General features: G+C 36.6%; 13 protein-coding genes and 1 long non-coding RNA gene across 26 annotated transcripts in view; 8 read left to right on the top strand and 6 right to left on the bottom strand.

The window, feature by feature from the left end:
- The window catches only part of tom1l2 (target of myb1 like 2 membrane trafficking protein), a 15,517-nt gene extending 9 nt beyond the window's left edge, over positions 1–15,508 (bottom strand). The window contains exons 1-16 of one of the 4 annotated variants that reach the window (XM_048169836.1): positions 15,373–15,508; positions 14,725–14,809; positions 14,316–14,394; positions 14,065–14,214; positions 12,788–12,922; positions 12,456–12,623; positions 12,254–12,370; positions 11,987–12,120; positions 11,167–11,215; positions 10,824–10,832; positions 8,815–8,980; positions 8,594–8,708; positions 7,693–7,765; positions 6,105–6,164; positions 5,586–5,622; positions 1–3,042 (exon numbers count right to left, since the gene is read on the bottom strand). The exon at positions 1–3,042 is cut by the window's left edge and continues 9 nt beyond it. In XM_048169836.1, coding sequence (XP_048025793.1) covers positions 2,888–3,042; positions 5,586–5,622; positions 6,105–6,164; positions 7,693–7,765; positions 8,594–8,708; positions 8,815–8,980; positions 10,824–10,832; positions 11,167–11,215; positions 11,987–12,120; positions 12,254–12,370; positions 12,456–12,623; positions 12,788–12,922; positions 14,065–14,214; positions 14,316–14,394; positions 14,725–14,809; positions 15,373–15,424 — 1,584 coding nt within the window. In that variant the 5' untranslated portion in view covers positions 15,425–15,508 and the 3' untranslated portion in view covers positions 1–2,887. The remainder of the gene's footprint in view (positions 3,043–5,585; positions 5,623–6,104; positions 6,165–7,692; positions 7,766–8,593; positions 8,709–8,814; positions 8,981–10,823; positions 10,833–11,166; positions 11,216–11,986; positions 12,121–12,253; positions 12,371–12,455; positions 12,624–12,787; positions 12,923–14,064; positions 14,215–14,315; positions 14,395–14,724; positions 14,810–15,372) is intronic. The other 3 variants (XM_048169839.1, XM_048169837.1, XM_048169840.1) reach the window with 3 other exon arrangements.
- A 256-nt stretch (positions 15,509–15,764) lies between these two features.
- On the bottom strand, positions 15,765–19,776 carry atpaf2 (ATP synthase mitochondrial F1 complex assembly factor 2). The gene is made up of 8 exons (XM_048169841.1): positions 19,370–19,776; positions 19,235–19,279; positions 18,956–19,104; positions 16,996–17,093; positions 16,738–16,818; positions 16,520–16,632; positions 16,293–16,408; positions 15,765–16,189 (listed from the first exon to the last, which is right to left on the bottom strand). Exons 1-8 carry the CDS (start codon positions 19,500–19,502, stop codon positions 16,052–16,054), a joined length of 873 nt encoding a protein of 290 aa, XP_048025798.1. The 5' UTR covers positions 19,503–19,776; the 3' UTR covers positions 15,765–16,051.
- Positions 19,777–36,548: 16,772 nt separating this feature from the next.
- Positions 36,549–38,305, top strand: LOC125256038. Its single transcript, XR_007182037.1, has 4 exons — positions 36,549–37,115; positions 37,271–37,299; positions 37,628–37,700; positions 37,794–38,305. It is a non-coding gene; the product is annotated as an uncharacterized LOC125256038 (long non-coding RNA).
- A 1,447-nt stretch (positions 38,306–39,752) lies between these two features.
- Positions 39,753–44,613, top strand: noxo1b (NADPH oxidase organizer 1b). Its single transcript, XM_048170866.1, has 8 exons — positions 39,753–39,851; positions 39,949–40,029; positions 40,114–40,186; positions 40,509–40,692; positions 40,893–41,101; positions 41,202–41,321; positions 41,410–41,527; positions 43,836–44,613. Exons 1-8 carry the CDS (start codon positions 39,786–39,788, stop codon positions 44,389–44,391), a joined length of 1,407 nt encoding a protein of 468 aa, XP_048026823.1. The 5' UTR covers positions 39,753–39,785; the 3' UTR covers positions 44,392–44,613.
- A 2,415-nt stretch (positions 44,614–47,028) lies between these two features.
- Positions 47,029–49,994, top strand: rnf151 (ring finger protein 151). The gene is made up of 4 exons (XM_048171624.1): positions 47,029–47,130; positions 47,487–47,632; positions 49,225–49,321; positions 49,422–49,994. Exons 1-4 carry the CDS (start codon positions 47,029–47,031, stop codon positions 49,908–49,910), a joined length of 834 nt encoding a protein of 277 aa, XP_048027581.1. The 3' UTR covers positions 49,911–49,994.
- On the bottom strand, positions 49,764–72,853 carry tex2l (testis expressed 2, like). Of its 3 annotated transcripts, XM_048171346.1 has the most exons (14): positions 72,428–72,853; positions 68,987–70,285; positions 67,037–67,237; positions 66,583–66,871; positions 64,290–64,522; positions 60,871–61,017; positions 60,592–60,691; positions 59,233–59,365; positions 58,600–58,734; positions 54,060–54,272; positions 51,249–51,369; positions 51,013–51,143; positions 50,037–50,078; positions 49,764–49,887 (listed from the first exon to the last, which is right to left on the bottom strand). In XM_048171346.1, the coding sequence occupies exons 2-13, from the start codon at positions 70,274–70,276 to the stop codon at positions 50,039–50,041; spliced, it is 3,033 nt and encodes a 1,010-aa protein (XP_048027303.1). In that variant the 5' UTR covers positions 70,277–70,285; positions 72,428–72,853; the 3' UTR covers positions 49,764–49,887; positions 50,037–50,038. The 3 variants fall into 3 exon arrangements, with proteins under 3 accessions (XP_048027303.1, XP_048027304.1, XP_048027305.1); XM_048171347.1 differs by lacking the exon at positions 49,764–49,887 and having other exon boundaries at positions 49,930–50,078; XM_048171348.1 differs by lacking the exons at positions 49,764–49,887; positions 50,037–50,078 and having other exon boundaries at positions 50,313–51,143; positions 72,428–72,852.
- Positions 72,854–74,922: 2,069 nt separating this feature from the next.
- neurl2 (neuralized E3 ubiquitin protein ligase 2) lies at positions 74,923–76,250 on the top strand. Its single transcript, XM_048171257.1, has 3 exons — positions 74,923–75,082; positions 75,170–75,902; positions 76,000–76,250. The coding sequence occupies exons 2-3, from the start codon at positions 75,182–75,184 to the stop codon at positions 76,113–76,115; spliced, it is 837 nt and encodes a 278-aa protein (XP_048027214.1). The 5' UTR covers positions 74,923–75,082; positions 75,170–75,181; the 3' UTR covers positions 76,116–76,250.
- A 775-nt stretch (positions 76,251–77,025) lies between these two features.
- On the top strand, positions 77,026–78,542 carry msrb1b (methionine sulfoxide reductase B1b). The gene is made up of 4 exons (XM_048171259.1): positions 77,026–77,185; positions 77,396–77,538; positions 77,627–77,741; positions 77,866–78,542. Exons 1-4 carry the CDS (start codon positions 77,131–77,133, stop codon positions 77,883–77,885), a joined length of 333 nt encoding a protein of 110 aa, XP_048027216.1. The 5' UTR covers positions 77,026–77,130; the 3' UTR covers positions 77,886–78,542.
- Positions 78,543–79,771: 1,229 nt separating this feature from the next.
- Positions 79,772–83,120, top strand: meiob (meiosis specific with OB-fold). The gene is given in 15 exon segments (XM_048171112.1): positions 79,772–79,903; positions 80,147–80,220; positions 80,385–80,442; positions 80,519–80,650; positions 80,786–80,858; positions 80,962–81,157; positions 81,280–81,380; positions 81,461–81,513; positions 81,625–81,720; positions 81,833–81,931; positions 82,032–82,176; positions 82,260–82,446; positions 82,585–82,608; positions 82,610–82,672; positions 82,746–83,120. Coding segments are annotated over 14 exon segments (1,407 nt in total). The 5' UTR covers positions 79,772–79,903; positions 80,147–80,148; the 3' UTR covers positions 82,854–83,120.
- Positions 83,121–83,140: 20 nt separating this feature from the next.
- On the top strand, positions 83,141–88,630 carry mlst8 (MTOR associated protein, LST8 homolog (S. cerevisiae)). 2 transcript variants are annotated; one of them, XM_048171113.1, is made up of 9 exons: positions 83,141–83,281; positions 83,481–83,637; positions 85,093–85,144; positions 85,235–85,397; positions 85,477–85,552; positions 85,637–85,789; positions 86,184–86,308; positions 86,433–86,596; positions 88,231–88,630. In XM_048171113.1, the coding sequence occupies exons 2-9, from the start codon at positions 83,509–83,511 to the stop codon at positions 88,347–88,349; spliced, it is 981 nt and encodes a 326-aa protein (XP_048027070.1). In that variant the 5' UTR covers positions 83,141–83,281; positions 83,481–83,508; the 3' UTR covers positions 88,350–88,630. The 2 variants fall into 2 exon arrangements, with proteins under 2 accessions (XP_048027070.1, XP_048027071.1); XM_048171114.1 differs by having other exon boundaries at positions 83,168–83,281; positions 83,400–83,637.
- Positions 88,631–88,963: 333 nt separating this feature from the next.
- Positions 88,964–93,818, bottom strand: bricd5 (BRICHOS domain containing 5). Its single transcript, XM_048171115.1, has 6 exons — positions 93,433–93,818; positions 92,879–93,007; positions 92,654–92,800; positions 92,468–92,575; positions 91,018–91,171; positions 88,964–89,093 (listed from the first exon to the last, which is right to left on the bottom strand). The coding sequence occupies exons 1-6, from the start codon at positions 93,484–93,486 to the stop codon at positions 88,999–89,001; spliced, it is 687 nt and encodes a 228-aa protein (XP_048027072.1). The 5' UTR covers positions 93,487–93,818; the 3' UTR covers positions 88,964–88,998.
- A 302-nt stretch (positions 93,819–94,120) lies between these two features.
- On the bottom strand, positions 94,121–95,959 carry LOC125255736 (phosphoglycolate phosphatase). Its single transcript, XM_048171177.1, has 2 exons — positions 95,150–95,959; positions 94,121–95,066 (listed from the first exon to the last, which is right to left on the bottom strand). Exons 1-2 carry the CDS (start codon positions 95,742–95,744, stop codon positions 94,741–94,743), a joined length of 921 nt encoding a protein of 306 aa, XP_048027134.1. The 5' UTR covers positions 95,745–95,959; the 3' UTR covers positions 94,121–94,740.
- Positions 95,960–97,594: 1,635 nt separating this feature from the next.
- Positions 97,595–101,968, bottom strand: zdhhc4 (zinc finger DHHC-type palmitoyltransferase 4). The gene is given in 8 exon segments (XM_048171284.1): positions 97,595–98,573; positions 98,575–98,822; positions 98,917–99,161; positions 100,403–100,528; positions 100,603–100,781; positions 101,327–101,400; positions 101,503–101,635; positions 101,812–101,968. Coding segments are annotated over 7 exon segments (1,035 nt in total). The 5' UTR covers positions 101,626–101,635; positions 101,812–101,968; the 3' UTR covers positions 97,595–98,533.
- A 474-nt stretch (positions 101,969–102,442) lies between these two features.
- Positions 102,443–142,358, top strand: grid2ipb (glutamate receptor, ionotropic, delta 2 (Grid2) interacting protein, b). 7 transcript variants are annotated; one of them, XM_048171039.1, is made up of 23 exons: positions 102,443–102,959; positions 105,059–105,312; positions 107,284–107,616; positions 107,702–107,856; positions 114,731–115,000; positions 119,219–119,304; positions 120,057–120,126; positions 124,995–125,288; positions 126,359–126,510; positions 126,599–126,724; positions 127,898–127,980; positions 128,076–128,220; positions 128,680–128,993; positions 129,864–130,637; positions 130,746–130,833; positions 131,791–131,880; positions 132,086–132,282; positions 132,371–132,526; positions 132,674–132,760; positions 132,852–132,981; positions 135,365–135,483; positions 135,651–135,815; positions 141,175–142,358. In XM_048171039.1, the coding sequence occupies exons 2-23, from the start codon at positions 105,067–105,069 to the stop codon at positions 141,244–141,246; spliced, it is 4,152 nt and encodes a 1,383-aa protein (XP_048026996.1). In that variant the 5' UTR covers positions 102,443–102,959; positions 105,059–105,066; the 3' UTR covers positions 141,247–142,358. The 7 variants fall into 7 exon arrangements, with proteins under 7 accessions (XP_048026996.1, XP_048026995.1, XP_048026997.1 ...); XM_048171038.1 differs by having other exon boundaries at positions 102,443–102,974; XM_048171037.1 differs by lacking the exon at positions 102,443–102,959 and adding an exon at positions 103,957–104,432 and having other exon boundaries at positions 131,803–131,880.
- The last annotated feature ends 566 nt before the right edge of the window (positions 142,359–142,924 follow it).

The following is a 142,924-nucleotide window of genomic DNA, read 5'->3' as shown; positions in this document are numbered from 1 at the left end:
ACCATCTTGGTATGTTTTATTGGAGTTCAACACATGCATGAATCAAACAGTACAGAGAGCAGCTTGAGGTATAACAACAGGTAAGCACACAGACCAACACCAGTACAATCTGTAAAACCAAGATTGACCAGAGAAATGATCACCGGTTAGAGAGTACAGCTTATGCCAGCCCTTCACACTCACACACGCACGCACGGACGCTGTAGTTTTTACTTCCTTTATAGAGATGTGTCATGTTGGAAAGCTAGATTCTCTCCTTCCCCTCCCTTGGTAAACACAGGATAAACACGGTGTCTGCATCAGGATATCTGGAGCGGTTGTTCACACACATATACATAGACACACACACATAACTCCAAATACATATCAAAGAGAAGAAAAGTGCCGTACCTATAAAGAAATGCTCTCAAAGGTACAAAAGGGTTTCTTTACTGAAGACATTGGCATAACCTGACCATATGCTGGGGGTAATTTTTATCTGATTGAAATAAGTCAGTGAAACGTTTTCACTCCAAACTGCAACAAGAAAAAGAAGTAGAAACTCCAAACCTAGGATTCTGATCTTTACAGTTCCTTCATACTAATATAAAGTAACCAATACTGACTTCAGAAATAAAATATGCAAAATAAATTTCTTTTACATTCTCAAACTGCACATTTCTGAGGCTAATGTACAGCCAAAACCATTTCAAATGAAATCAAACTGTAGTGCAGCATTGGTAGATGAAATTGCACATTTGATGAGAAATTGAAGGTAGTTGATAATAAAGTGATAGTTACAGCCAACCAAGGATGTATAACGTTTTCCATGTCAGCGATAGTGTCAAAAACAATAACAACAGCATTTAAATGGGATGGTTAACATCCATGAGAGGTAAAATCTGTTTTTTTTTTTACATTTTAGTGTACATATTAATAACGTGAAGGGGGATATATAAATTTCTTAAAACTAACAAGTCAATTATGACCACCAGCCATATCCCTCAAGTCTCCTGTTATCAAAAGAAAAGAAGCCACAATATTTTAGTATTAATGCTCGTGCATTAACAGACTGCATCCCTGCTACAGCTAACCTTGAATTTCTTCCCTTTTTTTTTTTTTACTTGGCTCTTCTAAATACCCAAACTAACAAACCAAATATCATTGTCACCTGATATAGTGCTGTATGTACAACAGCTTCAGCTTGTCATAGCTCCTCAAACAGTTTCCCCTTAAATTGTTTTAACAGATCTACCAGAGTTATCGGTAACCGTAACATTTACAAACACAGCATAAAGAACTCCCAATAATTCTGCCAAAGAAGGCGATACTCAAAATCACCCAATTATCGAACTGTAATTATAAATGCAAGCGGGCCAAAGCTTAGTTACTCAAAAGATCTGGGGTTGTTTTCATTTGTAATACATATTTTATGTAGTGTGACAAATCATATAAAATTATTAGCCATGCAAAAGTGCACTGTCCCTTTGATTTGTGCTCACCTACTGTATATAAACAAATAAAATCTTACACAAATACAAACACAACTAAAACTCATCTGGATGTTTTAAGTTAGTTGACTCTACACTTAAATTATTTGCTAAGGTTAACCATTTGGTCCGTCAAAACAGTATGTACACAACAGCGAGACACAGCACTCGAACTAAAGATATTACATCAGCACATTCACCTCACTAAATCAAATCTGTGGTGTGCAAACATGAGAGTACCAAACGTTAAATGACCATTAGCGGACTACACCTTAAACTACCCACCACCTGTTCTTTAAGGCAGATCCATTTCATTCCTTAATAACAACGCTAAGCTCGACACCACTTCTGCAGCAGTTGTAAAATCCAATTTAAACTGCCTTGCAGTCACCATCAGTTCTCTAGAAACTCCATTTGTTTTCGGTCTCGTAATAGACAGCGTTGAAATGAAGGACAGCTTAAATTCTGTATTTGAACAAAAGCTCTTTTAACACAGCCGAAAGGCGAATAATTCTTTCAGTGCAAATTAAATTGAAATACATACTTTTTGTTCCTATTAATGCTTTCTAATAGGCAATGCTTTTGCCACGTAAAATATCATTTAAAAGAATCCAGTGGAATAATAATCATATCATTTTTCCTTTGATGTGACCTATGTATTGAAGAAATGTGGTACAAACATAGCATCTATGTCATTTTGCCTTTTAAATATTAAGATTGCAAAATGTTTTAATTTTAATAAATTATGAATATGCTTAAAACTTCTCTCTAATGTCTCATTCAATATCAGATTGTAATATCTTTTTCAGATTCTCAAATCTGAAAGCTGAACTGTTACCATCAGAGGTATTAATTGGAAATTTTATAATAAATAATCCTATGTATAACATCCCTTTAAAGCAAATCTTCTGGTAGATAAAGTTGAAGAAAAAAAAAAGAAGAAGAAAAACTAACAATAATTAGCTCCCTTTACAGATTATCCTTGAGGAAATAGAAATAGGATTATTCAGCTGTTGCATGCAGGATCACAGTGAACACAAAGTTAGACATGGCCGGATCGGGTAGTAGACTTTACATTAATTTGCTTGCTTTATACCACAAATATCAATTAAAAAAATAGACATTGACCTCTCGAACCCACGTGGTACGTTATGCTTTTAGGGAGTTCTTTTAGGGAGTAGGGTGGAACTTATACAGCATTTTCAATGGAATGAAAACTTGGTAAAGTATGAAAATGTCCATTATGAAAATGTCTAGATCATGAAACAGTTCTGATCACTTCAGCTGTGATAGTGTTGATTGTGCTGGAGAAGCAGGAAGCGGGAGAGAAAAAGGGGATGCTGATGGATCTGCAAAGGGACTGACCCACCACTGCCACAGAAGCAGAGCTGAGCCGCCCCAGAAGATCTGACACTTATCTACAAGGCAAAGAGGGCATCCTCGGACCTGCCTGACTTTTTACTTGCGCTGGCAGAAGCGCCGGAAGCAGCAGAAAGCTCATCACTCGGGGGCGTCGGCAGTGTGGGCACCATCTCTGCTGCTTTGGCTCTCTCCTCTAGAAACTTGTCAAACTCTGGAAGAAAATTTTCATGTGTTTAAAGCCTTTAACTGCTGGGTCTATGAATAGATACACTACCACTCAAAAATTCGGGTCTGTGAAAACAGTAAATATTGTCAAAATTTTATATTTTATATTTTACAATGTAATGTAACATATTGTAGAAAATGTAATGTAATAGAAACGTAATATACACTGATCAGGCATAACATTATGAGCACTGACAGATGAAGTGAATAATACTGATTATCTCTTCATCACGGCACCTGTTAGTGGGTGGGATAAATTAGGCAGCAAGTGAATATTTTGTCCTCAAAGTTGACGTGTTAGAAGCAGGAAAAATGGGCAAGTGTACAGATTTGAGCAAGTTTGACAAGGGCCAAATTGTGATGGCTAGATGACTGGGTCAGAGCATCTCCAAAACTGCAGCTCTTGTGGGGTGTTCCTGGTCTGCAGTGGTCAGTATCTATCAAAAGTGGTCCAAGGAAGGAACAGTGGTGAACCAGCAACAGGGTCATGGGTGGCCAAGGCTCATTGATGTACGTGGGGAGCAAAGGCTGGGTCGTGTTGTCCGATCCAACAGACTATTGTAGCTCAAACTGCTCAAGAAGTTAATGCTGGTTCTGATAGAAAGGTGTCAGAATACACAGAGCATCGCAGTTTGTTGCATATGGGGCTGCATAGACGCAGACCAGTCAGGGTGCCCATGCTGACCCCTGTCCACTGCCGAAAGCATGAACAGTGGGCACGTAAGGTGGCAATGTTCTGCTGGGGAACCTTGGGTCCTGCCATTCCATTTGGATGTTACTTTGACACGTACCACCTACCTAAGCATTGTTGCAGACCATGTACAGCCTTTCATGGAAACGGTATTCCCTGGTGGCTGTGGCCTCTTTCAGCAGGATAATGCGCTCTGCCACAAAGCAAAAATGGTTCAGGAATGGTTTGAGGAGCACAACAACGAGTTTGAAATGTTGACTTGGCCTCCAAATTCCCCAGATCTCAATCCAGTCAAGCATCTGTGGGATGTGCTGGACACACAAGTCCGATCCATGGAGGCCCCACCTCGCAACTTACAGGACTTAAAGGATCTGCTGCTAACATCTTGGTGGCAGATACCACAGCACACCTTCAGGTGTCTAGTGGAGTCCATGCCTCGACGGGTCAGGGCTGTTTTGGCAGCAAAAGGTAGTGATGGGGAGTCGACTCCAAAAGAGTCGATTCCTCGACTCTGAATAACCTGAGTCGGGGTCGACTTTAGTGACTCCATCGCTCAATTTTTTACTGATTCTCGAATCCATAGCCTACATAATGGATGGCAGTTAAGTGTATAATATCTATGGTTAAGTGCACTGAACAAGGAGTGAACGAAATGAAGCGAGGAATTCGGACACTGGCGAATCGCGTCAGAGAGCTGTCGCAGAAACTTTGTCACATACATTTATGTAGCTTACTTTAGAAACAGATAACCGTCATAGTGAATTTAGTTTGTAATTATACATACCTCCGTGTCAGCTTTAATATTGATGGTAGCTTATATTATTGCAATAAATATAGATTTGATTTTCCATAGTTAACCGTGTTCATTAAACTAACCATAAATAAAAATAATAAAAAACTCACATCAACAATAAACACATTAATAAGTGTACATTGTATACATTTTTTATGTATTGTATTAATTTTAGTATCTTTAACTCTCGTGTCCAAGCACTTTTAAGACAATGATCATGTGCGTTTAGCGCCATCCTCCGATCATTATAATGAGATGAATTCATTAAAGAATCCCTGCTTTCTCATTTATTTAATTCTGACATAATATTCGACCACAGATGTTTTTTGTGACTTTTCGCTCGGTAAAATTAGGTATCGGCAATTAGCAACATTGATAGGCTACTCATCAAGTCCTCTCTACATTGGACTAATTTGGACAGTCTAGCTAAACGTGTGTTGTTTTAATGAGGGGATTTTAAGGCTTTGCGTTGGGAAAAAATAAATTAAGTGTGTAAGGACTGCCATCTTGGCTTATTTATGACCCTGTTTTTATGTACAGTAAATGGAGTCTAGGAGTCAAGAGTCGGAGTCGACTCCAAAAAAACCTGGAATCGAACACCCCTAGCAAAAGGGGAACCAACACAATATTAGGAAGGTGGTCATAATGTTATGCCTGATTGGTATATTTTAAAATGTAATTTATTCCTGTGATGGCAAAGCTGAATTTTACTCCAGTCTTCAGTGTCACATGATTCTTCAGAAATCATTCTAATATGCTGATTTGGCGCTCAAGAAACATTTCTTATTATTTTCAATGCTGAAATCAGTTGTGCTGCCTAATATTTTAGTGGAAACTGTAATGCAATTAAAACATTTTTTCAGGATTTTTTGATGAATATAAAAGTTCAAAAGAACAGCATATATTTGAAATAGAAATCTTTTTAACATATATATGTCCTTTACTATCACTTTAGATCAATTTAACACATCATTGCTTAATAATTGTTCATTTCTAAAAAACAAAAAAAATTGAACAATAGTGTAAATGAAGTAATTCTTCATACCTTCACTTGTCACACCCTCCTCTCCTTCATCTCCTTTCTGAAGGAAAGTAGAAAAAAAAGAGTAAAATATTTCAGCGCATGAAGGCTTGTTAAAAAAGGAGCACAATTTATTTGCAACCACATCAAACATTATAATTTCTTTCCTTCAAAATACCAATAGAAGTTTTCTTGATTTAACAGATTATCTAAATTATATTACCCAAAACATCCAAAGACATTAGTATAGAAAATAAAAGTGTTAAAAGCATGTCAAGCAGGGGTCTGTTCACTACGCACTCAGTGTACTAAAATAACTGACAGAATATCCCAGAAAAGTAAGGAACGCAGCAAAACCATACAAGGTAAGTCGTTAGTGACCCCAAAAAGAGGGTACAAGGTAGTCAGCCAAGAATAAAAAGGCAAGCAAAAAGAAATATGCCATTACAAGGGCATATTTCTTTTCAAATAAGTGGGTTATGTCCTGAAGAAGATGAAAAAAAAAAAAAAAATGAAATAAAAATAAACGAAAGGAAATCTCACCACATCAGTACAGAGCCACTCCTCAATGTCATCCATGACAGAGGACTGGTCAAGAGCTGCCTATGGGCCCAAACCATGGGCCGGAGCAAAGCAAATAATAAATAAAAATAATAATCCCAAGAAAACATGACAAAACAAACAAACAAACAAACAACAAAAAACAAAACAAAAACAATAAGACTTTAACATAAAAGTCTTAATCCAATATTAGTAAACTACCCCATATAGACACGTGGTAATAACTAAAAAACATGCACAGCACGTCACCGCAGAAAAAAGCAATTCAAGACTCTATTGAGCTGCACTGGCTGAATATCATTCAAGAATTACTAATAAGTAAAAATAAAAGTATATTCTGAATTCCTGCTTCCAGAAAGAATTTCTTGCAACTCAAATGTTTACATTCATCAACTACTGTCATCTTCTGAGTGTGGAGTATGGTACACTACATACGTTTCTGTGTACTAGTACATACTTAGCATAACAGTAATTAATTGATGTCTTTGACATGAAAACAATTAGTCCACACAGGCATATGCTTAAAGGCCCTGGTTTACTTCAAACAAAGTTCTTTTTCGTTCTTCGTTTAGGGGTAAAAAGAAGTTCGAAATGCATGACCAGCGGTATACTGTAAACGAACATCTGACGCCGCCCACACTGCTGAGAGCAACATTTAGATGAATATGTAAATATGTGTCGTGCACTTTCTTCTCAGTAACAAAATAAACACAACAAAAATGAGAAAACAGCAAGCATTTATTATAGAAAGCATTAGAAAAGTGTATGATCATAACAACATTGGTATGTTTGCACGAGCTCTGCAAATTATCCCTCCAGTCACGTCACGTCTTCATATAGCACTTTATTCAATAGATTGCTTAAAATCAAGCAGCTTTACAGTATCAAACATGAAAAACTGTGTTAGTGCCTCATTTTTTTGTAAGCACAACTTCATTTTGTTCTATAAAGCGGCTATCCACTTTGCTCTCTTACCTCGACGAATTCAAACACACGAAATGAGTCAAAGACGCGCTCCACGCGAGTGAAGGCGGAGCCTCAGCGCACACCTCCTGTTACGTTATCGTCACTGACCAATGGTAGTACAGTACGAAGGTGTTTTGCAGATGGAGCGAACTTTTCCTGAAAGTTCAAGCTGTTTTGAACTTCCAAAAAGAACACAAAACGAACTTCGTTTTGGCATGATTTTGTTTGAAATGACGTCACATCAGTTCGTTCTTTGATTTCGTTTGAAGTATACCGGGGCCTTAAGGAAACGGCAAGAAACTGTCCTAAAATAAACACACACGTATTTTCTATCGCCCTACACTACCCCTACACCTAAACCTACCCATTGCAGAAAACTGTGCACACTTTTACTTTCTCAAAAAAATTCTGTATGATTTATAAGTCTTTTGAAAAATGGGGACATGGGGTAATGTCCTCATAAGTCACCCTCTCATTGTAATACTTATGTCATACCCATGTTATTATACAAATTTGTGTCCTGATGTGTCACAAAAACACGCACACACACACACACACACACACACACACAAACACACACAAACACACACACACAAAAACTTACCCCAGTGTTTTGTTGTCTGACATCTAAAGTTGGGGCCACTCCACTTGAAGCCTTTGTGTCTTCGAATGGTGCACTGAGAGTTCAAAACCAGCAATGTGTGAGTTAAATGCTAATAATATAATATAATATAATATAATATAATATAATATAATATAATATAATATAATATAATATAATATGATGCCCCTCCCCCACCTTTACTATAATTGGATATTAGTAATCTGTGAATATAATAATTAAATTAGACTATTTGATTTAACATTTTTCATTAAATTAGACATTATTCAACATAAATAAATAAATATTTTTTTAAATAAAAAAATCTATATAAAGTAATTAAGGATGTTTATGCTGTGGAGCTTATGGCAGTCGTTTTACCTAGTGGTGTGGCAAGATGGACCCTCCTCTTAATTTAAAATTTTGCACAATTAGAACTAATTAGTTTAATGTTTCCTTTCATTTCCCTTAATAACATATTGAATGATGTATCATCGTAAAGCCACACGTGCATGACGCACACACAAGCTTCTGTGCTTTTTACCATAAGTTATGAGCTCCATGTACATGTGTTTATTTGTGAATAACATCCTAAATTGAATCTGTTTGAATAAAGCGATAGTATCTCTTCACAAGACTTGGATTAAACTGCTTGATTCATATGGATTCATTTCAGTTTTGGTTACCTGGACTTTCAATAGAGGAAAAGAAACAGGTTTTATTACAAATATCTCAATTTGAGTTTCAAAGATTGACTAAAGTCTAATGGGTTTGGAACGACATGAAGGTGAGCAAATGATGACAGAATCTACATTTTTGGGTGAACTACCCATTTAAGGGGGGCATTTTTCTGTACAATATATAAATCTATTAGTTGTATGAAAAATTTTGATTTGTTTCATACCTCTTCCGCTCAGGAATGGTACCAGTCCTGGTCTGGGCAAACATGTCAAAGTCATCTTGGGGTTGACAGGTAGTCAAAGAGCTCAAGGTGCCAGTCACACTATCAGAACCGACATCTGTGAAGCATCGGTATTCTCACATTAGTACAGGCAAACAAATCAGCTTCTCTCTACCGATATCTAAAATGTAAACAATATTGTGGACCCAAGGTACAAGACTCACCCAAACCAGCCAGTCTGGAGGACAGCGTGACTGGAGAGGCAGAGCGAACTGCAGCCACAGAGGGAGGCAGGCTGGACGGAGGAGTAGCGCTGATCCTGGGACTGACCACCGCAGGAGACCCCGGTCCCAGGTCAATCAGGTTATCTTCTGTCGCCTCGTTCAGGACCTATGGATACGCAACACCATTTCACATAGACACATTGGTTACAGACACTTTAGGGGGAAAAATTATTTACTTGCTATCTTACCTTTACATCATGAACATTTTCAAACTGGTTTACATACTTCTTTTTACAATTTTTTTTTTTTTACTTAAAAAAAATGTTGGCTTTAAAAAAAAAAAAAAGAGAGAGAGACCCTGCAGTCAGTTCTATAAGTTGAGAGAAGTACATACATTGCATACAATACATACATTGCTTTCACCTGTTTCACCAAGTCTTTTGTGAGAGGAAGTCTAATCTGTAACTCAAAGTACACTAAGAATTGATGAAAAGGTGAAGTGGTGAGACCGTACAGGAACAATGACTGTTAGACTGGGCAAGAGAGGGAAGGCTAAGGAATTTTCTCAAGCTAATTATTACTCAGTGTGTGCGAATGTTACTCATAGCCTTTGTTTCTTTGCAGCTTAAAAAATGCTGTATTTTAGAGGAGTTGTGCTTAAATGTGTTTGAATCCTCTATTCTATAAGTCAAAAGCACTTGAAGGATTAGTTCACTTTCAAATGAAAATTACCCCAAGTTTTACTCACCCTCAAGCCATCCTAGGTGTAAGTGTCTTTCTTCTTTCTGACGAACACAATTGTAGAAATATTAATAAAAATCCTGACGCATCTAAGCTTTATAATGGCAGTATGCGTTACCAAACGAGTATGAGCTGAAGAAAGTGTCTCCATCCATATCCATCCATCATAGACATAGTCCACACAGCAGTTTGTGTAAAAAAACAAAACAAAAAAAAACACATATTTAACAAGTTATGAAGTAGAATATCTAGCTTCCACCAGAAAGTCATATACACCTAGGATGGCTTGAGGGTGAGTAAAGCTTGGGCTAATTTTCATTTGAAAGTGAACTAATCCTTTAAAAAAGAAACACCAAATTAAAACCCATAAGCACCCATAAATAAATAATAATAGACACATGCTGTCAAAATGTGATTTGTCAGAAGCAATAATACAGCTGTGCTCTATAGCTGTACTGTGTAATAAAGTAGAGAAAGCACATTAACAATCTGTGATAAATGCCTCTGTAACTGGCTTCAGATTCTATGACAGTGAAATACATCATATTTAATTTGTGCATCTAGCTTTTCCGTAGTACTAGACACCACATGAGTAAACTGAACAATAGTTTTTTAACAAAAAATACCCAAAAAAACATTACTATTCAAAAGTTTGGAGTAAAAAGATTTTTTTTTAATGTTTTTCAAAGAAGTCTCTTATGCTCACCAAGGTTATATTTATTTAATAAAAACACAGTAAAAACAGTAATGTTGTGAAATATTATTACAATTTACAACTGTTTTCTACTTTAATGCATTTTATCCTTCAGAAATCTTTCTAATATGCTGATTTGGTGCTTGAGAAACATTTTTGTGGAAACCGTGATATATTTTTATCGTCATTGTACCCCAAACTTTTGAACAGCTGTGTATTTCTCTCATACAATCCTGAAAATTACTAAAATAGCCTAAAGTAGCAGAATATTGCTGTGATATGCTATTAAAAATCATATTTCCATTACATGAAAAGCACCGTTCTTAAATCCCCATTTAGTCTATTTTATTTGAAGCAGTGGAGGAACTAGTACTAGGATAAGCAAATGGAGGGGTTGGCAAGCAAAGGTCACAGACTGCGGGACAGGCATTCTACATGCTAGCGGAGGTTCATTGGATGCAACACGGGACTTGGACTGCACCACGGGACAGGACAGCACCAGCCAATGCTGACATAACATTCTTTAGCATCTGCATGTCCAAGTAAAAAATGAGATTAGATGACTCATACTTGCCTCCCTCAGCTAGCAATACCAAAAAAAAATAAAAATAAGAAAAACAAATCACAAAACAGACCAAACCACACAATAAGTAACACCAACATGCAATTACATTTTAAGTTGATAACCGCACATGATGAAAGTGTTTGCATCTCAAATCAAACGTACCATGCTTTCTCAGCATATTTTAGAGCAAAAAGCAAGCAATGAGGGCAAGAGAATGACTCTGAGCTGTTCTTTTGGCATGAACAATTTACCTTACGTGTGTTTGGAGGGGGTAAAAAAAAACACACACATTGATGATGAACCGATGCTAACACACGGATAAAACAACTCTCTAAAAGAAGACACAACCTACCCCATTGTTTACGCCTTGTGCAGTTCGGCCAGATCGGAACCTCTCGTATCTAAAGAAAAAGCAAGAAAAGTGAGCAAACAAAATTAACTAATTAAAACCATACCCTCACTTAAAATAGCCTTTCATGAAGCTTTAAGAGGATAATTCACCAAAAAATGAAAATTCTGTCATCATTTAATCACCCTCATGTTGTTAGACTTTGGTTAATCTTTGAAACACAACTATATTTTTCAATAAACCGGAGATGTTTCTGTTCCTCCACTGAATGTCCAGGTAACCAAAAAAGATCCATAAACGTAGTAAAATTAATCCAAGTCTTGTGAAGTGATACAAACGCTTTATACGTCTTTTATTCACATATAAATACATATAGAGAAGCTTGTGTGTGCATCACATGCTAAAAACAAACATCACTGGTTTTTGTGCATCAATGCACACACATTTGAGCTTCTGTGTTTATCATATGTGATGTGCTCTATGCATGTGTGTCCATAATTGTTTAGATGTAGATAAAAGTGTAAATGAAATCTGTTCCTCATATAAAGTGATCATATATGTTCACAAGACTTGGATTAACCTGCTCGATTCATATGGATTAATTTTATAATGCTTTTATGATCTTTTTGGATCTTCTGATTTTTTGGTTACCTAGACCTTCAATGAAGGGACAGAAGCCTCTCAGGTTTCATTAAAATCTTAATTTGTGTTTTAAAGATTAACCAAAGTCTAATGGGTTTAGAACAACACACGTAAATGATTCAATTTTTTGGGTGAACTATCCTTTTAAAAGAAAAGGTAAATTCATCCTGCTTGTTCACACCTCTCATAACGTAGGAAGATGTTGTTGAGGTCGTCATTGACGTGCAGGAGCTCCTCCGTGACTTCCTCATTGGACACGCGTGAGATGAGCTCAACTATCCTCTGCTGCATGGCCCTGCACGTCCTGTTCAATTCCTTCAAAGAAAGCAAACAAACCTTGTAATACTGAATAAAAAAAATTGTCAACATAATGCTGTACCAACACTCCCTCTAGTGGCCTTATGTAGCTCTTTCAAGAATCCAGCAATATAAACAAAAAATGAGAAACCTGCAGAAGCTCATGATCAGATGGATCTTCTTGACCGGGAACCATCTCAGTCAACATCTCCGACATCACCTTAGTGTTCCCACGCACAATGTCGAGCTCACTGCGCAGCTTGCAAATCTAATCAATTATATCGTTATGCAATCTGTGAATACAAATGTTGATAATTTCATTTAAAAGAATGAAACAAGGAGTTCTACAGTACCTGTTCAGGGGAAGGGTTGATGGGCCCAGAGATGTGCAGATTGGGCATCTGTGGGGAGGTGTGTGTCACAGGGGCAGAGAAGGGAGGAGCGGAGGCAGGGTGAGGCTGTGGCTTGGGCTGGACTGGAGCACTGTATTTTGGCTGATCCAACTCTGGAGCAGTTTGCAACTATTATCAACAGAGCAAGACAATGAGCTATATTGCAGAGATAAAGAGGGATGGTAAAGCGATAAAGTTAAGTAAATGATAAGTGACATTATATTTTAGAGGAGGCTGCCATAACCTCAACAATTTGACACACAAACCATAACATGTCTGGCTTCAACACTTACCCTTTGTGGTGTGTGAATGGGGGACAAGGTCTCTAATTCAGATCGTGGAAACTCTATACCTTTCCTTTTCATTTCTTCATAGACATGGACTACTCCTGTTAAATCTGGACTACTCCTGAAGGCATCTGCCCATGCCTGATGACGTACAGAGTACATGCAAACTTAATATGTGAAAACATGACATATAAAAATGCATCAGAATAGCTATTAATCAATATAGTTTATTACTGGTGTATAATAATTTCTAAAGCTAATCAAGGAACGCAAGTTCAGCTGCTCAGATCTTCTCTACTTGGAACATTCAGTACCTTGTTAATAATTGCAAAACAAGCTAGACTACTGCTGAAAAAAATTTGGGTCAGTAAGATGTTTTTAATAAAATCTTGCAAGAAGACTCTTACATTTATTTGATCAAAAATAAAGTAATAACAGTAACAGTTAAATTACCGTTTCTATTTTAATAAATTTTAAAATGTAATTTATTCCTGTGATGGCTGAATTACGCCAGTCTTCAGTGTCACATGACCCTTCAGAATCATTTTATTATGCTGATTTGCTGCTCAAAAAATATTTCTCATTATTATCAATGTAGAAAACAGTTGCGTTGCTTTAATATTTTTTTGAGGAAACTGTGATACATTTAGTTATCGTGATTCTTTGATGAATAAAAAGTTCAAAAGAATAACATTTAATTTGAAATACAATTTCTTTACTGTCACTTTTGAACAATTTAATGTGTCCTTGTAGAAATTCAAAATTTCTATTTTTATTTCTACCCCAGACTTTTGAAAAGTACTATAGTAACTACAATCAGGTGACTGTTTTAAATAAAGTTGTTTGAATGTCAAACAAAAATGCAAAGCACAAACATCACATGCCAAGTTTTCTTTGGACAAAGCCATTCTAAAGATTCCATTTTGATCATTTTATTGTGAGAAATTTCTGGCATCACATTAAACGCAAGACCATGTAAATTCAAGTCACCCTTGGTCATTGGAGCCAAACATGGTAACCTGATCCACTAGGTTGTAATGAGCACAACTTCAGTGCCAACGAATCAGCAAGATCTCCTTGACTACCGAGCATCAGGTAACCAGCCCTATGATGCACCTCCTCTCGCTCTCGCTCTCTCTCCATCATTGCCCTCTTTTTGAAATGGTTCATGTCATGTTTCCTTTCCTCATGTTATGTTTAAACCATAAGGCAACACATTTTTCTTTACTGATCATGAACAACCAAAATACCCCCCCAATCCAGATTTTTGATTTTTGCCATACCTGTATCAAAGCTAGTACTTTGTCCTGCACAATGGCGGGTGGGTTGTTTTTAGGAGATATAATTTTCACCAAAACGCCATCAATGAAGTCCCGGGTGGTGACGAGCGCGTGGAACCGATAACCACAGTTCTTTACACATGTCTCAAGAACCTGAACACATTATGAAAATCTAAATAAACAGGACAATCTAAAAGAAATTATTAGCCGTTAGTAAGATTATAAAGAGAAAAGTTCCATTGACTGTTGCCCACCGTCAGTGTAAGCATCACCTCCCTGTAGTTTTTATTCCCATTAAGCCTCTTCTTCACAGCTCTTAGAGCATCCTTAGGCCTATAAATCAGATAAATAACTAAATAACACATATATGCAGCTAAAAAGCAATTCACTGTGAAGTTACAATAACAAGGTCAAGTGAAAGAATTATGTTCTTCTAGAAAGCATTGCCAGGTTCCATAAATAACACATTGTTGATGACTTTTCAATTTATGTAACGTCCTGGACTTGATCCTTCAGCCATAGTTAAACATTTTATTCACAGGAAAAATGTGAAACTATAACAATGACAGCAACTTCTGGATTTGTGTAGCAATGTTTTAGTTTCATAAGGTTTACTGAATATGTCAACAAAAAGCTATAAATCATGCATCGTTCATGTCTCACCCATCTTCTGTTTCATTGATTATGTCACATATTTCCATATTCAAGGTCCAGTCTTCACTTTGCAGGGAGCCATCTGTGGCCCTTTCTGGAGAAGATCAAAAGGCAAACTAATAGGAGTATAGGTTACTGCCTGGAACTAACAAGAGAATCTGGAAAAACATCGGCACTGATGACAATGCACTGATCTGCAAACTGCTGTGCAATATGTGCTTGATTGTTGGGTGTCTTCCAAAGCAAGCGGTCATGTTCCTCACACAGAGAGGCCATTTATAAATCTTGATCAATAGTATGATTCATTTACACACATTACCTCAAGCTTTAGCTATGAACCTGGGTGTGAGAGATAAACGCAGTGTCCTCTGGCTAACAGGCTAACACCAGCTGTAGTACTTTAGCTTGCTTTAAATTCGTTTCAGCATTTCGCCCCTCTAGAATTTGCTATTAAAGAATTAAGAAAATAACTATTTTATAGCACATTTTGGAACTAACTGTGAGTTATACCAGCTAGCATGAATGAGCATTAGCTGTTAGCCAGCTAACTGACAGGCTCATATTTTGAGCTTCTGTACAGCGGCTCAGCTAAATGCTTTAGACGTTAACTTGTTGCGACACAATTTTTAAGCATCATTTAATTTCTGAAAAACATACCAATGCACTGTCCAACCGGAGTACTGTATGGGTTTCCCAGCAAGAACTCCATCTTGTCAACATATCCAACGATTAACAGTCAATGAAACAGTAAACACTCAAGCCCCGCCCCTGAACGACTCCTATTGGTCGTTTAATTCAGGCCTTCAAAGCTATTGGTCGAACCGGCAGTCTGTTACTGAAATGACACGCCAGCTAATTAAAGGGACAGTAGTGAACTCGTTGACAACGGCTTTATACCGTACGCAGCTTTGATATTTTATTACTAATGGTTATGTATCAGTTTGCCCTTTCAGACTATGCACTTAAGTACCAGACGTTTTATATGTTACTTTGACCTTAAGGGAATTGCTTGAGTCTGGGTAACCATGTAAGCAAAATAATTGAGGTGATTGAAATTTATCAAAAAAATCTCCATTTATTTTTCATTTCAAACATATTTGCTGAACTTTTTCACAGCTTTGACATTAAAATACTGGGATTATGCATTTACCATTTACACTCTTTCAAAACTGAAGCTGTTATGACAGATATATTATTGCTCAAAACATAACTGGACAGCAACATCGTTTTACTGGTTAGGTAACTGATGTCACTGCTGCTTACTGCAAAAAACAAACAAAGACAGAGATAACAAAAAATCTAATTTTTCAGTCCCATGAAGTGCCTTTTTGGCCTTTCAATCCTGTAAAATTTTTCTCTTAACAGCTGTGCTTTCAGAAGACAGATACACAAACATTGCACCAGCAGCTGTTCGTGCCCGCAACTCATACATGTCATAATCATGGGCCGATTCCACGTTTCCCCAGTGCTGGATCTAAGACAAAGCAGAACAGAATGTACAATAATCATTAACATGGGAAAAATGGTACCAAGCAAGGATCATTAAACAGTTGGAATAAAAATAGAAGCCACCATACCTGGAATTCTTCCTCAAGTCTGGACAGCAGAACCGCTTGCTCCACGCTTAGGTGTCTGTCAATCAGCCCAAAGGACAAGACCAACGATTTCAGCTGAGTGATCACATACTCAAGCCCTGGAGGAACATTAAAAACGGGACTGTTCAAACAGGCCCATTCACATAAGATGTAAATCTTATGTAAACATGCCCATTTACATAGGATGCAAAAGCACCACAAATCTTTACCTGTCAGAGCCCAAAAATTGTAGGAATTAAGGTGTTGACGAAATGTATCCTTAGTTTCTTCTGGGATTTGAGGGCCCATTATATTGGAGGATGAACCAATGACTACATTGTATCTAGAAAAAGATGTTCATATACAGCTTAATTGTGGCTATATATTTTGAAATATTGGCAATGTATTGTGATTATTACATATTCTAGCCAAAATGACCAAATATTACCTTTGTTCTATCCAGTTCATTACAGGGTCCCATTCATTTCTCTGCAGTTCCACAAGACCTGGAGGTTCTTCTACTCTGTAACTACAGGGAAGGTAGATCTGATTTAATAAAATCATAATACTGTACAGCATTTACAGATATATTTAGGAGATCTAATACCATTTATCTTTAATGCAATTATGTGGCACAATATTGGTAGAAAGGGTCAAGTAAAGTCTTGGTATAATTAATTAAATCCCATCAAGTAATAAACCTCACCAGATAGTGTCAGTATCCAAAAACTTTAAAGCTGCTGAGATAATTTGTTCTTCTGTCCTTTGCGTTGGATTATCAAGAGCTGTGTTGCAAAGAGTGGTCTGTATGGACAGAAATTAGTCTTAGCATACAATTTAAGTCAATTAAATTGTATTTGTATATCACTTTTTACAATACATATGTTTCAAAGCAGCTTTACAGAAAACCACATTAATATTTATAATATACTAATTTCTTCATGCTTTATAGTTGCATTTAGGAGATTAGAGCTGGGCAATACTATAGTTCACAGTCATGTGAAAAATAAATGACACCCTCTTTGAATTGTATGGTTTTACGTATCAGGACATAATAAAAAAATAATAATTTAGTCCTTAGAAGGTCTTAAAATTAGGTAAATATAACCTCAGATGAACAACAACACATGATATATCACACTGTGTCATTATTTAACAAAAACTAGACCAAAATGGAGTCTGAACAAACCATAAAACTTCTGGAACAATGGCCTTTGGATAGACAAGATCAAAGTGGAGATGTCTGCCCATAATGCACAGTGCCACATCTGGTGAAAACCAAACACAGCATATCAGAACAAACACCTCATACCAACTGTCAAGCACAGTGGTGGCGGGGTGATGACTTGGGCTTGTTTTGCAGCCACAGGACTGGGGCACCTTGCAGTCATTGAGTCGACCATGAACTCCTCTGTATACCAAAGTATTCTAGAGTCAAATGTGAGGCCATCTGTCCGAACGGTTAAAGTTTGGCCAAAATTGGGTCATGCAACAGGACAATGATCCCAAGCACACCAGCAAATCTACAAGAGAATGGCTGAAAAAGAAAAGAATCAAGGTGTTGCAATGGTCCAGTCAAAGTCCAAAGAAGATTTTTAGCTAAAACCATGGTCCTCTGTGATTCATATAATGGAAGTCAATGGGTGTCGTCACTTTGAGATTCAATAAAACATATGCAGCCAAAACAAAATTAATACCAACAAGATTTTCCGTCTAAAAATGACTTCTTTACTGTTCTACTGAAGGAAAAAAAAGTCCCCTACATATTGGATGGCCTGAGGGCGAGTAAATTAACAGCAAATTTTCATTTTTGAGTAAACTCTTTAAGAGGAAAGTTCACCCAAAAATTGTGTCATCATTTACTCACATTCAAGTTGTTCCAAACCTGTATGAGTTTCCTTCTTCTGTTGCACACAAAAGAAGATATTTTGAAGAATGTTGGTAACCAGACAGTTGATGGACCCCATTGACTGCCATAGTATTTTTTTTCTAACTATGGAAATCAATGGTGTCCATCAACTGTTTGATTACCAACATTCTTCAAAATATCTTCTTTTATGTTCAACAGAAGAAATAAACTCATACAGGTTTCTAACAACTTGAGGATGAGTAAATGATGACAGTATTTTCATTTTTGGGTGAACTATCCCTTTAAGAGAGCTGTGCATAAACAAATGCCCACAAACCTCAATGAACTGAAGCAATGTTGTAAAGAAGAGTGGGCCAAAATTCCTCCACAATGATGTGAGAGACTGATAAAGCCATAGAGAAAACAATTACTTCAAATTATTGCTGCTAAAGGTGGTTCTACAAGCTATTGAATCATGGGGTGCTTAGATTTTACACACATGGCTTCTCCATTTTGGCCTGGTTTTTGTTAAATAATGACACAGTGTAATATGTCATCTGAGGTTGTATTTACCTAAAGATCTGCTAAGGACCAAATGATTTTCTATTATGTCCTGATACGCAAAACCATAAAATTCAAAGAGGGTGTACTTTCTTTTTCACATAAATATATATGTTGTTTTATGCAAGTATACTTTATGTATACGAATAAAGTTGAAGGTATTCTATATGCAACCTACAATGTACTGCTGGTGATATAGTTAATATATGCAATTTAGAAACTCTTTCTTGAACTTTTTATAATATTAATAGCCTACTAAGTGCATGGTGTAAAACTTCAGCGTGTCCTTCTGAACGTCCCACTCTGTTGCAACAGCTATGGCAAGAGCTTCATTGGGAACTGTGAACAGCTTTCCACCTGGAGTCTTCAGCTTTCGCTTGTCAAGGTTTATTTCAAACACGCCCCCTGTAGACAACACAAAAACATTTTCAGACAGACATAACCGTTTCTCTTGATGAAAACTGACGTTTATTATTATTTTTAAGTTGCAGATGTGTGTTGCTATGGGCATCACAACATGCTCAATGACGCTCACCTTCACCTTGAGATATCGAGACATTCTCGTAGAACTTCTTTCTCTCTGCAAAACAAACAAACAAGAAACAAGAACAAGAAATCATGCATTAATATATTAGGTTTGTCTTTCTGTACATTTCTGTAATGATCTTACCTGTTAAGGCACTGGAATATTTTGCCTTTTGTATGTGTGTTGATACGCTAGGACCATGATGCCCTTGAGGGAATGAAAATGGCCAAATGACCTGGCCAAACTGTCTCTGATACCTACAAATGTTCCGTAACATCGTATGTTTAAAACTCTCTGTATTCGCATCAACGTAACAGTTCAATTGTGAACAACCATTCAGTCAAGGTTAGAAATGGATCATGCGTTAAAGCTAATTTGACAAATCATCGTTCATGTTTCAGGAATAAAAGAAAAGAACACGTATTAAGTACAATTAAGGCTAACTCAATTATTTAAGAAATATAAATTCTCTGACAAGGGATGTCAGCATGCAGCAACGTGAAACCAAAGCGTGAAGCTGAAAACTGTGACCTACATAAGGACCGTAAAGGACAATTCATAATAAAAGTCCCTACTGCAGCTTCACTCTGATGTCGAAATCAAAAATATAATTATTTTGTCTGTTTGCAGACAAACGAATACTGACTTCGTTTAAGTTACCCTTCTTTTGCACTTGTATTTTTGTTTTGTTTTTAATTCGTTTAGTAATGAAAATATTGATGTGTAATATTTTTAATAGATAACGTGAACTAGAAAATGTATTTATTTTTAAAAAGAAATTTATTGTACAAATGCTTTATTAGAGGTTAATGACCTAAAGCTACAATACAATACAAAATCTTCCGGTAACATTAACCAATCAGCTGGCGTTACTTATTTAAATGGAATGTTCGCGCGTAGTCTATCTGTTCATCTGATGGGCAGGTAAATCCCGCCATTTTTGCATCTGCAGATTCCATCTCTCCGGCTGTAAATCCCACAGCAATCAAATGTAATGTAATATTAAGGTTGTGCTGTAGATAAACAAACAAACAAACAAACAAACAAACAAACAAGACTACCTGTAACCCATATTTGCAAGAGTTCTGTTTAAATCTGTGCTTTCTATTTTATTGCTCCATCTTCGAATAACCATGTGAAAGCAATCAGCTTCAGCTCAAAGCTAACTGAAGATTAGAGCAACATAGCTAGATACAATGACAATTTCATGCTTCCCTTACAAAAAAAAAAGAAAAAAAAAAAGTCTATACCATGGTAATTATAGTTCCAAAATAGTTACTACAGTTAGAATAACAAAACCAAAGGAAAAAAAGGAAACGTGAAAAATATTCACAACCATTCACAAGTTTAGGGTGAATACAAAAGATGCAAATAAATGCTGTTCTTTTTATTCATCCAAGAATCCTTGAAAAAAAAGTTTGCTCAAAAATATTAAGCAATAAGCAGCACAACTGTTTTCAACATGATAATAATAAGAAATGTTTCTTGAGCAGCATTCAAATGATTTCTGAAGAATCATGTGACACTGAAGACTGGAGTAATGGCTGCTGAAAATTCAGCTTTGACATCACTTATTAATTTAAAATACATAAAACAATTCTTTAAAATTGTAATAATATTTCACAATATTACTGTTTTTTTTTCAGTATTTTTTAGCAAATAAATGCAGTGAGTGTAACATGTAGAGTGTCCGACTCCCATACCGGTGGACCGGGTTCGAGTCCCACTTAATGCAGGCTGTTTGAACAGGAGGGGTTACATTGGTGACGTGACCTGGATGGGAGTGAGATTTAGGGTGGTGAATGTAACGGACATATAGGCCGGCAAGAGCTGTGCGTGTAAACCAAGTGTGCCACATGAGTCCTAAAAAAAAGAGGTGGCTGGAAACAGTATAGGTCATAAACCCCACCCTCATGTATTCCAGTGGAACGTGAGACAAACTAAGCAATTAAATTACACTTCAAATATTTTTTTCCAATTTCTGTCATATTAGGCAGATTTTAATTCAAGTGTTCCCAACAACCTTCCACTCTAAGCGGGACTCGAACCCTGGTTCGCCAGCATGGGAGTCGGGCACTCTAACAAGGAGGCTAAAGACTGCAGTCTGTAATCTGGCCCTTGCTTTCAGCCCGAGATAATGGGATAGGCTCCAGCCCTCCTGCGACCCTGCAGAGGAGAAGCAGTATGAAGAATGGATGGATGCTGCTACCATGCTTGTTGGGGAATTATCTTACCCACAGTTTGAAGTGATTTACTGTACTGCACTGAACTAGAGCATAAGTCCTATTTCAGCAGTTACCATGGAGGACTTATGAGGATACCTGAGGTTAATATGCTTGACAGAGGTTAGTAACTGTAGTATCACACTGTCATATAGAAAGTAAAACCTATCATGTTTGACTGATTTAAAAAAAAACAACTAACTCACTTTACTGGAATATCCACTAACCACATTCTTCAGTGAGAAACACCCTTTTCTGTGAGAAAAATGATGCTGATGGCACTGGGTATAAAGGTTTAAATCTTGAAATACAGTACTACATTTGACAGTAAAAAGAAATTAGGATATGCCCTCAATTGTAAAGGATAGCCTACATAAGCACCTTAGGAATGTTTTCCTTGTTTGCTGTAGTCAGTCTTGATTAAGGTTTGAATTCACAGAATTAAGCATTGTATAACATTTCTGGAGTATGTCAAAATTAACCCACTTTGCAGTTATTCAGGGGCCATTTACACAACATCATTTTTAACTAAAAATAGAAAACTTTTTGGGCGGTTCATTTACATGACAACAATGTTTGGGGGCCTGAAAACACAAACTTTTGCCTGGCTAAAAAATGCTTAAGAGTCTATGACTGGATCATTATTGCAGTGATTATTATAGTTTCTAGCATGTTATATGTTTGGTAACAGTTCTTCTAACCCTAATTGATGGAGTGTGTAGTTTTTCATTTCTTACCATGTAGGAAGACACATCATGGCCATATTCCTGCATGACAATGTCAAGATTCATCAGGCTCAAACTGTGAAAGAATGGTTGGGAGGGAGCATGAAGACTCAATTTTCCAAACATGAATTGGCACCTCTGAGTCCAGACCTTAAATTCATTGAAAGTCTTTGGGATGTGCTGGAGGAGACCATCTCTTGCATTGTCAATACAAGATCTTGACCAAAAATTGATGCACCTAACATCGCAGCATTTATTGCCATCAAGAGGTGCCACATCCCAAATACTTTTTTGGTAGTGCACCATGTAGATTGTGTATTTCTACAGAAGAAAAAGAAAGTGTCATTATTTAGCTCAATTTAGTTCAGTGTTGTTCCAGTTCAGGTTAATAACTGTCATTGTTGCAAAGTTCATCATTTATGAAACTATTTCAGTTATTTTGTCACTATCCACTTCAGTTAAAATTTTGTTCTCATTCGATAGTGTCAGTGCAATTAAATCAATAACATTACTTGATATTAATTTGCCATTTAAATCACAAATGAGCAAGGAACCAAAACTCCACTGGATAGCAGTAGGTTAAAAAAAAAAAAACTTTGGGAGAAACTAGTTTCAGTCATGGGGGCCAGGTTTCCTGTGGAAAACTAAATGAATGACCACAGTGTGATTTATGATTCCAGGCTGCAGATTTTATGCACTGATATTATTCAACATTTTGCAAATGTGCAATGAGATGCATGAAAATGAAAGCAAATTAGTCATAAATTCTAATGTATCACAGTTATCTAAGCTAACATACTGTCAAAATGGCTTATAAAGAATACAAAAAGAAAAAAGCAACAAAAGATGTTTTAGTTCTGAATCATGTTATGGAAACATCTCTTGTAAGGAAATTTACAGTTAAGACCCAAGGACCAGATAATTTGATGAATGAAGACAAGGAGTCAGAGACCAGGAGACAGCTTCTTCAAGGTTGCAGTTAGTAGATCAAGCTCTAGCTCTGATGAGGAAACTTCCCTAAAACATGTACTTTCTCTCAGTAAGTGGTTCAGACAATATTCTTCATTATTCTTTAGTGATTAAAGATGAAAAGAAAGGTAAATGCTTTAACTGTGAATTGGTCACATTCATTCAAATCAGTTAATTTTTAAAAGGATAAACACCGTAATAAAAGAATATTAGATAAAAGAAACAAATCCGAATTACAGTTTTTATTTGATTGTCAAATTTTAGCGATGAATCGAAGATGACTCCTAGGTTTTTCACTCTGACCTGCAAATGACATGTCCATGTACCTAGTATGTCACTTTCCTTGTTAAAAGCTGAACGACCAAAAATCATAATTTCAGCTTTACATTCATTCAGCTGAACAAGATTATCTGCCATCCAAACTTTAACTTCATCCAAACATCTACGGAGTGTTGAACAGGAATCGGTACAATTAAGCTTTAAAGGCAAGTCGATCTGCATATCATCCGCATATAAGTGATAAGAGATACCATATTTTTTTTAAATCATTCCCAATGGGAGCATATATATTAAAAAAATAGGACCCAAAATGGAGGAACCCCACATATAATGTGCTTTTGTGAAATCAATTTATTTGATTTGCTTGTGCTTTATTTCTGCGGTCACTAATTTACTTACAACAGATTTTACTTTTCTGATGCTGATTCATTCACAGGTGTGGAGATTTGTAAAAGGAATTTCTCAATGTTTTATTTGAGTCATGGATCTTCATCATTGACAAGTTTGATGTTTAGTTCATGAATCAAGGTCATGCCAAGAGCCAAAATAATAACAATAGCAATAGTCTTAATTCATATTCCCAGAATAGTTTACTCTGTTACTATCAATCACCTAAATTTGTTCTGTCAAAATGTCCATCTTAAAACAGAGGAATTTTATGGAAATTATTATCTTATTCTTGCTTTTATAAAATTAATTTCATTGCGCACAACCTACAACATTTTTGGCTGTGACTATATATCCATAATACAACAAGGCCTTGATTTCCTAATTGCTTCATGGCTAAAACATTTAAAGGTGCCATAGAATGGAAAATTGAATTTACCTTGGCATAGTTGATTAACAAGAGATAACCGACTGTGATGCAACAGTCGGGATCATTAATATCTACGCCCCCAAATTCATGCATATGCCAGCCCATGTTCAAAGCATTAGACAAGCCAGTATTAACGTCTGGATTTGTGCACAGCTGAATCATCAGACTTTATGCAAGTAAGCAAGCAAGTACAACAGCCAAAATTGGCAGATGGAGCAATAATAACTGACATGATCCATATCATCATGATATTTTTATTGATATTTGTAAATTGTCTTTCTAAATGTTTCGTTAGCATGTTGCTAATGTACTGTTAAATGTGGTTAAAGTTACCATCGTTTCTTACTGTATTCATGGAGACAAGAGCCGTCATTATTTTCATTATTAAACACTTTCAGTCTGTATAATTCATAAACACAACTTCATTCTTTATAAATCTCTCCAACACTGTGTAATGTTAGCTTTAGCCCATTAGCCACGAAGCATAGCCTCAAACTCATTCAGAATCAAATGTAAACATCCAAATAAATACCATACTTACATAATCGGTTATGCTGCATGACGAACACTTTGTAAAGATCCATTTTGAGGGTTATATTAGCTGTCTGAACTTTATTTATGCAATGTATTATAGAGTCGCGAGCTTGGGGGTGGGGAGTGCAAGCATTTAAAGGCTTCAACACTCAGCAAGGAGTTCATAGGCAGTTCTGCATACACACTTAATACAGCAACAACGCAGGTCGCAGGTCACTAAACTATGCCATTACTTCAGGTTGAATGATTCTGATATAGATAAACTTGGAATACAAAGAGGATGACAAAGAGGGGACCTGGCTTAGGCATGAAGTGACCTGCCAAGGTAACGTTTTGTAGGCTTCAGTTTGTCTGAAGATGGTCATCTCCCCTGGGTGCCCGTTGTTCACCTCAGGACCTGTAACAAATGATACCGACACACACAGATACACAGCTTCTTCAAGGTTGCAGTTAATAGATCAGAAAAGATGTACTTTCTCTCAGTAAGAGATTCAGACAATATTCTTCATTATTTTTTAGTGATTAAAGATGAAATGTACGGTAAATGCTTTAACTGTGAATTGGTCACATTCATTCAAATCAGTTAATATTTAGAAGGATAAACACTGATTAATAACTTGATCACAAACCACTCAAAAGGACATATATTGAAGCGACAGTGGATTCAAGAATCCACCCCTTTGCTGTGAACACGTGCACCACAGATAAATGAAGAGTGTTAACCAAAGGTTAAAAAAATATTATAAAGACAGAATATAAAGAGCATCAGGATCACTAATTGTATTAAAAAAAATGTACTGTAATAACATTTTGTCCTCAAATATATAGAATTTTTGGTTACACTTTACAATAAGGTCTCATTTGTTAGCATTAGTTAATGTAATAACCAGTGTTGGGGTAACGCATTACAAGTAACTTGAGTTGCGTAATCAGATTACTTTTTTCAAGTAACTAAAGTAACGCATTACTTTTTCAATTCACAACAAAATATCTGTTACTTTTTCAAATAAGTAATGCAACTTCACATTTATTGACTGACAGCTCTCCTGTCCTCAAGGTGAGAGAAATAGGGTAAGTGCAGAGGCGTTGTGTGCGCCGTGTAAACATGATTTTTTTTTTTTTTTTTTTGTAGTTCTAGACAAAATATGAATGCGCATTTACTCATCTCAGTTGCATTAAAACATTTGGTATTCCTCAAAATGAATAAAAACAGTGAAATACAATTTCAGAATTTTACGCAAACCGGTAAGAAATGTTTTATATTACACAAATATACTTTATGTATTTAATCTAAATTTATTAACCAATGTCTTTGCTGCTGACCTTCAATGATCCAAATCAACCATATTAATAAGAAAAAATTACTTTAGATAAGATTTAGAAATTTGTTGAACTTTTAGAAGATTGAACTTTCTTCTCCAGTATCCTATTCTTCTTTAATCCAGAATGGCAGCACATCTGAACGGTTTGTTTGAGCTGCACCCTTTACTGTTCAGGGCCTTTACATTAAGCAAGAATAGAACTTTTTTTGTATTAAAAAACAAACAAGCATGTCCAGGCCAGGGGCCGGTTGCATAAACTGCTAAGACTAGTCTTACAAGTTAGTCACCTTTTTTTTTCTTTAAGACTGGTCATAACTTTTTTAAGTCAGTTACATAAAAACATCTAATTTGATACAGAAAAGTAAGACTGATTACCTCTAACTATTAGTTGTTCGTACTAGTTCTTAAGACACAAACTTAACATAATGGCTATGTTTATGCAACTGGCCCCAGGTGAGAAAAAGAATAAGGCAAAAGTAATGTGGCGCATTACTTTTCATGACAAAACACATCTATTGTGGAGGACGACCTCTTTGACCACCCTTGAGTGTTGCTCAAAATAAACTCTTAAAATCCCCCACAGATGCCCAATAGTGTTGAGGTTGTGTGAAATACTTGTCCAGTAAAGGATTTTCACCTTGGGAGAATGTATACAATTAATGTCATGTTGAAAAAGTGGCCAACAACGCAATGAATAAGGAGAAGGGAGTGTCCTCTGTTCCAAGATTTTGTATTACATCAAAAAATGTTGTGTAAATTCATGACACCACTGCACTGATAAAGCACAACTCCTCCACTCTTACTACAACCGAACGCCACTGTGGGGACCAGGCACTTCTCACTGTACTCCACACACTTGTAATGCTATACATTTTGGATGCTGTTTGATCCAAAATGATTGATTTGGTCTCATAAGATCACAAAGAATGGATTAACAGATGCCTATATTTTGTTAATATGGGCCTTGGAAAAGACTTAAGAAATAAAATTCTTGTGCTTTGGCTACAGTAGATATAGTTCTTGTGTGGACAACAACAATGCATTTCACTTCTGCACATTGTGTGAGATGAATATCACTCTTCTCACAGTGATTACCAGCTCTGAGACACTTGCTTATCATTTCTCCTGACCTTTTCTTAGCAAAAAAATAAATAAAAAATACTCATCACTAAATGAAAGCTCGAAGTGAAGTCCCCTGACAAGTATTTCCCAAGGATCCATTGTTGTTAGCATTAAGTCTGAAAATGATTCTAACACTTTTAATTGTTAAGAAATTACTGTTTTCTTTAGTTTTTTAATTGTTGAGAAATGCTTTGGTTCAGCATACTTACCTGTTGATCAAAAATTGCCTTTAACTTGCTCCAGAATTATTTTTTTATTTATATTATTTTATTATTTTTGTAGCTTTCAGGAGGGTGATCATATCTTATCATCTTATCGATAAGAAAACATTATTTTCCTGATTAATATTGACATTCTTTGGTAATTGATCAACAAATTTGCTGGAACATTATATCTTCAAGGAACCCTAATATGTCTTCTACATAGAGAGTATTGCTGCATTTGTTTACTTTTAGAGGGGGTGTACTCATTTATGCTGAGTACTATATATATATATATATATATATATATATATATATAGTATTTATTTGATGTAAAATACAGTAAAAACAGTAATATTGTGAAATATTGTTACAATTTAAAAATAACTGTTTTCTATTTGAATATATTTTAAAATGTAATTTATTCTTGTGATGGCAAATCTGAATTTTCAGCATCATTACAGTCTTCAGTGTCACATGATCCTTCAGAAATCATTCTAATGCTGATTTGCAGCTCAGTAAACATTTCTTAATATTATCAATGTTGAAAACAGCTGTGCTGCTTAATATATTTGTGGAAACCATCATACTTTACCATTTAAAAGTAATAATGAATGAATAATTTTATTCAGCAATGATGCATTAAGTTGATTGTGACAGTAAAGACAATTCTAATGTTACAAAATATTTATATTTCAAATGAATCATGTTCCTTTGAACTTTCTATTTATCTAAGAATCCTGAAAAAACTGTTTTTAACACTGATGATAATAATTGAGCACCAATAATAATTGATAATAACTGAGAAATGACAAATCAGCATATAACGATTTCTGAAAGATCATGTGACAATGAAGACTGATGTAATAGCTTGTATATCAGCCCTGTAACTGAATGCTGATTCAGTTAATATAAAAAGGTTCTAACAAGTAGATACAATACAATGTACAGGTGCTGGTCATATAATTAGAATATCATCAAAAAGTTTATTTATTTCACTAATTCCATTCAAAAAGTGAAACTTGTATATTATATTCATTCATTACACACAGACTGATATATTTCAAATGTTTATTTATTTTCATTTTGATGATTATAACTGACAACTAAGGAAAATCCCAAATTCAGTATCTCAGAAAATTTGAATATTGTGAAAAGGTTCAATATTGAAGACACCTGGTGCCACACTCTAATCAGCTAATTAACTCAAAACACCTGCAAAGGCCTTTAAATGGTCTATCAGTCTAGTTCTGTAGGCTACACAATCATGGGGAAGACTGCTGACTTGACAGTTGTCCAAAAGATGACCATTGACACCTTGCACAAGGAGGGCAAGACACAAAATGTCATTGTAAAAGAGGCTGGCTGTTCAGAGAGCTGTGTCCAAGCACATTAATAGAGAGGCGAAGGGAAGGAAAAGATGTGGTAGAAAAAAGTGTACAAGCAATAGGGATAACAGCACCCTGGAGAGGACTTGTGAAACAAAACCCATTCAAAAATGTGGGGGAGATTCACAAAGAGTGGACTGCAGCTGGAGTCAGTGCTTCAAGAACCACTACGCACAGACGTATGCAAGACATGGGTTTCTGCTGTCGCATTCCTTGTGTCAAGCCACTTTTGAACAACAGACAGCATCAGAAGCGTCTAAAGACAAAAAGGACTGGACTGCTGCTGAGTGGTCCAAAGTTATGTTCTCTGATGAAAGTAAATTTTGCATTTCCTTTGGAAATCAGGGTCCCAGAGTCTGGAAGGACGAGAAGGAGAGGCACACAATCCACGCTTGCTTGAGGTCCAGTGTAAAGTTTCCACAGTCAGTTGATGGTTTGGGGTGCCATGTCATCTGCTGGTGTTGGTCCACTGTGTTTTCCTGAGGTCCAAGGTCAACGCAGCCGTATACCAGGACGTTTTAGAGCACTTCATGCTTCCTGCTGCTGACCAACTTTATGGAGATGCAGATTTCATTTTCCAACAGGACTTGGCACCTGCACACAGTGCCAAAGCTACCAGTACCTGGTTTAAGGACCATGGTATCCCTGTTCTTAATTGGCCAGCAAACTCGCCTGACTTTAAGAGGAAGATGCAATATGCCAGACCCAACAATGCAGAAGAGCTGAAGGCCACTATCAGAGCAACCTGGGCTCTCATAACACCTGAGCAGTGCCACAGACTGATCGACTCCATGTCACGCCTCATTGCTGCAGTAATTCAGGCAAAAGGATCCCCAACTAAGTATTGAGTGCTGTACATGCTCATACTTTTTATGTTCATACTTTTCAGTTGGCCAAGATTTCTAAAAATCCTTTCTTTGTATTGGTCTTAAGTAATATTCTAATTTTCTGAGATACTGAATTTGGGATTTTCCTTAGTTGTCAGTTATAATCATCAAAATGAAAAGAAATAAACATTTGAAATATATCAGCCTGTGTGTAATGAATGAATATAATATACAAGTTTCACTTTTTGAATGGAATTAGTGAAATAAATCAACTTTTTGATGATATTCTAATTATATGACCAGCACCTGTACAATAACTGATCTAAAACATAACCAATATGGGCATTTATCTGATCCACAATCAACAGCTATGCAACTGTAAGACATACAGACTTTATGGGTCACTTAACATGCATCATATCTTAGATCAAATAATTCAGGAGCCCTCAAATGCATCAGGTCTCATAAACAAGAATGTATGACAACACTCAAGCATCTAAATTGTGGTGTTTTATTATTTACTGCTGAGAATAAACCAGGAAGAAGCTTTTCACAATTGTTTGTCTTATCTGAAATACTATGTGCAAACTTTCATGCTCCTGGGCAAGTATTCATATCCCATCCATCCTTATATCCATCTCTCTAAATTGAAAAACTGAATGTATTGATTGTTTGATGGATACAAAATGTGATTGTATTCAACTGCTAGCTGCCAGTTAGTCATGTTCTAACATTTCACTAACAGTCTTTTGGGTGTGTGGGTGTATCTTTGAGGAAAGAGCTTGGGTGACTTTGGACAATGACCTTTTGTGCATCTAGGTTGTGAAACATGGTTTTATTTCATATAAAATATTAGCCTTAAACTTCCTTAAAAGAAACGCTAAAACAACATTGTTACTTGACAATGTCCTGCTTAGTGACAAGGCCATGTCTTGTTACATAAATATCTGTGATTTCTTTCAGAATCCATTTAAAAAAAAACAAACTTGTCATCATGATTGATTCAAGGTATTCTCTTTTGTCCATTATGCAAATATGAGTAAAAGAAAAGGCTGGAATGTTTTGTCATCTGTTTTTTTAGCCGCATTTCTTTGTGTGATTACAGTAATTATGATTAATGTAAGGGCTCAAATGCAGGTTCAAGTCATATCTGGATGCTCATTTTCAATAATTATCATACTACAAAATTACAGTATTTATGACACGGCTATTCAGCAACTAATTTTCAAACATCACAATTTTAAAAAGAAGATTTTATTGGCTAGCTGTAAAACTTTTGGCCGATCGCTTGAATATGTATTAGTCAATGTGCAATATTCCACATTTACAAACAGTCTCATGTTTACCGTTAGGGTGGGTCTTTGAAGAACAAGCCATAAACATGGAGTCAGTTTCTTGGATATGTCAAAAGCTCTTCCTTTAATGAGAAATATTATTTACTCTTGTTCCTTGTTTGAGCACAATAAAGTGTATTTACTCACCCCTTCCAGCACCACTTCTTTTAATCTCCTTGCCAAAACATTCACAGGGTTATTATACCGGTATAACAGTCATAAATATATGTACCTGTATATTGCATTGTATTGTATTTCTTTATTTATAAAGCACTTTCCAGGCTACTCTGTAGCTCCAAAGTGCTGTACATTGTAAGCAAAATCAATAATTAAAATACAATAAATCAAACAAGCAACACAACAAAAACACATCATCAATAATAGTCATCAACAATAATAAATACTCCTGTGTGAAATTAAAATGCCAGAGAAAACAGAAGTAGTTTTAAACGGCTCTTGAAAATACCTAGTGTAGGGGATGATCTAACCTCAAAGGGCAGCTTATTCCTAGCAAAAGCGTGGTCTCCCTTAGATTTAAGACGCACTCTTGGGATCGCTAATAAAAGTTTGTTTGAGGATCTCAGCATTAAATTTGATTTATATGGCTTAATAGGCTCCACCAAATAGTCTGGCGCCATTCCATGTAATGCCTTAAAGACATACATCAAGATCATAAGTTGGATCCTGTAATACACTGGTAACCAGCCTAATGAGGACAACAGCGGAATAACATGATCAGTCTGCTTAGCCTTCATAAGCATTCTAGTGGCGGCATTTTGTACAAGTTGGAGATGTGCAACATAAGTCTGACAGGTTCCAGGAATAAATAACATTACAATAATCTAGCCGAGAGAAGATAAAAGCATGGATTACTTTTTCTAAGTCGCTAGTTGACAGGATTGATTTTAACTTAGCTATTGCCCTCAAATAAAAGAAACAATTCCGTCAAATTTTAGCGATGAATTGAAGATGACTCCTAGGTTTTTCACTCTGTCCTGCAAATGACACACCAATGGACCTAGAATGTCACTTTCCTTGTTAAAAGCTGAACTACCAAAAATCATAATTTCGGTTTTACGTTCATTCAACTGAACAAGATTATCTGCCATCCAAACTTTAACTTCATCCAAACATCTACGGAGTGTTGAACAGGAATCGGTACAATTAAGCTTTAAAGGCAAGTATTTTTTTTAAATCATTCCCAATGGGAGCATATATATTAAAAACAAAATAGGGCCCAAAATAGACCCCTGAGGAACCTTACCCCACATATAATGTGCTTTTGTGAAATCAATTTATTTGATTTGCTTGTGCTTTATTTCTGCAGGTCACTAATTTACTTACAACAGATTTTACTTTTCTGATGCTGATTCATTCACAGGTGTGGAGATTTGTAAAAGGCATTTCTCAATGTTTTATGTGAGTCATGGATCTTCATCATTGACAAGTTTGATGTTTAATTAATGAATCAAGGTCATGCCAAGAGCCAAAATAATAACAATAGCAATAGTCTTAATTCATATTCCCAGAATAGTTTACTCTGTTACTATCAATCACCTAAATAATGGGGCCATTTGTTCTGTCAAAATGTCCATCTTAAAACAGAGGAATTTTATGGAAATTATTATCTTATTCTTGCTTTTATAAAATTAATTTCATGGCGCAAAACCTACAACATTTTTGGCTGTGACTATATATCCATAATACAACATGGCTTTCATTTTCTAATTGCTTTATGGCTAACACATTTAAAAAATATTAAGTACGCAAAATTTCAGTAAGCTAATTCATTAATTGGCATCATTCCGCAGCAAAAATTATCATCTGTGTTGTGCAGTGATATGGTTCACATCATAACTGTTACTGAATGAATGAATGAATGAATGAATGAGGCATTTATATAGCGCTTTCCTATGTACAACTGTACACCCAAAGCGCTTTACAATCATAATTAGGGGTCTCTCCTCATCCACCACCAGTGTGCAGCATCCACTTGGATGATGCGATGGCAGCCACAGTACAACGGCGCCAGAGTACAACGGGTGCTCACCCTGCGGTCTGTGTGGGTCCTAACGCCCCAGTATAGTGACGGGGACACTGTACTGTAACAAGCACCGTCCTTCGGATGAGACGTTAAACCGAGGTCCTGACTCTCTCTGGTCATTAAAAATCCCATTCTATATTGTGGTTTAAGCTGGACGCTGTAATGACCCATGAGAATCAAGGACTGGAAGCCATTTTAAAAACATCATTGTTGTGTGGTTTTACTTTAAGGGTTAGTTCACCAAAAAATGAAAATTCTGTCATTATTTACTTACCCTCATGTCGTTCTACACCCAAAAGACCTTCGTTCCTCTTCGGAACACAAATTAAGATATTTTTGATCAAATCTGATGGCTTGTGAGGCCTGCATTGTGAGCATGTTACTTTAGTCTTTCAAACACCCAGAAAGGTACTAAAGACATATTTAAAACAGTTTGTGTGACTACAGTGGTTCAACCTTTATGTTATGAAGCGATGAGAATTCTTTTTGTGCGCCAAAAAATAAAATAATGACTGTTATTCAACAATATCTAGTGAAGGGCAATTTCAAAACACTGCTTGATGAAGCTATGAAGCTTTACGAATCTTTTGTTTTGAATCAGTGGTTCGGAGCGTGTATCAAACGATCTTAAACTGCCAAAGTCACGTGATTTCAGTAAACAAGGCTACGTTACGTCATAAGTGTTTCGAAATTTCAATGGATTACGCGACTTTGGTAGTTTGATACACGCTCCGAACCACTGATTCGAAACAAAAGATTCGTAAAGCTTCAAAGCATTGCCACATACAGCCACACTGTAAAAAAGTAGTAACCTATTGTTACCTGAGAGCTATTTCTACCTGATTTAACAGATATGTTAATAGATATGTTGGTATGAATTGGTGTATTTAGTTTGATCCTGTGATGTTAAATACTATTTTTGACTTGAATAAGTTTTTTTGGTAACACTTTACTTGAAGGGGTGTGCATAAGACTGACATGACACCTTCATAATCATGACATGACACATGTCATGAATATGAAGGAGGTTTTATTAATGTTTATGACAACTGTCATTAAGTGTCATTCGCTCAATTATGTCATTTTTAATGCAAAGATGACATTGTTTGAGATGTCCGAGTTATGACAACTTGACATAAACCAATACATCATAACCTGTCAGTGTCTTTGTCATGACAACTTGACATCATTTAGCTTTATGGGTTAACATTACATTAAACTGTCATGTGGTTGGTTTTGACATTGGCTGTCATGAGGCCATTATAATAGTGTCATAAACATCTTGAGCTCAAGTACAGTGGTACAAATTGAACTTGTCATTAAATTGTCATTAAGTGACAATACTCTGACAACTAATTTTATAACAGAGCCATGACTATTTTTCATTTCATGTTTTTTTTTTTTTTTTTTAAGTTTCCTCCAACAGAAGGTCAGATAATAGACAATTTCAAATTTCGTAAAAAAGATGACACTGTTATAAAATAATGGTAACACTTTATTTTAGGGTCTTTTAACTAGTTGCTTATTACTATTAGCATTCATATGGCTAAAATATTGGCTATTTATTAGTACTTATAAAGCAGATATTAATGCCTTATTATGCATGACCTTATTCTAGTTTCTTAATCCTACCCAATACCTAAACCTAACAATTAACTATAATAAGCAGTAAATTAAGAGTTTATTGAGGGAAAAGTCATAGTTAATCATTTATAAATGTGTTCCCTATACTGAAATGTTACCAAAATAATGTCATGTAATGTTAACCCATAAAGCTAAGTAGTTTTTTTAAGTTTGATAATTAATCTGCTATGTCATGTTTATGACAGGTTATGATGTTTTGCTAATGTCAAGTTGTCATGACAAAGACACTGACAGGTTATGATATGTTGGTTTATGTCAAGTTGTCGTAACAAAGACATCTCAAACAATGTCATCTTTGCATTAAAAATGACATAATTGAGCGAATGACACTTAATGACAGTTGTCATAAACATGCATAAAACCTCCTTCATATTCATGACACGTGTCATGTCAAGATTATGAAGGTGTCATGTCAGTCTTATGCACACCCCTTCAAGTAAAGTGTTACCGTTTTTTTGTTTTTTTTCAGAGTAACTAATGAGCAATTTCTTGTGTGAGCAAACTAGTAGAATCACTGTAAGGTCCAATGATGCCATAATATTGACCAAAGTAGAGCTCTAAGCAAGGGTTTGACCAGGGATTGAGTATAGAGCTGATATGGAAATGTTAGTCAAGTTTAATTCCTGGGCATTCTGAATACCTCCGCTGAGCAGCTATTTTTATCCTCCTATGACTAATTATAGAAGGTAGCTGTCGATCAGTTTTACTTCCCTTTTACATTTTGCTTTCCTGGTACATAACTGTTACATGAACAATAATAGAAACTAGTTTCAATGAAAGCATAGTAGTGTAAAAACAGAAATGTTACCTGCTCTCCTCCCTAACCCCTCCCAAACAGCTATTTTAAGAGGGCAATTGGCTTTACATCTGTTTTAATTTCTTAAACTATTTAATTCACCATTGTTGCGGTAGGTTGTGTAAACATTTTTCATTTTCTACAGCATACACAGCAAAATCCCCAGAGTTAAATCAACTCTGCTTAGAGTACATACGGTCCCTCTCTAAATAGTGTTAAAGTAACACTGAAGCAGAGTTAAAGTTAATGAGACAATTAAGCAATTAATAAGGCTGTGACTTAAGTCACTTGTAGTTCTTGTGTTTTTTCTTATTTCTTCAGTGATTCTGCTTGTTAACAGCAGGTGTTCATCACTAATGCACATTCTCTACTTAATTAATTGCTTAATTGTCTTATTAAATTTAACTCTGCTTCAGTGTTATTTCAACACTATTTAGAGAGGGACCATACGTACTCTGAGCAGAGTTGATTTAACTCTGGAGATTTTGCTGTGTATGGTAAAACAGAAAGAAAATAGCTGAGCATTGCCTTCAGAAAGATTGAATTTTTCTTTTTAAATTAATCTCGTTAATGAAACATAAAAGCAAATTACATTACAACAAAGGCATACTTTGTCTTAATCTATTTGCAGATCTAATGCATATGTACAAATCTAGCTGCTATTAGCTATTATGAGCAGAAGAGCTAGCTTTACATCTATTTTTTATACTATAACTTTTTAAAACGTTTTTGAAAATGCCTTGACTGACAAATCAACAAAATAGCTTTTAAGTCATGCTCACATTTCACATGGCAAGGAAAATAAATATAGTGTCACTGAATAATTGATGCTATCGCCATATTGTTTTTTGTTGTATTTTGTTGATCCTGGAACAACATTCCTGTCCGAAATTTTTGTCCTAATCATATAACCCCTAAACCAAACCCTACCCCTAACTTATCCCTAAAACCATAGGTGAATAACACTGCTGTGGAAGCATAGCCCTGGTTGTAAGCCTAAACTTGACATAAATTGTAAACTTGTCCCTCAAATTTGATTGGTTCACTCTTAGCCCGGATTTTATATTTACTTAAACTATATAATTACAATATACTTAAAATATTTAAGTTTGATTGCATTACTTATAAAATATAAGTATATTCTACTAAATTGTGGATGTAATTTGAATGTGTTAATAAATTTAAGTTAAATGCACTTAAATTATTAAGTTTTTCTCCTGACCACGCCTCTTACACATTGGTTTACGGCAGGTAATGACGCCATTTTGTCGTGGTGTGTGTGAATTCAAGGAGCTGTTGATGAGAAGTTGGAACATTTGTTTTCGCAAGTTCTGCAGACATTTTTTTCCAAACATTTGCCTTTTTATCGTTTCCCCCCCTGAGAGACTGTTTGTGAGCAGTGAAAATCGTTTGTTAAAGTTTAAACGACGGAAATGTTTTCTCCGGTTAGCTAGTGTTCTCTCTCGCGTGCGGTGGATCACCGTGCATGAACCCCTGATCGGCGAGTTCGACGCGCGTTATTTCGTCGTTTGTTTCTTTTTCACACGAGGAGCTGTTGTTGGGCGTGTAAACTTAGTTTGAACCTCTGGCTGTCGGCGAACACCGCGGCCGCGCCCGCGCCCGCACCCGCACTCCCAGCAGAGGAGGGAGGATGAAGCGCGAAAATGGTGAGTGCAATAATTTAACGACCGTGTTTTATTTCGACACGGTTATTGATTGAAAGATTAAGTTAAAGTTAATTAACGAGTTGAAAACAAAAACAGATGGATATACTGTTTTATCTAGGTTCATAGCTTTCTTAACATCTTGTTTTGTGTTGCAGGTCAAGAAGAGATGCTTTGGATTAGAAGTGTAAGTATTGCCCTTATAACTGTGAAAAAGCTCAGCTATTTAAACATTATAGGCTCAAACAATGAAGTTATACAAGAACAGAACAATTTCCTTGTTTACATCTGTAACATATACATGTACATTTATATCACACGTTATGCACAATATGTACACTTATACAGCCTTCACCAAAAACTCCATATCAGCTGTGTGTCATGTGGGTTTACTGAGACCTGTTCTTTGGCTGATTATTTTATTAATCTGCATACTGCACAGTGCACAATTACATGTAAACCATAAAATCAGGTGCCATAATCAAGACTTTAACTTCAATGTTTGCTCCTCACAGAAAAGTTGTCAACGACGAGCCTGACATCAGCCTGATGGTACTTCAATGGCCAGCTCTTTCTACAGTAAACCAGGTATGTATTGATGCATGGAGTATTTGACAATACCATTATCTGATGCATTATTATATGATAATGTCTTTGTCGATCTTTGTCTTCCTCTACTAGGTTGCAGCTGACAAGGACTCATACAGGCAAACTTCAGTGAGAATCGTCTGTGTTGATCTATAAAGTGCTCAGCTAAACCCATCATGAGTGAAGATCGTCTTGGAAGGATGTTTGGTGATGGATGAACCGACCAACCTCAGGACTTCTGTGTCCTTTTTTCTGACTGATTTATGCCCTGCAACTGGACTACCCTAACTGTATGAAAAATACTTTATATTTTATTCAGCAGGTAATGCTCATCCTAGGAAAATGTGAGCTGGCACCTAAAATGGAATACTGCCACTATTGTGAACTCAGGAGTGTAAACAAACCATATAGTTTTGATGCAGTTTGTTGTGATTCTGAGATAGACTATTTATGTGCTTAACAATAAGCTGATTTGTTAAAATTATTTTTTTCATGTTTTATAAGGAAATGTTTTCAGGACATAAAATGTTGTTGTATTTGGAATTGAATTAAAATAAAACATAAAATTGAATTAATGTACCTTTTATTTGCTTTTTTTCTTAATTTTGTAGTAAAATAGAAGTTGCTATAAATTAACTTGCTTAGTACATTGAACTTAACTATACTATGTGTAATAACTACAAAGTAATTAATATTACAAAACATTTTAAGTTAAATGAACTTGAATTTTTAAGTTCACATTACTTAATCATTACTTTTTTTAGGGCAACCAGTTTCCTCAAATTTTTTAAGTAAATTCAACTTATCCGGGCTAACAGTGTTGATTGGGATGTTTTTCCAGGATCAACAAAGATGATGATCCCATGTTGCAGGTTGGTGAAATCAGGCTTTGCATGTTAATGTTTTGTTGTATTATAAAGATAATTTTATCATGTTGTAATTTCATTCAAAAATATATTTGCCCAATGGTATACTATAATAAGCGTAACTATTTTTTTAACATTTTTCACAAAAATTTAAATTAAGCAACATAAATTGGAAAACTATTTCTACCTACAGAGGCTGGAGCTTTAATAAAGAAGAACTGTATTTTAGAAATATTTTGGCCACTTTTATTAGGGGACTTTCTTTAGGGTATTTTCCAAGTGGTCATCATATTGTTCATTACTGCAGCTGGCTCCAGATCAAGTCTGTGGGCACATATTTTCTCTCGGACTGCCCCGGTTCAGTGGGTGGTGCACAAAAAGCACGTGTTTGGTGCCTTCATCCGGATAGCCAAAACGTGCGTTTGGGGTCCTTTTTCAGGTGATGATGTGTGCATGCATGAGGCATGAGAAACTCACACTACTGATGACCTTGAGCTGATTCTGCAGAGGAGTTTTGGCGGTTCTTCACAGGCCAGTGTGACGCCAGCAGCTTCAGATCAATGTTCTAGCTGTCTGCCCTCTCATCACCCTCAGTTTGAAGAAACACCTGCGAGCCCCACTTAGCCTGTCCACCCCCACAAAACCACCAGGTCATCATGGGAAAATTACTAAAGGATGACAGCCCTGAATGGACAGCTCACGTTGAATGTTTTGATGAAACGTCATTACGGGAAAGGTCCCACTCCTGCTGGGGCTGGTTGTATAAACCGCTAAGACTAGTCTTACAAGTCAAATTAGTCATCCATTTATTAGATAGATAGATAGATAGATAGATAGATAGATAGATAGATAGATAGATAGATAGATAGATAGTGCTGTTTGCTTCCTGCAACCTATTCCAGTAAGTCATCAGCACAAACAATGCTGACATTTTATTACTGACAAATATTGTGTCATAACTTTCCCCACCTTAGTTTAAATACAGCATTCACGTTTTATTACTGACAAATATTATTGTGTCATAACTTCTCCCACCGGCGCTCAATTTCGCACGTACGCGCAGCCGCTTATTAGATTTCTCCTACACTCACTCATTTTTCTTTTAAACAATCACGTGAGATAAACAACACGCCCATTGCTGGTGGCTATAAATGATGAGGATGTTGGTGATGCTGAACGAGAACAACTGTGCGCTCGTTCACCAGAAACCGCGTCAGCTATGAGTGACCCGCGCTTTCCAGTCGACGTCAGTCTTATCGGAGTAATGAAGAAGGACAGGGACAAAGTAAGAATATGATGTATTCGTTGGATAACTTTAAACACTGACAATGCTACTGAATGTAGCGTATGCTTATAATTGTTTGCTTGTTTATTTGTTACAGAAATACATGGTATCTGTGCTATGGTCAGACCAGAGTGAGCTGATAGTGTATCGATCCCTCAGAGACTTCAAAACGCTCCATGTAAATTATACAAATAATTTCCTTAGCACAAGTCGTTACTAGAAGTGTGAAACTCGTTATTTAATTTACTATTCTTTTCAACAGAGGCAGTTAAAAAATAAGTTTCTTGTGGGAAACCATTTTGGTAAAGAAGATAGAGTGCTTCCCAGATTTGGAGGTATGATTGACAGTTTTTTTTTAGATGATTCAAATGTACATAATGTTGTAACAAGAAAAAATATAGATTCTTAAGCCTGACCTATAAATAGCGTGCATAAAGTAACGTATTACTGTATTTACACACTTTACATGCATATTGATGCTCACATTTCAAAGCCTTTCAAATAATCATTAATAATTATTATAATTACACAATGCAATTATTATAATATTTTATGTTGGAGGCAAACATAGCTGAACTTTGGGCCCTGTTAAAGACAACTGGTTTAGCCAGACTGGTTTATTGTTTTGTTGTTCATTGAGATTTCTGTTGTTTGCAGCCCAGTTCACAGCAACGTCGTTTCAGTTGAAGGGTCCAGCTAAGTCAGTGTCTCGTCTGAGGAATCTGGAGAGGTACTGTTCCAACCTGTTGCAGTGTGACACGGCTGTGGCACATTCCACAGAAGTAATTCAATTCTTTCTGCCAACTGAACAGGAGCTTCTGCCAGAATATACCCAAAACAGGTAGGTCATGTAGATAATTTCCCTGAGGCAAATAAGCAGTTAACTGCACACATTCCAAAAATATGTCCAGTATGTACGGTAGCTCACTTCATATTTCTGATTTGATCTGTTTCGGTTGACACAGTTTAATACCCGAGTCAACCTGCTGGAAAGTGTTTGTGCAGTTAATGTCTGTTAAAGCTGCACATTTCTCCCTGCAGTGTGATGATTCTACAATCAAACAGCATCCCCACTGTCAATAGAGGAGCTGACTTGACAAATAAACATCTGAGCAATGGCAATGTGACCCAGCCTTTTGTGTCCAAGACATATCGATGTGTGGCTCCATATGAGACCAAAGATACAAAGAACAAGCCCTTTAAAGTAGCTGTGGATGAAAGACTGGATGTGCTCATCAAAGACAAAGCAGGTATGTACTGTACCTTCACCCATAACGGAGTGAACTGAAAGTTCATAGTGCAGTTCCAGACAGGTTCTTGATGTTTTTCTCTGGGCGTTGTTGTGATCAGGTTGGTGGCTTGTTGAGAATGAGGATAAACGTCTAGCTTGGTTTCCCGCTCCCTACTTGGAGTTATGTGATGAGGAAGAAGAAGAGGACGAGGATGAGTTTGACTCACCTACATTTGAAAGTAAGATACTGTTGTTACATAAATGTTCTGTTGTACTAAATCTCGAAAGATAACCTTGCTAACTGAACTTTTTTTTCCGCTACCCTAGTGTCTCTGTACTGCGCCACAAGAAGTTACACATCTAAAAAAGAGGACGAGCTCTCTCTGAGCATCGGCGCTGTTGTGGAGGTGTTACAGAGGTCTGATAATGGCTGGTGGCTTGTTAGGTAATTACAGTTGTTTACTCAGATTGCACTGACATTCAGAGAATGAGAGGAATTATTTTAAGACGTACAGTATGTATCAGTAGACCAGAGGTAGTTGGAAGACAGACTGCATATTATGTAATGGCTGCTAAACATAATTGAGCCTAGCAACCTATTTCCTACATAGCTCTGCTACACTCTAAACAAATGCTGGGTTAAAAATAACCCAACAATGGACCCAGCGTTGGGTTAAATGTTTGACTCAACCTGCTGGGTAGTTTTATTTAACTGAACTATTGTTTAAAAATTACTTTATTGCTCGCTTAAAATTGATTTAACATTTATTAATGCTTAATAAATGAACAGTTATTAATAGGTTTAATAAATAATAATTAAATAATAAACATTATTAAATTGCTTATTAATAAATGTTCATCTTTTGATTATTATTGTTGCCTCTAGTTTTTAATTTCCAACCTATTTTGGGTACATTTCAAGCCAGCCACCCAGGTGAAAAAAAAAGTAATTTCTATAATGTACTTAAAGTGCGTGTCTGTGAAGTTTCATCTCAAAATAACCCATAGATTTTTTTTTATTAATTTTTTTAACTGCCTATTTTGGGGCATCATTAAATATGAGCTGATTTAGGCTGCGGCCCCTTTAAATGCTTACGCTCCCCGCCCACGGAGCTGGCGCTTGCCTTTAACAGCATAAACAAAGTTCACATAGCTAATATAACCCTCAAAATTGTTCTTTACAAAGTGTTCGTCATGCAGCATGTCTAATCGCGTAAGTATGGTATTTATGTTTACATTCGATTCTGAATGAGTTTGATGGTGCTCCATGGCTAAAGCTAACATTACACACTGTTGGAGAGATTTATAAAGAATGAAGTTGTGTTTATGAATTATACAGACTGCAAGTGTTTAAAAAATGAAAATAACGACAGTCTTGTCTCCGTGAATACAGTAATAAACGATGGTAACTTTAACCACATTTAACAGTACATTAGCAACATGCTAACGAAACATTTAGAAAGACAATTTACAAATATCGCTAAAAATATCATGATATCATGGATCATGTCAGTTATTATTGCTCCATCTGCCATTTTTCGCTATTGTTCTTGCTTGCTTACCTAGTCTGATGATTCATCTGTGCACATCCAGACGTCCTGCCCTTGTGTAATGCCTTGAACATGAGCTGGCATATGCAAATATTGGGGGCGTACATATTAATGATCCAGACTGTTATGTAACAGTCGGTGTTATGTTGAGATTCGCCTGTTAGTCGGAGGTCTTTTAAACAAATGAGATTTATATAAGAAGGAGGAAACAATGATGTTTGAGACTCACTGCATGTCATTTCCATGTACTGAACTCTTGTTATTCTACTATGCCAAGGTAAATTCAATTTTTAATTCTAGGGCACCTTTAAGAACATCCAAGTGTACTCAACTGTGCTATTTTGAGACACCATGAAATATGAACTTAAATGTGCTTTTAATATACTATCTCTTTATTAAAAAAATGTATTTAGATACTACTTATAGTACATTTGAACCCATAGTGTACTACAAGTGGTAACTAAATATATTTTTTAAATACAGAGATAGTATGTTAAAAGCATATTTTAGTTCATATGTCATGGTGTCTCAAAATAGCACAGTTGAGTACACTTAGTTGTTCTTAAGATTATCTTAAGAAGTACTAAAGAAGAATTTTTATCATATTAAGTACAAAATATTAAGTACTTTTTTTTTCACCTAGTTGAGTTAAATAAAACTACCCAGCAGATTAGTCAAACATTTAACCCAACCGCTGGGTTTGTCCATATTTAACCCATCTTGGTTTGTTTTTAACCCAGCATTTTTTTTAGGGTGTAGTATGTCTTTTGTTTACTTCTTACATCATAAAATAATGTAAACTCAAATCTATATTTCATATAGTTTTCATATAGCCTTGCAATAAAGATAATATACAGTCTATTTTTCAAAATAAAAAAAAATACGGTAAAAAACAGTAATAAATAAATGTGAAATATTATAATTGGAAAACTGTTTTCTCTTTTAATATATTTTAAAATATAATTTATTTCTGTGATGGAAAAACTGCATTTTCAGCAGCCATTTTTTCATTCTCACACGATCCTTCAGAAATCAATTCAATATGTTGAGTTTTGCACAGTAGTGTGTATATAGAAACTAACATAGATAGATAGATAGATAGATAGAAAGAGAAACTTATATATAATTATAAAATGATTATTTCTAAATGTACATGGTGTCTGCCCCACAAAACTTAACTTTAAGCTTGTATTTCCTGTGCAGATATAACAGAAAGGCAGGCTATGTGCCTTCCATGTACTTGAAGCTCTACAACAGCCCCAGCTTTGGCCTTCAGACTCTTCAGAGGAAACTTCACAGCTCCACTATCAACCTGTCCACCAACAACTCTTTCAAACTGGAGCCTCAGGTCCGCTCACGAAACAGAATAAATAATTTCCTTAACTCCAACTCTCTGGAAATGCTGTCAGAGCCCCAGAGCCCGAACACCTATCCAGTACAGCACGAGGAGTCTGGCAGCTTCAGCGATGATGGAACCAGCTTCAGCTTCAGTTCCTCGGACACCACCTCAATGAGCCCAAGCATGTCCAGCTCAGAGGGAGATGAGGGCCTGAGACAGCAGGATAAAGAGCCAGACTGCATTGATATGTCTAGAGGCCAGCCCAGCCCCACCAGCTCTGATACTGACCACCCTATGAAAGGAGTCGAAGCTCCCAGGGTACCACCCCGACCACAAACTCAAGAGATCCTACGTCGCTGCACATCCTACACCCGTAAAGCTGCTCTGGCAACCTCTGCACGAATTGTGACTCATGTTTGAGTATAAGACAAAACAATTTTAATCTGCGTTCATTATTAGGGCCAGAGCACTGATAGTGTGAGGTATTCACATTGTAATTCATTCATTGTAATTGCTTGGTCAATTATTCTTCTTCTCTAAAATGAATCGCATTTTTGAGAACCTAAACGTGCTCAAAAACTCATGAAACTTTGCACAGCATCAGAAGTGGTGAAAATTTACGTCTGATATGGGTTTCAGAATTAGGTGTTGCAAAATGGCTCGATAGCGCCACCTACAAAATTTCAATTAAGCGCCTTTCGCACTTTATTTCACGTACAGGTATGAAATATATTATATATATAATACATATATATAATATATTATATTAATATTTTGAATTTTCTCTGCACATTTTTGCGGTTTTTGCCATTTCCAGACGTTGTACCTTAACAAACACCTCCTAGAGATTTTATCAGATAAACATCATATTTGGTCAGTCTAATCTAAAGGCCTTTATGATGTTAAATGTGAAAATCTAGAGTTTTCACTGAAGGGCGTGGCGGCCTGACAGAATTCAATGTAACTCAGGCATACAATGTCCAATCTGCCCAAAACTTCACGTTTTATTAGAGTCCTGGCCTGAAGACATCTACATGGCAATATTCAGTTACAGTCATAGTGCCACCTGTGGGCAACAGGAAATGACATGTTTTACCCTGTGATTAACTCCTCATAGAGATTTAACCAGATCAACATCATATTTGGCCAATCTAATCTTAATGCCTTAGCGATGTTAAATTGCAAACCTTGAGTTTTCTTTGAAGGGTGTGTCCGTGGCGGCCTGACAAATTGTGATGTTTCACCATGAAAGAGGAAGCTGTTGTAACTCAAACATGCAATGTCCGATCTGCCCCAAACTTTACATGTGTAATAAGAGTCCTGGTCCATGTCTATGCCAATATTTAGTTATAGTCAAAGCGCCACCAGTTGGCAGCAGGAAGTGTGGCATGTCGAAATGCCATATTTCTCCTGTATTTACTCGCTTACATGCATGTCACCCACTATTCAATGTTTTCCCTTTCATCGCTGCTTGCAGCTTTAATAATCTCTTGTAATCCTTTTTGGGGCTATATATATATATATATATATATATATATATATATATATATATATACATTTTTTGGGGGGGCACATTACATTTCATTTGAGAAATATATATATATATATATATATATATATAGCCGGATGAAGGTAGTTACATTATACATAAAGGATTTGGTTTTCAGTTTTATTTTTTCATTAACATTATATTCAGGCTGTTATATTTTTGTCTTGGAGTTAATGGTATTCCATACTGGAAAAAGTTTTATTATCTGGACTTTTGCTTATATACCTGCATAAGTTTCAATAAATGTTTTGACTGCATTTTAAAGATTCTGATGTCATGAGATTTTTTTTTCCCATTGGATGTGGTAATTTAATATATACAGACATATTGCATCATGCACACATAAAGCATTATAAACATAATGAAAAAAATAATAATATGGGAAACATTTCCAGATCATAAAAGACGATTGGTGCAGAAACTGTTGTGTAGAAAAAGTAGTGTTGTTTATGTATAAAACTTAAGACGTAAAACAAACTAAATTATTCCACTTATTGTTATAATGTTCTTTGGCTTTATACTGCAAGTCTAATTACGGTAATATAACCATCAGAGCGTTGAGTTTCTGTTTCTGAAAGTTCCCCTGTGTAATTATGATGGTAAGACGGTAGTCAGTTGCCGGTAATGAACTTTAAACATTAACCCAAGGAGTGCCTGAGATTTCTTTGTAGGAAGCGGCATTTCCTTACAAGAAAAATAAAAAAAAGCCGTACTCAGCAACAGTTTTCTCCTTTTATTGCTTGTTTGTTGATTATTAGTGTACTATTCTAGAGATATGTACGTGTTTGAGGACACGTTCTGACAAAGTCAAATTCTTCTTACAATTTCCCCTTATTACATCACTGTTGCATCAACCTTCACTCACTATATTGATCTATATTGATTATTCAATATAGTACTTTGAGTTTGTCCTGCATTCTGGAAATTTCAGTGGCTTTTGATTGTTTTGAAGTTTCATCTAGACTGTTACATTTTTATTTTTTTTAAATACTTATGCTAAATCTGTTGTGTAAACTATGGGAAGTGTAATAAAAAAAAAACACTGAAAAACATTAAAATGAGTCAAATATGTAATGAAGGTATATTTTATGCAAAAGTAACACAACCAACCCATTGACACATCTTGTTCATATGAATAGTGGCCAGTACAACCTGGTGTTTTCTTTATTGTTAAACCCTTTTAGCTTTTAGCTAAAGCTTTTCCAATAACATTAACTGTTTAAGTGTAAGACATAATTTATTGTAACACATTTTCCCACATACTGTATAATGATTTATGATATATTCTATTGTGTAGAAAATGCTGCTGTGTGTTCATTGGCCATTCAGACCTGTGTGTTTAGAGAATAGGGCTTGTAGCCTCTAGAGCAGGCAGCCATTGAAGTTCACTGGTTTCCATAGCAATGCTTTTGTCTAATAAGTAAAACCTAGATGGTACCAAAATAGGGTCCCAGTGGTTAGTGTAAAAAAGTTGTCAGGTGCTATCCATAGTTGTCACTTGTGCTAGAATGGAAAAGAAGAGAAAATTGGACATCTGCAGTGCATTTCTGAATGATCCAGGGTCAAGTGATCTCCTTTGGGATGTTTTGCTGGGTGTTGTGATGACAGATGTCTGTCTTTTTGCCTCTTCAAATGATTCAACTTATACAGCATATGTATTAGCTGTGTCCTTGGAACACAAGTGAAAATGGTGAGTTTGTGTCTTTTTTTTTAATTACATGAAATAAAATTTGATATTTGTGGGGAAAAAATACTGGATGTATATTTTACAAGCTTAAACTTACAGTATGTTTTAAAAAGTCTGATAATATATGACATGAATAGTTTTACTATAAAAGGGTTGTTTGAAATAGTTTGATTTATTTAATATTAGTAATATTGGTAATAAAAAAAATAGTAATGATATGCCATTACAATATATTAATTCATTTTTTGTATATTATAATTGTTTCTATTTTGGTATTAGACTGGAGGTTATGAAGTGGATCAGTTTGTGGAGACCCCAGATGATGATCTGATTTGTGTCATCTGTAGAGCTGTTCTACGCTGCCCTGTACGACTCAAATGCAACCATGTCTTCTGCAAGGAATGCATTTTACAGTGGATGAAAAGGTAACCATTTTCAATATTTTTCAATATTATATATATAAATATATATACAGTATACATATACATATATATGACAAACCAGATTAGGGGAGGCTGGGAAGTGTTGTAAAAGGATTTCCAGAACATCAAAATAAAAATTAATAACTGTAAAATAAAAAAAAAAAAAAAAAAACCTTTAGGTAGGAAAATAACATTTCCTGTCTGGTGTTATCTGTATTAGCAGGTTCTCTTGTTCAATTTTATATATACATTACAAGCATCTGCCTGTTTAAAAATATCATGGCTGACCAGATGGGATGGATTGTAACACTTTCCGGTATACACTACTGTTTAAAAGTTTGGGGTCAGTAAGAATTTTTAATGTTTTTGAAAGAAGTCTCTTATGCTCACCAAGATGTAACCAATGCAGTCAAACAGTAATGTTGTGAAATATTATTACAATTTAAAATAACTGTTTTCTATTGTAATTTGTATTTTAAAATTTAAATTCCTCTGATGGCAAAGCTGAAATTTCAGCATCATTACTCCAGTCTTCTGTGTCACATGATCCTTCAGAAATCATTCTAATATGCTGATTTGCTGCTGAAGAAACATTTCTTATTATTAGCAATGTTGATCAAATATCTTATATAATCTTATATAAAAGAAAAATATTTTATATAATTGAATTTTATAATAATCCTATACTTAATATTATATATAATATGATTTATATTTTATAGAATCTTATTTTATATTATAAAATGGATAGTTCTGGCACTTGATTCTAATTGGTTGAGCCGCTTTCGAAGCCGTTGTAAAATTCGCTCCGCGTCAGGTCTAACAACACCCCTTAGCTGTTATAAATTCACTGTAAACCACGCCTTCTTGCTTTATTTTATCTTATACTCATTTTATAATAATTGTATGCTTAATATTTTATTATAAGATGTAATATTTTTTACATCTTATGCTTAATATTTTTGTTTGCAGTGATGCATTTTCAAGGTTCAAAATATCAGCATTTACTTTAATTTTGTGACAAAAGACAAAAAAATAAATCTTTAGTGACACTTTTATCAATTTAATGTGTCCCTGCTGAACAAAAGTATTAATTTCTTTCAAGAAAAAAAAAAATCTTACTGACCCCCAACTTTTGAAGAGTAGTGTACAATACTTCTGCTTTCAAATAACTCATAGGCCCCCACAAGGTCGTAGATTTGGTTTCAACTTTGGGGGTGGGTTGAATGTTGGTATGGTTGTATTGTATTGGGGGGGTTGTAACTGATGGCTTTGAATATTGGGGGGGTTATATCCCCCCCATCCCCCCACAAACTACGCCCCTGGGCCCCCGGTTTCACAGACAAGGCTTAAGCTAGTCCTAGACTAAAATGCATGTTTGAGCTGTTTAACTGAGAGCAACTTGTACCGACACATCCTAAAATATGTCAGTGCCATTGTTTTGTCTCAAGATGAACACCATTAATGTTTTTTCTAGGGTACATTTATAAAAGCTACCTAATTGAACTAAGGCCTAATCCCGGCTTAGTCTAAGCCCTGTCTGTGAAACCGGGCCAGGATGTTTGAGCACATTTTTTAAGCCAGTTTTGTTTCAGACAGGTGAAATGCCCTTGCTGTAGGCAGCCTATCGACCAAAACCAAATGGTGGTTTTGTTTAAGCTGAGTAAATCCATTGGCCGTTTATCAATCAAGGTAGGCAACATTTTTAAAGTTTAATATTTAAAGTCATATAAATAGTTGTGTCTAGCTTAAAATGTGAATGTGAAACAACACAATGTGTCTGTGTTCCTAGTGTCGAAATGCACAGCAGGGCTGCAGAGCCACTTTCCCGCTTTCTAATGAGTACCTCCACATCTCCAACTGTCTGTATGAGTGGCAGCTCTGTCCTCATGAGGGCTGTGGGCAGCAGGTGCTGAGGAAGGACGCGCAGGCGCACGATCAGAGCTGCAGCCACTGGCGACAGCTGTGTCCCATGGGATGCGGCACGCTTCTTGTCCGTGAGAACCAGGCCCAACATAACTGCTACAGAGAGCTACAGCAGCGCTACGTAGCCGAGCGGAGGAAGCAGAGGGCCATCGCAGCCAACCTACGCAGGAAGATGCAGCGCATGCAGAGCCGGATGGCCCAAATAAGAAGGCAGATAAATCTGTTGTGCGAGAGCCTGGAGGTCGGAGATCTGGAAATTGAAGCAGGGGAGGGAACCAGCGCTTGGACAGATGCTAACGCCGCCAGTCCGAGCAGCAGCAGACGCCATCACACTAACAGTTCAAGAGTCAGATAATGTAAATATCCTTCAGGATTCAAAGAAAGCATTCGAGATAGTTTTTTATGTGTGCAAGTTTTATTAAATGTGTCCTTTATGGGGGTAGATCTTAATGGGGTAGTTCACCAAAAAGGGTTTACTCACCTTCATGTCATTCCAATCCAAACCTGTATGACTTTCTTTCTCCTGTGAAACATAAAAAAAATATTTTGAAGAATGTTTAAACTGTCCATCCAATGAAAGTCAATGGGGTACAAAACAACACTGGACCCCCTGACATTCACTGTATAGACCAAAAAGAAAAAAAAAAACTTTGTTTTCTTCAGATTGCAGAATAAAAAAAAAAAAGACATACAGGTTTGAAACAACATGAGGTTGAGTAAATGATGACAGAATCCCTTTAAGGGCAACACAACCCACCAGTTTTTACAGATTTATTGTTTGTATATAGAGAAAAGCATGATTATAAACAAAAAAGAGAATTGTTTATGCACATTCCTTCTAGAGCTTTGAGGGGTTTATAAAGTGAGACATTGATGCTAATGCATAAAAAGAAAAAAACAATAACATTCAAATGCCTGCTTAAGTTCAGATATTACAATCTTGAAGTGACACTTGACAAGAAAATGTGAAATCGTACAAACACTGTCTTTGATACTATATATTAATTCATAATGTAAAAAACAAACTTGTGAAATGTATGTAAGATTTTTTTTTTCAAAATGAGTTTAATTCTAAATATGAATTCTTTAATAAAGTCTGTATTATTTACCATTTATTTATTATTACTAATGCATATATGTCTACTGTAAGCTAAGTTCAATAAATAATCAGTTGTCCTTAGGAGCAAGTAATAAAATGGGTTATACACACATTAAGCCACTCATAAGAAGAACTGTTTAGGGTTTCTAAGAAATGGTAATGTATGATGAAGGGAGATCATAGAGAACATGTGTGGGAGCTACTGACACTTTCCTTGCGCTGAGATGTTTAAATGAAGCTGATTACAAGATACACTCCTAGTAGTTTTTTGAAGGAGCGAGTTCCTGATATCAGTGTATTGTCATGTCTGTCCACAAGGAGGCACTACTGTAGTTCTGCAGTATGTTCCAGATCACACCTGTCATTGGAGGCCACAGAGGAATGCTGGGACAGCTTTGCAGGGTGTTGTTGGGAAGCTGTCAGGCTGTCCATCTCAGAGTGCATTAGTGGCAGGTAAATGTCATCCATGTTGGGCAAAACAAAAACTTTCTGGAAATTGTACAGGATTTGTTATGGAGGTTAGTTCAAACATTTTAATGTAAATTAAAAATGTTAAGTTTATAGTGAAGCTATCACAACATCATCAAAACCAACCTGAAACTCATCTTGTAACTTCTTTTCAATCCATTCAGTCACATGACAGAAAGTCACTTCTCGCTCTCCCAGTTTGGGTCTGACTCTTAGATCAAGCTTCGGGGGTCCGCAGAATCCATACCTGAGAGAGAACCAATAAAACACTTTTTATTCTGGTGCATGTATCCAAAGACATGTCTGCAAACCTGATTTCAGGAAACCTGAACACACAAAATGATTTACGGGCAAAGAGAAGGCCACTCCCCTGACTCTTTTTGGTGTTTACAGAGCCTATGGTTGTGATACGCTATTTGACTTATCTGTCAGGTAGTAGGGACATTTTAAGCATGGTATTTTATGTAAGACTTTATTTTGATTAACACTGCAATATTCCATAAAACTTTTACTTAACACAATTAAATACCCTTTTTAAAAAGTCACTTAGTGTCAAATTAAAAGTTTTATTTTAAAGTACATTTTAATCATCTTTTTTCATGCTTTATTTTGATGTGTTGGCTAACATATTAAAGCATAAGTTAAGTAGTTGATTAATTTTATCTGTAGTGTGTTGTTAAATATTACATTGTTAATATATTTTAATTGTACTAAATTGCAACTTCATAATTAAAAATTGTGTAATTACAAATATTTCTAAATAGATGACATACAAGTTTTAATAGAAATTACATTATATTTTAGGTACCATAAATACCTGTCAGTACATTCAGCAGTACACTTTAACCATTTCAAAGACAATAAAAGTTATTATGAACCTACATATAAAATGTACTTAAATCCAGTTCAGCCAGTTGCATTGAATATAAATTTAAACTATATATTAATTAAAAGGGGTCATATCATGTCACTTTTACAAGATGAGAAAATAAGTCTCTGATGTCCCCAGAGTGTGTATGTGAAGTTTTAGCTCAAAATACCCAGCAGATCACTTTTTGAGGGTGAGCAAAAACGCCCTGTTTTTGTGTGTCCCTTTAAATGCAAATGAGCTGCTGCTTCTATGAAGAGGGTGGAGTTTCAAGAGCTTTTGTTAGCAGCGGCGATTACCTCAGACTCACTGAAAATGTCAGAAAATGTTCAGCCTTTTATGTTCAAACCGGAGTCAGACAATGATGGAGAGACTAAAGAAGAAGTGACAACATGTAGAATGCAACAGGACGTTTCTGAATGGTTAGTTGATGAATTTATGTAGCTGATTAACTATCTTTAAGTTATTGATTGCAAATTCTGTCATGATAATGTATAAAGAAGCCAGGGAAGAAGCTTGTTGTAGTCGCTACCAGTTGTTTGTTGTAGTCCTTAAACAGAGAATTCTTTAAAGGTGCCCTAGATTTAAAATTTGAATTTACCTCGGCATAGTTGAATAACAAGAGTTCAGTACATGGAAAAGACATACATTGAGTTTCAAACTCCATTGCTTTCTCTTTCTTATGTAAATCTCATTTGTTTAAAAGACTTCCGGAAAACACCTGGATCTCAACATAACACAGACTGTTACGTAACAGTCGGGGTGTACGCCCCCAATATTTGCATATGCCAGCCCATGTTCCCAACATTATGAAAGGCATTAGACAAGGGCAGCCAGTAACGTCTGGATCTGCACAGGTGAATCAACAGACTAGGTAAGCAAGAACAACAGCGAAAATGGCAGATGGAGCAATAATAACTGACATGATCCATGATAGCATGATATTTTTAGTGATATTTGTAAATTGTCTTTCTAAATGTTTCGTTAGCATGTTGCTAATGTACTGTTAAACGTGGTTAAAGTTATCATCGTTTCTTACTGAATTCACGGAGACAAGAGCCGTCGCTATTTTCATTTTTAAACACTTGCAGTCTGTATAATTCATAAACACAACTTCATTCTTTATAAATCTCTCCAACAGTGTAGCATTAGCCGTTAGCCACACATGAGCCTCAAACTCATAGAGAATCAAATATAAACATCAAAATAAATACTTTACTCACATAATTCGAAGCATGCATACAGCATGCATGACGAACATCTTGTAAAGATCCATTTGAGGGTTATATTAGCTGTGTGAACTTTGTAAATGTGCTGTAATATAATCGAGAGCTCGTGTGGCAGGGAGCACGCGAATTAAAGGGGCGGTGCGCTGAAAAAATCAGTGCACAGTTAATGATGCCCCAAAATAGGCAGTTAAAAAAATGTATTTAAAAAAATCTATGGGGTATTTTGAGCTGAAACTTCACAGACACATTCAGGGGACACCTAAGACTTATATTACATCTTGTATAAAAGCATTCTTGGGCACCTTTAAAAGAAAATATCTCCCTTTGCATTGAACTTTGACGGGTCCTAACTTTGCAGACGTTTTTTATGCTCTAACAGCAACATTACACACTAACTAAAGTTAAAAAAGTAAAATTGCAATGAATCCACCCCTTTAATTGCAGTTAACATGCTGGAAACATTACATTTAGTTCGGAAGTATATTATTTCCATACTAAGTACTTTTTTAAAATAAAATATGCTAAAGTGTACTTATTTTTCACAAGGGGCACCCACAGTGAAATTGCATTGGTCCACAATCCTGCTCCTCCTCCTTGCATCACTGAATTCATCACATCACGCCCATTTAGTAGACCGTGTTACACTTGTGTCTAATCCTTAATTATCAAACTGAAATTTAATTACAACACAGTTAAACCTTCAAGAGTGAATGACACCAATCGTTAAGGAGCATGATTGCTTTTGATAATCTCTGTGAACACTGTGTAAGCTTAAGCAAAGCTTCAGTCCCTAAAGAAACATTAACAGCATCCGTTTAGTTGAGTGAGAATGGCTCGTACCATATTCTGTCGGTGGGGGGAGGAGGAATGTTGACAGCGAGGGTTCCAGAGAGCTCTTGAACTTCCACCGCAAGCAGCAGAGGGGTGTTGGACATTTCTTCAATCTTCTTTTTTATGTACTCATTTTCTGTGGCCTTTTGGAAGTATTTTGACTTGGCAATCTTGTCGACAAATCTCAAAATCCTCCTACTAGTGCTGCCTCCAGCTGCAGCCCTGTGGAAAGCAAAGTAAATTTTTCATCAGGTGGCCTTGATTTATTTTAAGCAGCATTTTTGTCAAACAACTCAAAATTGACAGAGATTATGTTTTATAGGCATAGTTCACCCAAAAATCATGTCATTCCAAACACAAAATGGAACACAAAAGGGGACATTTAGCAAAATATCCAAGCTGCTCTTTTCCATACATTGAAAGTGGATTGTGATCACGGTTGTCTCTAGTCCCCATCCATTTTCACTGTATGGACAAGTAGCAAGGTTTACAATACATTCCCTGAAATCTCTCAATATATTGCGTGTTCCATTGAAGAAAAAATATCAGGTAACACTTTACAATAAGGTCTCATTTGTTAACATTAGTTAATGTATTAACTAACATTAACTGACAGTGAGCAATATATTTGTTACAGTATTTATTAGTCGGTCATGTTAATGTTAGTTAATAAAAATATACCTGTTTATTGTTTGTTTATATTAGGTTCTTTCTTTGTTCACTCGAACAAAGTGCATTAACAAATGTTAAAGGTGCCCTAGAACTTCTTTTTAAAGGATGTAATATAAGTCTAAGGTGTCCCCTGAATGTGTCTGTGAAGTTTCAGCTCAAAATACACCATAGATTTTTTTTAATTCATTTTTTTAACTGCCTATTTTGGGGCAACATTAACTATGCACCGATATATAGGTTGCGGCCCCTTTCATTCTTGTGCTCCCCCGCCCCCGGAGCTCGCGCTTGCCTTGAACAGCATAAACACAGTTCGCACAGCTAATATAACCCTCAAAATGGATCTTTAAAAGATGTTCGTCATGCATGCTGCATGCATACATCGGATCATGTGAGTATTGTATTTATTTGGATGTTTACATTTGATTCTGAATGAGTTTGATAGTATGCTCCGTGGCTAAAGCTAACATTACACACTGTTGGAGAGATTTATAAAGAATGAAGTTGTGTTTATGCATTATACAGACTGCAAGTGTTTAAAAATGAAAATAGCGACGGCTCTTGTCTCCGTGAATACAGTAATAAACGATGGTAACTTTAACCACATTTAACAGTACATTAGCCACATGCTAACGAAAACATTTAGAAAGACAATTCACAAATATCACTAAAAATATCATGATATCATGATTCATGTCAGTTATTATTGCTCCATCTGCCATTTTTCGCTGTTGTCCTTGCTTGCTTACCTAGTCTGATGATTCAGCTGTGCACATCCAGACGTTCTGCCCTTGTCTAATGGCTTGAACATGAGCTGGCATATGCAAATATTGGGGGCATACACCCCGACTGTTACGTAACAGTCGGTGTTATGTTGAGATTCACCTGTTCTTCGGAGGTCTTTTAAACAAATGATAAGAAGGAGGAAACAATGGAGTTTGAAACTCAGTGTATGTCTTTTCCATGTACTGAACTCTTGTTATTCAACTATGCCATGGTAAATTCAATATTTAATTCTAGGGCACCTTTAACAAATAAAATGTTGGATTTTAATAATCTATTAATGTTGTAATTAGTATTAACTAAGATCTCAATCAGTCAGTCATGTTCAATGTTATGTCGATACTGACATATTGGGGTCTTGCCTGTGAGCCCAATGACCTCCAAGTGGTAACTAAACAAGCCAATGAATATTGGCCAGTAAGATTTGCATGCCGAGCCACTCCTACTCCCCACTTACTCATTCATACTTTGCTTCAGAGCCAAGCGGTTGTGAACGCTAATTCCAGGGTTTGTGGGGATTCCCCAGGTGGAGCGTCAAGGCACTCAAAATGCACAGGGTTGATGCAGGACCTGCCTGACTTCACCCTCCCAGCCCTCTGCCAGAAAATGTCCACCTTGGTGTTCCAGGAGTGCCATCTCTGGCTAAACCTTGCAGAGATGAAAGATGTCGACAAAGTGCGCTTTCTTGATGGTCCTATCTTGCAAGGTGGCCTCTTTGGCGTCACTGTCAAGGACTACTTCCCCCGGAGGAGGGCCAGGTGGAGACTTATTTAGTGCTTACCAGCCCGTCCCGCTGGCTCATTCAGACAGTCAGACTCGGCTACACGATTCAGTTCGCCAGGGGTTCCCCAGGTTCAGGGGTGGCCTGTTTGCCTCAGTGGCAAACAAAGACACCCCTGTCCTGTGTGCGGAGATTGTGGTCCTGCTGGTGAAGGACGCAATAGAGCCTGTCCCTCCAGCCATACCCAAGATAGTGGTGAGTTACGACCAATCTTATATATGCGTGTCTTGAATCGGGCCCTTTACAAGCTCCCATTCAAGATGATCATGCAGAAATGCATCCACACGTACGTTCGCTCCCAGGACTGGTTTGCAGCAATTGACCTGAAACATGCATACTTTCATGTCTCGAGTTTACCTCGACAGACTGTTACTACGCTTTGCTTTCAAGGGTTGAGCATATCAGTACCCCTTTTTTCTGTCCGTCTCCCCACGGTCACGGAAAAACCAAAGTCCAAAGTCACGGAGGCTACCCTTACCTCACTCAGGGAGGTTGGCATTCGCATCTTGATCTATGTTGACGACTGGCTCATTCTAGCTCACTCTCGAGATCTGTTATGCGAACACAAGGATCTGGAGCTCAGGCACTTCAGCCATCTGGGGCTTTGGGTCAACTGGGAAAAGAGCAAGCTCTCCCCTGTGCAGAGCATCTCTTTTCTCGGTATGGAGTCGGTCAGTATGACGGCGCGCCTCACCAACGAGCGTGTGCAGTCGGTGCTGAACTGCCTGAATACGTTCAGGAGGAAATCAGCGGTCTCATTGAAACAAGTGTCCAGGCATGTTGTCATTACAACAGATGCCTCCAGTACAGGTTGGGTCGCTGTGTGCAACAGGCATGCAGCTTTGGGCTCCTGGATGGGATCTCGACTGCAGTAGCATACCAGTTGCCAGGAGCTGTTATCAGTGCTATTTGCCCTGCACCAGTTTCGACCGTTGCTTTATAGGTAAGCTCGTGTTGGTCCATACAGACAAGACTGCAACTGTTGCATACATCAGATGCAGTGGAGGCTTCCGATACCAGGCCAAGTTCTTGTGTGCATGCCCGGCCAGTCACCCCTTATACTGGGCTAGATGCCCATATGCTGTGATTCCCCCTCCGTAATTCCATATGTGTACTGTCCATGATACGGCTTCCATGTCTGTAAACCTGTGCCTTTCCCCGGGCAGCTCTGCTCTGCCTCATCTCTGCATCGGTAGCAACTCCTCCCTGGCTAGGCAGGACCTACTGCAGAGATCTTCCATATGTAGTACTGTCCCATGGGTCAGTCCATATGTGTATCCACCACACGTTACCTCGCTTTTGGCAGGGTGTGGTCTCCGTAGTATCCCTCTCCATTAACAACACTGGTCATAGCTGAAAAAACAACCCATGAAATTTCACGATAAGAGGAACAGCAGCTACGACTGTCTCTAGAATAAACCCTGTCCCTTCCATCCTTTTGGAATGGAAGACTACTCTCCTGGGCTTATATGGGGCGCTGGGTAGGTTATGACTGTGTGAGGGCAGTTGCCAAGGGGCACACAGCTTGCCAGCATCTGCGTCTCCGACACTCATAACACAGTTCAGTGGCGCTTTCCATAGGGACCCCAATACATCAGTATCGACGTAACTTTGAACGTGACTGACTGAATGCAAACGTCTAGGATACTAATGTAATCCCCATTCCCTGAAGGAGGGAATGAAGACATTACATCCCTCCTGGCCAAAGTCCTGAGCCACTGCTGAATGGCTGGGATCCCTGTCCCAGCTCCTCAGAAAAACATGAAGGAGAGTGAGCCGGCCTTATATACCTGTGTGTTCAGGTAAGAGTGGCTCGGCATTGCAAATCTCACTGGCCAATGTTCTTTGGCTAGTTTAGTTACCACTTGGAGGTTATTGGGCTTCCAGGAAAAACCCAATACATCAGTATGGAAGTAACGTCTCTGTTCCTTCCTTCAAGGAACGAGGGTTACATTAGTAACCTAGATGTTATTAAATTAATAGAAGTATTGTTCAATGCTAGTTCATGTTAACTAATATAGTTAACTAATGTTAATAAATGAAACCTTATTGTAAAGTGTTACCGAAGGGCATTCAGCTTTGGAACAACATGAGGATAAGAAAATGATTTTCATCTAAATTTTAATTTCTGGGGGAACTATCCCTATAACGCCAGCAAGCCACTTGACTACATCTTGATCTTTAGTTTACAAGGCCAGCATTTCTGAAAAAAACATTCCATCCAAATAATGTAAATATTTGCAACATGCCAAACTCTAAGATATCAGGGAATAACTGTTTATTGAATTATGTGATTGTTCAGTTAATAATAATTACCCCTCAACACCAGGTAGAGCCTTTTCTGTCAGAGTTCCTTGAGTGTCAGAAGATGAAACTTCCTCTTCATCAGACGATCCAGCGCTTGAGGATTCCTCATCACTGTCAGCCAGCACAGAGAGCCTGGACCTGCGACTGCAGAACACATACAGACAGGACCTCATCATAACGAGATATAAACATAAACCCCACAAATGTCACTAGGATTATACTAAGTTTTAATGTTTTTTTTCATGCAATTACTCTAATATGCAGATTTGTTGCTCAAGAAATGTGGCTTATTATTATCAATGCTGAAAACGTTTGTGCTGCTTAGTACTCTTGTGGAAACCATGATATACGTTTTTTCAGTTTTTTTTTCGGTTTTTACGTTTTTCTTTAATGAATAGAAAGTTCAAAAGAACAGCATTTATTTGAAATACTGTATTCATTTTTAGTAACAATCTAAAAGTGTTTAATGACACTTTTGTTCAGTTTAAGTATTATTTTTTTTTAAAACTTTTGAACGGTAGTGTAGGTTATATAGTAGACTGTATATGCTAGGCTGTGTTGAGATAATAAGTACTGGATATTTTCCAGGATATTTTTTTATTTTTATTTTACTGGATATTTTTGGATTCTCAAAATACTTACAACACATTGATGGTCTTCACCTCTGCCTCTGCCTCAAGGACTCCCTCCTTTCCAAGTTTGGAGAGGTTGATTTTGGTCTCTAGAGTCATCTGTAGTGCTCCTGTGTACTCCATCTCCAAATGCAACCATAGGCCTGTCACACAAAGATATTTACTTTTTTTTTTTTTTTCAAAATTTACCTGTTGTAACAACTGTTGATACAAAAACTTTTACATTCAGTAATAAATATCTAGTTCAGTCATTAAACGCTTTACATGAAGTCTGCAAGCTATCTCATCATTACCCCATGACACAAACTGATTGTCCTTTACTGTTTCTGCAGCCAATGAGATTACTTGCTCAACATTTAAATAGTCTGGTTCAGTGTTAGGCAGTAGGCTAGTCCTGCAGCTTGCTATCAGAGTTCCTCTGAAACCCTCCACCTTCCCCAGTTCCACCTGCCTAGATCTGCTATGGGATTTCATGCAGCAACATATCTTACTTGCTACTGCTATTTGACCATAGCAGTAGCAAGTCCATACATGCTTTGCAGCAGCAGCAGCGTAGCAGATCCAGTCCGCAAATCCAAAAACATTAATGTTGCCATATTCATTAACATGCCAAAAGTACTTTGAGAGTTGTCATGATTGAACTGTTTGTTTAAAGAAAAGCTTATTCAAAAGTGCATGATATTCATGATTTCTTTTTATAAATTAAATAAAAAGTAATAAAAAAGTAACAGTTAAAATGTTATATATCAGCTCAGCTCAGCTCAGCTCACATACATTAATTTCCTATTTTAATATTGGCTAATAATGTTATAAAGTGCTGAAACCAAAGACTCTAAGAGCATGTGTTACTAATCTATATGGTCAAGATTAAAGCGATACGATCTAATGCATGAAATTGCATATAATTATAGCACAATAAAATGCCCATCAGTCTACTAGCACACATTATAAATCCATAAATGGGATGAGACCTGAGAGAGGGAGCCAGACTCTGTTGAAAGCCATTACATGTTACATAATGCTCACAGATCATGAGGCAGAGAGTAAAAGACACACACTGTGCCCCACACAATAATAACTCCACATCTCATGGGGATAATACATCCTGCATATGCTTCACAGCGGGCATTTCACCATGCAGCTGAGCGCGTAAACAGACACGTGCGCACACGCTCATAGATGAGCTGCTATTTGTTGAGAAGAGTGACGTGATGTAATGTGCTCCTTTGATCCCTGAGATTACAGAAGGATAATAACATCTCATCTACTGCTCAGTGCAGGAACATAATAACACATACGCTCAAGCAGTCCTGATGGATGAATGACCTAATATGCTCTTTTATAAGAGGCTCTTAGGAGCCCCACTCACCTCTGCTGTTGACCTGTGGAAGTGATGTGCCTGTTATCTGGGGCATGCTGGAGCCCATGGCCAGTTCGGTGAGGGTCAGTTCATCCATGAAGTAAGGCAACTGTTGTAAAGGAGGGTAAACTCAGAAACACATGCACACAGGGTAGGACCATTAATATCACAAACTATTTGTTTCACTTTTTGAAATTATGCTTGAGGAAGAAAAAGAAGGGGGAAAAAAAACATTCTCACACTTTGTCGAGTTAAAGAACATGATGTAATTTTTGTCTGTTCTCTTACCCGAATTTTGCTCAGCTTTTGCTGTATCTTCTGCTGGACTTTATCAGCCCAGTACTTCTCATGGAGGAAGTCCCAAAAGATTCGACCAATTAGTGCATTCAACCAGACAGGCTTTGTTTCTTCCTCACTGCAACAAAAGTTCTGTTCCTAAAGGGGTGATGGAAGAAAAAACTTTGGATTAAAAATTTTCTATAATGTGGGGTAAGCTACACCCCTTTTCACTTAAAATGTCCTCTAAGTAAGGAGAAATGATTAGAAGTATAAAAATAAAAAAAAATATTGCTCCTTAAAGGGTTAGTTCACCCAAAAATGAAAATTATGTCATTAATGACTCACCCTCATGTCGTTCCACACCCGTAAGACCTCCGTTCATCTTCAGAACACAGTTTAAGATATTTTAGATTTAGTCCGAGAGCTTTCTGTCCCTCCATTGAAAATGTATGTACGGTAGACTGTCCATGTCCAGAAAGGTAATAAAAACATCATCAAAGTAGTCCATGTGACATCAGTGGGTTAGTTAGAATTTTTTGAAGCATCGAAAATACATTTTGATCCAAAAATAACAAAAACTATGACTTTATTCAGCATTGTATTCTCTTCCGGAATCCTTTCCATTGAATTGATTCCATTGAATTGATTCCATTGAATTGATTCTATTGAATCCTTTCATCTGTCGGCGTTGGTAATGCACTTTTACATCCCCGTGGTTGTTTTTGGCGATTAGGACATCCGCAACATGCACACTTACGCACCATTTTAAAAAATATAGCAATACCAAAATACAAACAATGTAGAATAGCTTGAATACAGCGTGCGTCTCCCTCAGACTGTAAACGAAGCTCGGGCGCACCGGATAACACGTCAGCAGCGTCTTACGTCAGCAGCGTCACTGCGGAGTCATGAACCACACTCCGGAGCAGAAGGGGGCGGTAATGCACCAATAAGCTGGATGCCAACCACCGTAAAACAGGAAAGAAGAAGAAGAAGCGGAGTCGTGAACGCGGATTGACAACAGACCCGGAAGAGAATACAATGCTGAATAAAGTTGTAGTTTTTGTTAGTTTTGGACCAAAATGTATTTTCGATGCTTCAAAATGTCGCGGATGTCCTAATCGCCAAAAACAACCACGGCGACATAAAAGTGCATTACCAACGCCGACAGATGAAAGGATTCAATGGAATCAATTCAATGGAAAGGATTCCGGAAGAGAAGACAATGCTGAATAAAGTCGTAGTTTTTGTTATTTTTGGATCAAAATGTATTTTCGATGCTTCAACAAATTTTAACTAACCCTCTGATGTCACATGGACTACTTTGATGATGTTTTTATTACCTTTCTGGACATGGACAGTTTACCGTACATACATTTTCAATGGAGGGACAGAAAGCTCTCAGACTAAATCTAAAATATCTTAATTTGTGTTCCGAAGATGAACGGAGGTCTTACGGGTTTGGAACGACATGAGGGTGAGTCATTAATGACATAATTTTCATTTTTGGGTGAACTAACCTTTTAATATATTTCAAGATATTTCCTCTCAACTGAAAACAAAACACCGTGCCAAAAAATACTGCTTCTGAAAAAAAAGTGGACCAGTGACACAACTTCCTTCAAAAAAAGGGCTAAAGTCAAGTCAAGTTACCTTTATTTATATAGCGCTTTTTACAATGCAGATTGTGTCAAAGCAGCTTTACAGTGATAACTGGTATATAATTTTGGCTGCACAGCAGCTCTTAAAGAATAGTGTCAATGCAGGCAGATCAAAGCACTGTTGAATATCAAATGTCAAGTCAAATGTCAAGTGTCCCCAACTAAGCAAGCCAAAGGTGACAGCGGCAAGAAACCCAAACTCCAACAGGTGACATCAGGTGGCAAACAGGTGTTAAAATGGAGAAAAAACTGTCATATTAAGAGATATATTGAATCATTGTAAAGTATGTGAAAGATTAGCATTTTAAATATGAACATTTAAAAAAAAAAAAGATTAATCCTATTCCAAAATCCCATTCCCATTTTAGGACATTTTTATGACATTATGAAAATGCACCATAAAACAACATTTTGGAATGCGATAAATAAATTAGCTTAAATTGCATTTCAGAATATTTTTGAAACATTTTCAAAATTTTGTAATAGTATTTCCTGCATTTGGAGGCAAAACTCATTTAGGCCACTGCCTCTAAGCATCTGACACACTTCTCACACCCCACAGGAAAAAAAAAAAATTAATAATTCACGGGTAATCTTTAGCCAAATAATTTACCTAGTTTTACATTTCCAAGGTTTTATATAGCAATTTGCCAGCATGTACTGTATGCCAACATGTTTAAGACCTAGATAAATGTACTTTGACATACCTGCCATGTAGAAAATTGACTTTGACTTACAGCATTAAAAATAATGTGCATTTGTCATCTACAGTCAGCTGCGCATCAGTGTTCAAAAGTTTCAGGTTGGTAAGATTTTTTTTTTAAAAGAAATCAATATTTTTAAGTGGCAAGACTCAAATGTGGTAGTAAAGACATTTATAATGTTATAATAAATGCTATCCTTTGAACTTTCTGTTCATCAAAGAATCCTGAAAAAAGTATCACGGATTCCACTATAGCCCGCCTTGTTGGCAGAGGCTATTTACACTAACTCCGCCCACCATTTTCTGATTGAGCCAGACAAAATTACACATGAAATCCCATTGAAAACAGGATTAGTGGTGTGGAGAGCAAAGCGGATGGTGTCGGCTTTTGAAGCGACTGACCCGAGTTCGAATGCGCCTTTTTATAAACTCATTCTTCTCCCTTTTCCTATTGCATATCAGCTCGGAGAGCTGATTATTATAAATAAACATGATATTTGAAAAGTGAAAATAAAGTGCCTAATGGTTGTTTAATAGTGGGGGAATAAAGTGTTAGGGTTAGGGGTAGGGGTAGTCCTTTAGGTATTTTGATACATATATTGGGGCACATTTCCATATTACTATAGACAGTAAAGGTTTCAGTAAAACAAAAGTTTAAATGCAGTAAACAATTTTCAAACTTTTGTAATAGTATTTCCTGTATTTGGAGGCAACACTTTTTTTTCTCAATTTCAGCAACTGCCTCTAAGCCTCTGACACACTTCCCACACCCACAGGAATCAAGCTTGGTTTAATAATTAATGGCTAATCTTAAGCCAAATATTTACCTAGTTTTATACATTAGCAATTCACCATCATGTAAAGCCTGTTTTAGACCTAGATAAATGTGCTTTGTCATACCTGCCATGTAGAAGATTTACTTTGACATGCTTTGGCAACATCTGTATATCATGAGCCTTTTTACATGGTCACGTGACAAAGATTATTCACAGTTTGCCAGATGACAAAGCTGTCCACTGACACAAAGCATTCTATGACACAAAGCATGTTTGTTTGAAGCTCACCTGCTCTTTGTCAGTAGGACTGCCCTGGGTGCTGCTTTGGCAGGGGCTTTGAACAGGACTGCCGTGTGCTGAGAAGACGAGACTGGTCATGTAGGAAGTGTAATCTGGTAAAATGTTCTCCTTTACTTTGCCAACCAGATCACTATGGAACACGTCTTCACTGCTGTCCTTAACTGAGCCTTCAACACCATTTGACAGACCCAGAGGGTTCTCCTCATTCAATACAGATTTATCTACAGAGCGAAAGTAATGATTAGAATAGTGTTTTTTATTATTATTATTATATTTATGATATTATAGAGGAAGAGCAACTTTGGTATGGGACCATGGCTACTTTGTTTACTCCAATTATAACAGTTCAATAATGAAAACATGGCAAAACAATCAACAAAAATATATTTTGTGCACTGTGGCTTGTGTATTGATAATCTTTAAGCATTATTGATATATGAAATAATTGCTATATTAAATACATTAAATATTATTATTAAATAGTAATAACATAATTATAAAATATATTAAATAATATTAAATTCCTATATCTAATATTTTACACATGCACTCGGAAAATATTTATTTAAGATTTATGTATTAGATATGCATATAAAATTTCTATCTATTTGGATTACATAGTTCAGTTCATTTGGATGATGTGAACGCTGATTTCTGAACTCGGATGTGCACCAGTGAACCGCAAACCAAGTTCATATACAATAACAAGGTTTATATATGTATCACCAATAAATCCAATTGGTTTCATTCTCATACATTTTAACTAATCAAATATTAATTGTATCACAGCTAGCCATTTTTTTTAACCATGTTCACACTTTTTAACTGAATGAATTTAATTGTTTCCACAATAAATAGATTTATGTTGATTCTAAGTCATTTTTGAATTAAATCAAATGCAAACAGCTAATAATAATAGTTAATAATTTACTACTATGCCATGATTTTCTTTTTCTGTAATCTTACCTCTTTCTTACCTGTTTTATGTGTGTATGACTGACAAAATATGCATCACATTAAGTTTATTAGTTTATGTTAAAACTGTGTACTCCAAATGAAAAGAAATTTTATATGCTATTCAGATACATAAATCTTAAATGTAGGCCTAATTTTTTAGTGACTGTATATATATATTCATTATTTGTTTTTGAAATGTACGTTTATGAATAAAAATAAAATAGACCAATATAAATGCTCAATAAATTACCATAAAAGCCTGATCAAATATGTTACATAAATCAAATATCATACATATATGCATAAAAAATGTTTTGACACACAGACACACACACACATATATATATATATATATATACACCAATCAGGCATAACATTATGACCACCTTCCTAATATTGTGTTGGTCCAATTTTGGCTGCCAAAACAGCCCTGACTCCACTAGACCCCTGAAGGTGTGCTGTGGTATCTGGCACCAAGATGTTAGCAGCAGATCCTTTAAGTCCTGTAAGCTGCGAGATGGAGCTCCTCCATGGATCAGACTTGTTTGTTCAGCACATCCCACAGATGCTGGATTGGATTGAGATCTGGGGAATTCGGAGGCCGAGTCAACACCTCAAACTCGTTGTGCTGCTCAAGTAATGCACACACACCTGGCCATCCACATGATGTAAAAGAATGTGATTCATCAGACCATGCAGGCCACCTTCTTCCATTGCTCTGTGGTCCAGTTCTGATGCTCACAGGCACACTTTTGGCACTTTCGGCGGTGGACAGGGGTCAGTATGGGCACCCTGACTGGTCTGCGGCTATGCAGCCCCATACGCAACAAACTGCGATGCTCTGTGTATTCTGACACCTTTCTATCAGAACCAACTTCTTGAGCAATTTGAGCTACAGTACCTCGTCTGTTGGATCGGACAACACGACCCAGCCTTCGCTCCCCACGTTTATCAATGAGCCTTGGCCGGCCATGACCCTGTCAGCACTGTTCCTTCCTTGGACCACTTTTGATAGATACTGACCACTGCAGACCAGGAACACCCCACAAGAGCTGCAGTTTTGGAGATGCTCTGAGGCAGTGTTCTAGCCATCACAATTTGGCCCTTGTCAAACTCGCTCAAATCCTTACACTTGTCCATTTTTCCTGCTTCTAACACATCAGAGGACAAAATGTTCACTTGCTGCCTAATATATCCCACCAACTAACAGATGCCGTGATGAAGAGATAATCAGTGTTATTCACTTCACCTGTCAGTGCTCATAATGTTATGCCTGATCAGTGTATATATACGTTCACTTCAGCATAAATGACTGCAACTTTACCACCAAATATAGATTCAAAATGGTCCTCTTCATTGTGAATGGACACAGAAAACAGTCGATGGAACCATTCCTCTTTCTCCCGTCCCGTTCGTCCAAAGAGGTAAAGTGTGACAGGATGTGAAACATTAGTCATAGAGCCAGGGGGTTTCTCAACTTTCTGAGCCTCCCCCAGACCCCCTACAGTCTCATCTTCCTCCACAGCTCTTTCTCCTTCAGCCAAACTTATGCAGATAGGATACTTCCTGTTCCACACTCTCTTGTGTGCCAAAGCCAGTGGCAGAAGAAATACCTGTTACCAAGGCAACAACATCATTATAATTACATGACATCTTTCTGCCACATTATAAGTCAAGCTATTTGGGTTTAGAGACCACAAGCAAAACTGTGTCGAACTACCACTGAAGGGAAATGCACCTATTTCTACTAAGGGGGCAAAAATCAATGGTACACTAACCTTGCCGCCAGTGAGTCGAAATATCCGCGAGTGGGTGAATTGCTTTTCGTAGCAGAGCTCATCAAAGGCAGCCCAGCGGGGAATGTTGTTACGTGGGTAGTCAAGCCGCAAACAGGGTCCGTCCAATGTGACAAACACAGAGTGCATGAGGGATGGGTGGTAAGTCTCTGGATCATATGTGTACATCTCGTTCATCCAGCCCTGGAACGCAGAAACACTTTGCTTAAACTCTACTGTAATCTCTGGATCCTCGTCACAAAGTTTTAGCATCGGGATTAGAGTTGTAGCTGCTTGTGACAAGCAGTGGGTTTATGTTATTCTGCATCAGACACTGAAGAGCAGAATCTGTCAGAGAGCAGAAGGGTTTTGCTCAGTTTTTGGAGAAAAGCAAGATGCTTAATGCTTACTTTAGACAGTGTGAAATTCACTGCAGAGTGTTAAAAAAAACGGACTCCCGTAGGACATAAGCTTTGACACACTGAAGTGCAGTTTGGTTTAATAGCAGTCTGTGAGGCTGTTGTCACCTGCGGTGCTGTTCTGTTACTTTTCTTAGCATTTAACCCTATAATGAAAAACTCTATAATGAAAAGCCCAACTACATGCCTTCTGCTCCCTCATGGATTATCCATGCACTTCAGGAAGTAAAAGGACTTGTAAAAATTTCCAAAATGTCTGCCTCTGTGTTTGTTTTGCTGGGGAATCTTTGCTGATTTTTGATAAAGTCACATTAAGAACAACTTTTAAATTGTTATTGATATTTCAAAATGGAAAATTAATGAGTGGATTTTTAGGGTAAGCAACTTATGCTAACTTGATTTTTCATACATTATATACAGAAAAATTGTGTGTGTGTGTCAAATATGGCTAATAAATATGGGTCTATTCATTAATTAAAAATGTCTTTAATTAAAAATATCTTTACTAAGATATATTTATAATGGAAACTGATATTTATATGAATTAAATTAATCAAAAGTGACAGTAAAGAGACCACTCTTAGAAAAAAAGCTTCTATATAGAACCTTAAAGGGTTCTGTCAGGCGTTTCATATATGTGACCCTGGACCACAAAACCAGTCATAGGGGTCATTTTTTTAAAACTGAGATGTATACAAGATCTGAAAGCTGAATAAATAAGCTTTCCATTGATGTATGGTTTGTTAGGATAGGACAATATTTAGATAACACTATTTGAAAATCTGGAATCTGAAAAAATCAAAATATTGAGAAAATCACCTTTAAAGTTGTCTAAATGAAGTCCTTAGCAATGCATATCCACTCACAAAAATAATTTTTTGATATTTACAGCAGGAAATTTACGAAATATCTTCATGGAACATGATCTTTACTTAATATCCTAATGATTTTTGGCATAAAAGAAAAATCAATCATTTTGACCCATTTAATGTATTGTTGGCTATTGCTACAATTATACACGTGTGACTTATGACTGGTTTTGTGGTAACATATAGTACCTTTTATCACTAGAAAAAAAAAATGAAATAAACTGTTAAACATGAAAGTATTACACAGTCTTGTTTTCATTCAAAGACATGTTTTCACAATATTATTGCAGCACAAGTATTTTAAACTGGGATAATAATAAGAAATGTTTCTTGCACACCAAATTAACATATTAGAATAATTTCTGAAGCATCGTTTGTCACTGAAGACTGGAGTCATGCTGAAAATTCAGCTTTGCCATCACAGGAATAAATTATAATCAAATAGACAACAGTTATTCTAATTGTAACAGTTATTCTATTGTAATAGCATTTCACAATATTAGTGTTTTTTACTGTATTTTTGATCAAATAATGTGGCCTTGGTGAGCATAAGAGTATATATAAGCATATATTGTATTATTATATACTGGGTTACTAAATGCTAAGAGTATAACACCAATTCTTTTTTAACAAATATATTCGCAATGAAAATGCATCAAACTCACCTTGAGAGAAGGAACATTGCTCTGTAGGGTTTCAAAGAGAATGTTATTATAGGGGGTCCCGTGTAGTCTTTGTTGTTGACTGGTGGACAGGTGTCTGATGGAGCCCCAACGGATCAGCACAAGCCCCAACATTAATCCAAACACTAAACCAAGGAACAGGCCAGACCAATACGCTGACAAAGGAATGATAAAATAGCAGTATGATACTAAAGCAACATAACCAAGACCCACGCCTGGCACTGGAGAGGAGCATTGCTTTGTCACCTCTTCTGGCAAACCTTCAGTTCTGTTCATATTTGTGCTCTGGGACGAGCTGCCATGAGTGCTGGTCTCCATCACCACCCCGATGTCTATCTCTCTGCTATGGTGGTCATGGGAGAGGGAGGATTTCTGCACACACCGTTTACGATGTCTCACAGGCCAGTTGCACTCTGGTAGAAACTCACTTTCTACTTTCCTGGCAGTTTTAGGAGATTCGGATGCAGTCAAATCAGTGTTTGATTTCCCAATTCCAAAGCTTTTGTAGCTTGGCGAGTCCATCGATCCTGTGCTCCTCTGGTGCTTGGGGCTGCCAACACTGTCCTCACGCATGATCTTACTGAACATGCTCAGAGGTTCCTGCATGGCCTCAGTGAGCTTGCGTCTGGTGTCCTCCAGCTCCATTTTGAAGAAGCTGGCTTTGGGCTCAGTGGGGGACAGGTTGACCGGAGATGGAGGGGCAGTGCGGGAGTCGCCATTGCGGCCTTTGGGCTGAGTGAATTGCGTAAACAAGTGCAGATTGAGCTTGGAATCAGACCTGGATTGAGACACTTCAGGCTCACTGCGAGAAAGCTCTGTGGAGATCGACTTTACAAGGCTGAGGAGTGGTTTGGGCTTTAAAGAAGACTCTTTCAGTTCCAGTTCTGTAGATAATGACTTCACTAAGCTGGCCAGGGGCCGGTGAGTAGGCGAGAGGAAGCCAGACCCCGGAAGAAAAGAGTCTCCCAGGGAGCCCGATGAAGCTGGACAGCGAGGAACATTGAATGCAGGTGAGCTGAGACCCCACTCCCCCTCTGTCTGAATGTCGACCGAACATTGTCTTTGGTTACGGAGGGAACTGAGTGACTTTTTGCCATCATGGTCCAAGGTGAATATGAGGTCACTGTCATCAAGATTGTCCCATTCACCTTCAGTGTCCGTCAGCTGGATCACTATTCCCCTCCGATCCGTGTCCTGCTGCGGCTGTAGACCCGGCCTCTGGATCTCACTGGCCAATTTGTGGATTCCTTCATTCCCTGTCGTCTCTGCCATGATTTATCTCTACACAGCACAAGTAAAACATCTTTGAGTCAGCAAAAAAAAGACAATGAAACTCTTGCCCCTACTAGATATCTGGACAACACAGTCATTTTGCTTTCCATCAGCAGTTTTTAGAGCATTACAAAGCATTATGACTATGTAAAAGATTCTTTCTTTGGCAATGCTTATTTTGGACAAAACATTGACTGGGTCAGTTTTGTGCCACAACGAAGTAACTATTTTCCCTCTACAGCAGTGGTTCTCAACCAGGGAAATGAATTATATTCAAATATTTTACTCAAGAACTTACAGTTCTTCACAAAATGAATTGTGTTCAACTATTTTTCTTCAGCACTCCCAGTTTCTTTAATAAAAAAGTTTGAAAACAAGCAGCTTTGTCATAATTATGGCAGAATCACCAGAGTAAATAAAAATAAAGGTTGTTTTGTTGGCATTTGTGGTGCCATGAAGAACCTTTAACATCCATTCTATTGGACAAAAGATTTTTTTGTAGTTGAAAAGCGTTCTTTAGATTATTAAAAAGTTCTTCATACTAGGAATTATTATTATTTTAAGAACTGTTAACTGAAAGGTTCTTTGGGTAACCCAAAATGGTTCTTCAATATGGTATCACTTGAATGCATCGTAGCCTACTGTATATGAAAGGGCCTTCAAATATGCCGTCTGGCAATGGGAGGCCTTCAGGTCAAAAAGCTGAGAACCATTGCTCTACAGATGAGTCTATAAATCTTATATAAGGGATAAGTATTTAAATTCTAAATACTTTTTAAAAAGTCAGAAAGCTCTATGTTGTTATATAAGGATTTAAGAAAGATTTAAGAAAGTTCATGCACTTTGTGCCTGATATTATCCTCTGTGTAGAAGGCAAATCAATGGAGTAAGAAAGATTATGCTGAATATTTGCATTTACAATTGTTATTGTTACATTTCAGCATGTGTTTTGGTCCATAAAGTGCTGAAAATACACTAAGATTATTGTTTTCTTTCTGTCGTCAATAAAAAAAGAAACTGACACTTTCAGGAAAATGACAGTAGGCCTATATAAAAGAGGTTAAGTAATACTTTAATACAGAAAACACAAATAAAAACCATTTATTCATAACAGAACCCCAATTCATTTAGCTTTGCCCATTAATCCTAATTATTTCTATATAGACTGTAGCATCCCAAAATACTACTGAGTACATCAAGGGAGCCAGAATGAGAGACTAAGCTATAAATCTCTTAGTCAGGAGAAAATGGGACTTTTCTAGTTCAGTCAACTGACTCAATTAAAAGCAAAGATCTCCCACTATCTTTCTAGGTCAAGTAAGGCATTTAAAAGTACGTTAAAGACAGCCTTCTGTGGTTATGTAACCCTGTGACACCAATTCTCCAGCAACTGGCAAACTCTATTTAATCCCTACTCCATTCAAAATGGACTGATGAAATAATAAACCAACAGACTGTTCAAGGGCACATCTACACTATGTGGCATGTCGGACCTCTCTCATGTGTCATCTAATCTTTCTGAACAATCAACAATGCTGTATAGGATATAAAAGTGTATAAACAGTGTGTTTATACCATAATTTGGTGTTGCAGAATGAGTGGCTTTCTTTCAAGCTGACCATGAATTGGTTATAACTTCTGCTCAATTATATCTATCAAATTTCAGCTATATGATTTACAACAGGGTAAAAACATGATGTACAGTGAAACATTTGCTCCCAAAATGTTATTGATTACTAATTTTTTCATCCTTTAAGAGCTACAGTAGATCAAATGTTGGAAATAAATAGACATAACGTTTGTAGAACATGTTATTGATAAATGAAACAATTATATTGCATTATATATAAAATCTTTAAAATTCCTTTAAATCTGTCTGACACGTAAAAAATGTTTCAGATGGATAATAGTTCTAAGAGACATCTGCCAAATGATGGGTACAAATACTGAGCACGATAAACTTTAATTCGTTGCAATGAACAGCAGCACAGCAGGTGATTCATCACAGCAGATGGTGTGTTGCTTTGGATTCATGAGGTTTATAAAATGATACTCGTATAAACTAGATTAAAGCAACTTTGTGACGTTTTTGAAGCACTGGAAAATGACATTTTCTGTTAGTAAGAGATCATTTTAAAAGAATGAACTCACCCAATTTCTGCACCATCGCCTTATTTCCAAAAAAAAATATCAGCCTTTGTGTCTTGTCACTGAGTCGCAGTTCCGAGAATTATTTCCAGACAGGAGACAGATGACACTTTCTTATAACGCCTTGCATGAATCATGAGTCTGCACACAGCTTACCAGACTTTATGATATAAACCACATGCGCGCTTTTATGGTTCGTTGTGGCTGCAGGGCTGTGAAGATGTGCAGTGTCGGTCGGTAAAACTAGACTGTGCAGCGCGCAGATACGGAGTTTTGAATTATTAGTACACTTGTGCAGTACATCGCTGTTATATTAGGGTACTGTGAAGCTGTGTATCCCCATAGAAACTAACTCCTCCCCCTCCCTGGCTCCATCCAGATGTGATTTTGCGAACAGCAGCTCCTCAATCTGATTATAGGAAGCATGGCTGGAGTCCACTTTAATCCCGATTAAAGAAAAAAAAAAAAACTCTAACATCCACGCGCTCATAAAGACACAACAGGACATGTTGATGACCCATAAGCACTCAACATTTGTCCTGAATCTGTGACAGTGACCACGTTTACATGCACAGCACTTTTAGATTATCATATATTCTGGTTATGCTTATTGGAATATGTAATATATTATGCATAATACCAATAAACTATTCTCTGGACATAGAACTGGAAATGCTCACTCTTACAATTTATTATGCAGCAATTTAGTAATTTGGGACAATTTAATTTAAAAAAAGTAATTTAAACACGTTAATTAGAAAATGAAAAAAAAGGATCATTGTATGTTTTTTATATTTGTAAAATGTAAATTTACTGTTCGCTCCAAACATGTTTCTTCAATAGCCTCAAATTGTATCTAATATCATCCGAATGTACCTTTGCTTGGACATGTGAAGAAATAAATGAATGTTAAATTATGATGGATGTTCTGAATACGTTAGCAACTGTGTCTAATTTGCTGTCTGATTTCTAGAAAATGGAATACGTAGCCTAGCGTTTCCGGTTATGGGAATCAGGTTAATCGATTCACATTAACATAATCAGTGTTGGGGGTAATGCATTACAAGTAACTTGAGTTATGTAATCAGATTACTTTTTTTCAAGTAACTAGTAAAGTAACGCATTACTTTTACATTTACAACAAAATAGGCTTATCTGAGTTACTTTTTCAAATAAGTAACCTTAAGTTACTTTGTTTTCCCACACTCTAAAAACAACCCAAGTTGGGTTAAATATGGACAAACCCAGCAGGTTGGGTTAAAGGGCACCTATTTCACATGATGTAATATAAGTCTCTGATCTGGACAAGTTTCAGCTTAAAATACCCCACAAATTTGCCCCTATTTGGGGGTGAGCAAAAACATGCCTTTTACTATATTACTATATTGCTGGCTAAAAAAAAAAAAATCCAATATTGGTTGAAAAAAATGGCTGAGTGAAAACAACCCAATCCCTGGATTTGTCCATATTTAACCCAGCATTTTTTAGAGTGCATGTATTGACTGACAACTCTCCCATGTTGAGAGAAATCGAGAGTAAGTGCAGAGGCATTGTGTGTAAACATGACATGATTATTGTAGATCTAGACTAAATGTGAGATTTACTCATCTCACTTGCACAAAAACTGAGTCAGTATTCCTCATAATGAATAATAACAGTGAAATGCAATACTTTATGTATTTAATCTCACTTTATTAACCAATGTCTTCACTGCTGACCTTCTATGATCCAATTCAACCATACTAATAAGCAAAAATGACTTTAGATAAACATCACATTTGTGATCAGCCTGAAGTTTATTCATTTCACTTTTGGTGTGAAAGGACCTTTACATTAGCCAAAATTAGACCTTTTTTGTCGTTATTAAAAACAAAGCCCAGCCCAGGTGAGAAAAAGTAATGAAAAAGTAATGTAACGCATTACTTTCCATAAAAAGTAACTAAGCAATGCAATTAGTTACTTTTTTAGGGTGTAACTCAATATTGTAATGCATTACTTTTAAAAGTAACTTCCCCCAACTCTGATCATATTCACATACAAACTAACAATGACCATATTCCGATTAACATAAGAATATTCTCGAGCAAGCGAGGTCAATGAATCTGACATTTAAACAAAACAATAAAAATGAAACTAAAAAAAAGCTGTACTCCCACAATGCAGCCTGTCTCCTCACTAATATTTCACTGTCTCAGACTGTGCTGGGAGGTGGGGTAAAAGAGGACAATTTGGCCTAGATAAAGATTTGTGACGCTCTCTTAGCACAGAGCTCTCTGTACTGAGAGGATAAATGTTAAAAGATATACAATGCAAGCTCATTCTGTGCTTCCTCATGAAAACCATATAAAAAAAACCCCACTATGCTCTCTAAAAAAATTCAGTGAGAATTCAGAGAATTTTGAATGAGCAGTTCTGATCTGAAGGCTTAAACTCCTCCCAGTTATTATTCTTCACTCAGCATATCTTGCCTGCTATTTAAAACCACCAATGACACATGCAGCAGGTCAAAAATAGTCAGCCTTGCAGGACTAGAAACTTCCCCAGGTCGCAGGGGTACCATGGTGGAGGTATGTGCTAAAAAGACAAGTACTATTCCCAGAGAAGAACAGAGTAAACACTGAGGATAATGTAAATTATCGAATTATCGCATTCGAATAAGTAAGTGACTCATTTTTTAATGCTTAGTGCATTTGTTTTATAGGCTCGAAAAAACATCTCACTTCTCTTGTTTTATTTAACTTATAGAAAACTGTCAAAATGGCAGCTGTTTTGAGTCAGTTTATGGAATTTCACTCAGTCCATGGGACAAATGTGAGACTGGACCTCTCAAGGACTCAGGCCACCCGAGTAGAAAGTTTTGCAAATGGCGTCTGCTTCAGTAAAGACCCTTTAAGCCCTGGCGAAATCTTCCTAGTGGAGATTGAAGAGAAAGAACTGGGTTGGTGTGGTCATTTAAGGATTGGACTTACTGCCCATGACCCTCGAACACTGGAAACTGTGCCAGAATACTCTCTGCCTGATCTTGTGGAAATGGGAGACAGCTGGGTGTTCGCAATAACAAGAAACCATAATAAAGTCACTGAGGATGGAGGAGGAGAAGTAGAGGGTGGTGAACAGCCAAATATAGGTGATGAGGCAGGAAACAAGCCTAAAACATTTTTCACAGACACTCATCTGTATATAGAAAACATAGGCATACCCAAAGACAAGTTGGTGGGACGCAGTCGACCGGGGAGGTACAGTCACATCCTGGATGATCTGTACAAAACCAATGCTTTACCTCCTACTGCCCGCCGCAGTCGGATAGGGGTTGTCTATGTACCTAAGGGACAAGGGTATGGAGACATGCACATTATCATCAATGGTGAAGATATGGGAGCCTCTGCCAAGAGGATCCCCACCAATAAGCCACTGTATGCTGTTGTGGATGTATTTGCAGCTACTAAATGTGTTCGGATTGTCCAGGTGGAATATGGCTGTAAGTTTCATTTTTACTTGCTAATATGATTTGATATTAGTATATGACTAACATTGTGACAGATTATAATGATTCCTCTCTCTGCCCTGTGTTTTAGTTGCTTCATTGCAGACACTCTGCAGAAAGACAATTCAGAAACACATCATTCACAGAATGGCTTTGGACTGGTTGGAACTTCCGGAGTTACTTAAACACTATTGCAAATATGAATGAGCAAAACCTTTTAAACATCTGGGTAGATGCAGCAAAGACTTTTAGGACTGAGAGTCGAGAATGTTTTTCTTTCTTTCTTTTTTCTCCCTTTTGAACATGTCATCTGAAAAATTTATTAAATGTTCTTCAAGCTCAAGCTTTGTAGATGCAAATTATTACATCAACAATGGCATGATCATTTACAATGTTGCTAAAATTTGCTAATTCTACTCAATTTCAATCATTTCAATCAGTATGTTTTGGTACTGATAAGTTTTAGGATTTTGAATATAAGCAAATGAGAAAAAAATATGTGAAATGAGTAAATATTTATCATTATTTATTATTTCTAGATCTTTTCACATGTGGTCATCAAGCACAAGAACCCTATACTGTACTTTCATTTTGGACCCCTGTATTTTGGACCCTATACTGTAATTTCATTTTTTTTTAAAGGACATTTCATGGAACATTTCATACCATTCATTATTTAGCCTACTATGAAAATAACTTTATTATTAATTGATATAAAAATTATAATTTATACCTGTATTAATTAAAATATTATATCAAACATGCAGTACACAAATTAGTCTTAACATTTCTTTTATGTATGTAAAATGTTAATTAAAAAAAGTTACTTGTAAATTATGTAAATGCAAAATACTTGCATTTTCACTTGGGGTCTCCGATTTTTTGGGTCCCACTGAAGCCTATTGCATTATTTTACTTTATTTTTTAAGATTGCAATCCCATTCCATTTCATAGCACAAGCCTACTGTTAAAAACTTTATCTTATTAATTGATTTAATTAGTCATCAAAATGAATCATTTATTATATCAAGCGTTTACCACGTAGATATGAGTGTTCGGTTGATCTACACTGACACCTATCGGTCCTTTGTGGAAAGTGCAACCCAGCAGTTTTGTAAGGATCACGTGACCGGAACATTATCGTCAGTTTCTTAGCTTGTCCTCATATTTGATCTGCACACAAAATACGCTGTTTGATTTATCTATAGATCTCTGGAAAACAATGTCATTTTGTTCATTTTTCGGGAAGGAGGTTTATAAAGATCATTTCAAACCCGGTAAGTAATGTTTCTGATTCATTATTTAGGCTACACTCCACAACCTGCCTCCTTTCCTCTAGAAAGATTATGATGTAACTGTTTAGAAATTGGATGAACTACGTAGCGACAGTCGCTCACCAACTTTTTTACTGTTCTATAGTTAAGAAAACAAAATGTGTGTTATGTTAATTTAAAAAGAACATTTTACTGATTTATTGTTCTCCGCAGGTATATATGCTTGTTCCCAATGTGGACATCCACTCTTTTCAAGCAGATCCAAATATGCCCATTCCACCCCCTGGCCTGCCTTCACAGAGACTATCCGAGAAGACAGTGTTACAAAAATGACGGAGTCATTAACAGCCTACAAGGTCAGAATCAGATTCAGAAACATTAGTTAATATTTAAAGACCACAAATATGTTCATATGTGTTTATATATTTTTACATGCATGTGCAGGTTCTGTGTGGTAAGTGTGGTAATGGACTAGGCCATGAGTTTCTGAATGATGGGCCGGAGGAGGGCTTATCACGTTTTTGAATATTCAGTCACTCGCTCAAGTTTATCCCAAAAGGTAAGTCACCACCACAAGCACATGTCATTTTCTGTATAATATAGCAGTATCATATGGCTTTATATTTACATAAAATAACTAAGTTACCACTTGAATTCATCCTCAAACTTTTTTCCCCCATCAGATAAGGTTGATAAACACTAAGCGAGGTGATTGTCCATGCTGATGAGGCTGCTGTTGCTTGCACACTGGTAACCGGATGTTCAGCTCATGAAGTGGACAAGGAAAAGCCCCCTATTGGAGGTCCTGTTCACAGATATATTATGACCGTCCGGGACACCACAGAGACTAAAGTAGTTGATATATTTTTATACTAGTCTGCATAAGCTAATACGAACATTGCAAGATTGCTCATGAATGAATGAAATTACTTACTGATAAAACCAGTCTGGAATATTTCTGATGTAAAATGTCAAAATGTCTCAAATCATTGAGATTATTAGGCATATTATCATAACAATACAATACATTTAACATTATAATAACATTATTAATTTATATATAAGGTAAACGGCCCCTGAATGAATAGATGATGCCGTTAATGGGAAGACTAATTGAAAAGTAAGTAAACAGCTTAACCACAGATATCACTGCTTATCATGTCAAAACCAAACTTGAAATGGCCTGAAAACATGATGACTGGGTTTTGTTTTAGTGAGCAATCAGCTTGGTGGAATTAAAGGTACATCTCTATCGGACCAGCGTTTACTGAGTTTTGATTGATAAACTCAAAATAAGATGACTATTGAAAACAACAACTGAACATCAGTTCACAAATAAAATATATTGTGTAAATTGTTACTGCCTTGAGTTATTATTTTGGAATATATGTAAAAATACTTAAAAACACTAACTTGATGACATTTATTCTTGGTTTTAATAAATGGAATATTAATTACATTGTTAATATAAAAATACAAAATAGAATTGTATTTGGTTTCTTTCTTCTTCTTTTTTTATTTGATAGTGTAAGAAATTTTTATTTAGCCAGAAAAGTGTGATAATATTAAGTGTAACTGAGACATGAATTTACATTTGATTTATATGACAAAAAGTTTGCCGCCTCATTTCACTACACCAGTGCACACCACTGATATGTGTGTGTGTGTGTGTGTGTGTGTGTGTGTGTATATATATATATATATATATATATATATATATATATATATATATATATATATATATATATGGGTCGTTGACGAATAAGGTTTTTAAAAGTGTAAAAAAACATAATGGAGATATAATTAATTAAGTGTTGAGATTTGGTGGTTTTTATAATCAATTAACACTGCTTTTGTTATTCTTTACAAGATGGACAAAATTTGTCGCCAAAAAAGTCATTCGTTTTAACCAAAATTTCGGTTTTACCGAATGACACTTTTGGTTTTACCGAATGACGATATGTTGCTAGCTAGCTTGCCCTTTTATATTGGTTACTCCGAATGACATCAATGAAATAAATTTTTCTGACATTCTCTCTCATAACAAAGCAATGACTACTACACATAATTTTAATACCATTTTGCACCTTGTTGATATATGTTATAAAATCATGCCAGAATAAAAAAAATATACATTTATTACATTTTAAGATATTTTAATCACAAATGAAATGGCTGTATTGCCTTTGGACAGTTAAACCAAATGACCTTTGACACTTCAAAATCTTTAAAATACCTTTGAAATATAATTAAAACCTTTTGGATTCAATAAAAGAGATTATTTGTACTACCTTACATACTTTGGATGTCATAGCTTTGTTTTTTATTATTATTAAGGCCTTTGGACAAAAAAAAAAAAATGTATATATATATATATATATATATATATATATATATATATATATATATATAGGCTATTTCATTTTTATTGAATCCTGCATGAATGTGTTTCTTTATTATTATATGCGACATGATTTATTGAAATTGTTCTAATTACATCGAAACTGTCTTTTTATTTTGTTTTCCGTTATTAAAATATGTATCAAAAGCAATTATGTTTGTTATGTTTGTTTTGTAAAGACATCATGATTCATGTCTTGAACCGCCAAACTAAATGACGTCGCTCCCGCTCTTTTCATCACCTCGAGAGAGACCCGCTTCATTCTCCGAGTGCCGTTGACTTTGTATGAAGAGAGAGATTTCCCACAGTGGTTATTAATGGTTGTTAAGCTTAACGAATAATAACAAGTTGATTAATAATTATTTAACGAGTTTCTGAATTATATAACGAGTCATATAGGTTACAAATGAAGTAACAATTAGCAGCGAAACTTTTACCTCAGCGTTAGTTCGTCAGGTCGATAGGAATGTTGCTAGCTTTTTTGATAACTCATTTGCTAGTTGGATATTATTGGAATTATTTAGTAATGAGTGTTTTTTCCGTTATGTCAATGTTGTTTACAGAGATGAAAATGGCGTACGCTCCAGTACAAATGTATGTGCCAATATGTGACCTAAACATAAACATCACACACTCGGTGAGAACTTATGCAGGCAAATATCAGAAGGCCTAGCCTTGAGTGTCCTGGTTATGGTGTTATCTTAATTTCAATGAATAATTGCTTTTAACAAAAATGCCCTTTTAATGCCTGTAAGAAATGTTTTAAAGACGAAAAATTAGGCCTTTTTGTTCATTTTCCAGAAGGTGGTTGGAGTAATAATTGGGAAAACTGATTCAAGAGGATTTCCAGACCGGAAAAGTGGGTTACCATGACATATTTTCTGTTTCCATTTTATTTTATTTATTTTTTAAACTTTATTTTCTTTTTATTTCAGATGTTGGCTCTGAAAGGTTCACATTCAGCTTCACCATAAAAGATTCACCAGAACATTTTATCAATGTGTCTGCATGGGGAAATGGGGAATATGTCCAAGGACTGAGCAGTCGCTTTCAGATTGGGGATTGTGGTGAGATTTAGCAGTAGTAATGTCACTTCCTTGTGTTAACAAAACTAAAATCTAATATGCAATACAAAAACACTTATAATAATATGAACTACATTGAAGTAAATCTGTGAGCCAAAATAGCATCTTCTGTTTTAGTTATAATTGAAAATCCCCTCGTTGTGACCAAGGACTATGAGAAAGAAGAAAGATTTTGCCCTTCAACACCCAGGTAAAAAATAGATTAAAGAACAAAATGAAAAATCACATCTAACTGATAAATATTCTGTATGATACTGTATTTGTAAGTGATACATAAACATATTTCATCTCAGTACCTACAGGCTGTTGGTAACAGAGACTCACTCAAGCATTAGGATATGCTCAGATTTAGAAACAGAGGCCAGGATTCTGCCGCTATTCCACATGCCAATTAAAGACCCAAGGGACTTCTATTCATTGGGAGACATTACTGCAAATGGACAGAGTCTGGATGGACACATTATTAACATTCTAGCAGCTGTGCAATCGGTTAGATTCCAACAATATACTGCCAGCCCTCCTCACGGATGGCTGGTGGGCAAAAAAAAGGGTAATTTTTCACCCTAAGATGCATAGTTCCTTTTTAGTGATTACGATTTTGTTATCCAAAGGTTGGAGAGGAGAAATTCTTCACAAAATCTGATGGACGCAAAGGACAGAGGCTAGAAATAAAGCTCTTTGATGACACTGGGAAATCATTTCCATTAGTGTGGTGAGTAAAATTTCATTAATTCAGTATGATTTTAAAAACAAACAACAACACAAAGTAGTTTCATTACTTTTTTCATCCAGTTGGGATAAAGAGACTATTCGCCTGGTGCAAACACTGACACAAAGAGAAACAGGTAATATGTTTATTTGTCTGTTTTGGTAATATGTTTATTTGTCTGTTTATTTTTCAATTGCAATTGATAATATGTGGTGAATTTAATTAATTGTACTTATTTTTTTCTCAGTGCTGTTTATTGCAGATGCTCGCATCACCTTTGACACGTTTCGTAATTGTATGATAGCAACAGCGACCTCAAAAACGATCATTACCGTCAACCCTGGTAGTGATGTGACATGCTAGATTAAAGAATCTATTTAAAAACTTACAATTTAAATATTTTAACAGTCGGACATTATCGATAAAATCCTTAAATTCTTTCAATTGCATTCTAGACACAGCGGAAGCCAACCGGCTGTACACGTTTATAAGGGAACTGTTAGAAGCCGGAGGACTGGATGACCAAGACATCCTCTCAGGTGATGATGTGCCATGTAAGTCATTTGATCTATATACATCTAGACAATGTAGTATGTGTAGTGTAGAGCTCATAGAGTAACACACAGTAAAACTGTATCCTTACATATTTCTCAGTGGATTCCATTAGTGATGTCCTGACTGTCAAGCAACTTAAAGCCAGAAGTCAAGAACATGCTGATGTCTTTCATTGCATAATATATGGATTCATCACAACTCTTGATCTAAGTTCCTCCATCTCCAAAGTCATACGCAAGAAGTGGTAAGTGTGCAGTGCTTTGACAGTTTTGTACAATGACCTATTGTTCACAAGCCTGAGATTTTAATAAATAATTTCTGCACTAGTGCCAAATGCAAATTTCGAATCAATGAGGAGATCCAGACATGTTCCAATGATGCCTGTCCAAATCAAGGACAACTGCTCCAGGCTACCGAAGGCTTTGATCTGCTGCTGGACATCAGTGATCACACTGGGACACTGCAGTCGTGCAACTTGGCAGGCACAGTGGCTGAGAAAACCCTGGGCTATAAAGTGAGCACATCTAATACTTACATTATATATATATATATATATATATATATATATATATATATATATATATATATATATGTATAAATTGTCTGTCTGTGTGTACTGTAGAGAATAAAAGTAAAATATTTTTCTTGACAGACAGAAGCTTTTTTGTGCCTGTCAGGAGTCTCAAAGGACAACTCTGCAGTGGAAGTTCCTTCTGGAGAGATGCAAAATTTATCTAAAGGTTAATCATGTTGCCACTTATTTTGAAAATTGAATATTTAAGGGTGTAATTTAATCTTCTCTTTAAATTGTAGGTTCTTCCATCTCCTAGAAGCAGAAGTGGAATGAGGGCAAGAATTTTGTCATGTGCACTCGCTGACCCTGTTGAAGTGAAGCAAAGCCTCGCATCCTTTGCGGTTTAATTCTGTTTTGCAACACAGCAACAAAGTGACACAGCATGGTTCCTCACGTGAAATCAAATAAACTATAGGCCAACTTGTATTAAATTTACTTTGGTTCAAATGCAGATGTAGAGACTAATATTATATGTATTTTTGAATGTTGCTTTTGATTTCATTGTATTGTAACTGGTCCCTGAATTAATTAACTTGATTAACTTGATTTATGTATGTTTGTTTCAAACTAATTTTGTTTAACTGCTTTAACAAATAAAACCAATGAATACTGAACACTGCACATCGGAACCTTTTATTATAGATTTGTTTCTGTGAGGGCGGTTTTGGATGGAGCGCCGCTTAGGTTTGACATTTGTAAATAATGATTTTTTCGCTGTTGAGACCATAGTTTTACATTTATCTAATCGGATTCCTCGTGCATTATTCGCACTCAGGTAAGAACAAGGTTTTTTGTCCAGTTGTATCTTTCAGATCATTTTAGCACCCTAAAAAATGTAAGCTATCGCAACGGTTTATTCTTTTAATCTTGTTGCCAACACAAATGATTTACAGAAACAAGTACATTAAAACGCATCGAGGTGCATTAATGAAGTTTCAACAGCCACAGCTAAAACAAATCATTCTCCTGCGAAGCTGTCGTTAGGTCTGGATTGAGTTCATCATGAATGTGAATCAAGGCACCGTCGGCAGTGATCCGGTGATTCTCGCCACTGCTGGTTATGATCACACCGTCAGATTCTGGCAGGCTCACAGTGGCATCTGCACAAGAACCGTCCAGCACCAGGACTCTGTATCCTTCACGAACAAGAGCGTTGCCTCGCAGATACATAGCCATGACCTTCAGTTGTGAAAAAGAAGTGCGCTTAATTATATTGAATGTACAATTGTAGTGTACTTCAAAAAAGTATAAAAAATAACTGTACTTGTAGATAATATAGGTAACACTTTATTTTACAGTGTCTTTGTTATAAATGTTACATGCAGTTAACTATATATGCAACTATATATAACTATAAATTATGCATAGTTACATGCAACTAACCCTAAACCAAACCAAACCCTAATCCTATCCCTATGGTAAGTACATGTAGTTACTTAATATTACTCAGTACTTAAATGTATATTTACAGTGGAACATAGACACCTTAAAATAAAGTGTAACCATAATATTTCTGAAATACTTAAAGAAAGTACAATTTCATGACTATGGTTATTAACACACTTAAGTACACTTTTAAAAAGTGCACTTTGTATTAATGTCAAATTAGAAGTTTTGGTAACACTTTTTGTGTCCTTGTTACATGTACTTACTGTAGTATTAACAGCAAACTATGCATAATTAAATGTAACTTACATAACCCAACCCTATTCCTAACCAACCCTACAGTAAGAACATGTTAATTAATATTAGCCTACTTACACTACTTATATAATACTTTTATGTAATTATATAAGTAGTATAATTGCATAGTAACAAAGTCACCATAAAATAGTGTAATCAAAGATTTCCTTTAAATGCATTTTGAAGCATTATGTTTTAATAATCTTTTGTTGTGCTTTACAGTTATTTTAAAGAGTTGACTAACAGCACGTAAAGTACTTGATTATAATTTTAACTGAAGTGTGTTATTCGGTATTAGTATAATGTAATTTAAATGTACTAAATTGCAACTTCATCATTACAAATATATTTAAATAGATGACAAACATGTTTCAATAGAAATAACAGTTTATATCAATATATAATACAAGTTTATGTATTTTAGTTATCATAAATGCCTGTCAGTACATTCAGAAGTACACTTGGTTACACTTTATTTTAAGGTATCAGTATTACAGTGTAATTATACATTTAAGTAATAATAATTAACTACATGTACTTACTATAGACTTAGGGTTAGGATGAGGGTTTTTTGAGAGTTAATTGCATATAATTATGCATGATTTATAGTTATTACTACAGTAACTACATGTAATGTGTAACAATGACACTATAAAATAAAGTGTTACCATACATTTTAACCATATTTGAAAGTCAATAGATGTAATAATGAAATTACATATAAAAATATACTTAAGTCCTACTTAAGTGGGTCAAACATTGTAAAAACTAATTGCATTTAATACATTTAAAATATATATCATTTTCATTTAATTGCAAATAACCTCCGATTAAGTGTATTAAAACATTCTGATTTTTTTTTTAAACACAAAATACTTTAAAGATGCTTAACTCAAACACCAGCAGGTAAATTCCCTTGAAGTAACACCTGATAGAAGCATGATTGCTGCTGCTGGTAAGTTCAGCATGAGCCTCATTATGTGTAAAGCTATAAATAGTGCAATATATAGTCCTTTCACACTGTACTTTTATTCTTGCATTTCAGGTTATCAACACATACGCATGTATGACTTAAACTCAAATAATCCAAACCCTGTGATTAATTACGACGGTGTCAGTAAGAACATCACGTCTGTCGGCTTTCACGAGGATGGTCGGTGGATGTACACGGGTGGAGAAGACTGCATGGCTCGCATATGGGACCTAAGGTAGCAAAAGCTTTTTGCTGTATGTATAAAGTCTGTTTAGAGATGTTTTAAGTGTTACTTAAGTACTGTTTTCATTCAGGTCAAGGAACCTACAGTGCCAAAGAATATTTCAAGTCAATGCACCTATTAATTGTGTGTGTCTTCATCCCAATCAGGTCAGTTGGATAATATATCTGCTACTGAGGCTCACAATAAAAACCAGTCGAACAATCAAGTAAATTTTCTTTATTTTGCTTTAGGCTGAATTAATCGTTGGGGACCAAAGTGGCGTTATCCATATCTGGGATTTGAAAACAGACCACAATGAACAGCTCATCCCAGAGCCAGATGTGTCCGTGAATTCAGTCCATATCGATCCTGATGCCAGTTATATGGCTGCAGTCAACAGCTCGGTCAGTAACCAATAACAGTCCTTAAAAGGATAGTTCACCCAAAATTTTTTTTTCTTTTCTAAGACTTTTGTTCATATTTGGAACACCAATAACATATTTTTAATGAAATCTGAGAAATTTCTATCCCTCCATTGAATGTTTATTCACTCAAAACTCTTTAAAACGTTTATAAAGAGATCGTAAAAGAAATCCATATGATCGCTTTAGAACTGCCAGAGTTTTGGGTGAATATCCACTTAATGGAGGAACCCTTGAAAGAATTTTAACACTTTAAATCTTCAATATTGCCACATTGCTAATTAAGCTGTGCTGATGTGTACTGCATACATTCATATTATATCTGAACCATTTAGTTGAGGTTGGTCAGATTTGGTTTATTTGTCTTTCACTATAGGGAAACTGTTATGTGTGGAATTTGGCTGGAGGAATAGGTGATGAGGTGACACAACTAATACCCAAGACCAAGATCCCTGCCCACAAACGCTACTCATTACGCTGCAAATTCAGCCCAGATTCCACGTGAGTGTCTTGCAAAACACTAATCTGGGGAACAATGGGAAAACAGTGAAAAAAATAAAATAGTTGATACTTGTTTACAACTATTATACAAATCAATGCATCATTTTTTTTATCTCTTTACTAGATTACTAGCCACATGCTCTGCTGACCAGACCTGTAAAATTTGGAGAACCTCCAACTTTTCTCTAATGACAGAGTTGAGTATTAAGAGTAACAACCCCGGAGAGACGTCCCGAGGTTGGATGTGGGATTGTGCCTTCTCTGGAGATTCACAGTACATAGTTACAGGTGAACACAGGGCTCTCATCAACATACATATAGTGTTTTACTAATATGAGAAGCTCATAAGTTTACATATTCATTGTAGAATCTTTGGTCCCACTTTTATATTGGTGTCTTTAACCTCTATGTACTTATGTAAAAAAAAAAAAAAGTTAGGTACAATGAACTTATTGTGTTCATATCGTATTGCAAAACACTTTTGCTGTTATTGAGGTGGGATATGGGTAAGGTTAGGCACAGGTTTAGTGGTAGCGCTTAATTTTAGTCTTGTTCTACATATACATACTATGTACTTATTGTAGTAACTGGGTAATAACTAGGTACTGATCCTTAAACTACCCCTTAACCTAATCCTAACCCATTTAGTTACCTTATATTACTTAGTACTTTCTTGGATACATAAAATAAAGGTTTTGTGGTATGGTTAGGTTTAAGGGTGTAGGGGTAAGGGAAGGATCAACAGTGTAATTACAGATTTAATTACATGCAGGTATTTTTTTAAATTCAAGTACAATGTAAAAACATGTTTGTACACAATAAGTGCATTGTATCAAACTATTAATTTAAATGTTAGTACAAAGTAGTTAAAGACACTTAATATAAAGTGGGTCCCAATCTTTTAGATGTTCTTTTTATTCTTTTTAAATAACACTGTGTCTACACTTGCTGTGCCACAACAGCTTGAGGCTGTCTACACTGGACGTGACAAAGCATCTGTTGCAAATCCCATTGTTCTTTGTGTAAGAAGTAGTGCGAGAGCTTGAAGTACGTCAAAATCATTTTACATCATGCATCATTTTACTGTCGAGAATTTGTTGTGTTGTGCCGCACCGCATCCAGTGTTGACAGCATCGGTACTGATTATAATGGCTTTTGTCACATCATGCCGTTCGTGTCTGGTGTAGACACAGCGTAAGAGATTATTTTGGTTTTTGTGGTTGTTGTTGTTGTTGTATTCTGCCATAAATTATGTTCCACAAGATAAAAAATACTTTATGCAAATTATTCTGTTCAGAAGTTTACTTCCTCTTTCTTATTGTTTGTTGCCTCCTTGAGCATATATCATTTCTGGCAGCCTTTTGTAATAGATGTGTATGAGTCCCTCAACTATCCTAAGTGAGAAAACTGGATCTTAGCATCATTGAGCCACCGTAAGGTGAACTCAAACCAAAGAACATAGAAAACTTGGGGCCAGTTGCATAAACTTAGCCACCATGTTGACCATTTTATGTAAAAGACTAGGACCAGTTTTGAAGAAAAAAATTAGATGACTGACTTTTAAAACTAGTCTAAGGATTTTATGCAACCTCGTTTTAGTAAATTATGGCCACGCTGTAGAAATTTAATTTCCTCGTTTTTATTTAACTAAAACAAGGGAATGAATTATTGCAATTTGGCCATGATTTAGTAAAATGAGGGAACAAATTATTATATCATGCGCATAATTTCCCTAAAACAAGGAAACTAATTAGTAAAACTTGCTTGCGCATAGACATCATTTTTTTCCCACGTCATGTGCGAGCTCTGTACATCAGGACAGTGCTAAATAAAATTACTATATTTTTTAAATATCTTTTTCATTCTTCTTTGACAACTGTATGTTGTTCTCAGTGGAATCATTCCTGTTTATATGTTTTCAGCCTCCTCTGATAACCTGGCACGTCTGTGGTGTGTGGAGACCGGAGAGATCAAACGGGAGTACAGCGGCCATCAGAAGGCCGTGGTGTGTTTGGCCTTCAACGACAGTGTGCTTGGATAGTATGCCGAAGAAACTCATTCTGCTATGGTAGCTGTAGCTATCATAACACCCAAAATCTTCAGCTATGAACCATCATCATGGTATTAAATGGACTTGATGCATTAATGATAACCCACAATGGCTTTGATGATGAAGACTGAGCAAAAAACTGTCCAAATGTCGTATCCTTATCATTGCTAATTCAAATGCATGGTGGGATACAAATACTTTGTTGCATATACCCAGTATTTGTATGCATCCACAAGTTTTTGTCAATAAATGTTACAGTAACACAATCTGAATACATTTAGCTTTTGATTATTGTCCAGACACTGAATAATTCCCTCCTTGTATTAAAATATATGAGTGACTGAACACAATAGTGCTTTATTGTAGACCAGCAGTGTTTTCCATTACTCGTCTGCATCAGGTTACAAGAGCTGGAGTGAGTCTTTGAGCCAAGTCATGTTCAAACCACTGCAAAAATGGGGCTAAATACAAGAGAAGATGAAGATAAGGATTTAGCAGATAACATGACAAGATGATTCTGATGGTTCGTTGCCAGATGGGCATTAAATATGGCATTTGTTTAGCCTTTCCAGTTGCTCTCATCGACGTCAACACATTTGTTTGTTTCCCTGGCGTATGCTGGTACACCGTCAGTGGAATTTCACTCTGGCAGGTAGTAGAAACACACAGAAACACAAATGTTGCTGGGAAAGCAGATGTCGATGCAGAAGTAAATAAGTCTTTGTTTCCCGGGACCTTCAGGGGGAAAAAAAGGGAAAGAAATCTCAAGGTTCTTATTTCTATAGATGTGCCGATGCCAATCATAATCAATGTCCTGTTCCTTGTTCATGCTCTGCTGGTTGTAACTCTAAAAAGGTCACAACTCCATCTCACTGGACGACTGGATTAGGTTTCTGTCACACTGCGCTCTTTATAGAGCAACACAGAATGTTCTTAGCTATTTATGCAATGTCTTCTGTATATTCTCTTGTTACAAAATTCACACTATATTTTAATATTTTATTTAAAGAAATATTCTGGGTTCAGTACAATTTTAGCTCTGTATAGCATTTATGGTAGTAATTTCCACTAAAATTCATTTCCTCCTTTTTTTTTGTAGAATTTGTATTTGTATTTGTAAACAGCAATGTACTCGCTGTTTCAGCAGTATAGCAACAAGATGTAAACTATATGCTTTTAAAGGGTTAGTTCAGCCAAAAATGAAAATTCTGTCATTTATTACTCACCCTCATGCCGTTCCACACCCGTAAGACCTTCGGAACACAAATTTAAGATATTTTTGTTGAAATCCGATGACTCAGTGAGGCCTCCATAGGGAGCAATGACACTTCCTCTCTCAAGATCTATTAATGTACTAAAAACATATTTAAATCAGTTCATGTGAGTACAGTGGTTCAATATTAATATTATGAAGCGACGAGAATATTTTTGGTGCACCAAAAAAATGAAATAACGACTTATTTAGTGATGGCCGATTTCAAAACACTGCTTCAGGAAGCTTTGGAGCGTTATGAATCAGCGTATCGAATCATGATTCGGATCGCATGTCAAACCTCCAAACTGCTGAAATCACGTGACTTTGGAGCTCCGAACCGCTGATTCGACATGCTGATTCATTATGCTCCGAAGCTTCCTGAAGCAGTGTTTTGCCATCACTTTATAAGTCGTTATTTTGGGGGTTTTTTTGGCGTACCAAAAATATTCTCATCGCTTTGTAATATTAATATTGAAACACTGTACTCACATGAACTGATTTAAATGTTTTTAGTACCTTTATGGATCTTGAGAGAGGAAATGTCATTGCTCCCTATGCAGGCCTCACGGAGCCATCGGATTTCAACCTTTGTTAATCATCGGAACACAAATTAAGATATTTTTGTTGACAACAAAATCCGATGATTATCAAAAGTGTAAGTAATAAATGACAGAATTTTCATTCTTGGGTGAACTAACCCTTTAACATGATTTCAGTGTAAAGTTATATCATATAAAGTTATATCATTATCTCATTTTAACTGAAGAATGCAGGTTTAATGAAAGTTTGAAGTTTTAATTTAAGTGTTTATGGCCCGGTTTCACAGACAAAACAATGGCATTGATATGTTTTAAGATATGTCAGTACAAGTTGCTTTCAGTCAAAACATGGATTTTAGTCTGGGATAGACTTAAGCCTTGTGAAACCAGCTATATATATCTAGAATTAAATGCCTTATTTCTGCTTTTAAATCCCCCAAAAATTGGCCCCATTTACTTTCATTGTACATGCATGTACATTCGGTCGTAGAGCACCTCTGCTCCTGCTTTAGTGTGGAGGGGCACAGTTTGCAAATGTTGCACAAAGCACAAGAAGTAAAAAGGAGAGAGAAACAGGGAATGGGGAAATCCAAAGAAAGTCACACAGAAAAAAAAGGTCAGATTATATATCATAGAGAAAAGTCTAGATTGGGTTTATGGGACATTCAAATAGTTCTACATGATCCCTCATCTTCAACAAGAAAACAAGGGCAAGAAGCCATTCTTCAGTGTCACACCATCCTTCAGAAATCATTCTAATATGCTGATTTGATGCTTAAGAAACATTATTAAAAACAGTTGTGCTGCCTAATTGTGGACACTGTTATACTTTGATTGAATAAATTCTTTGATGAATAAATCTTACCATCAGATCGTCTAGTCCAGTACACAGAGGCCTGCTGACAGAGGGACTGAAGAGGTTCTTGAAGGGTGGAAGCTTCAACACGACTGCTGGGCAGCACTCCCAAAAACTCTGTGTGTTTTTCAGTCTGATTTCCCACCACCCAGACCTGACGGACCTGTGAGAATCATCACAAATCTCACTGTATATCATTGCAGAGTAAATTATCCTCTAATGGTGTGATACAGACTCACCATATTGTTCCTATGTGAACTCATACACTGTATAATTCCTAAACGTATAATTGTGTCTTGAGGGGTTTAAGTGTTTCCACTAGTACAAAAGGCATTTGTAATTACACCACTTACTCCACTGAGAGATCAGATAGACACTTGTTAAAGCGGAGTAATGCTTGAGCGAGCCTGCGACAAGCAGTTTATGCTTCTCAATAGCTCATTGTGCACCAAAAATTGGAAATCTTGTCCAAAAGGCTATTGACCATGGATTGAGTTTCCAAAAAGTTTTCTAATGGCTTTAATCAAACGCAATGATGCAAAAATCTCAACCGAGACCAAGATTTTAAGTGGTCAGCGATACTAATCAGTTTAACAGCCCATCCCATTCTGCACAGATCATAACCCAGCGCATGAATCTCCTTGTTAAGTGCTGAGAGAAGTGTGTCCAGCACAGGTCTCTGCTCTGTTTGTGGACAGGAGATCTGTCTTTCTAGTAGTGACTTATAAGAGGAAAAAGCCAACAGAGTGGCCATTGTGCACCCTGTGGTCCTATCCTGTAACGCGATCCAGCCAAGGTGGATCAGATGGTCTGTGGAATTCGGACTCGGCTACACTAAAACCCTCTAGAGCTGGTGCGGTCCATTACTCCCTTTCTGGAGTCACGGAGGAGAAAGCAGCCAAAAGAGCTCTCTAATCTACCCGAGAGCACTGGGGTGGAGCTGCGTTCAAGTGTCAGTAAATTTGCCAGCCAGCTTTACGTTTTATATGGCATATAGGGTCTTTAAAGCTGCTGCTTCCGACAGAATGTGATCCAGTTAAATACATTGTAGCAATTCACATTTGACATTCTCATTCATTCTCATTATAATTAAGAGAATCGATTTATTCCTGTGATGGCAAAGCTGATACTTCAGAAATTATTCTAATATGCTGATTTGATGCTCAAGAAACATTTCTTACTATTATAAATATTGAAAAAAAGCCTATTTTTTTGTGGAAATCGTCATACTGTTTTTTTTTTTTTCAGGATTCTTCAATGAATAGAAAGTTTAAACAACAGCATTCTAAACATTCTCAAAGTCTTTACTGTCACTTTTGAACAATTTAATACAACTTTTGAATGGTAGAGTGTGTGTACATATATTCCATATTTAATAGAATGTAATATTGCAAGTTACCATCAGATCTTTTGGTCTATAGCACAAAACTAGGATGCTCGACAAGCAGAAATCCTTTACCTGTTGCTCTGACTTGTTTAGTTGAGATTGCACATTCTCGTAATCCAAACTTTCCATCCGGCGAAGAAAGCAGCTGTCCTGGTTGTCAGGTTTATAGCATACCAACCCCTGAGGAAGAGAGATAGGGAAATGTAACTGAGCTTTTACAGGAAAAGCCTAATCTGTGCAGAAAGAAAAGAGTCTTACATGTCTCATGTCAAAAATCACTGTAGAGGTATAGTTGACATGGGAAGTCACAGAGTAGGTCACTACATTGTTGTGCTTGTCAATCAGAGCCGACTGATTGATCAAGTCACCCATGTGATCGGGAATTCTGACGACCTGCAGTGAAGACTGTGTGGGAAAAGGTTCGTTTTCAGTGCTTTAATAAAGCTTGTAAATATTCACATTTTGAAATGCTTGGACTCTTACTTGTGTCTTATGCTGAAGCCCTAGATGTGCCGTCACACTGAGAGCAATGATAACAATGAGCAGCATGGCAGCCAGACTGCACCAAAGAACTTTGTGAGGAACCCTGGAGGAGCTGATGGGACCACAGTGCTAGAAAATCCAAACACGCATTCATCTCCCTCCGAGTTACATTTAAGGGCACAGCACATTCACATTAAAGACTATTTATGGCTTGTACACATAAGCAAGACATAAAACAGAGCTAAGCAAAACACAAACTGACATATTTGTGCTACACTCTCAAAAATAAAAATTCCAAAAGAGTGTTTTGCAGTAAAGCCATTGAAGAACCATTCGGGGTTCCCCAAAGAACCTTTCAATGAACAGTTCTAAAAAGAACCATTTTAGATTTAAAACGTTTTCCACAATATAAAAAAATGTTTACGCAATGGAAAGGTTCTAAGTTTCTTCGTGGAACCATAGATGCCAATAAAAAAGTTTTATTTTCAAGAGTGTATAGTCTGAAGTATGTTTACTGCTAATGGAAACAGCAATATAACCACATGAACTCTCACCATGCACTGTGGGTCCTCCAGACCGGCTTCTGAATGCTTCCAGCACCTCACCATTCTGCCCTGTTTTACTTCTCCTCACAGTACCTGTCTTACTCTTTTCTGTATAAGGCAATGTTCATGACTGAGACTGACCAGCAGAGTTTGCAGTATAGGTGTCTAACTTCTCTCTGCCATCCTCTGCCCCCCACCTCTTGCCTCACACCAGGTAGTCCAACCCACTGGCTGACTACCCCTATACCAGACAATAGACAAAGGGGACGGGTAGATCGGCACTGTGGACAGGGCTTTTCGTCGCAGAGCCAGTTTTAAGGCATCGACTGGCCTTGCCCTTAGGCTGCTGACTGACCAAGGTGACTTTAAAAACTTCAGTTGTGGCCTTAGTGAGAAATTTGAAGAATAATCGCATTACTTACAAGGGTAGTCCACCCAGAAATTAAAATTCTGTCATCCTTTACTCACCCTCAAAGTCGTTCCGAACCTATACATTGTTTCTTTTGTGGAACACAAAATAAGACATTTTGAAAAATGATGGTAACCGAAAGGTTTCAAAATAAAATTTCTTACATTATCTTCTATTATGCTCCTCGGAAGGTTTGGAACTATGTGTGTAAATTATCACTAAAATTTTCATTTTTGGGTGAAATACCCCTTTAAGTACATTATAAAGAAGAAGAAAAAAAGAGTACACTTTTCATTAATAATTCTTATTTATTTGATCAATCGTGTAAGATGAACACTTTGTTCAAACCGTGGTGAGAAGTAAAATCCTACCAGGTTGATGGGACAGTGAGTGATGACAAAGTTGTCAAGTGCAAAATATAATAATTGCAAATATATTTATAATATTCTCTCACTCATGTTACAAGTACAGTGAATTAACAGTACAGAGTTGAAGAAGTGATAAAATAAAAACAAACAGCACAATTTTGAGGGTCATTTGTTTTGTGTAGTACCCGAGTGTGACTAACTAGAAAACACAACAAATTTCACAAATTATTAGACATTTTTAAATTTTTAGACAAAAACACAATGAAACAAACAATAACACTGAAATAAAAACTTATAGCCCTTATATTACCTTTAAAAACAGTAGGATATTCAAAAAAGAGGTAGGCTAGTTTGAAATGAAGCCTTGATAGTAAATTATACTGCATATTTGTTTAAAAACAACAACAAAAAACCATACAATTTCCGTTAGACTCATTTAGATTAACTGTAATATTAAAATAGATTATTTTGTTCCATACTGATACCCATATATTGATAAATATTCTCTACTAAAGTGGGTAAATCTCAAGTAAATTCTGACTATGCCTGTAGTGCAGGTAAAATATCAGCAATGCTGTCTACATAGTAGTCAGGAACCATTTTTTGCCGATGTGGGCATTCGCTCTTCTGGTTTGCCTCGGCTTCAGCAACAGTAGAAACTCCTGTAAGGGTCAGCAGGGTCTTCAGGCCGCAGTTTGAACCGAGCATGATGTCCGTGTCCAGTCTATCTCCGACCATCAGACACCTCTGAGGGTCCAGATCAAACTGGCTGGCCACACACTCGAACATGAAGTTGCTGGGTTTTCCCACTACTTGAGCTTGGCGTTGTGCAGCGGTTTCTACCGCCCTTAGGAGGCACCCTGTCCCTGTAGATAAGCAGAAGACAAGGTCGTTGTTATAACAAGAGATTTAGGTAATTCATATTGTGATGTCATTCATATTTGCTTACCCGGGACCGCTTTGCCTCCCTCCAGAGGCAGCCTCGTGTCCGTGTTGGTTCCCACGAACTGACAGTCGGGGTTACACAAGTACTGCAGAGCTCTGTTGAGCTTCATGTAACTGAAATGCTCATCAAATCCGACGAGTACAGCTTGGACCTCCTTGTCGAGAGGAACATTCGCCCAGTCGATTTGAACTCCGGAGATGGGGTCAGGCCCCACACCGACCGGCTGGATTCCCACCTCCTCGAGCTCCTGCCTCATCGCATTGCTCCCAATTAAATAAACTTTTCCTTCGAGTTTACACTCATTTTTTAGATACATCGCCGAGCAGTACGCAGTCCCGAACACCTCGTCCGCGGTGGCATCGAACCCGAGCTTGCCTAATTTATCCGCGTACATTTGTCGGGTTTTCGTGCTGTTGTTCGTGACAAAAAACACCCGCTTTCCATTTTTCTTCAATGAATTGATAACCTCAGGGGCTCCGGGGACGGCCTGGTCCCCTCGCCATATCACTCCATCGCAGTCAAACAGCACACTGTCCACCGAGTCCAGCAACTGTCTGCTCAGCGCACTGCTCAGCCTCGTACATTTAGATGCAGCCATTCCTCAAGTTACTCTCGTCTCGTCCTGATCTTCTTTCTTGTCCTCGGTCCGTCCTAAAATAACATTTGATCTACAAATAGTCCGCTGACTTAACCGAGATCAGCTTAGGCCAGATGATAGAGAATGACAGCGAACCGAATTTTACTAGTTGCGGCAACTGAACGGGACAAGTACCTTGTGCAAGTGATTCATTCGTTTGTCAATGACAGTTTACGTGACGTTTCATACTAGGAAGGAACTTCCGCACCGGTTTAAAGGGCCAGTGTACCGAATAAAATGGCATGTCAGGTTAAAGGGTTAGTTCACCCAAAAATGAAAATAATGTCATTTATTACTCACCATCATGTCGTTCTACACCGTAAGACCTTTGTTCATCTTCGGAACACAAATTAAGATATTTTTATTAAATCCGATGACTCAATGAGGCCTGCATTTACAGCAATGACATTTCCTCTCTCAAGATCCATAAAGGTACTAAAAACATATTTAAAACAGTTTATGTGAATTCAGTGGTTCTGCCTTAATATTATAAAGTGACGAGAATACTTTTTGTGTGCCAAAAAAAAAACAAAATAATGACTTTTCAACAATATAGTAATGGGCAGATTTCAAAACACTGCTTCGGAGCTTTACGAATTGAATCAGTGATTCAGAGCGCCAAAGTCATGTGATTTCAGCAGTTTAGCCGTTTGATAGGCGATCCGAATCGTAAAGCTCCGAAGCAGTGTTTTGAAATCGGCCCATCACTAGAAATTGTTGAATAAAGTAGTTATTTTGTTTTTTTGGCGCACAAAAAGTATTCTCGTCGCTTTATAATATTAAGGTAGAACCACTTAACTCACAAGAAACTGTTTTAAATATGTTTTTTGTACTTTATGGATCTTGAAAGAGGAAGTACCATTGCTGTGAATGCAGGCCTCACTGAGCCTGCTGCACCCATGGTACGGCAGCAAAGTTCCTTGATTATTACGCTGGAATGAGAGTATAGTTCCTAGCCATATCAGCCTAGAAAATCGCAACTTTTCATTTTCCGTCAGTCTTAGTACAGGATCTAACTACAGAAGAGTCAAGATTTAAATAGGAAAAATATCGAAACTCTTTGGTCATTTTTGAGCGAGATGCTAACGGTCTAATCAGATTCAATGAACTATGCTAAGCTATGCTAAAAGTGGTACTGCCAGACCCGGAGATCGGCTGAAAACGGATTCGAAAACGGTCAAACTCAACTGTTTAACTCTAGGGGAGTTGGAAAATGAGCCTATTTTCAAAAAAAGTAGAGTGTTCCTTAGTTGCGAACAAGTGGCTAAATGGGACAATAGATAGACATTAAGGTTTTATTTTAATATAATATTTTGGCTACCTATATTTTAAAACATTAATAAAATAAACAGTTTTAATAGGTCTATTAATTTGTCAATTTAAAAAGTGATTTCCATTTTTTTATGTTTGAATTATTAAATCGATAACTTATTCCTTTATTTTATTTTATGTGCATGAATTCCACTCTTTATTTGCACTATTTACATTTCAAATAGGCTATTTGACATTGGAGGTTGAGAGTGAATCAAGGTTGTGATGGTCAATCATGAAGAACAACAATAAATCTTGTCGTTTAATAAATTTGAAAATTGGCACTCTTAAATGTTGCAAGGTGCTAAAGACAGAGAAGAATGATGTTATTTGAGTTCATTAAGCAAAAGCACATTAATGTAGTGTAGCTTTTTAAAAACGTGGTTTATGTTGTGTTTTATCAATAGAGAAATGGAAAGACAGCCTTTAGTATAAGCTAAATAGTAAAGAACTACCTCTTAACAAAGTGTCAAGACAGATTAAATTGTCGTGTCAAGCAATAAGGTATCAAGAAAGCTTTATTTCAAAGATCTGATCATGGATTTTGCTGCCAGCAAAACATAGCTTGTGTTCTTGTGGCACATAATTTGATGATTTGTTCTTTTTACTTAAAAAAAAAAAGTACATTGAACAGTATTTTACTGTAAATTACAGAAAAGTTAAGTTTTTTTTTTTTTTTTTAGAAAACATTTATACTTAGCAGGCATCTTACCCCAAGTGTCTCACTTTAACCTTTCACTTCAAAATGAAAACAATACCCTATAATCTAATTGAATCACAAATCCCATATTAATATAAAACTTAAACAACAAAATAAATTCACAAACCACTATTATCCAATGACAAAAAATTCGATAATCAAAATTAGTTCAGATCATGATCCCTATAATGTATATATACAGTATATTCACTTTCCAAATATAGTACTTTATATTCTTTGAAATATTTTTATATAATGTTGTTGAAATCTAACCTTTACATCCTAAATAATAATATGCTCATGTTTTTTAAAACTCATACATGATAACATGATCATATAATTAAGTCTTACTCCTAGTCCTCCAGAAATATTTTTCAAAAACAAATCCTCAAAACAAAAACATTGAAACACGTTTATACAATTAGACATTACATATGACTGTAAGACAGTTGGACTGTTGAATGGACTGTATGCCTATCCTTGACAGCCTCATTTTCATAAATTTAAATATGGCATCTATTTTGAGAGTACTGCAAGTTTATAGATATATATGTAAACAAATGTGAAACTATATGAACATTCTTAAAAAAAAAAAAGTCAGAGAAAACAAAAAAGAAAAACAGGTACCAATGCATACCAATACATAAAGCTGAGAAAGTATTTATTAAAAATTCCATTTACCAAAAATAAAATAGAGTTTAGTACAAGCACACTGTTAACAACAACAACAACAGTTTCTCTAATTTTCTTTTTTCTGAACAGGACATAAGGGCCAAAAATTTCCCCAAGATTTTGAGGATTCCTCTGTGATAGAAACCTCTAAATGGATTGTATGAGGTCTGGCAGTTGTGTCCAGTGTGCGGATGGCAATGCTGGCAGTTGTGACCTTTTCCTTTAAACCACTCATTGGAGGTTTGATTTATCAAAGCCAAATACATGTGAAACATGGAATAACCCGCCAAGAGGAAAAAGACAAACACCAGGAAGCCCAGCATGAAGACAATCCGTGGAAACGTCAGAAAGAGATGCTGTACCATGAATGCAATAGTAAAATAGATTTATTAGAGAGATAATCCATGTACCACAGCACATTTATTAGTAATTGTGGTAAGTTATTACTACCTGGATGATAAAGAGCGGTCCAGCGGGCTGTTGCTCACCCTGCTCGTCAATGTAGTAAGCGTGCAGCAGTCCAGTTCGCAAAACAGTTTGGAGCAACATGTCTGCTGTAAGGACAGCAATATCACCTGCCATGGCGCACACACTCAGGAGGTACAGCAGGAAGTATCTGATGTTCTGGGCACCGATGCAGTTATTCACCCACACACAATGATGGTCAAATCTCTGGACACATCGATTGCAAACCCCTGTACAAATGATATCAACAGCATTTGTGGAATAATGTTGTATACAAAGTAAAATTTTAAACAGTAATAAAGATATGCCACTTACAATGACAGTATATTGGGCCATTAATAACAACAACAACAGTTTGTTTACTTATAACTTATTTGTTTTGTTTCTTTTTAAACTGAGGGACAAAGGAAATTATTTTGTGATACCACTTAACTTGTATTTAATGCCAAAAATTACTTTAAATTAGTTTATGAGAGATAAAATGGGGTTAATAATAGCCGTTTCCTAACTATTCCTAGTTATTAGCTAAACATTAGTATTAGGATACTAGAAATTTACTGTATAAAATATGGTAGAAATGTTTTGAGTTTTATGGATTAAACTTAAATTTACAGTAAAAATATTTTTCACTTTCAAAAATTGTACAATAGAGTGCAAAAGTGCCCTCCCCCTTTTTCAGCGGCGCTGGTTCCAGAAGTATTTTTTGGAACATTGATTTGAAGCAAAAAACTTTTTGAAAATTGAACAAAAAGACAAAGGTACAAGACTGTGTACTTAACGGTTTTAGTGAGGGAAAGTACTACAATCCCATGAAGCATTGCAAACAGCATAATCAAATAAATGTTGTATAAATGTATAAAAATTTTTTATAAAAATATATTTTGTTTAATGCAAAATACAAACATTGTATGTATAATGTGGGCTGACAGTTTCAGCAGAAGCAAATACCACGGATTAACTACTTTTTAGCTCACAGTAGGTCTTCTTTAAAGGTTTATTAGTCATTGTTCAAAATTTTCTTATGGAGAAAATTAATTTTTACTTCCAGAACCCAACTGTTGCACTCTATTAACAATACTTTGCTGTAAAATTACATGAATTGTCCAGCTAGATCTATTAGAAAAGTTGGTAGCACTTTATTTTACAGTCCTGTTCCCCGTGAACATACTATGTACTTATTATAGTAATTGCAATAACTGGGTAATAACTAGGTACTAACCCTGAACCAACCCCTAAACCTAACCTTAACACTTTATAGTACTTTCTTTGGCAAGTACACAGTAAGTACACCTAAATGCATGTACTGTAAAATAAAGTGCAACCGAAAAGTTTATAGTGAGGGAACTTACCATTCACCAATTAACAGGTTTTTTTACTGTTGCAGATAAATAGTATTTTATTAATGTTAAAATTATGATAATTTTTACAGTGCATGTTCTGAAGTTCAAATGAAAGATTAATAAACACTTACTACAGTGTTTGGATCGGGCAGGTTTGACCAGCTGACAGGTTGAACACCTGACTCCCTGCTGGAACAGTTTTTCATCATACTGGTAGACCTTCAGTTGTGTAGTATGGTTTGCCTTTGTCAGTGTGCCTTCAAAAGGAAAGTCAAACTGAATGTATTTGATTTTTTAGTAATGAAAAAGAGACAAGTCTTCATTTGCTTACCTGGGTCTCTGCTACAACACAGGTAGAACAGATAGGACTTCAGTGCAAGGAGGACGTAGGGAATGCACAAGCTGATTGAACTTGTGCCCATGTCCAAACAGAAGCCAAAGACCTCATAGGAGAATTCTCCATACACAACCACTTCAAGTAACAGGTGCAAGTAAAGAAAGCAGTTGTTCCTGACGTGAAAGGAAATTATTGGACAAAGGATGTAAGGACAGGGAATGTTCAAGGAACACAAATACTGATAAAATAAGGACTTTAAGGACTTTAAAAGAAGAACTAATTTGTTAGGAAGTTTATAGGTAAGATGTATATTATATTATATACTGTAGGCAACTTAATATGTTTAGTACATATTATCCCGTTTAAAAGTTTGGGGTCAGTACGATTTAAAAAAATAAATAAATAAAAATCAGCAAGGATGCATTAAATTAATCTAAAGTGACAATAAAAACATTTATATTCTTACAAAATATTTATATTTGAAATAAATGCTGTTCTTTTGAACTTTCTATTCATCAAAGAATCCTGAAAGAAAATGTATTACTGTTTCCACAAAAATATTAAGTTGTACAACACTAAATCTGAACATTAGAATGATTTCTGAAGGATTATGTGACATTGAAGACTGGAGTAATGATCACTGGAATAGATTACATTTTAAAATATAATAAAATAGAAAACAGTTTTTTTTAATTTGTAGTGTTCAAACTTATGTTACCGCTGATGGAACAGTCTGTGCATAGTCCTGTAGCAAATGCTTTGAAAACATTGTGGGATCCATGGAGAGACAACCTAAAAGAAGATGAAGAGAGAGAGAAAAAAACAGTATATAAATTACAATTTAAACAACTGCAGAAATCATTAAGTTTTTCAGGACTTCACCTAGGCTCTTACCCCTGTGAATGTGTCCAAAAGCCGACCGAGAGGAGTTTGCTGATGTCCGGAATACTTACAAACCAGAGCAATGCAGGTGAGCACTACTGCCACATAAATGCCAAACAGAGTAAGGAAGTCCATTTGCCACTACCTAAGCAGCACGGTACTGTGAGTGAGTAAATCAAACCCGAACCTACTCGTATGGCCAAACAATAACTATTCAATAAAACCATATTAAACTGTGTTTAAAAGTTTATTTTTTAAACAATACTGGACACACAGGCGTGGCAATGTATACAGAGAGAGGCAAGAGAAGGAAAGTTTTACCTTTATTCACCTGAGCACCATCCTCACACCTTTACGCTTTCCATACATTCGTAGTGTGAAGCAGCAGTAAACGTGAATACGAAAAGTGTTGCCAGATCTCAAAATAAAATAAGAAATCTGGTCTTTCAAAACATATACCCCGACTTGCCTCCCTAAAATATTTTATTTAAAAATATTACTTTAACGTTACATTAAAAAATTTAAATAAATTAAATAACAACCCGCGACTACCTATATTTATTAGCGACTTTTTAAGTTGAAAACAATCCCAAAGCGGATATGGCAACACTGATACGGAACTTAACCAAGGCGTTGTCAAAGTAAAAGTCATCCCAGGCTGCCAGGCTTTTAATTGTTTACTTTCTTCAGGCTCGCTGTTTTAAAGTCGTTTCATTTATCTTTCAATACAGTCTGCAAATTACGTATCCTGTTTCGAAATAAAAACGTAAATAAATAGTCACAATGAAATAAAAAATTTGAATATTGCCGTTTATATATATATATATATATATATATATATATATATATATATATATATATATATATGATTAATCCGTGCAGTATTTTTTTTTTTTTTAAATTCATGTGCCCTCGAAATCTTTAATCAAAATAGCTTCCCTTCTCTTCTCCGATGACGTGTTTACTGGCGTGAGGGCGGGACAACCTGTCAATCACATCATGATATTGCAGCAATGGCAACGACAACGATCCAGCGATCATATCAATTCCCGATGGACATGAAGAAAAGACTATCGCCACTTCCCTTTCATATTTGGATAATGATAACTGAGCTAGGCCTACTATCATTCTTCAAATGGCATACAACTTTGCTCTGCAAACATACCTAGGCTACATTCAGATTGCATTAGGCTATTCTTCTTTTGAACTTTTTCACTTTGCTTATTTTGCAAATGTATTATTTTAAAACATTAAATTATTTTAAATTTTGTCATTTGTCTCAGAAGCAGATGGTAATATATTAAGTGTAGCCTACTTGTTTTCAGTTCAGGGTTGTTATCATAGCCTTCTAACTGTTGCCTCTTACAGTTATCATGTTACAGACCTGCACATTCACTAGTGGTGATGCCTCAAAGGAAAGGGATACCACCAAAGCCCTTCGAGAATACTCCACCGGGCAAAGGCAGCAGGTATTTTCTTTTAAGGTATGCATGCATTTGTAAATCTATATTTTGTTAACATTATTTTTTAGGAATATAAAGAAAATTTTATGTGTTTAAATCTTTTATTGCACATTTGGTTGTCAGACCACAACATAAGTTAAAATAAATTACACAACTTAAATGTGAGCTAACAAATTATTGAAGGCTGGAGAATGGTATTGTTTTTGGATGTTTCAGTTACCACCCTTTTGATTTATTCCATTATTTTTTCAATTTCTATGGATTCTACTGTAACAACCAAGTTAATTCTGTTTAATTTATTATGTCTAATTTATTTCTGTGGTTATAACAGACAGAAGCCATTTGACATTTTAAAATAATGAAGAGAGCAGAATCTTTAATGTCAGTGCAAGATGGAATATTTTCCTTAAAAAAATCACAAAACTTTTATTGCAATACAATGATATTTTTCTACATACACAACCACTTTTCTGTTGTATTGGTAAGTTGAGATGTTGATTGAGGAACAGTGTGTTTGGAGATACAAGCATTGGCACTAAATAATTCAGTTAGCCCTGTATAACTTGTCTTTGCTTCAGTCCTTTACATAATACGTCTATTACAGTTTACTGCTAGTTATACTGTTTCCCCATTCAGTTTGTAACCTTGAAAGTGAAACCGCACTACACACTGTTTATACTGTGGTGTGTTGATTTTTTATTATCTGCCCGGGCCAGTACTCAAAAAACAGTCTGGGTCCTCCCGGTTGCACCTGAGCTGCATGTCAGCTCACTCAGTAAATCAATTCTTTCCTCCTGAATCCCCCCCGGATGCATGACATGTGTCCCTGCCATGTGGCACGAGAGATCTCGAGATGCAGCATTTAATCTGTTTAATCCAGAACAAGAGCTTTAATAGCACTGCTCCTGTTCAAAGATGTGTGACTGCGCTCTTCAGTGCATTCAGACGTTCTAATTATCCACCATCGTCCTGCCAGATCCCCAAGCTGATACTGGGCTACTTTTTGTCCCTTGGAGAGACAGCTAGAAGAGAGAGCATGGGAAGGAGGTATTTATAGAGAAATGGGGCCTCACTTTACCCTTTTTGGAGAGAGAATCATTAAGGATCTGTGCTAGGTGTCCCAGTTTCTTGATTTGAGCTCTGCAGGCAGGACTAGAAAGACTCGCCAGAGATGCAGAGTCAACTCATAGACAAGATCACTCTGGCACTTGATGCAGTGTCACCCTTTTTTTAAGTGGCAGTACTCTGCATGCCACATGACGATGGGGGGCATTCACAAGGCGTTTCCTCTGAAGCGTGGTGCTGTGCAGTAGGAGGATCTCGGCGACAACGCAGAAGCTGTGGACCAGGCGTTTTCACCTTAGAATCTTTGATACCTGTTGAATTACGACAAAATGAAGAAATTCCTCCAGAACAAGAAAGGGAGATACTCCTTAAAACAGAACAAGCCGGGTCCTCGCTATCCGCCCAAAGATATTAGTAAGTGTTTACTGTTCAAGAATTTTGTATTAGAGAGATAATGTTGTATTAATATTAACTTTACTTTCTTTCTGCATGTAGGCTAATGCTTTGATGAATGACCTTCTATCAATCTACAGGCCTAAGATGTTGATAGTGGGGTTATTAGAATGTCTTTTTGTGTTCTGGTTTCACTAGTGAGTACTTGCTGTGCTATGAACGTGAGTTCACGTCGTTGATGCTGTGTTCAGCCAAATTTGTCTTCCAATATCGGATGATTTGGGAGCCTCTGTTCCTTTTCAATGAGGTCAATGTTACTGGGAGGTCTACTGTGTCAGCTGAGAGTCTGTATTTAGTAAAGGTTGCATAGTTCTCTTTATGTGAGCCTGCATTACTTTGTCTTGTCAGGATAGGCAGAAATTCACATAACCTGACACATTTATAGCAAATAGGTGTGAGGTGCTTGACATATTTTAGTGCCTGGATATTGTTTAAGCATGTGTTGCTCTGCAAATTTCCATTTTTCTCAGGAGACTTGATCATTCTGCTGTGCATAAGTAGGTCTTGTTTACAACAGGCTGATGAACATTTGGACCCTAGTTGCCTATTAGAGAGCACATATCCTCTATTTGCCATCATTTTCACAGTCCTCACCATGCCAGCGTCCAACCAGGGCTGGCCAGAGGAGTTTGGCTTTCAGATAGGGGGGAACGGGCCCAGCTACATCCTGACTGTGGAGGAGGGAAGCAGTGCTCAACTGTCTGGACTGCAACCTGGAGACCAGGTCTTGGAGATTGAGGGGCAGAATGTTTCCAGTCTTGGTGCTCAAGAGGTTATAGCCCTTGCCCAGTCACAACGAAACATCCCGCCCAGTATTGGAGTGGTTTCACGCATCCAACAGGTGGGTCAATGACATGATGCTCATTTTTTTTGTCCGAATGTATTCATTTAACCAAAGGCAAATAGCCCACCTTGGTGGCAGAGGCTATTTACACTAATCCCACCCACCATTGCCAAAATTACAAAAGAAATCCCGCTGATAACCTGACACAACCAACCCAAGTTCGAATCTGCCTTTTTCCAAACTCATTCTTCTTCCTAATGGGTATTTAATAGTAGGAATAAAGTGATTATTGGGTAGGTTTAAAGGAGGGCTTTTAGGATTGGGATAAGTAATGACCCAATAAGGCAGCATCTATTTTTAAATTTTTTTTTTTTTAAAGTTATATTTATGGGCTTTTTGTGCCTTTATTCAGACAGGACAGTAGAGAGCAGACAGGAAAGCATTGGGCAGAGAGAGGGGGTAGGATCAGGCAAAGGACCTCGAGAAGGGAATCGAACTCAGGTCGCCGTGAGCGCATTTGCACCATGTGTCGGCGCTCTAACCACTAGGCTATCTGCGGCGACATCTATTTATAATTTTAAAGATACACTATGCAACTTTTGGTGCTCTAGCGGTTAATTAACAAAACTGCATGCGTCTTGCGGAAGAACATTGTAGCCAGAGCTACTTCTCTCTTTTTATGTATATGACGAGTCATGCAGCTACTGGATTACTCCGTGGCGGTTGGCGTCCCGCCTAAAATAGTCTAAAATAGATTATAAACACTTATTATAGGTGTACCGTAATGATTGAGGATATGACAAAAAACACGGTTTGGAAGATGGATTCATGATGTACTCGCTCATTATATACATTTTGTAAATTATGAACAAAAAAAATTTAAATAGTGTATCTTTAATTAATATAATCATATATACTGAATATGTTGTTACTATTGCATACTTTTATATGGTATTACAATACACTGAGGTGTAAATATTATCTGCCCCTAAGTATAAATATATATTATACTTAGTGCAAAGAAAATATGTTAAAGCTGCTGTCTATAACTTTTTTTTTGGTTAAAAATGATCCAAAATCAATTTCTGAGCAAGTACATAACCAGCTAGTGTTCAAAAGCCCTTAGCCCGATTCACAACGGTAAACTTGTAATAATGTTTTATAATAAAATCGGTACTGGTAGGTTTCCGCAGGAAATTCAAGCATGTAGCCGTTTGTCTTTGCGTCTTTACGTCACGTCTGTAAACAGAAAGAAAGAGTCCCATTTAGTAGGCTATATGAGGATGCTACTGGTAGCGGATCATTTATAGCCTTTTTTCACAGCAGCTGCAATAATTAAACTTATCATTTTGATGGCGGATTGTAATCCAGAAAGGTCCAAATGACAATCATCAGTGACAACTGGAGATTCACCCGTAGTCAGAAGCTAAAGACTTTGGACTGCGGAGTGGCTACAGAAATTGAAATCTACAGGTAACGCTAATACACACTAAATACACATAGTCACGCAATGCTGATGATGTTAACATTAACAATTTGAGAACAATTACAATAATAATCCTTTGCACAGTTTGACGTGATCCGAGCTAAGCGATCGTTAGATTTAATCACCATTGGCAGCGCTATTTAATATACTAAGATACTATTTAAGAATCTGCCACAAAAGTGGCAGATTTGTTACTTACTCCTTCAGATGACATTTTCCGGTGAAAATTATTATTTTGGTCATACTTCCAAGATGTAGAATCAATGATTCTGAAGTACAGCATGTGCCGATCCACAACCCACGTAAAAATGATAATTCCTCAAATAACTGCAATTGCAGATTTCAAACAGAGATGGCAACAAAGAGGTAAAACATACAGACTGCAGCTTTAATAATATATTAATAAACATATATTAATATAATATTAATGAAACTAACGTTTTTCGAAACCATCAGAAACCAACATGAATACAAAGAGTATACAATTCTGTTTCTGTCTATAACTGTGCAAAAATCTGTTGTATTTCATTGACTGTCTGCAGATGGATATCACTCCAGGCCCTGATGGTCGCTTTGGATTCACTATAGTGGGAGACTGCCCCCTGCTGGTGGAGGATTGCTCCCCCTGCTCTCCAGCGGGTCGTAGTGGTCTCAGAGCTGGAGATTATGTCATGGAGGTTAATGGGATCCCTGTAAAGCACCATGAGATGGCTGCCGCTTTGATAAAGGCCTCTCAGGGCCGAACACTGCGTCTAGGGGTGCTGTGCATGGGCAGCCGTCAGAAACGCAGCAGCGGCAGCCTAGAGATCTCTCAGAATGACACAGACGGCATGCGTCAGGACCGCAAACACAAAGCTCTGGAGTTCAACAGGAGGGTGAGTTTATTTGACAGACTTTGAATGCGCTTTTATGAATTGATATAATTAAAGATGTACAATATCACAATCGTTCCTGTTTCAGGTTGAGGAGATTTTGAGGAATGATCCAGAGGTAAAAGAGAAACTTTTTGCTGTACTGAAACAGTTTGCTGCTGAGAGGAAGGTGGACTGGCTTGCTTCCGTTCTTCCTGACATCTTGACAACCGAAGAGCAGCAACAGCTCATCTCAAACATCAGGTATCTATGACAACTCCATCTGCCACCTACAGTGCTCATTAATTTTTAACCTCCATCTCAGGGCCACTCTGACCCAAATGTTTTCAGCTACTGTATTTAGCCATGCAGAACAGATTGAAGGCCACCAGAGGGCATCAGTTTAGTGTAGGTTTTGCTAAATATATGTATAGATATTTAGTAAATGTTCTGGCAAAGTTTTTTTTCTGTTTCCCCCCCCCTAGAAAGTTATACTATGAGGAACATATTTGCAGTAAGAGAATTAGCTAGTGTGGCATTCAGTATAAACTGGGTTGACCTAATAAGAACACTGATAGATGTGTCTCCATGTGGTGCTGCAATGCAATATGATAATCTTCTAACCCTCTGATGTATGCTGGCACAGTTAATAGTGAAATTCCCTTTCCAGTCAAGCCTTAATGCCAACTGGGTCAATAACATAAGATGGCACTGGACAGAGAATTCTAGTGTTGATCCATTTGTTGGCTCCTCTTTGGGCACGTCAAGCTGTTTGGCAAGTTGTGCTTAATAGGACAGTTTACACAGTCTCACAAGTGATTTGTTTTCAGATGTTTTCACTTAATTAGATGTTTCACTATAATATACCTTTCAAAAGTTTGGGGACTGTACAATTTTTTAAATCTTTTTAAAAGACGTCTCTTATGCTTTCCAAGGCTGTATTTTATTTTTTTTTTTTTATCAAAAATGGGTAGAAATTCATGAAATGTCATTACAATTTAAATTTTAATGTATTTTAAAATGTGATTTTTCCCTGTGATGGCAAAGCTAAATTTTCAGCAGCCATTACTGCAGTCTTTAATGTCACATGATCCTTCAGAAATCATTCTAATCCTGATATTACGCCAAATTTCTATAATTTCTTAATATTATCACAATTTAAAAAGGTTTTGCTGCTTAATATTTTTGTGAAAACCGTGATGCATTTTTTAGGATTCTTTGATAAATAGTACAAAACAACAGCATTTATTTGAAATTGAAATCTTTTGTAACATTATAAATGTCTTTAGAGTAACATTTGATCAATTTAATGAGTTCATACTGAATAAAAGTTTTAACGTCTTTCAGAAATAAATAAATAAATAAATAAATTAGTGCTGTCAAACGATTAATCACAATTAATCACATCCAAAAATAAAAGTTTGTGTTTACATAGCCTAATATAAGCGTAAGTGTGTACTGTGTATTTTTTATTATGTATATAAAAATACACACAAAAGCATGTATATATTTAACAAAAATATATTATATTTATATATAAATATTTATATATTTATAAATAATATAAATAAACTGTCCCCAAACTTTTGAACGCTAATGTATGCTGTTACAGTTCTAAAAAATATTTGAATAATATTTTTTAGTATAGTATTTTGATGTGCAATTTGAAGACGTTTGATGTGCAAGAGAAATAAAGTGAAAGATTTCTATTGTTTCATTTTCACCTACTTCAAGTCAATAGAGGAAGAACATCATTAAGGTTATATAAAGTGTTTAATAATATCATATTTGCTTAACAGCGACAAGCTATTCTCTCTGCACAGTAGGTGTTGTTCCTTTGTCTTATGAGATAATAACCTTTGTCACTATTTGTAATCCTCTTTAGAGATTTATCTGGAGAAGGGTAGTGAATGGGAATGTCACCATGTGTTCAGGAGCTTGGGGATCTTGAGTTCACTGGGATTTTTGTACTGTGTAATGCTAAATGTGCTGTTGAGAATATGATACATGGTATTTGTTTTAAAAAAAAACATCTGTATTGAACTGTTGGCACTTAGTATCTATTATTTAATATGTTTTGATCCGTTAGATTTGAACATTATCTGGGACAGATTTTAAGCCTGGGTAAACTAAATCTGGGTAGATTTAGTTTGCATTGGCATACTAGGACATTAGCCAGTTCCCAATACATTTTAGCTATGCTCTTTTAGTTGACAACAAATATATGTCTGGGCGCTATTATTGGCAAGCCAGTTTAAGGTGTCATTGTCTATTTTGCCATCTTCAGTTAGTGTAGTCATATCACAAGTTTGTTGTTATTCAGTTTTTCAGGAAACGGAATGCTTTGAAAGGACAAAGATATTTAGAGAACATTTTAAAATCATTCTAATATACTGATTTGGTTCTCAAATTCTTATAATTGTCAATGTTGAAAACAGTTGTGCAGCTTAACACTGTGGAAACCGTGATACGTTTTTTTCAGGATTCTTTGATAAATAGAAAGTTCAAAAGAACAGAATATATTTGAAATATAAATCTTTTGTAACATTTAACATGTTTTACTGTCACTTTTGATCAATTTAATGCATCCTTGCTGAATAAAAGTATTAATTTAATCTTATTGATCCCAACATTTCTAACTATAGTGTAGCCCTAATAATTTTTTCATATACATTTAATATATTTTTAACACTTGCATTAGTTTGTATCCATACTATCCCCACCTACTGAAGTAGCATCACACACTTAAAGGATTAGTTCACTTTCAAATAAAATTTTCCTGATAATTTACTCACCCCCATGTCATCCAAGATGTCCATGTCCTTCTTTCTTTAGTTGAAAATAAATTAAGGTTTTTGATGAAAACATTCCAGGATTATTCTCCTTATCGTGGACTTCAATGGACTCATTGCGCCAGTTCCATTTTTTCCGTAAGTAGAATAGGGAAGGCGTAGGAAGTACAGCGAAAGTTTTTTGAAGAATACAAAAGTGCGGTTTTGGCGGAACCACTTGGAAGGCGATCATTTGTTTATCTAAAGCATATACATTTACATTTTTTTTTCGAAAATGACAGATCGTTTCGCTAGATAAGACCCTTATTCCTCGTCTGGTATCGTTTAAAGCCCTTTGAAGCTGCACTGAAACTGTCATTTTGACCTTTAACCGTTTGGAGGCCATTGAAGTCCATTATAAGTAGAATAATCCTGGAATGTTTTCATCAAAAACCTTAATTTCTTTTCGACTGAAGAAAGAAGGACATCTTGGATGACATGGGGGTGAGTAAATTATCAGAAAAAAATTATTTGAAAGTGAATTAATCCTTTAAGTGTGTGATGCTACTTCAGTAGGTGGGGATAGTATGGCTTGGGATAGAATAGGATACAAACTAATGTAAGTGGTAAAAATATATTAAATGTATATGAAAAAATTATGAGTAAAAAATTGAAAAAATTGTGAGTAAATTATCAGAAAATATTTATTTGAAAGTGAACTAATCCTTTAATATGTGTACTTTTGTCTTGTGCACATGTGTGTTGCTTGTTACTAGATACTTGTAAGTTAATATACATTTTATTTATACATTTTTTATAAATACAAATATGGCCATTATAGTTGTTGACAGCCAAATTATTGTACAGTTCAACCAATTAAAAATATGAATAAGTAAAATCATATCACTGGTCTCGTTTAATCCTCACTAATATATATATGTGTGTATATATATATATATATATATATATATATATATATATATATTGATAAGCCTTGACTATATTAGGCACACATCTCATTTTGCCAACACATGATCTCTCTGTCTCTGGTGAATGGATTTTTCTGCTCATTATTCAGTGCTGATCTTCTGCAGCTCATTGTAGAGAGGCAGCGGACTCGAGACAGTTGCAGTCAATGGTTCTTGATGGTTTAGAGGCTGTTCATTTGAGTTAAAGTGACACTCATTGCTCTTTTAAGAATATATCTCTTAAGTAGCCACTTGACTTTCGTCTTGTTCTGAGTCATAATAAACTAAAAGATGAGTTGCTTTGGGTGAGTACTTTTCCTTCAAACTTTAATATCATTCATTGATCTATCTAAATAGAATTTGTCTATTCAGTATTATGCAGTATTTTGCTAAGAACATGATCATAATTGTAATTAGATATGTTGATTCTTCTGCAAAATGGTTATTTAATGTTTTTTGCTCTACGTCTAAGATTTTAACTGGATACGTATAAAAGGTTTGTGTTCATGTTGTGCATGTCACATTTTTCAAGATATGTGACTTATTAATTATCTGATTTCTGTATCTTCACTAGTTTTAATTATTCATATTTGTCCTTTTACTTTTCCCACAAACAGAGAGAACTGCTTAAATAATTTTAAAAATAATTTTTGGACTCTTGCCAACTGAAACAGAATTAATAATAACTTGTGTTTTGTAATCGTGCAGTCAAGGTCTGTAATTAAAATATTAAACAGAGCTACTCATATTAACCTTTTCTCAAAATGTCCCAGTTCCATTTTCTTAGTAACAATCGTATTTGGTTGGAAAATTAGCAAAGCATGGCACCGTCCTGACCCCCTCAAATGAATTTCACTTCACAAATGCAAATTCAGTCTGGCAATGTTAGTTCCGTCCACATTTTCTGAAAAATGTTAATGCACTCAGATGTACAGTATGCTGTCATTCAGAATACTTGTGCTAGTACAGTAGTATTGAGGATTGTAGTGGCCTGTTAGGGCACTTAATGCTTTATTTATTCTAGGTCTGCTGTCTGAAACTGCTGTCATTAATGCAGCGAATGGCCACTCAATTAAGTCACAGAGTCTCTCTTTCTGTGCCTCCATAATAATGTGAACCTGAGGCAACTCTGCCTCTCTAGAATTGTATAATGGTGTGTTTTTGTCAGTACTGTCACCCAGGCAATGGATGGAGACAAATGTTATCGTGAAACTGTATTATTTAAAATCATATTTCTAGGTAAATTGTTATGGTTTGCATAGTACCTAGTACAGAATAACAGAGACCTGTTTAAAACAGTTATGTTATGAAGTAATATACTTGTTTGTGAAGTAATGTGTATATGTTTTACTTAAAGGGATAGTTCACCCAAAAATGAAAATTGTCATAATTTACTCTGCCTCATGTCATTCCAAATCTGTATGAAAACAAAATAACTTAGATATTTTTTAAAAAATGCCTCTTTGAGGGTGAGTAAATGATGACAAAATTTGAGTGAACAATCCCTTAAAGGGTTAGTTCACCCAAAAATGAAAATTCTGTCATTTATTACTTACCTTCATGCCGTTCCACACCCGTAAAACCTAATCTTCGGAACACAAATTAAGATATTTTAGTTGAAATCCGATGGCTCCGTGAGGCCTCCATAGGGAGCAATGACACTTCCTCTCTCAAATCCATAAAGGTACTAAAAACATATTTAAATCGGTTCATGTGAGTACAGTGGTTCAATATTAATATTATAAAGCGACGAGAATATTTTCGGTGCGCCAAAAAAACAAAATAACGACTTATATTAGTGATGGCCGATTTCAAAAACACTGCTTCAGGAAGATTCGGAGCACAAATGAATCAGTGTATCGAATCATGATTCAGATCGCGCGTCAAACTGCCAACGGCTGAAATCACGTGACTTTGGTGCTCCGAACAGCAGATTCGATTATGCTCCGAATCTTCCTGAAGCAGTGTTTTAAGTCGTTATTTTGCTTTTTTGGTGCACCAAAAATATTCTCGTCGCTTTATAATATTAATATTGAACCACTGTACTCACATGAACCGATTTAAATATGTTTTTAGTACCTTTATGGATCTTGAGAGAGGAAGTGTCATTGCTCCCTATGGAGGCCTCACGGAGCCATTGGATTTCAACTAATTTGTGTTCCGAAGATTAACGGAGGTTTTACGGGTGTGGAACGGCATGAGGGTAAGTAATAAATGACAGAATTTTTATTTTTGGGTGAACTAACCCTTTAATATCTATAGTGCACTTTCTGTAAGCAGCTCTGATAAGTTTAGTATTAAAATAATGTCTGATGATCTAAAGAAAAGCAAATTAATTATATTCAGTTTGTGTTCATAATCCATTAGCCTTATTAAATGAATACAGTCTGTCAGCGACAATTAGAGACCTACAAATATCAAGAGAATTTATGCCATGACTCCGAAAATGAATGTGCTTTTTATTTGATCAACACATGGAATTATTTTAAATGCTAATGTCAGTGCATCACCTTCAGAGAACAAAGCAGACAGAATTGTGTTGACGTTACACTCGGGGTTACTAAGGTTACATTTGCTGAGGTTTTTCAATTGAGGTCTTTTTCTGTTTCCCTGGTGGGCGGTATAACAGGCTTTTCCATAACCGCCAACGTTGCATAAATGTGACAAACATGGCCTTATTTTTATACTCCATCTTATAAAGGTAAAGCTATCAGAGTCAAAACTGTATTTGCCTCCTGTCTGCCAAATGTTTTTCCCAAACATTTCTGAGTTCAAATCTTTTCAGTAATTTCAGTATGCGCTGAATCTCTTCAACTATATTTCCAATGTCATGCTACAAGTGAAAGAATTTGCTGTGTTGCATCTGAGATTTTATGCTCTTCCCAGAGAGCATGGAACATCTCTAACAGCAAAGAGAGAATGAGGAATAAGGAGAGAGAGAAAGGGGGAGAGAGAGAAAGAGAGAGAGAGAGAGAGAGAGAAGCGGTAGTGTTATACACTCCCACACTTTTGCTATTGCTGGATTCTGGTATCTGTACCAGAGCTTCTGGAAGGGGAGTTTCAGATGAAGACAGTACTCAGAGAGGCTGCTACAAAAATCTGGATTTCCTTTTATTACTCAGGCTTACTTTGAGTTTTTTTGTCTCTGTCAACCTTTCCTGTTTTCCATCCATCACACTGAATATATTCATGGATTTTAAACAAGTCTCACAGTGATCCTCCTCGTCTGAATGAATGTCTGAAAGCTTTTTCACTTTGGGTCGTGATGGAAACCGTTGGATGGGAAAACTGACTGGCTGAATTGAACTAGCAACCTTTAAAGAGTCTTTACGATAATGGCTCCTCGTAGCTGATTTAAACCTTTTTTCTCTGTTGCCTTCCTGTGACCATGTTTGCCAGGATCTTCATTCCCAAGAAGCATCGGCAGCGCTTTGACGAGGCCGTCTCTCAGAGTCTCCTCAACCGTATGTGCCGTAGCAAGAGCTTGGGTGAACCCCAAAACAGGCTCCGCCGGAGCCGAAGTCAAGACCATCACGAGCGCCCGCAAGGCTCGAAACGGGCCAGTTCCGTGCCCAGAGATACCGGCGATGACCCGCCCCAATCTGACCGTGGCCTTAGGAAGAGCACCACCACCATTCCCAGCCACTATGTCACTGGAGCCAACCAGAGGTATGTATCATATGCCTCCTTTATATAGTAGTTTTTCAATGTTTCTTTTCCATGTCCTATTATTTTATATATGATAAAATTAGCTTTTAGAATTCATCTTCCTTGATGTTTTGAAAAGATTTATCCCAAAACACTGCAGGAAGTCTCCTCAAATGCAAAGAACACTGTGTAATATGTGGGAGACTTTGTGTGTGGGTGGGTGAGAGAAGCATTGAGTTGTGTTTGTTTCTGTGCCTCATGCTTTCACACGCACACACACACACACACACACACACACACACATGCACGTACTGTCTACATCACGAACACTTTTTCATATGGTGATCTACTGGTTTAGAATTCAGGATATATAATCGGCTTATCACAATATTTTAATCATTAAAATCGTGACTTAACCTATAGGGAAGATTGCCATAATATCATATTCAAGCCATGAAGCTGATTATTTGAATTTCAGTCAAAACAAAAGCAGATTCACTTGTTGTTTGTACATTTTTTTATAATTGACATTTACAGTGTGCCTTTCAACATGAAGTCATCACAATCTCTCAAATTGAAAACATCTAAAATATTACTGGGGAAGTATCACTCAGTGTGTTTAGATTATTAAATATGACAGCAAAAGTAAAAAAGATGTGCTAATACCCTGTAGACTATATTCCTCATCTGATAAGCTGCTGCTCTTCAATAAATAATGCTTACTTGGCTCAGTCCTTATGTAATCCCCATGGAGAGTTTTCTGTTTTTTTTAATGTGTCTTTGTCTATCTGTCATCTCCTTTCTAATCCGCCATCAGTGTTTGGTTCTGGCGGCCCACCTTATGTAAAACGGCACTGCGACAAGAAGAAAATGTTTCTGTTGCTTTCCTTTATCTCTGTTTACTCAATGGTTCCAATGTCGTCTTGAGGTGTTGCCACAGCAACTGCTAAGGCCAGCTTTACTCTAATGATATGTCATATGTTTTCTCTATGAAGCAGGGGAATTGGTTCTTAAATAGCCATTCAAGTAGTGCTTCGGTATACTTGTCCGTTTTGTTTACTACGTAGGTTGTTATTATATGATGGTATGAAGTTGGTATGAATCAGTATGTGCATGTTTGGCCTCTGAAAAATGTTGGTCATGTACTGTCAATAAACATACTAGGATCAGTTTTCATTATTGGAGCTTGTTTCATAAGTCTTGTACATTTATAAAAAAGGGTTTTTGAGTAAACCTCTATCGACTTTGCAATGTCATCTGTTTTACATCATAATACCTCAAATTGTACCTATTGAGGAGATGTGTGCTATTATTCTTCGAAGCAATCAGACTTTTTTACCTGGTGGATTATAAAACTCTTGAAAAATCCCATGTAGACTTGATATAATAATAATATTATGGAAGGAAGTGCAGAGCCATGACTAGCGATCAGAATGTCTAGGGACTTGACTAGTAGCAACCAACCAGCGAATTATAGCATCAACCTAGAACCTCTTAGCCATCGTAACTGCTCTTTTTACTTAAACAACCACCTAACAACCACACCCAGCAATGCCCTAGCAACAACCTAATACATCTTAGCAACTGCAAAGCAACACCTTGCCAACTGCTGTTTTGACTAGAGCCAGTAAGCAACCACCTCGCAACCAGACAGAACACCCCAGCAATGCTCTAGCCATTACCTAGTAGACTCTAACAACCGCAAAGCAACACAATGGCACCTGTTTTGACCTGGGCCTGAAAGTAACCACCCAGAATACCCCATCAAAGCCCTAGCAACCACCCAGAACACCTTAACAACCACAAAACAACACCTTGGCAACTGCTCTTTTGACTTGATCCAGAAAGCAACCACCTAGAACACCTGAGCAACCACAAAGCAACACCTTGCCAACTGCTGTTTTGACTAGGGCCAGTAAGCAACCACCTAGCAACCATACAGAACACCCCAGCAATGCTCTAGCCATCACTGAGAACACCCTAGCAACCGCAAAGCAACACCGTGGCAACTAGTCCTTTGAATTTAGGCAGTAAACAACTACATAGCAACCACGCAGAACACGCCGACAATGCTCTAGCAACCATCTAGAGCACCCTAGCAACCACAAAGCAACACCATGGAAATTGTTTTGACTCGGGCCAGTAAATAACCATCCAGAACACCTTAAAAATCGCAAAGCAACACCTTGGCAACTGGTCTTTAGAATTTAGCCAGTAAACAACCACCTAGCAACCATACAGAACACCCCTGCAATGCTCTAGCCATCACTTAGAACACCTTAGCAACCACAAAGCAACACTGTGGCAACTAGTCTTTAGAATTTAGCCAGTAAACAACCACCTAGCAACCACACAGAACACCCCTGCAATGCTCTAGCAACCACCTAGAGCACCCTAGCATCCACAAAGCAACTGTTTTGACTTGATCCAGTAAGCAACCACCTAGCAACCACAAAGCAACCCCTTGGCAACTGGTCTATGGAATTTAGCCAGTAAACAACTACATAGTAACCACACAGAACATGCTGACAATGCTCTAGCAACCACCTAGTGTACCCTAGCAACCGCAAAGCAACACCATGCCAATTATTTTGATTTGGGCCCGTAAATAACCACCCAGAACACCTTAAAAATCACAAAGCAACACTTTGGCAACTGTTCAGATTTTAGCTAGTAAACAACCACCTAGCAACCACACAGAACACCCCTGCAATGCTCTAGCACCACCTAGAGCACCCTAGCAACCGCAAAGGAACTGTTTTGACTTGATCCAGTAAAAAACACCCAGAACACCTTATCAAAGCCCTAGCAACCACCCATATCACCCTAGCAACTGCAAAGCAACACCATGGAAATTGCTGTTTTGACTTTGGGGCAGTTAGAAACCACCCAGAACACCTTATCAAAGCCCTAGCAACCACCCACAACAACCTAGCAACCACAAAGCAACACAATGGCAATTGCTGTTTTGACTTGGGCCAGTAAGAAACCAGCCAGAACACCTTATCAAAGCCCTAGCAACCACCCAGAACACACTAGCAACCACAAAGCAACACCATGGCAATTGCTGTTTTGACTTGGGCCAGTAAGAAACCACCCAGAACACCTTATCAAAGCCCTAGCAACAACCCAGAACAGCCTAGCAACCGCAAAGCAACACCATGGGAATTGCTGTTTTGACTTGGGCCAGTAAGAAACCATCCAGAACACCTTATCAAAGCCCTAGCAACAACCCAGAACAGCCTAGCAACCGCAAAGCAACACCATGGGCTGTTTTGAATTGCTGTTTTGACTTGGGCCAGTAAGAAACCATCCAGAACACCTTATCAAAGCCCTAGCAACCACCCAGAACAACACCATGCAATTGCTGTTTTGAGGGCAACCGCAAAGCAACACCATGGCAATTGCTGTTTTGACTTGGGCCAGTAAGAAACCATCCAGAACACCTTATCAAAGCCCTAGCAACCACCCATAAAACACTAGCAACCGCAAAGCAACGCCGTGACAACTGTTTTGACTTGGGCCAATAAGAAACCACCCAGTACACCTTATCAAAGCCCTAGCAACCACCCATAACACCATAGCAACTGCAAAGCAACACCATGGCAATTGCTGTTTTGACTTGAGCCAGTAAGAAACCACCCAGAACACTTTATCAAAGCCCTAGCAACCGCCCAGAACACCCTGGCAACCGCGAAGCAACACCATGGCAATTGCTGTTTTGACTTGGGCCAGTAAGAAACCATCCAGAACACCTTATCAAAGCCCTAGCAACCACCCAGAACACCCTGGCAACCGCAAAGCAACACCATGGCAATTGCTGTTTTGACTTGGGCCAATAAGAAACCACCCAGTACACCTTATCAAAGCCCTAGCAACCACCCAGAACACCCTGGCAACCGCAAAGCAACACCATGGCAATTGCTGTTTTGACTTGAGCCAGTAAGAAACCACCCAGAACACCTTTTTAAAGCCCTAGCAACAACCCAGAACACACTAGCAACTGCAAAGCAACACCATGGAAATTGCTGTTTTGATTTAGGACAATAAGAAACCTTAGCATGTGTGAAAAAAACAATTCACAGCACCTTAGCAACTACATAGCAACCACACACTACACCCCTGCCAGTCATGTTCCTCAGAAAAAGTAAAAATCAAAGTATTGTATATTATGTGAGTGTTTAACACACCTATAGTCAGTCAGTATAGTGAGTAATCCCTCTTCCACTTCCTCTACAGAACCATCCGTGTGTACCGGGGTAAGAAAAGTTTTGGCTTTACTCTGAGAGGTCATGCTCCTGTGTGGATCGACTCAGTAATGGCAGGTGCGTATCAATGATTGTGACGACCACCCACAACCACTTGCTACATTTCATGATTTATCAGAGTGAAAAAAGCACTGATTCTCAGGTGAATCAGGCTTTTCTTCTTCTCAAGGTTTCTGACCTGATGCAGAATTATACATCCTGCCACCTAGGATTCAGATCTAGCGCTAGAAATTAATTTTTACCGTCATATTTTTACCACTAGAATTTGTGCCAGGTTGAGGGTCATATCGCTGTAGGCTACAGAGGCGGCTGTAATAAAAAGGCACATGAAAAGCACAGCTGGGGTCAGTGGCTTGTTTTCAAGGGGAATGCAGTGTTTTTTTGGTGCATTGTGAAAAAGGAAGGAGTGGGCTGTTGTACTAATGAACAAGCTTTGGGTACATTTGTATTGACATCTGCACAATTGTATGTTGCGAGTGGAGAGAGGGCGATAAGTGTGTGAGTGTCTGTATGACGATATTCGCCCACTGCAGGCCTGTGCTGAGGCTAGTTAACACTGACTCAGCTGCCCATGTGGGGCTGCTTATGAAAACAAGTAGGAGTCTAGCATCGTGATGAGAAAACGGATTACAAATCCTCTCAGACCTACGACAGAGTGTCTTGTAGTGTTTTAATTACAAACAATCACAAAGGGCAGCAGTTTTACACATCAATATGATTCATTAAAGTGGATTATTTGTGGGCGTATTATTTACTGTAAGTGTCTGAGGTTTTATTCTCAGTCACAAACCAATGTTTTCCCATTACAGGTAGTCCAGCTGAGGCATGTGGCCTTAAACCGGGAGACCGCATATTGTTCCTCAATGGCCTAGACATGAGGTGTGTTTATTTTTCTTATGCTGTGATGATGCTTTAAAAGTTGCATGGCAGTGAAGTTTTATTATACTCTGGTAAGCGTATCTGTGAATACACAATTACTGTTCCTTATTTTATATCACCTAAGGGGTAGAAATCGCCTCAAAGTAGTTAAGTGATTTCTCAGAAACATAATCAGTTAACCTACTGTGTAGCAATTTCACATAACCTAACCATTTTATTTATACTACTGTTTATAGGTTTGGGGTCAGTAAGATTTTTTTTTTAAAGAAATTAATACTTTTATTCAGAAAGGGAATAGTAACTTAATCAAAAGTGACAGTAAAAGACATTTATAATGTTACAAAAGGTTTTTATTTCAAAAATTTTCAAAACTTCCTATTCATCAAAGAATTCTGAAAAAAAAATGCATCTTGGTTTTTGGTTTCCACAAAAATATGTTTTCAACACTGATGATAATAATAAGAAATGCACCAAATCAGCATATTAGAATGATTTCTGTTGGATCATGTGACACTGAAAACTGGAGTAATGACTGCTAAAAAGTCAGCTTTGCCAACACATGAATAAATTACATTTTAAAATGTATTTGGTGAGCATTAGAGACTTCTTTCAAATAAAAAATCTTACTGACTCTTGAATGGTAGTGTAACTCAAATGTGCCATTTAAATAGAGTTTTAACTTAATAATTGACTAAATAATTGACAGTTGACTAAAACAAGTTAAATATTACTTAGGGCAGGGGGTTTTCCTCTCCCAGCATGCTTTGCGTGTGACTGGATGAGAATATTTTTATTTATTTAATATTATTCATTTTTCATTTGTTGGGAAAGACAAGTAACACAGAGACCTTTTAAATGAACTAATTCAAATTCATAAATTCATATTATGCATTTGTATTACTCTGCTGCTTCTTAACAAACCACCAGCTTTGTTTATTTAGGCTTAGATGTAAATCACTTTCCTGCGGCCGTGATTTAGCTGCTTCTTGGCTGTGTAGATAATCTCAAGAGCACAGCCATTTACCCCACTACTGTAGATGCTTAAGTTCATACTACCTCTGGGTGACTGACAAACATTGAATTATGCCAATAAAAAATTTCCACCGACACCAAGTGTACATATATTTCTAAGTATAGTTTAAGAGAAGGTGCTATTTGCAACCCATTTTGTCCCATGTTATATAATCCCTCTCCTATCTCTAAACCAAAGCTTCTCTCACCAGTCTCACAGATTAAATAAGGATTCCTAGACATTTGTACATCTGTAAAGTAAATGATATGTTTTAGAAGCTGTCAGTACACAACATTGTATGTTATTGTGTCTATGCAAACAAGTAAATGTATGTGTGGTTGAACCACACTTTACATAAAATTCATACAAATACAAAAGAGAAAAAATAATTTTTGTAAATTACAGTGACAATGAATGCCTATTAGGGTATTAATGTAGTGACAACATATTATACACTATAATTTAACTAGTTTGCAAGTGATTTATAATTACAGTATACATTATGGGTTGAATGACCGCAGATTTTTTGAAGTCGACTGTTATGTGATTAAAGTCGAGTTGACGTCAACTAATTGGTGATGACATCATTAATAAAAACACAACAGATGGGAATGCTTTGCAACACACGAATATTGTATCTATCTATCAGTTCTTTAGTCTGTGGGTCATTATATTTCTTACAGACTTCTGCTCGTTCTGAATCAGATACAGATGAAGTAACACAGTAAAATTAAATTTATTTGAATGCATTAGTGAGAGAGTGATTGCGTGTGTGAATTAATCCTACCTGTGCAGCGTGTCTCTACTAGTAAAGCTGTGGGTTTTAGTTTCTTCAAAAACAGAAAGGAATATATGCTAAACTTTTCAATTTTTAAAAGCTATTTTATTGATAAAAAACAGAACAGTATTGACAGTAAGTTTCTGTGCTCCTGAATGTTTCTGTGTGTGTGATCTGCATGTATTGTTCGATCTGTATGTCTGTATGTGTGTTTGTGTTACAATGTAGGTTGGTTTAGAATGGCGATTAACTTACTTGTATAATAAACTGTTTAAAGGTCCTGTTCTTCGTGATCCCATGTTTCAAACTTTAGTTAGTGTGTATTTGTTGTTAGAGTATAAATAAAATCTGTAAAAGTTTAAAGCCAAAGTTCAATGAAGCGAGATATTTTATTTAACAATCGCCTATCGAACGGCCAGTTTGGACACATCCCTCTACTTCCTTCTTTAATGATGTCACTAAAACAGTTTTTTGATAACCTCCGCCCACAAACAAAGAGTTGCTTGTAAGTGTGTTTGTCGCCAGCGTCGACTGTTATTTTCTCCGCAGTCCAATCACCGGGTTTGAGTAAATTGATAGGGTAAAATTAAAGACGTTTACATAACACTGAGCGCGTATTCCACGTGTAAGAGGCATTTTCCGGGCACGGTGCGCTCACTGTCGAATCACAACACAGAACCGCTGGAAACAGAACTGAGATTTCTGAAGGAGGGACTAAAACAAGGAAGTCATCAGCCCGTTTTTATGACTGGAAACAGCGGTATACAAAGATTTGTGAAAAGTACTTGTTTTTTTACACGCGAAACATGAACCTGTTATATTGCACACTATAAACACAATCAAAGCTCAAAAAACCACGAAAAACGGGACCTTTAAAATGTGCTTCACCTGATCAATATTCAGATGGTATTACAAACAACTTGTAAAGCACTCTCGGAGTATGCATTTATTTGTCATTTTAACAGATGGAAACTGAGAGTAAAAGTGGACTTCAAAGATTTCTTATCCTGTGGCTCCCTCTATAGGACAGTATTAGTATTACAGCCAATGTAAATCTATGGGATTTTTTCTTTTGAGTTTTGGTCGTAATTTATACAAAAACCGTTAAGTCCGATCAGTTAGAAAAGATGTAGTATATTATATATAAGTCAGAACTGTATGAAGGTGTTCTGCAAGGCCATGTTGTTGGTGTCACATAATCAGTGACTAGTCAACATCAAGCTTAAAATGTCATGGCAAAGCATTAAAGTTGACTAGTGGACTAGTCTGTGCAACCCCTAGTATACGTAAAATATTATTAAGTGTTACCTAATATTATATTGTATTATATTATACAAACCCGATTCCAAAAACGTTGGGACATTGTACAAATTGTGAATAAAAAAGGAATGCAATAATTTACAAATCTCATAAACTTACATTTTATTCACAATAGAATATAGATAACATATCAAATGTTGAAAGTGAGACATTTTGAAATGTCATGCCAAATATTGGCTCATTTTGGATTTCATGAGAGCTACACATTCCAAAAAAGTTGCGACAGCTAGCAATAAGAGGCCAGAAAAGTTAAATGTACACATAAGGAACAGCTGGAGGACCAATTTGAAACTTATTAGGTCAATTGGCAACATGATTGGGTATAAAAAGAGCCTCTCAGAGTGGCAGTGTCTCTTAGAAGTCAAGATGGGCAGAGGATCACCAATTCCCCCAATGCTGTGGTGAAAAATAGTGGAGCAATATCAGAAAGGAGTTTCTCAGAGAAAAATTGCAAAGAGTTTGAAGTTATTATCATCTACAGTGCATAATATCATCCAAAGATTCAGAGAATCTGGAACAATCTCTGTGCGTAAGGGTCAAGGCCGGAAAACCATACTGGATGCCGTGATCTTCGGGCCCTTAGACGGCACTGCATCACATGCAGGAATGCTACTGTAATGGAAATCACAACATGGGCTCAGGAATACTTCCAGAAAACATTGTCAGAGAACACAATCCACCGTGCCATTCGCCGTTGCCAGCTAAAACTCTATAGGTCAAAAAAGAAGCCATATCTAAACATGATCCAGAAGCACAGGCGTTTTCTCTGGGCCAAGGCTCATTTAAAATGGACTGTGGCAAAGTGGAAAACTGTTCTGTGGTCAGACAAACTGGGACGCCTTGTCATTCGGACTAAAGAGGACAAGGACAACCCAAGTTGTTATCAGCGCTCAGTTCAGAAGCCTGCATCTCTGATGGTATGGGGTTGCATAAGTGCGCAGTGGCATGGGCAGCTTACACATCTGGAAAGGCACCATCAATGCTGAAAGGTATATCCAAGTTCTAGAACAACATATGCTCCCATCCAGACGTCGTCTCTTTCAGGGAAGACCTTGCATTTTCCAACATGACAATGCCAGACCACATACTGCATCAATTACAACATCATGGCTGCGTAGAAGAAGGATCTGGGTACTGAAATGGCCAGCCTGCAGTCCAGATCTTTTACCCATAGAAAACATTTGGCGCATCACAAAGAGGAAGATGCGACAAAAAAGACCTAAGACAGTTGAGCAACTAGAAGCCTGTATTAGACAAGAATGGGACAACATTCCTATTCCTAAACTTGAGCAACTTGTCTCCTCAGTCCCCAGATGTTTGCAGACTGTTATAAAAAGAAGAGGGGATGCCACACAGTGGTAAAAATGGCCTTGTCCCAACATTTTTGAGATGTGTTGATGCCATGAAATTTAAAATCAACTTATTTTTCCCTTAAAATGATACATTTTCTCAGTTTAAACATAAAATGTATCTATGTTGAATTCTGAATAAAATATTGAAATTTGAAACTTCCACATCATTGCATTCTGTTTTTATTCACAATTTGTACAGTGTCCCAACTTTTTTGGAATCAGGTTTGTATTATTAAATTTAATTAAATAATTAAATATATAATTTAAATTTGATTTAAACAAAACTTGGCTACCTTCTCAGCTTTGTCTTCTCCACTAGACTACTGAGGAACAAATAGCTGCGTCATGCTAATAGTTAAGTCATTATTTAATCAAATTACACTAATTCTAATCAATGCACATGTAGGAACTGCTCCCATGAGAAGGTGGTGTCCATGCTGCAGGGCAGTGGTGCCATGCCCACTCTAGTGGTGGAAGAGGGCCCTGTAGACTATCCGCTCTCAGATTCGGAGCCAGAAGAGACCCCCACCATCCCGCGCTCACGTTCCCCGGCCCTCAGCTCCCTGCAGTGGGTGGCCGAGATCCTGCCTCCCAGCATCCGCGTGCACGGTCGTACCTTCAGCCAGCAACTTGAACACCTCCTCACTCTACAAGAAAGATACACCATTTGCAAAGCTCTGGAGACGTTCTTCCAGCACAGGTCAGGTCAAAATTCATAATGACTAAGTGGGAGAAGGCACGTGACATTCGACCACATTAGCGTCTACACTAAGAAAGCAATCCGGTTTGAATGCGTTTTCGATTACCTCTGGAAGTGGTCGAAAGTGACAAACTCAAAACATTTTAGGCCCTGTTTACACTTGTATTTAGCGTTGTCCACTTGTGATCCAATTGACCAAAACTCATCTTAATACCAGGTGTAAACAGGGCCTTAGTGTTATATTAGCTGAGGTTGGCAGTACTGAGATTAAAAACTGTCTTGTCTAACCAAAAATGAAGTGGTTAGTGATCAGTTTGGTGGTCTGAGTTGTTTAAGTACCAAGTACCGACCATAACAACAGTATAGTGTGGTCAAAATCTTGGAATAATTAAATTTTTTCTTGTTGATAGAAGTTTCTTATACTCACCAAGGCTGTATTTATTTGATCAGAAATACAGCAAAAACAGCAATTTGTGGAATATTACTACAATTTAAACAAAACTGTTTTGTATTGTAATTTGTATTTTAAAATGTAATTTATTCCTGTGAAGCCAAAGCTGAATTTTCAGCATCAATACTCCAGTCACATGATTCTTCATTAATCATTCTAATATGCTGATTTCCTGCTAAAAAAAAACATTTATTATTATTATCAATGCTGAAAATTGTTAAATATTTTCTTTTAATTATAGATATAATTGTATTTTATAGTTATGACTTTAGTGACCAATGCAATTGTTTGTCCAAAAATATACAAATGAGAAATGTGTTACCCAATTATAGGCAACCGAGTTAATTAACACTCATAGATTGTAACCATCTTTCCATATTATTGCAAATGTCATAGCACGCTTTTCCCACAGCGAGGGATTTCTGCATCTTGGCAGCAGCAAGGCAAATGTGAGAAGCATTCAAAAATAGCTTCAGCCTCAAGCACAAATAGATATTCAAAATCAGAAACAATCTGTGGGTTCTTCTAAATTTAATAAATAACGCTCGCTTGTGCGATGGCTTGCTGAGAGAGCAGCCCAATTATTTCTAAAATGGCTTCTTCTGTTGCATGTAAACAGGAATGTGGACACGCTCATTGTAGATGTGTTTCCTGTGCTGGACACTCCAGCCAAGCAGCTGATTTGGCAGTTTATTTACCAGCTGCTGACCTACGAGGAACAGGAGCACTGCAAGAGCAAGATCGCCCGCTTTCTGGGCTTCAAAAGTGCAGGTTAGCTGTGACTTCACTGTATTATTGTCAGCCCTCTATTGGCTATCTGTCCTGAATGCATTGTAACTGTTCATGTGTATTACTGCAGAACCAGAGATAGGTCAAGAAACCCACAGACGGAGCAGCTCCATGCGAGTGTCAGGTACCTCTCACAAAAACACTGTGAGAGAGAGAAGCTCAGATGACTGCATTATCGGCACTCACCTTGGAATGGGTATGTCATTTTCCACTTGTCAGTGTGCTGGTTTTTGATTGATAAGCAGGGTGCAAAATGAACTTTTTCCACACTAAACATATTATACAAAAATAAAAAATATATAATATATATAATATAATATAATATAATATAATATAATATAATATATACACTACTGTTCAAAAGTTTGGGGTTTTTAAGATTTTTTTTTTGAAAGAAGCCTCTTATGCTAACTGCATTCATTTATGCAAGGCTGCATTTATGTGATAAAAAATACATTAAAAATCATAATAGTGTGAAATATTATTACAAAGTTAAAATAACTGTTTTGTTATTTATTCCAGTGATAGCAAAGCTTTCAGCATCATTACTCCAGTCTTCAGTGTCACATGATCCTTCAGAAATCATTCTAATATGCTGATTTGGTGCTCAAGAAACACGTGTTATTATTATTATCAATTCTGAAAACAGTTGTGCTAATATTTATACATTTTAAGGATTTTTTGATAAATAGAAAGTTCAAAAGAACAGCAATTATTTGATTTATTTAATCTGCATTTATAAATACATTTATTTGAAAAATCTTTTGTAAATTATTTATGTCTTTACTTTTACTTTTGGTCAATTTAATGCATCTTTGCTGAAAAAAAAGTTTTAATTTCTCTGAAAAAATTCTTACCCCAACCTTTTGAATGGTAGATTAATTAATTTATTTTTTTAGTTTACTTTTAATTATTATGATTTTTCCCTTGCATATGTGAGATAAGCTACTCTCAATCCCTCATTGAAACTAGATATGTCACAAAAAGTCAAAACTGACATTTCATTTACTCGCCAAAATCATTTTTTAGTTTAATTTGATGATTGTTAATTTTGGATCCTGCTGATAGTATGATATAGAACTAATATAGTTTATATAGAATACTGTATATGCCATGCATTGCTTCATTTCTTCAGCTATAGCCATGCCATTCTCTCACTCTTGTGGGTAAACAAGCAGTCAAAACTCTTCCCAGTCATGTTTGATTCACCAGCATCTATTAGAAAATAGCTATAAAACTGCTTGCAAGCCACCTCCCACCCAGAGCTGCTGCTAAAGCTCACTGCCCTCAGTCTCTTTTTAGCTCCTAAAGGGCAGGCAGCTTTCTGTGCACATGCTCTGTTTCTGGATTGGCTCTCTCTGTGTCTCAGGAACATTCACTGACCCTGTGACTCCAGAGGAAAGACAGTGTGGGGATGGGACTTCCTTCCCAGAGTCCCCAGATCTCAACCACGTGGGTACCATTTACTGCTCAGCCACAATTCATTGCACTGTCATCACTGCTATTATGAAATCATGCCTCTCATTTAACCACGCCCCAACCTGTAGATGTCAGGAGTGTACACGGAGCTTGGGAACGTGTATCCCGGGAAGAGCAACCAGTCTCTCCAGAGTCACTCCTCACCCAGGGCTGTCGGCATGGGCCAAGCTGAGAACAATACATACACTCAGTCTTTCACGCATTGTAACACAGGTATTCTGAGCTTACTCCGACATCCACAATTGTCACATGGTGCCTCCAAAAAGAGACGGATGTGCAGCCATGATTATGATGAGAGATATCATGAGATTGGCTGTGTAGGACCTGTGTGACCATTTGACACTAAATGTGCTTGCTTATTTAGATAATTTAAGATTTAACACGGGGGTTTTCAAACTGGGGTCAATAAAAGTGGGTTAATAAAGTAAATAAAGTAAAATATTTTCCAGGTAATATTGTAATAGTTGTTTTGCTCACAAATAATGATAATATAAAAGCTGATTACAAGTAGGGTCATGGCATCAACTAGTTTGAAAATCCCTAATTTAACGTATTAGCATGTTTTAGTTCTTTGTTTTTTAGCAATTGGAAACTTTTTAGAATATTTAGTAATATCTCTCATAGTATTCCTGAGTACTATAAATGTTCCTCATGATTTCGTTCATTTTGCAGGGAACCGTAAGTCAGGCCTCTCTCTTTCATGGACTGAATCCTTTCCTGGCCCTCAGTATGAGCCTTACCAGCAGACTGTTCCTTCTCCAGACAGTGTGGAGTCTAATCCTTACGTTAGTTTGGACAGCCCCCCTGCCTCCCCCCTGCCTTCTGATGAACCCAGCCCTCTGCCCCAGCGTAGGAAGCTCTTTACCTTCTCACGCCCACCTCGAAGTCGAGACACAGACAAGTTCCTGGATGCTCTAAGCGAGCAGTTGGGACACCGGGTCAATATCGTGGATGACTTTAAGGGAGGAGAGAATGACTATGAGGAGGTTTGTGTCAGACACAGAAAGAGTTTACTGTTTACCAGCTAAGTGTCTCAAAAATATAATAATACAATATTCAGAAAAATTTTATTTTATTTTATTTTATTTTATTTTATTAAATCTCTTGTCTAATGTAGGTTAGCATTTCTTATTTTATTTTTAGTTATTTTATTTTTATTTTCAGTCTATCTGTTAAAAAATGTGTTTCCTGTGTAGGGTCACTTTTTATTTTATTTTATTTTATTTTATTTTTTTTTTTAAATCTCTTGTAGGGTCACATTTCTTCTTATATTTTTATTTATTTTATTTTAATTTTTATTTTCTATACAATTAAAATATTAATATTTTATAAATATATAAATATTAATATTAATTAAAATTAAAATTAATCTATTTTTTTAAATTAAAATCTCTTGTCTTAGGTAGGGTCAAATTTCTGATTTTATTTTATTTTATTTTATTTATTTAATTTCATTATTTCATTTCTTTATGTCATTTCATTATTTTATTTTATTTTATTTTTTAAATCTCTTGTCTTATGTAGGGTCACATTTCTTCTTATATTTTTATTTATTTTATTTTATTGTAATTTTTATTTTCCATCGATCAGTTCAACAAAATGCATGTCCTATGTAGGGTCACATATTTTATTTAATTTAATTTTTTTTTTTTTTATTAAAATCTCTTGTCCTATGTAGAGTCACATTTTTTTTTAATTTATTTTATTTTATTTTATTTTATTTTATTTTATTTTATTATTTTATTTTATTTTATTTTATTATTTTATTATTATTTTTTTTTTATTATGAGCATTATACACATTTATGTACCATGTAGTTTTTTTTTAAACCCTAATTGTCTTTGTGACACTGGCAGATGAGTTTCCAGGATGAACAGGAAGTGAACATGCTGCCTCATGAGTTAAGCAGTGCCAGCAGTGAAGATCACAGCAGCAGCGATGACTCCACCTCAGTCACCTACTCCTCAGGCTCTGACCACATCCCCCCTCCCCCTCAGAGTCCTCCGCCACCGCCACCACCCCTCCAGTTCACCGACCCGCCCTCGCCCCTTCCCCTCACCCCAGAGCACTTGCCCCAACCTCCCCCGGCCTTCCAGCACCATCCCATCATAGTCCCGCCCCCACCGCCACCTCGGCCCTTCCTCACCAGCCGCCCCTCGTTACACAAGGTGCTGCCCACCAGTGAAGAGCTCAGGGCTCAGCGCACCCATCCCCGACGCTCCTCTCCCCAGCCCAGCACTCAGTCCGTTCTCCAGCTGCACCAACCAAAGGCTCATCCCATCCTACAATCTTCCCCGCACACCTCCCCTCAACCCCCACATGCAACCAGACAGCACACTCACCTACGACATCCAACCCAGTCCATCTACCAGAGCCAGCAGACCTCTGCTCCCAGAACCTCCCCTAGCCTGACCAAGCAAAAGAGCCTCCATTCCCAATCTTCCCAGCAAAGCTTTGAAGGCACGCTCTCTAGCAAGGTACCCCCGCCACCGCCACCTCCTCTACCCCCACCTTGTGATCCACCACCTTTGCCCAAATCCAGTCCGAAAGCCTCCGATAACAACCACATGAGCGTGAAAAGACTGCGCTGGGAGCAGGTGGAGAACTCTGAAGGAACTATCTGGGGACAGGTTGGTTAGCGATGCTTAACAACCACAGTACACATTAGAATTGAATGTTTACGTGCAAGCACAGGTCATGTGATGATCCATTACTGAGTGGAAATGTCTGTTTGTTAGCTTGGAGATGATCCTGACTATCATAAACTCAGTGACATGGTCAAGTACCTGGATCTGGATCTGTACTTCGGCACACAGAGGAATTCCAGTAAGTTTTCTATTTTATTGTATCTAAATGTGATATTGCATGTACATATCATCATCCCCTGTCATGCAGTGCTGTGAAAAAGTGTTTGCCCCCAACTGCTTTCCTGTGTTTTTTCACTGAATGTTGTCAGATCATCAACCAAAATCTTTGAATGTTTAAAAGCACCTTTCATGAAAAAAAAAGCACAACAAAATACATATTTCCTGTATTTAAATGCTTCCTGTAGTTATTTGAGCATTTCAGAACAATGCGAAGGAATTCTGGTAAAGACTTTCAAATAATTTCATAATTTAAGAATATATCATTATTTCATGTAATTATATTTATTCATGGATTTAATTTATTATATAATTTATTGTAATAATACAGTTCTCAGTCTTTTATGCTCAATTAAAATTAACATTTTAATATATTTTAAAATGTAATTTATTCCTGTGAATCACAATCATTCTAATATGCTGATTTGGTGTTCAAGAAACATTTCTTCTTATTATTAATGTTGAAAAGTAAGGAATAATAATAATTAAAAAAAAAGTCTTACAGACCCCAAACCTTCGAATGGTTTGAATGGTAGATATATTAACATGTATAATATAATATAATATAATATAATATAATATAATTTTTCTGATTGGAGGAATTCAGAGGGGGCAAAGACTTTTATAAAGAATTAATAAAAAACATCATCTCATCTCATCATCTGTATATTGCTGTCTTCATCCACATGTGCCTTTTTGTAGCATGTCATTTTGCTGCTAAAAATGAACTCAATTACATTGTCTATTTTTGTACTTTTCAGCTCAACTCTCATGGAGAGCTATGTCTGTCTCAGATCCCATCATTCCCATCCAGTTATTGGCATCTCATTGCCTCTTTTCAGTCTAATAACCCTCTATATATTAACTCCACTACTGGTGCAAAGAGAACTCATCCTTACATTGTTATTAAATGTGTCAGTCTCTCTTCCAGAGCCCACTTTCCTGCCCGAGAACTTTAAAAAGAAAGACGTGGTTGAGATTCTCTCCCATAAAAAGGCCTACAACGCTTGTGAGTATAAGTAGGGTTGTGTTGGAGTGCAATCATCTAGATTGAGCTCTGGGTTGAGTCAGGTTTGTTGTCTGCTGTGACGCAGATGTGTAGGAGTAGGTTAAAGAGGTGCTGTAGGTATTTGCTCCTGTAGCAACTGTGTGAGAATTTTCCCATTGAGAAGGTAAAGAATCCACATCTTATTAAATTTGGCTGCCCTGTTTAGCTATCCTCATAGCGCATCTGAAGCTGTCCCCGAAGGAACTGCGGAACATCCTCATGACCATGAGCACAGAGCGTCTGGAGCCAGCACACATTAAACAACTGCTGCTTTACGCTCCCGACGACGAGGAGGTCAAACAGTTTCAGCATTACGATCAGGACCCTGCCAAGCTCAGTGAGCCTGACCAGTTCGTCCTACAGGTGCTGTTTTACCGTAGTTCAAGGCTGTTTTACCTGAGTTCTGTATTAAATGTAAATAATAATTGATTCTTGTGGGCTTGTTCTACAGATGCTACTAGTTCCTGAGTATAAAACCAGACTGAGGAGTCTTCTTTTTAAGACCACTGTGCAGGAGAAAACAGAAGAAATGAGAGCCGCATATGAATGCATATACAAAGCCTCATCAGAGCTCAAAAACAGCAAGAGGTTGGCCAAGATCCTGGAGGTAAAACACTTAATTCAGCAGATATACAACTAATAATGAATTTTAAGTGGTATATCAATTCTGGATCTTCTGCAAAGGAGCCATTCATTTTTAAAAATTTACTATCTTAATTATAAAAATGATTCTTACAATATGTACTGTTTTTAGTTTGTTTTAGCAATGGGAAATTATCTCAATAATGGTCAGCCCAAGACGAATAAAACAACGGGATTCAAAATAAATTTTCTTACTGAGGTACGTTTGCAAAAAAACGTTTTTATGAAACATTGCTCATATTATATGTTTCTTTTCATTTCTCCTAATTATGAATTATAATTCCTCCCAGCTAAACACAACTAAAACAGTTGATGGAAAGTCGACCTTCCTCCATATTCTTGCCAAATCACTATGCCAACACTTCCCAGAACTCCTCGGCTTCGCCAGGGACCTCATAACAGTGCCACTAGCTGCCAAAGGTAAGGTGTCAGAACAAATTTCTGTTAGATTTTTGTACATACACTGCTGTTCAAAAATTTGGGGTTGTTAAAAATTTTAAATAGGAACTTTTATGCTCTTTTTCAAAGTCTTGACTTTGTTTTTGGGGTCTGCTAGAATAGGTTTTCATGCTTGAATGTTCATATTTACATTGTTGCAGCACCTCTCTTCCCAGTCTGTCAGTAATGTTCTGTTTAGTTTCGGTCTCTATGAAACCCATCCTTTCAAAAAGTGCTCTGATTGTTTCACTGGATCAGTGTGTTGTGATCGGTCAACTGCTTCAAGTGTGTTGCGGAAACGTCACACCCTTTAGCATAACCGCGAGTTTCAGCACACTACTAACCCAACTCAACCAGGTCTCGCTCCTTTATTTTGCGTATGCCTTGGGCGGGAATTATTTAAATGAGAAATATTGTGACGTGTACTGTATGTTCCCGGAAGAAAACTTAAAGGTGCCCTCGAATGAAAAATTGAATTTATCTTGGCATAGTTAAATAACAAGAGTTCAGTACATGGAAATGACATACAGTGAGTCTCAAACTCCATTGTTTCCTCCTTATATAAATCTCATTTGTTTAAAACACCTCTGAAGAACAGGCGAATCTCAACATAACACCGACTGTTACGTAACAGTCGGGGTGTACGCCCCCAATATTTGCATATGCCAGCCCACGTTTCCAACATTATAAAAGGCATTAGACAAGGGCAGCCAGTATTAACGTCTGGATGTGCACAACCAAATCAGACTAGGTAAGCAAGCAAGAACAATAGCGAAAAATGGCAGATGGAGCAATAATAACTGACATGATAAATGATAACATGATATTTTTAGTGATATTTGTAAACTGTCTTTCTAAATGTTTCGTTAGCATGTTGCTAATGTACTGTTAAATGTGGTTAAAGTTACCATCGGTTATTACTGTATTCACGGAGACAAGAGAGCCGTCGCTATTTTCATTTTTAAACACTTGCAGTCTGTATAATGCATAAACACAACTTCATTCTTTATAAATCTCCCAACAGAGTAGCATTAGCCGTTAGCCACGGAGCACTATCAAACTCATTCAAAATCAGAAGTAAACAATATAACAGTATACAATACTCACATAATCCGACGCATGCATGCCGCATGCATGACGAACACTTTGTAAAGATCCATTTTGAGGGTTATATTAGCTGTGTAAACTTTGTTAAGGCACTGTTTAAGGCAAGCGCGAGCTCTGTGGGCGTGGACCACGGGATTTAAAGGGGCCGCAGCATAAAATCGGCGCGTTTATAATGATGCCCCAAAATAGGCAGTTAAAAAAATTAATAAAAAAAAATCTATGGGGTATTTTGATCTGAAACTTCACAGACACATTCAGGGGACACCTTAGACTTATATTACATCTTTTAAAAACATAATCTAGGGCACCTTTAAGGTTATTATGGAGGCATTTCAGGGAGTTCAGAGAAAGCTCTTACTGATATAGAGAATAACTCCCTTTGGAGTGCCTTTGTGCTTTTTCATGCACAAACAGCAACATTACACACTAAAAAAAGTTTAAAATATAAATAGCATAATAAAATAACCCCTTTAAATGTTTTTGAAAGTGTCTTTTATGCTCACCAAGGCTGCATTTTTTGGTTAACACTACAGTAAAAACAGTAATATTGTGATATACACTTATCTGCCACTTTATTAGGTACACCTTGCAAGTACTACCTGTAGGTTGGACCACTTTTGCCTTGAGAACTTTGTGGCATAGATTCAACAAGGTGCTGGAAAGATTCCTCAGACATTTTGGTCCACATTGATATGACAGCATCACTTATTTGTCGGCTGGACATCCATGTGAATCTCCTGTTCTACCACATCCCAAAAGTGCTCTCTTGGATTGAGATCTAGTGACTGTAAAGGCCATTTGAGTATAGTGAACTCATTGTCATGTTCAAGAAACCCTTTTGGGATGATTTGAGCTTTGTGACATGGTGCGTTATCCTGCTGGAAGTAGCCATTTAAATGACCTTTCTTCCCCAATATGATGCTCAATTTGAACTTTAGCAGATTGTCTTGACCATGTCTACATGCCCAAAATGCATTATGTTGCTTTAAATGTTGAAAACAGTTGTGCTGCTTAATATGTTTGTGGAAGTCATGGATGAACTTCATTTTTTCAGGAATGAAGTTCAAAGAAAAGTATTCATTTCTTTTCACAACAACAACAACAAAAAACCTTACTGACCCCAAGTTTTTAATGGTAGTGTATTTTTTCTTTTGCTGTTGGATCAAATGGAAATGCAAAAATAATATTTGCTATAGTGCAAATTATTGCAAATGTATTGATGAATGATTGATGTTCACACACGTTTACTAAAATGCAGTAAATCAGAGGACTGTTACTGCTGACCTCAGTGACCTTCACTCCACCATCCAGGACATAAGAACCGCCTGTGTAAAAATCCCAGCTACTACAGAGGATCGCTTCGCAGTGGTTATGAGTGTATCCAATAATCAACAGCTTTTTTATGAATAAGTTTGATGGTGACATGATTTTATTAAAAACTAAAGAAGTTAATTCTACAGTTTGAGTCATCAAATAATCTGTTATCCTGTGAAAATATATCTGCCTATAAGAAGCAGTGTATCGACCCTTGACCCTGATATTAGAGCTTCCTGGAAAACTGTCATCCAGCTGTGCAATCCTTAGACTCCTTGCAGCAAAGAGCAATGGATGAATTTCATAAAGTGGCCTCCTATTTTGGAGAAGACAGTAAGGCCACAACCACAGAAGCCTTCTTTGGCATCTTTGCTGAGTTTATCTCCAAATTTGAGGTGAGTTTCTTAATTATTTTGGTAACACTTTACAATAAGGTCCTGTTAGTTAACATTGGTTAATGGAGAGGTTCGCAACACTGCACATTTGAGGGGCTGTTCACACGACACCGTTTTCAACTAAAAACGGAAAACTTTTTATGCGTTTTGGCTGTTCATTTACACAACAGCGGTGTTTTGGGGTCCTGAAAATGCAAACATTTGAAAACAGGTTTCAAAGTGCATGTTTTTGAAAATGATACATTTATCATCTCTGTGTAAACTACAGAAATGTGAATTTGTGAAAACGGTGACGTCATGCACATGTGTATTGCATGTTCAGTCTACAGGCGCAAAAAGTGTTTCTTTACAAAGTGACATCAACTGCTGGCCTGGCATGCATAATACAGCATTTTTAATCATTTTTGTGGATCCATGTGAACTGGGATCATTTTAAAGGATTAGTTCACTTTCAAATGAAAATTACCCCAAGCATTACTCAGCCTATAGCCATCCTAGGTGTATATGACTTTCTTCTTTCTGATGAACATAATCAGAGATATATTAATAAATGTCCTGACGCATCCAAGCTTTATAATGGCAGTGAACGGGATCAAGCGGGAATATGAGCTGAAGAATGTGTCTGCATCCACATCCATCCATCATAAACGTGTAGCCTACTCCACACGGCTCCGGGGGGTTAAAGGGTTAGTTCACCCATAAAAGAAAATTATGTCATTAATGACTTACCCTCAACCCGTAAGACCTCTGTTCATCTTTGGAACACAGTTTAAGATACTTTAGATTTAGTCTGAGAGCTTTCTGTCCCTCCATTGAAAATGTATGTACGTAATACTGTCCATGTCCAGAAAGGTAATAAAAACATCAATGTAGTCCATGTGACATCAGTGGGTTAGTTAGAATTTTTTGAAGCATCGAAAATACATTTTGGTCCAAAAATAACAAAAACTACGACTTTATTCAGCATTGTATTCTCTTCCGGAATCCTTTTCATTGAATTGATTCCATTGAACTGATTCCATTGAATTGATTCCATTGAATCCGTTCATACGTCGGCGTTGGTAAGGCACTTTTAAGTCGCCGTGGTTGTTTTTGGCGAATTAGGACATCCGCGACATGCACACTTACGCACCATTTTAAAAAATATAGCAATACCAAAATACAAACAATGTAGAATAGCTTGAATAGAGCGTGCGTCTCCCTCAGACTGTAAACGAAGCTCGGGCGCACCAGATAACACGTCAGCAGCGTCACTGCGGAGTCGTGAACCACACTCCGGAGTACCAATAAGCTGGATGCCAACTGCCGTAAAACAGGAAAGAAGAAGAAGAAGAAGCGGAGTCATGAATGCGGATTGACAACAGACCCGGAAGAGAATACAATGCTGAATAAAGTCGTAGTTTTTGTTATTTTTGGACCAAAATGTATTTTCGATGCTTCAAAATGTCACGGATGTCCTAATCGCCAAAAACAACCATGGCGACGTAAAAGTGCATTACCAACGCCGACAGATGAAAGGATTCAATGGAATCAATTCAATGGAAAGGATTCCGGAAGAGAATACAATGCTGAATAAAGTCGTAGTTTTTGTTATTTTTGGACCAAAATGTATTTTCGATGCTTTAAGAAATTCTAACTAACCCACTGATGTCACATGGACTACTTTGATGATGTTTTTATTACCTTTCTGGACATGGACAGTCTACCGTACATACATTTTCAATGGAGGGACAGAAAGTTCTATCTTAAACTGTGTTCCGAAGATGAACGGAGGTCTTACGGGTTTGGAACGACATGAGGGTGAGTCATTAATGACATAATTTTCATTTTTGGGTGAACTAACCCTTTAATAAAGGCCTTCTAAAGTGAAGCAATGCATTTGTCTAAAAAAAATCCATATTTAACACATTATAAAGTAAAATATCTAGCTTCTGCCAGATCGCCTTTCATACTCAACTTACGAAGAAGTTGAAGTTCAAAAAGCTTACGCTACGTCCTACACCTTCCCTATTACGGAAAAAAAATTAACTGACATTTTTTCGTAAGTTGAATATGGAAGCCGGTCTGGCGGAAGCTAGATATTTTACTTCATAATGTGCTAAATATGATTTTTTTTTTTTTTACACAAATGCAGCGCTTCACTTTAGAAGGACTTTATTAACCCCCTGGAGCAATGTGGAGTAATGATAGATGTGTGGATCATCAGAAGAAAAAAAGTTTTACACATAAGATGGCTTGAGGGTGAGTAAAGCTTGGGGTAATTTTCATTTGAAAGTGAACGTTTGTCATTTGTACACTAAAAACACAAAGGAAAAACGTTTCCGTTTTTAGTACATCATTGTCATGCAAACATACCCTTAGGTGTCTCCCTGATCAGACACACCAGATTCAACTCATCAGCTCATTAGTAATGGCTCCAAGACCTCAGATGGGTGTGTCGAGTAAGAGAGACAAAAATGTGGTTGGAACAGCATGCATTAACTAACATTATCTGTAACAGTTTACTTAAAGCCTGTATATATATGCATTATCAAAGCTTTTTTAATGCATTAATTATACCTTGTAATGGACCTTATAATGCATTGTATGGTCTCAAAGATAATTGTAACCACAGTTATAATACATCATAATACAGCATGTTACGCCTTTAGAAAGTATAATGCATTAAAACACATGACCAACCAATTTCTGATGTAACAAGGAATCTGCAAATGTTGTAATGCATTTTAACTTTGGTTGCAATTATTTATGGAAAAAAATATAATACATTATAACACACATTATGAATACCTAGTAACACTTTATTTTAAGGTCTTTTAACTAGTTGCTTATAAGCATGCATATTACTAGAATATTGGCTATTTATTAGTACTTATTAAGCACATATTAATGCCTTATTCTACATTTTTAATCCTACCCAATACCTAAACTTAACAACTACCTTAGTAATAAGCAGTAAATTAGGAGTTTGAGGAAAAAGTCATAGTTTATCTTTTCTTTTCGTTTATCAAAGTCATCTTTTCTCTAGTAGCATAGTTTATGTGTTCCCTATACTACAGTGTAACCGAATACCTTTATAATGCATTATACAGTATAAAGGCTTTACGTAAAAGGTTTCCACATCTAACAACGAGCACTACATTTGTTACAGTATTTATTCATATTTGTTAATGATAGTTAAAAAAATACAACTGTTTTTTAGTTCATGTTAGCTTGGGTCCATTAAATAATATTACCAGATACAACTTTTGATTTTAATAATGTATTAGTAAATGTTGTAATTAACAGTAATTACGTTTTTTGGTAACACTTTATTTTACAGTGTCCTTGTTACACGTTACATTTAGTAAGTGTAGTAATAACTATAAATGATGCATAATTACATGCAACTAACCCTACACAAACCCCAAACCTAACCCTATAGGAAGTATATGTAGTTAATTATTATTACCCAGTACTTACATGCATAATTACACTGTACCACGGACACCTTAAAATAAAGTGTAACTATTTTTTTCATTTCATTGTTAGCTAACTAATGTAGTTAACTAATGTTAAAGTGTTAAAGTTAATAAAATGAAAATTATGTCATTAATTACTCACCCTCATGTCATTCCAAACCCACAAGACCATTCATCTTCGGAACACAAATTAAGGTATTTTTGATGAAATCTGATTTTTTTTTTAATCTCCTATAGAAAGCTACAAAGCGACAAGAATTCAACAATTTCTTCTCTACCCTGTCAGTCTCCTACGCAGTTGACGCAGTACAGCACTGCCATGTTTACGTCCGAACGCGGCTCAGTATTGGCCAATGCTGTTCAATGCTGAACAGCACAACGCATGCGTGTGCCAATACTAAGTCAGTGTTCACAGAAGCTCTGCAATGTGTCTTCAAAGTAAACTGCATAGGAGAATGACAAGGTAGAGAGGAAATTCTTGAAAAAAGTCATTATTTTTGTTTCGTTTTTGCACACAAAAAGTATTCTTGTTGCTTCATAACATTAAAGGTGCCATCAAATTGAAAATTGAATTTACCTCGGCATAGTTAATAACAAGAGTTCAGTACATGGAAATGACATACAGTGAGTCTCAAACTCCATTGTTTCCTCCTTATATAAATCTCATTTGTTTAAAAGACCTCCGAAGAACAGGCGAATCTCAACATAACACAGACTGTTACGTAACAGTCGGGATCATTAATATGTACGCCCCCAATATTTGCATATGCCAGCCCATGTTCAAGGCATTACACAAGGGCAGCCAGTATTAACGTCTGGATCTGTGCACAGCTGAATCATCAGACTAGGTAAGCAAGCAAGGACAACAGCGAAAAATGGCAGATGGAGCAATAATAACTGACATGATTCATGATATCCATGATATTTTAGTGATATTTGTAAATTGTCTTTCTAAATGTTTCGTTAGCATGTTGCTAATGTACTGTTAAATGTGGTTAAAGTTACCATAGTTTCTTACTGTATTCACGGAGACAAGAGCCGTCGCTATTTTCATTTTAAACACTTGCAGCCTGTATAATGTATAAACACAACTTCATTCTTTATAAATCTCTCCAACAGTGTAGCATTAGCCGTTAGCCACGGAGCACAGCCTCAAACTCATTCAGAATCAAATGTAAACATCCAAATAAATACCATACTTACGCGATTAGACATGCTGCATGACGAACACTTTGTAAAGATCCATTTTGAGGGTTATATTAGCTGTGTGAACTTTGTTTATGCAATGATAGAGTCGAGAGCTCTGGTTGGGCTGGCGAGCAATTAAAGGGGCAGCAGCCCTGAATCAGCGCATTTCTAATTATGCCCCAAAATAGGCAGTTAAAAAAATTATTAAAAAAAATCTATGGGGTATTTTGAGCTGAAACTTCACAGACACATTCAGGGGACACCTTAGACTTATATTACATCTTGTAAAAAAACGTTCGATGGCACCTTTAAGGTTAAACCACTGTAGTCATGTGGACTATTTTAACGACATCTTTACTACTTTTCTGGACCTTGAATGTGGTAATTTCATTGCTTACTATGAGAGATTAAAAAAAAAACTATTCATCAAAAATATGAAGATGAATGAAGGTCTTACGGGTTTGGAATGACATAAGGGTGAGTAATTAATGACAGAAATTTCATTTTGGAGTGAACTAACCATTTAATAAATGGATTAATGAATTATATAATATAATATATATATAATAGCTTATTTATGTTTTGTTCATCATGCTGGTCTTGCGTTTTTGGTTGTTCCTGATCTTGTTTTGTACAATTAACAATGAAAAAGGGAGAAAATGGCACCAAATTCATCTGAAGTGAGAGTTTGCTGTATTTCTATTCAATAGAGAGCACTGAGTGAAACACAAGGAACTGAAAACCCCAGAAGCCCCCGAATAGCCTCACCGTTGGCCTGGTGAAACCAACAGCATCTGCTGTGTCTAACCCAGAACGCCCATGTGCCAATAAACACAGAGAACTTGATAGCGTGAAAAGATGAACCTTACTTTAAAATGTCTTAGATGAATTAAAAATATCTTTAGAATAAAGAATATATATTTTATACAGAACTTCAGCCTGTTCTTTGAGAAAGTATATTAATATAGCTTAATTATTAATCATTTTGTTTTGAGATTTGCTGCTTAGAATGTAACAGGAACATGAACACTTCAGGTGGAGAAAATTGATGGTATTTTTGATGGTATATTTTGGTACCGAGGTGAATGAATGTTTCATGATGAATTTACTCATCCTTAAGCCAAATGTATTTTAACACAAAAAAGAAAAAAAAAAGTTTTAAATGAGATATAAATTCTTCACAGTATTAGTGTTTTATTGATGTACTCCATTGTGATTCGTTGATACCACAGCCGAACAAGAGTGCACACCCTTCATAGGTGAAGCTAAAACTATTTTCCAAATCTGTGATCATTTGTAATGTATTGCAAGACTAGATGTACAGTTGATGGGTTCCATCTCGCATGAGAATCTGTGGTAGGTTTGACATCATGAAAAGAAGACGCTAAAGCTCGCATTATTAAGTGGCAGGAGGGTACACATATCATCTGTGTTCTTTTAACATGAGTATGTAGCTTGTCTGACTTTTTTAGGTATTATTGTTTAAGGTAACATAATGCATTTCTTCCTGACGTCTTCGGTTTTGAACAAATGCATGATCTTCCTTATTGCCCGTCTTTGTGTCATGTGTATTTTTCTTTGTCAGAACCTTCGTTATTTCTCTAAATCAAAGATGATAGATGAGGAGAAAACTCCAAAATTTGCATTTGCATGTAGCAAAGTATTTCTATTTATGTAATGTATTACCGTTTTGATTGTTTCTGTATCAATTTGTTATATTGAACTTGTTTTACTGAATTAATTAATATTTGTGTACAAATTGTTGGCGTGACTAGCCTAGTGTTTTCCTGAGCAGTTCTATATCGGCTTCAATATCAACAGGCCACATATTGCTGCATTTTATTGAGATGTTTAATTTGTTTTGCCTGAATAAACACGCTTTTGCGGACATTCATCTCTGTGTATTTTTTTTTTATTACTGTAACTGTATCCATGGAGCTGTGGCATCTCTGAGTCACACTTTGATGTTTTTCCCTCAATAAAACATTGAACAAAAAGGAATTAATATTACTTTTGGAAAATAGTTGCCAATACTATACTGATATTTATCTCATTAATTTCCTGTTATTGGCATTATTCTTGAGGGTAGAAGATTTTTTTCCACATATGAAAATGAGGCAATGAAGAATAAATGTACGTTAGGTTGTACTGTTGATTGACTGAATAAATAATGGAAAAATTCTATAAAATGGCATTTATGATTTTTTTTAACAGTTACTTTATTGTTATATTTATCAACAATACAAATTAAATTTGAATTAAAAGGTGTAACTTCAACTGTATCTAATGTCAAATTGTAAAGAGATTTTAAAAGATACATTTATACTTTCACAATTACACAAAAATCTTATTTTTTTCAAGGCACTCTCCATATCCAATAAGAATGTCATCATACTGTCCTTGTTACCAGGCAACGCTATAAGTGCTTCAAATACCAAAGATCTTAGATATGTATATATA

The sequence above is a fragment of the Megalobrama amblycephala genome, linkage group LG20 (assembly GCF_018812025.1).
Source record: "Megalobrama amblycephala isolate DHTTF-2021 linkage group LG20, ASM1881202v1, whole genome shotgun sequence".
NCBI classification, from domain to species: domain Eukaryota; kingdom Metazoa; phylum Chordata; class Actinopteri; order Cypriniformes; family Xenocyprididae; genus Megalobrama; species Megalobrama amblycephala.
Note: the sequence above shows the minus strand (reverse complement) of the source record. Positions and strands in the feature narration are given on the sequence as shown.

Excerpts from the sequence above, each read along its gene's own strand:
- tex2l (XM_048171346.1), bottom strand. The coding sequence starts at position 70,276 with ATGGCAGAGACGACAGGGAATGAAGGAATCCACAAATTGGCCAGTGAG. Across the intron at positions 60,692-60,870 it reads AAAAGCTGAGCAAAATTCGG|TTGCCTTACTTCATGGATGA; the intron begins GTAAGAGAACAG and ends CCTTTACAACAG. Across the intron at positions 50,079-51,012 it reads TCTGTGGCCTCCAATGACAG|GAGAAAGAAAGTCATACAGG; the intron begins GTGTGATCTGGA and ends TATGTTTCACAG.
- mlst8 (XM_048171113.1), top strand. The coding sequence starts at position 83,509 with ATGAATGTGAATCAAGGCACCGTCGGCAGTGATCCGGTGATTCTCGCC. Across the intron at positions 85,790-86,183 it reads TGGCTGCAGTCAACAGCTCG|GGAAACTGTTATGTGTGGAA; the intron begins GTCAGTAACCAA and ends CTTTCACTATAG. Across the intron at positions 86,309-86,432 it reads AAATTCAGCCCAGATTCCAC|ATTACTAGCCACATGCTCTG; the intron begins GTGAGTGTCTTG and ends TCTCTTTACTAG.
- atpaf2 (XM_048169841.1), bottom strand. The coding sequence starts at position 19,502 with ATGTTACGGAACATTTGTAGGTATCAGAGACAGTTTGGCCAGGTCATT. Across the intron at positions 19,105-19,234 it reads CTCGATATCTCAAGGTGAAG|GGGGCGTGTTTGAAATAAAC; the intron begins GTGAGCGTCATT and ends TGTTGTCTACAG. Across the intron at positions 16,409-16,519 it reads CAATTTTTGGGCTCTGACAG|GGCTTGAGTATGTGATCACT; the intron begins GTAAAGATTTGT and ends ATGTTCCTCCAG.
- LOC125255736 (XM_048171177.1), bottom strand. The coding sequence starts at position 95,744 with ATGGCTGCATCTAAATGTACGAGGCTGAGCAGTGCGCTGAGCAGACAG. Across the intron at positions 95,067-95,149 it reads GGGAGGCAAAGCGGTCCCGG|GGACAGGGTGCCTCCTAAGG; the intron begins GTAAGCAAATAT and ends GCTTATCTACAG.
- noxo1b (XM_048170866.1), top strand. The coding sequence starts at position 39,786 with ATGAGTGACCCGCGCTTTCCAGTCGACGTCAGTCTTATCGGAGTAATG. Across the intron at positions 39,852-39,948 it reads TGAAGAAGGACAGGGACAAA|AAATACATGGTATCTGTGCT; the intron begins GTAAGAATATGA and ends TATTTGTTACAG. Across the intron at positions 40,693-40,892 it reads CCAGAATATACCCAAAACAG|TGTGATGATTCTACAATCAA; the intron begins GTAGGTCATGTA and ends TTCTCCCTGCAG.
- rnf151 (XM_048171624.1), top strand. The coding sequence starts at position 47,029 with ATGGAAAAGAAGAGAAAATTGGACATCTGCAGTGCATTTCTGAATGAT. Across the intron at positions 47,131-47,486 it reads TGGGTGTTGTGATGACAGAT|ACTGGAGGTTATGAAGTGGA; the intron begins GTCTGTCTTTTT and ends TTTTGGTATTAG. Across the intron at positions 49,322-49,421 it reads TTGGCCGTTTATCAATCAAG|TGTCGAAATGCACAGCAGGG; the intron begins GTAGGCAACATT and ends CTGTGTTCCTAG.
- neurl2 (XM_048171257.1), top strand. The coding sequence starts at position 75,182 with ATGGCAGCTGTTTTGAGTCAGTTTATGGAATTTCACTCAGTCCATGGG. Across the intron at positions 75,903-75,999 it reads TGTCCAGGTGGAATATGGCT|TTGCTTCATTGCAGACACTC; the intron begins GTAAGTTTCATT and ends CCTGTGTTTTAG.
- bricd5 (XM_048171115.1), bottom strand. The coding sequence starts at position 93,486 with ATGGTGAGGTGCTGGAAGCATTCAGAAGCCGGTCTGGAGGACCCACAG. Across the intron at positions 93,008-93,432 it reads TGGAGGACCCACAGTGCATG|CACTGTGGTCCCATCAGCTC; the intron begins GTGAGAGTTCAT and ends TGGATTTTCTAG. Across the intron at positions 89,094-91,017 it reads CTGGACTAGACGATCTGATG|GTCCCGGGAAACAAAGACTT; the intron begins GTAAGATTTATT and ends TTCCCCCTGAAG.
- grid2ipb (XM_048171036.1), top strand. The coding sequence starts at position 104,348 with ATGAAGAAATTCCTCCAGAACAAGAAAGGGAGATACTCCTTAAAACAG. Across the intron at positions 107,857-114,730 it reads CAGCTCATCTCAAACATCAG|GATCTTCATTCCCAAGAAGC; the intron begins GTATCTATGACA and ends CATGTTTGCCAG. Across the intron at positions 132,761-132,851 it reads AAATAAATTTTCTTACTGAG|CTAAACACAACTAAAACAGT; the intron begins GTACGTTTGCAA and ends AATTCCTCCCAG.